Source organism: Somniosus microcephalus, chromosome 3 (assembly GCF_052327205.1).
Source record: "Somniosus microcephalus isolate GS21.2 chromosome 3, FLI_Smic_1.0, whole genome shotgun sequence".
Lineage (NCBI taxonomy): Eukaryota > Metazoa > Chordata > Chondrichthyes > Squaliformes > Somniosidae > Somniosus > Somniosus microcephalus.
Window position 1 is genome coordinate 330091608 of NC_140989.1, and position 144179 is coordinate 330235786.

Genomic DNA, 144179 nt, shown 5'->3' on the forward strand with positions numbered 1-144179 from the left:
ATCCGTACTTCCCTGTAGAGGTCACTGGCAGATGCAACACTTTTTTTAAATGCACAACAGTGGTGTAAGTCATTGCGATGAAATTCTCGAGCAAACTTACAGGTAGAGTAGTGGAGGCAAATGGAATAGTTTAAGAAAAAAATTGCATGCTACAAGGAGGGGACAAGTTATATCTGGATGGATGAATTTAAATGGGCTAATGGAATTCCCCATCTGTAGTAATCTTGTGAGTGGGTAAACATCTGATGAACATTTGCAATAGGTAAGCTTCCTAGCTCTTTACCTTCATGCCATAAAAGGTAATTATAGGATAACTGAGGAATTCAATGGCCTAGAAATTTGATGGCCGTTTTTCAGGAGCAAATCGGATGCCAAAGCATCAATATGGTGGGCGGAGCGCGCATGCTCATTACACACCGGAAGTTCACCACCGCCATATTGGTAAAGGCAGAAAAAGAGGCCTGTGCATAAAATGGCAGTTAGCTCATTTGCATATGCAAATAAGGGGCCTAACACCTGTTTGAGGATCCCTTTTTAATATTGGGCTGCCCTAAATGCAGCCGGCACTGGGCCAGCTGCGTTCAGGAAAACGTGGTCTTAAAGGGATCACTGGAGACCGCCACCAAAAAGGTAAGTTGCTAAGCAAGTATTTACTTGAATGCAGAGCTGGAAGGAGCAGGAGTGCTTCTTGGGCTCAACTGCGGTGCCAAAGACTATTGCTGGCTCCCGTTTGGCACCCGCCCCCCCGATTGCCCCCTCCCTGTCCTGAATGCTGACCCTCTCCTCACCCTGGACCTACCTGAGAGCTGTTAGTTGCCTGGTGATGCAGAGGCCCGAAATTTAAATCACCTCTGCTAGCGAGCTACTTGGGGATGCCGGTCTCATGTGAATGAGGCCCAAGACCCAATATCAGGTGGGCCTTAAGCCTACTCGTTCCAGTGCAGGGATTTCAGGCCATCACAAACCAACTAAGTTTGACAGCTGTAAGAAAAGTTCTGCACTAAGACAAAAGAATCCTATTTGTGAACATTTTGCAGACTACAAAAATAAAATACTGCGGCTGCTGGAAATCTGAAATAAAAACAGAAAATGCTGGCAATACTCAGCAGGTCAGGCGGCCTCTGTGGAGAGAGAAACAGAGTTAGCATTTCAGCTCGATGACCCTTCATCACTTGCAGACTAAGTCACTTTCCATCTTAAAATGACGCATCAATATGCTTAGCCCTCCAGTTCCAGTCCATCAGTGTTTATCGTTCCTTCAGTGTGTTGAAGTGGCAGGCTGTGTGCGTTAGCTCTTTGACTCCCCAGATTCCGGATTTCAGTTATGTCATTAGTGGATGCCTGCTACTTCTCTCACAAGAGTGGAGGGGAATAATCTGCAGAAGAATTATCTCAGGCCACTCTCATACACTTCCTAGTGGTCAGCTCCAAATTAATAAATTGCAAAAGTATAGTTAAAACAGAGAGAGTTAGAGAACGAGATTAAACACTTCCGTTGTTATTATATAATTCTTCTCACTTGAAGCATGCAGAAAATTATTTCTTAAATTATTGATTTGCAAAAAAAACTCTTTCGAGGGTATTTCATAACATTTTTGGTACTGAAACAGTTAAGGCAATAACTCTCTGCAATTAATTTTTTTCTTAAAAGGAAAAGACCAGCAAAGAAAGGAAGTCAGATTGTATTATTTTTAGGACAAAATACTAAAGATAAAAACATCAAAAGCCATCCTGCCCTCTGCGTCTACCATTGGAAAGCTCAAATTTGACTGGCCAAACAGGAGAAATGTATTAAAGACCCTGGTTCTCCCTTGACATTGAATTTGCAAGCATTACCCTAAAATCTCTGAGAATCTTGTTAGTTGTTGCTCTGAGTACTGAGTCCCTCTTTAATGTGATCCATCTGCAGCCAAGTTCCTGTCTGCTCAGTATTATGCTCATGTGGTTGTCCAGTATTGACAGATTACAGAATTGTAAGTTCTAAATGAATAAATCTTTGTCACTTTATGTTATGTTATAATCTCCAAGTCACTAACTCAACTCGCAGGTTTATGCCATCTTCTGTCTAATCTGGTGAGGATTAGTTTACCAATTAGTTTCAGTGTCTGAACAGTCAGTTTTAGTAATGCAAAAGTGTTTGAGACCTGGTTGCTAAATAGAGTATAGAATTCCTCTCCTTCTCTCTTCCGTGCGTAGTGGCACACGAGATCAACCTATTTCTTCCACTGCTTTTACATCCAGTAGATCGTGCTCTGGGTTGTTTCCGTAACAAAATCCCTTTTTATGTGAACTCATTGATAGCCTGACTCATAACTCCCTACCAGTAGATGTAGAAGCATTTGTCAACAAAAAACACTGCTTCCCTGTTTCCATGTTCCAGGGATCTGTAGGCAGTACAAAAGATGTCGGTCGAAGCTTCAAATGGCCGCAGTGTTGGCTTGGCCTCCCGTTAAACACCTCTCCTCATTTTAATTCCTATTGAAGTCAACAGAAATGTAAATCGGGAGAGGTGTTTAATGGTGGCCGAGCCAATATCGCGTGTTTTACACATCGCCTAAAGTAAAATTACCCCCGGTATGTGAAGGAGCGTGAGACATTGAACTTTTGGCTATGTCCTGCTAAACTGTTAATAGATGGTAATGGATTTGTTAGCCCTAGAACCAGTGGTTAATGAGCCAATAAGTATGCTGCTGTCTTTAAGGAAAAGAATTGTGTCTAGAAATACTTAACTTGTAACTTGGTCGTGGGACTACCCTGCGTGCTGTGGCTCTACTCCCGGTCCATCTGTATAACTTCGAAACTTGACTATGACTGGCTCTACTTTCTTGCCTACATTTTAAGTTTCCCTAACTCTGACTTTGCCTTACCCAGCTGCAATTCTTCCCCTTTTTCTTTAGAGCCACAGACTTTATTGTTTCCTCAATCTCCCCTAGAACCGCCCCACCCTCCCCCAATGATCCATCTCAGCCCAAGCCTGGATGGCCTCGGCCCTCCCAGATTCCACCACTCCCTGTTTCCTTCAATACCCCAGGCCCCAAATCGATTGTAGCCCAAACTCAGGGCCTAGTCATTCTTTCATCTGAGTTTGTGGTACCAGCTCCAAGATTGCCTCTCCCTTTCTGGCCCCAGCTCCCCTCCTCAGCTCAATACCTACTTCTGACAAGTTGGCTGCCATTCTGCTGAGCATTTAAAAAAAATGTGAAATGTAAAAACGGATTAAATCCATAAAGGAACCCTGTGTAAGAGGCACACAGAAGAGCGACAGAGGGAATGAGCGGAAACAGAAATGAGCAAAAAAGTGGCAGAAAGGAACAGATGGATATACGGGTGTAATGTATGATCACATGGTTTGTCACATGGTTTAGTATGAGCATGCTCAGTTTGCTCTGGCCTAATAAGGCAAGCACATGGACTAGCAACTCATTGTGTCTCTGTCCTTCATTTGTTCTACCCACATATATTACATTTTGGCGGCAAGGATGGGATCCCAAAGCCATTTTTAGGGATCATGGAACGACAGTGTTCAACCTTCAAGTGGACAAGTTCAAGGTGAATTTGTGACACTTAAACTGAATTTTTACGATATTTTACCATGAATGCTCCTGCAGAATCATCTGTGCTTCGCCTTCAGGTGTATGTATACACAGCAACAGCGGCGTTGATTCGCACAGGTACACAGGTAGCGTGCTGAGTCACTGTTCAACGGGATCGGGACAATCATGGCCGTGCCTATGGGATTCATTGGAAGCCTCGGCATGTATGACCGAGCTCGCGAACCATTCAGTTTTTACATTGAGCGGATGGAGATGTATTTTAAGGCCAATAACATTATTGAGACCAAAGGTGCAGATGAGAATGTTCAAGCTGAAAATAAAGTAATTTGTGAACATAAAAAAACAATTTTTCTAACGGAGATTGGGCCAGATGTCTACAGAACATTGACAAACCTACTTGCCCCAGGGAAAGCGGGGGATGCGTCATTTGAAGACATTGTCGAGAAACTTGAGGACCATTTCGACGCAAAACCATTAGAAATAGCAGAGCGCTTGGTACCAGAAATCAAAAACAAAGGGAAACCATCAGTGAGTACATTGTAGCTCTTAAAAACCTGTCTTTGCATTGTAGCTTCGGCACATTTCTGGATCATGCAAGATAAGTTTGTGTGTGGACTGGTGGATGAGCGCACACAGTCCAAGTTACTGAAAACTCCGAACCTAACACTTATCTTAGCATGCAAAATTGCCCGATCTATGGAGATGGCGCCTAAGAATGATAGGGCGCTCCGTCCAACTCAAGTGACTAATGCAGCTGAGGTCTACAGTCACAAAGCCACTGCCAAACCTAAAACTGTGAGACCGAGTCAAAAGCATGTCATTGAGAACAGTTCAGTGAATTGTTATCGCTACAATGGAAATCACTCACTATAGTCTTGCCAATACAGAAATGCAAAGGGGGAGAAATTCGGTTGGTTGCGCCACCGATTAACGCCTAAAGAGGCCGAGAAGTGGGGCGTTAGCCAATTTCCGGGCAGGCGCAAGGCGCCTAGTGCCTCGCCCCGTATTGAGCATGCATTTAGCGCCGGCGCTAAATCTTAGCGCCCGCTCATGGGCGCAGGCTGATTATGATGTCATTTGAGTGTGCAACGCCTTTTGGGCGCCCTGGACTGGAAATTCAGTGGCACCCCCCTCCGTAGCGCCTGGCGCTAATAGTGACAGCTTACCTGGACCTTACCAAGTCGCTCTCGGGCTGGAGGAGCGTTATTTAAAGGGGACTGGTGTGGTTTAAAAGCGGCAGCCATTTTTGGTGCACAACTTCCTCGAGAGCTACAAAGAGTTGCTGAGCTGCACACTGAGAGCCATTTGACCACTGAGCCAGCGCAGGCAGATGATCTTCAGCCTTCTGACCATCACCATGCTGTTGGTGAGCCTTGACAACAGGGAACCTTCCTGTGGGCACTTATTATGGGGGCTGCATTGGAGGGGAATGTCCTGCTGCTGAATCATCTGGAAAGGGCACTGAGACGCTGGGAGAGGGGGGCGGGCATGGCCAGACGGAGGAGGGCCAACAGACGTCGCCACAGCAGACCTTACGCTGGCAGGGTTTTCCGACAGCAGTTTTCCTACATGAACATGCCGGAGGAGCAGTGTGTCAGAAGGCTGCGATTTAGAAAGGAGGTGGTGACTGAGCTGTGCCAGCTGCTTCAGCCAGATCTGCAGCCTCAGATAAGGTGCAGGACATCTCTGTCGGTGGCTGAGAAGATGCCTGCTGGCCTGAACTTCTACGCGAGCGGCTCTTCTCAGGCTGTGCGTCAGAGGCTGATCAGAAGTAGATTTAGGCCCCTCTCACGGAATGCTTGCTGCCATTCCAAGAACAGGAATGGAACCGGTCTGATACCCCCAAGCCTGTGAAGGGCAAGATTCATGTAAATAGAAGGCATGGCCATTGTAAATGAAGAAAGTGTTTCATTACACAAAATGTGGTTCCTTCAAACATGAGAAAGCTATGGCAACAGAAAGCAAAACTAATACACTGACACATAACTGCCTCTCACACCCAGGAGACTGTCCAAAATATAAATCACATTCCGACCATCTTCCTTGGCCTTGATTCCACTGCGCCAACCAAAGCATCCAATGCCCCATCAGTGAGGCGTTCCGCCCTCTGCCTCACCCTTTCCATTTCTTGCTAGGCTGGTGCACCACAGGTAGGTTCCCACCGCTTTGAAGGCCTACAAGGCAGTGAGTGTGTCTGGTGATGCCAATTGACCTGCCCCTTTAAGAGCTGGCCGGCCCCAGTGTGTCTCAGGGAAACTGATTATTGAAAGCACCTGCGCTGCGCCCCGCCACCGCTAAATTGGGTTGCACCCCCGGGTTAGCGCCTTAAAAGCTTCGTGCAGCACCTGATTTAGCGCCACAATCACCCTCAGGGGCACAATGACCCAATATCGCGCCAGGTGGCGCTAAATCGCAACTGGCGCTAGGCTTTGCGCTTCGCCAGAACTAGCACCCCAAACGGGGCTATACCCAATTTCTCCCCCAAAGTGTTTTCACAGTCAGAAACAAGGTCATATTTCAACAGCTTGCAGAAGTAAGCAGGAAGTAAGAACCATTATAGTGGCAATGCAATGCAGCAACAACAAAAGGGAAGAGCTTACAATATTGAAGTGAACGCACCTGGTGTTGAAGAACTAGGCATCTACAGTATCTATGCCATTAACGGCAATGCTAGCAGTTGTGAGAAAGACTTCTGTACGAAACATTTGATCAACGAGTTATATGTGTATCGACACGGCGGCGGATAGCTCTATCGGGAGTAAGGACACATATGACAGTAAGTTTAATGAAGTACCACTTACAAAGAGTACCGTAGAGTTAAAAGCCTACTCAGGAGAAATCCTAGAGACATGTGGACAAATGGAATGTAGAGTACAACACAATGGCCAGTCAGTAATGCTGCCTATTATTGTAGCGAGCTGCAACAACAGGCCAACTCTCCTGGGCAAAGACTGGTTGAGAAAGTTAAAACTAGACTGGAAAAACATCTTCAGTGTAGATGCTTCAAAGAAGCAACTCGACAAAATGCTGAACAAGTACTGTTGGATCTGTGGTTCAGTGGATAAATAATCCCACGGATGCTGTACATTAACAAATAACAGGTCTTTACTGGAGGAGGGTAGTTTCTAGACTGGGGGTACAGAGGCATGCGCAAAGCTTATATACCAGTGTGGTCACTGCCGGTACTACAGTATACAGGAGCTGTAAAAGTAGTTCTGACTTAAAGGCACATACAATACAATTCCTCCCCTTTTAGATTAGTAATACCCCTAATATTCAAATAACAATTAACATTTCAACATGTACATTAAACAACAAAAGTCCATTTATAGATTCAGTCTTTGGGGCGGCTTCCTGACCCTTTCGGGATAGCGCCTTTCCAGAGGTTCTTGTTCTTGGTGCAGAGGCGATTCTGACCCCTGTTCATCGGGTAGTTCATCGGGTTCCACTGCTACTGGGTCTGAAGTAGATGCTACCGGTATGTCGGGTTCATCCCCAGGTACTCGAGACATGGGGTTGACGTGTTCCTGTGACGCTAAGATCTGATCGACGTGGCGTCTCACAATGTTCTCCCCGACATCCACTGTGTACATTAATGGCCCCTGCCTTGTACATATCGTTCCGGGTTGCCACTTCTCTGTTCGATAGTCACGGGCCAAGACTGGTTGCCCTACATTGAAGCTCCTTGTCGGCTTCTCATTGATGTGCTGGAATTGTTTGTCCTCAACATTTCTTCGCACATTTGGTCTGAGCAAGTCCAGATGAGATCTCAACCTTCGGTTAAAGAACATCATGGCCGGGTTCTGGTTGGTAACTGCATGTGTCACGTTTCGGTAGGCTAATAAGAAATTGTCCATCTTATGCTGTAGTGGAATTTCCTCATCGCACATGGCCTTTATCGCCTTCTTAAAGGTTTGTACAAACCTCTCAGCCAATCCATTTGTGGCTGGATGATACGGGGCGGATGTGTAATGCCTTACCCCATTCCTTTTAATTAATTTTTGGAACTCGTCGGACACAAACTGTGGTCCATTATCAGAGCAAATCTGCTCTGGCAAACCGTTTCTGGCAAATATGGTCCGTAGGACTGCAATCGTTTTCTCTGTAGTGGTTGAAGACATTTTTATCACCTCAGGCCACTTTGAATGAGCATCCACTGCTATTAAGAACATTGAGTCCATGAATGGACCAGCGAAATCAATATGCACCCGTTGCCATGGAGAGGAGGGCCACTCCCATGGGTGTAGAGGGGCATGCGGTGGTGCATTTTGGACCTTCTGGCATCCCAAGCAGCTCTTAGTTAGGTCTTTGATTTGTTGATCGATTCCCGGCCACCACACATAAGCCCTAGCAAGGCTTTTCATTTTCACTCCCCCCAGATGACCTTCATGTAGCTCATTTAGCACTCTCACCCTTAACTTGGGTGGAATCACCACTCTGGATCCACACATCACTGTCCCCTGGCATACTGACAGCTGTTCTCTTCTGGATGAGAATGCTGGCAACAGTGAGTCGCCATGTGTTGGCCATCCCCTCACCGTCAATTCATATACCCGTGACAGCGTCGGATCATTGCGGGTCTCCTTCTCTATATCCGCGTTTGTTACTGGCAATCGTTCAATTATTGATGAATAAAATATCTCGATAGGGTCCACTGCTGGTGCTTCCTCCACAGTAGGCAGTGGCAGGCGCGATAGCCCATCAGCGTTCCCATGCTGTTTCGTGCCTTTATATTCTATTTCATATTGATTCGCCCCTAGAAACAGGGACCATCTTTGTAACCACTCTGCAGTCATCACTGGAACGCCCTTCTTAGGATTAAAGATGGAGACAAGTGGTTGGTGGTCAGTCAGCAAGGTGAACTTCTGCCCATGCAGATAGTGGTTGAATTTTTTTACTCCCCATACTAGGCTGAGGGCCTCCCTGTCAATCTGGGCATAGTTGCGCTCGGCTGAGGTTAGTGACCGAGACGCAAAGGCTACTGGCCTCTCCAACCCGTCTGGGAATTTGTGCGACAGCACCGCTCCTATACCGTAGGGTGATGCATCACATGTCAAACGAATTGGTAGTGCTGGGTTGAAATGGGCCAACACCTCTTTTGATGTGATCAATTCTTTACACTTCTGGAAAGCTCGCCTACGTTCGTCATCCCACTTCCATGGTACCCCTGTTTGCAGTAGGGTGTTCAGCGGGTGTAATACCATAGACAAATTTGGTAAGAACTTGTGGTAGTAGTTTACCAGCCCGAGGAACGACCTCAGTTGTGACACATTTTCCGGTGCTGGAGCCTTGACTACTGCCTCAATCTTGTCAGGGGACTTATGTAACCCCTCTTCATCGATGACGTGGCCATAATACGAGATCTGTTTCTGGAAAAACTGTGGCGATTAGCTTGTAGCCCATACTCCTTTAATCTGGTGAGCACCTTCTCCAAGTTGGCGAGGTGATCACCGTCATTTTCGCCCGTGACCAAGATGTCGTCCAAATAACACTGGGTCCCTGGAATCCCTTGCAGGACCTGATCCATCGCCCTTTGCCAGATAGCCGGAGCCGAGGCTACTCCAAATACCAGCCGGTTGTATTGATAGAGACCTTTATGAGTGTTGATCGTAAGGTAATGTTTCGAAGCTTCTTCTACCTCCATTTGCAAGTACGCCTGGGCCAGATCAATTTTGGTGAAGCGTTTACCTCCAGATAGCGAGGCGAAAATATCCTCAAATCGTGGAAGTGGATATTGCACCGTGTGAAGGACTGGTTTAACTGTCACCTTAAAATCCCCACAGATGTGGACCTTCTTTGGTTCCCCAGGCATATTACTCAACGACCTCTTCATTACAGGAACGATGGGTGTAGCCCACTCGCTCCAGTCCACTTTGGACAGTACTCCTGAATGTTCCAACCCTTCCAGCTCTGCTTCAACAGCTGGTCTGATCGCATAAGGCACTGGTCTGGCCTTCAGAAACTTTGGGCTTGCATTTCCCTCTATTTTAATCGTTGCTGTTATTCCTTTTAGTGTTCCTAGTCCCTCCTGGAACACATCTTTTGCGTCAGTTAGCATTTTTGACAGTCGCCCAGGTGTGACGTCGTCATCCTTTTTGGCCTCAACCTTCAGTGCCCGTATGGAATGCCAATCTAATTGTATCTTCCGGATCCATTCACGTCCTAGCAGTGGTGGTCCTCCATTTGGCAATACATATATATCCATTTTAGGTATTTCCTGGCCTTTATATGTCACTTTCACCCTTATTTTTCCTTTGGGGTAGACTTTTTGCCCCGTATACATCTTCAAGACAATCTCTGTAGCTTTCAAGGGTATGTGTGAAAATAGCCGCTTGTAGTCTCTTTGATTTATGACTGTTAGAGCTGACCCTGTGTCCAATTCCATTTCCACTTGGACTCCATCTATCTTGAGTGTAACCCAGATAGTCCGGTGATCCTCCATTTCGGTTACCTTATGTAGTTTCAGACAACCCAGCTCCTTGCTTCCGGGGTCTGTGTCACTTTTCTGTTCATCTGAACCACTGTCCATCACCTTGTGTACCTTTTTGTACTTCTCCTGTGGAGATTTCTTACTGTTGGTTTTCTTCCCAGACCTGCAGACTCTTGCTATGTGTCCTGCTTTTCCACACTGTCTGCACACTTGGTCCTTGAACCAACAATCTTTCTGGTCATGTGTTGTTCTGCCGCAGCGATAGCACTTCCCTGTTCCATAGGACATTTCATTGGTGCCATATTCTTGCGGTCTCCGTTGTATCTCTGCAGCGCCCCTTGCGGCTGCTTCGTGTGATACTGCCACACTGGAAGCTTTGTCCAGCGTAAGGTCCTTTTCTGATAGAAGCTGTTTCTGGGTCCCTTCACTTTGTAGCCCACACACAAACTTGTCCCTTAACGTGTCTGCTAGTCCCGCTCCAAACTGGCAGTGTTTCGATAGCTTGCGCAGTTCCGTTAGGTACTCAGCATTGCTTTTGTCTTTGTGTTGGTTCCTTTTATGGAACTTAAATCGTTCTGCTATCAGCAGCGGTGTGGGGTTTAAGTGGTCCTGTAGGATTTCTACTATGCTTTCAAAATTCTTGTTTACCAGCTTCTCTGGGGTTATTAGATTTCACAGTAACCCATAAGTTTTTGCACCCATGGAATTTAACAGAACCAGTGCTTTATTAGCATCTGGCACTTCATTCGCCCTGCAGTACACCTCAATACGTTCCACATATGTCGCCCAAGCTTCGACTTCATTGTCGAACGTAGAGATACTGCCACTCTTCGGCATCCTTGTGTGTGCGTTAACTATCACAAATGGCGCCTTCCGCGCTTCCCCTTCTTCTCCACTGGCACAAAATGGCGTCTCTCACGCTTTCCTTCCTTCCCGCGCTCGCCCTTCTTCTCCGCTGCTGCTTCTAAAAATGGCGCCTCCCGCACTCTTCCTTCTTCTCCGCGGCTCAATGGCGTCTCCGGCGCTCTCCCTTCTTCTCCGCGGCTCAATGGCGCCTCCCGCGCTCTTCCTTCTTCTCCGCGGCTCAATGGCATCTCCCCTTTCTTCGCCCCGTGGACCCTGTTCAGCCCGTGAGTACTGCTGTTCTCTGCGCGTTCTTCTTTTTATATTTTTCGACGCCGCTCAGTCTAGAACCCGGCTGTTTCTTACCCTCTCTCTCTCCGGTTTGTTTTATTCTTCTCAACACCGCTCGGTGTTCAACCCCCGGCTGTGCCCTGCGCTCTTCACCCTCTGTCTTACCCCGTCGACGCTGCTCGGCTTTCTCTCCACCGTCGGTCGGCTCCAGCCGCCGCTGCTTGGGAAGGGTCTGCGCTGGACCTGTCGTCGGTCTCTTACTGCTCGTTTTGGCAGGGGAACCAAGCCCGGCTCTCCACAGCCTCCCCTGCGAAGTTGGATCTCTGCCTGACTGCTGGGCGGTTGCTCGTGGTCGACGCCTATGTTCCTGGCCTCGACTATTTTTTTTAATGTTGCAGGTAGATTCGAATCGACACTCGTCGCCACTGTTGGATCCGTGGTTCAGTGGATAAATAATCACATGGATGCTGTACATTAACAAATAACAGGTCTTTACTGGAGGAGGGTAGTTTCTAGACTGGGGGTACAGAGGCATGCGCAAAGCTTATATACCGGTGTGGTCACTGCCGGTACTACAGTATACATAGAAACATAGAAGATAGGAGCAGGAGTAGACCATTCGGCCCTTCGAGCCTGCTCCGCCATTCAATGAGATCATGGCTGATCATCCAAATTCAGTACCCTGTCTCTGCCATCTCCCCATATCCCTTGATCCCTTTAGCCTTAAGAAATATATCCAACTCTTTTTTGAATATATTTAATGAACTGGCCTCCACCGCCCTCTGTGGCAGAGAATTCCACAGGTTCACCACTCTCTGGGTGAAGAAATTCCTCCTCATTTCAGTCCTAAATGGCTTACCCCTTATCCTTAGACTATGACCCCTGGTTCTGGACTCCCCAGCCATCATAAACATCCTTCCTGCATCTAGTCTGTCCAGGCCTGACAGAATTTTATAGGTTTCGATGAGATCCCCTCGCAATCTTCTAAACTCCAGTGAGTATAAGCCCAATCGACACAATCTCTCCTCATATGTCATTCCTGCCATCCCAGGTATCAGCCTGGTGAATCTTCGCTGCACTCCTTCCATGGCAAGAACGTCCTTCCTCAGGTAAGGCGACCAAAACTGCACACAATACTCAAGGTGCGGTCTCACCAAGGCCCTGTACAACTGTAGCAAGACATCCTTGTTCCTGTACTCGAACCCTCTTGCTACGAAGGCCAACATACCATTTGCCTTCTTAACTGCCTGCTGCACCTGCATGCTTACCTTCAGCGACTGGTGCACAAGAACACCCAGGTCTCTTTGCACTTCCCCTTCTCCCAATCTATTGCCATTCAAATAATAATCTGCCTTCCTGTTTTTGCCACCAAAGTGGATAACCTCACATTTATCCACATTATAGTGCATTTGCCATGTTTCTGCCCAATCACCCAATCTGTTCAAATTGTACTGGAGTTTCACGACATCCTCCTCACAGCTTACCCTCCCACCCAGCTTTGTGTCGTCTGCAAATTTGGTGATATTACATCCAATTCCCTCGTCCAGATCATTAATATATATTGTGAACAGCTGGGGTCCTAGGACCGATCCTTGCGGTACCCCACTAGTCACTGCCTGCCACTCGGAAAACGACCCGTTTATTCCAACTCTTTGCTTTCTGTCCGCCAACCAGTTCTCTATCCAAGTCAATACCTTGCCCCCAATCCCATGTGCTTTAATTTTGCATGCTAATCTCTTATACAGGAGCTGTAAAAGTAGTTCTGACTTAAAGACACATACACTACAAGTACGAAAGCATGTTCACAGACAGTTTTGAGTATGATGTACATATCTGCATCAAGTCCAATGCGAAGCCTGTCTATTGCAAGGCAAAGCTGGTCCCCTATGCTTTGAAAAGTCAGGTGGAGGAAGAACTAGAGAAACAGAGAGAATGGAGTGCTAATAAAAACTGACAAAGCGAATCGGCCACCCCGAATGTGGTAGTGCCAAAAGCAGATAAAACTATACTCTTGTGCGGTGACTACAAAGTTACTAACAACCAAGCAGTTGGTGATGAGCAGTACCCGTTACCTACATCACAAGATTTGTATGCAGCACTCTCTGGGTCAAAGGTTTACTCCAAGCTTGACCTGTCGCATGCTTACGCTCAGCTGAATGTTGACAAAGAGAGTCAACAGTATCTCACCATCAACACTCACAAGGGACTGTACTCATACACCAAGCTGCCATATGGTATAAAGTCCTCCCCCAAAATCTTCCAGGCTATGATGGATAAGATTTTGCAAGGAATTTCAAATTGCCTATGCAATCAAGACGATGTGCAGATCGCAACAAGCAGCGAGGAAAAAAATCTAGAAGTGTTAGATATAGTGCTTCAAAGGTTGAATTCCCACAATGTCAAATTGAAAAGGAGTAAATGTGCTTTTGTGCAGCCCAAGGTTGTGTAACTTGGTCTGAAAGTTGATGCAAATGACTTGCAACCAGTGAAGGAAAAGGTTGATGCTGTCATCAATGCTCCAAAGCCACAGAACGTGTCTGAGTTAAGATCTTTCCTTGGAATGGTCCAGTACTACGCATATTTCTTACCTGAGTTAGCGACCATGTTAGCTCCATTGCACGAGCTCCTCAAGAAGGATGTCCAGTGGAAGTGGACGAAAGCGCAACAGGAAGCTTACGACGCTCGTAAGAGAAGTCTCTCCAGCAATGCTCTACTTGTGCACTACGACACAGAGCGTGAGCTTAACTTAGCATATGATGCTTCCAGCTATGGTGTGGGAGCTGTCATAAGCCACGTAATGGATGATGGCCAAGAGAAACCAATCACGTTCGCATTGCGAACCCTCACAAAGAGCGAAAGAAACTACACACAAAGTAAAAAGGAAGCACTCGCCATAGTGTTTGGAATCAAGAAATTCCAACAGTTCCTGATTGGCAGAAAGTTTACCCTGATAACCGATCACAAACCGCTCCTAGCAATATTGGGGCCCTCATCTACCATCCCCGCAATGGCCCCATCAAGAATGCAACGTTGGGCAGTGTTGTTGTTACAATATGACTACACAATTGAATATCACACTTCATAGCAGAACGCAATCGCAGATGCCGTGTCCAGATTGCCACATGAGGACTCGTGTTGGGAATGAAGGTGCTATTTTCACACTAGGTGCAGTTGACAAGGACTTTCCCGTGAATGCAACTGAGATTGCAAATGAGACTTAAAAGGACTCAGTACTGAAAAGAGTGTATGAAAAATGGATGGACTGATCAGTGTCTGGACAAAGAATTGAAACCATTTCATAACCGTCGTACTGAATTGTCTTGTGAGCAAGGTTATATCAAGTGGGGAAACAAAGTGGTGGTACCTACTTCTTTAAGAGTAAGAATTCTGGCCAAACTTCATACTGAACATCCAGGGATCGTCAGAATGAAATCAATTGCAAGAAGCTTTGTTTTCTGGCCTGGATTGAACAGTGATCGTGAAGCAAAAACAGAAAATGCTGGAAATTCTCAGCAGGTCAGGTAGCATCTGTAGCGAGAGAAACAGAGTTAACGCTTCAGGTCGATGACCCTTCGTCAGAACTGGAAAAAGTTGGAGATGTAACAGGTTTTTAAGCAAGTGTAGGGGCAGGGAGAGGGGGGAGGGGAGGAAAGAACAAAAGGGAAGGTCTGTGATAGGGTGGAAGACAGAAGAGATTAAGAGACAAAAGGGATGATGGTGCAAGGCAAAGGAGATGGTAATGGGACAAGTTAAGAAATAAAAGATGACTCGAGATGAAGTGTAAATGACAATGGCAGTATGATCGACAGCTGCCAAGTGACCGTGAAGCACTTGATCATGAACCCATACATGAGTCTGACTCAGTTCAGACTTCAGTAACTGAAGTACCAGGTTCAAACAAGATAGAAACAGGATCATCTTTGAGTTTGGAACCAAAACAAAACAGCCCGAAAATTGGTTCAACACCAAAACCTTCTGTAAGGAGATCAGGAAGGCTCCGCAAACCTGTTATTAAACTGGATTTGGAGTTCATTTAAAAGAAAAAAATCCAGTTTTTGTTATGTGGTACATGTAATGCTGGGAAATGTGGGACCACAGTTTTGTTGAATTTGAGACGGGAATACATACATTTTTTTTAAGGGGGAAAGCAGTGTAATGTATTGTCACATGGTTTGTCACATGGTTTAGTATGCGCATGCTCAGTTCGCTCTGGACTAGCAACTCATTGTGTCTCTGTCCTTCATTTGTTCTACCCACATATATGACAACGGGTGACAATGTGACAAAGTGTGTGAGAACACTTACAGAGAGGGAGAAAGAATGGAAAATAAACAGATTTGCTAGAATGCTACCAGAACTGAGAGGTTATACCTATCAGGAAAGATTGAACAGGTTGGGGCTCTTTCTCTAGAATAGAGAAGACCTGATAGAGTTCTTCAAGATTATGAAATGGTTTGATAGGGTAAACGTAGAGAAGATGTTTCCACTTGTGGGTGAGACCAGAACTAAGGGCCATAAATATAAGATAGTCACTAATAAATCCACTAGGGAATTAAGGAAAAGCGTCTTTTCCCAGAGAGTGGTTAGAATGTGGAACTCGCTACCACAGGGAGTGGTTGAGGTGAATAGCATAGATGCATTTAAGGGGAAGATGGATAAACATGTGAAGGAGAAAAGAATAGAAGGATATGTTGATGAGGTTAGATGAAGAGAGGTGGGAGGAGGCTCGTGTGAAGCACAGACACCGACATGGACTAGTTGGGCTGAATGGCCTGTTTCAGTGCTGTAAATATTTTGAAATACTTTGTAACATTCCATGGTGTTCAACTGCAGAGAAATTACTATCAAGATTTTTAACATATTGGCCCAGTAATTCCTGTCACAACGCGTGAGTACGGACAGGGTACTCACGCGTGTGCCAGGAGGAATTGCCGGTTTTCAGCATGCACAGCGCATGCGCTGAAAACCGGCATTTCCTGTCCTCTGACCCAAGGGGTTAAGAGGCTGAACGCATGCGCGGTATTGGGCAGCGCGTGCGACTTGGATTTCCTGTATTTTTACAGATTTGCGCATGTGTAAAGGCCTCCGGTTTTTACGCATTGAAAAACCACACGTAAGTACTTAGTTTTACAGGTAAGTGGTCTTTTAGTACAATTTAGAATTTTTTTTCCCACAGGTTTATTATTTTTAAAGAATCTACAGTAAGGTAAGTTTAGTTTTAGACCCTATTTTTTAAAAATTTATTTTTTTCAAAAATTTGATGAATTGTTTAAAATAGTTTTTTAAAGTTATTCATAGTTAATTTAATTATTGGGATGCTTTTTAAAATTTTATTTAAAGTTTAAGTAGTGTTTTGGGGTGCCATACTTTTCATGAGTTTGACAGTCTTTACTATCAAACTTATGAATGAAGTTTCCCCTCCCCTGATTGGCTGAACAGTGCTCACCTGATCCCAGCCGGCACATCGCACTAACTACGCCGCTGGGTCAGGTTAGCACAGCGTGCCAACATCAGAACCGGGCCACTGACAGGAAATCCACTGCGGGCCAGGTTTCAGATGTCGGCGCGCCGGGTAAGTGCACATCGGGGGCTTGCACGCGCGGCAAGCCCCCGACAGGAATTACTGGGCCATTGTCACTTTTTACAGCTGGGGAGATGCAGATGGCTGCGCAGAGCAGATTCTATACAATAGAGCGTCACCAGCCTGCTTGCTCCTGGTGCCATCTCCTCTACATTGGGGATATTGACCATAGATTAGGGACCTGCTGGACTCCTCAGTTCTGTTCACCTGTGACCCTGAGCACCCACTGGCTTGCCCCATGAGCTCCCTCTCCCATTGCCATCTCCACTGTGAACTCTTTGGCCCTAAACAATGTTCTGGCCAAGCTCACTACAAGTGTGAGGAACAGTATCTTCTCTTTCTGACGAAAGGTCATCGACCTGAAACGTTAACTCTGTTTCTCTCTCCACAGATGCTGCCTGACCTGCTGAGTGTTTCCAGCATTTTCTCTTTTTATTTCAGACTTCCAGCACCTGCAGTATTTTGCTTTCTCCTGTTCCCTCTGCTTCCGTCTGGTCTGATCACTGACTTCAGTCATTTCAAACTTTAGTTGTAGCCTCCAGGCTTTCTTTCTCTTTTTTTTCCAATTTCTCCGCCATTTTGTTGCCTTTTCCCAAATTGGGCCTCTCACTAACTGAGCTATTTGCACATTATATTGCTTCTTTAGTGTCTGTCTACGCTGAATGAGGGCATTCCTTGCATCATTTAACAACCTCCTGCTTTTGTTCCGAGCAGGTAGCAGGCTATCGAGCCATGAACTTCCCCTTTTGTGATGGCTGTATCTGTTGCTTGCTTTTGTTTTCCTTCCCCTGCCTTGTGATTCTATTAAAATGCTTTTCACTTTTCATTTTAGTTCTGATGAAGAGCGCTGCCTGAAACCGTAACCTCTCTTTTTCTCCTCACAGGTGCGGAACTAATCTGCGGTGTGTTCCCAGCACTTTCTGTGCTTGCAGTCTTTTGCCGTTTGTTTACTTTAATGAAGCTCGAAAAGCAACCAGCGGAATTATTGAAAGAAACATCTCGTATACATAAATGTGGAAGCCATTACTTGAACAGATTGGGATAGGCCCTGCAGCCTGCACCTCAAACAGTATGCAAGACTCCCGCACCATTTAGCCAGGAGTTTAGGCATTATCTTTGATGTCCTGGCAATAAATGAAACATAGCTTCAGTAGTTGACTTGTAAGGGGCAATGCTCTGGCAATGGTTGGTGAAATCTAATCCGATGACGTCCTGCGTCTAAGTTGAAGAAAGAAAACTAACATAAACATCATGGCAATGGTTATCCTTCCTTAACGGGAACCATTCCTGAAAAGAAACCCCATGCCATCATAAACGTAATCTTCCAAATCAGCACAAATGTGTACAATGCAGGTCAAGCAATATGACTTTTGGTCAAACAGCTTTAATGCTTCTCATGCTATACTCAGCTAGTGAGGCTGGGGACGATTTTGGTCTCCGGGCAGTAAAATGGGAGAGCTGAGCACGCCGGCTGCCCAGGGGAGTTGCCGGGGGAACCAGCCCAGTCTCAAGTTAAAATGAATGAACTCTCGATTGGGACCGTAATCCGGCTCCAACGAGCCCACATCCGGGTTTAACGGAGGCGCGTTTTGGATGTCGGCGAGAAACCTATTCGCCGAAGTCGGGGATTTAATTATTGCAGACGGGCGGGTAGTTATTGGTGCAATTAACGTCTTTAGGAGATGTTAATGAGATCTTTGTAAATTGTTTTTAACTTTGCTCCAAATTTATCGTGTGGAACACAGGTTTCCCGGGGCTCAAGAAACTGATGAGGGAAATGCAGGTGAGATTGAGCTGCAGTTCAGGTGGGTATTTAAACTTGTCATTGTCCCGCCTGAATAAATAAGATTTTGGGTACTGGCTGAGGGGGGAGCAACAGGTGAGATGTAGGAACGTTTTGAGTGGAGTTTCCACTTCTGTGTCCCCTTTCGCCATCATCCCTCTCCTGGGCCAGCGTCACATCACTCCTACCACCCTGCTGCAAACCAGATTGGTGGAGATCAGTGATGCGATGTAAGGCCATGGATACGGTATCTGTCATCCTGTTTAAGGCGGCAGACAAGTTTTTTTTTATTTGTTTATGGGATGTGGGTGTCACTGGCAAGGCCAGCATTTATTGCCCATCCCTAATTGCCCTTGAGAAGGTGGCCGTGAGTCATTTCTCGAACCGCTGCAGACAGTGTGATGAAGGTACTCCCACAGTGCTGTTAGGGAGGGAGTTCCAGGATTTTGACCCAGGGACGATGAAGGATCAGCGATATACTTCTAAGTCAGGATGGTGTGTGACTTGGAGGGGAACTTGGAGGTGGTGGTGTTCCCATGCGTCTGCTGCCCTTGTCCTTCTAGGTGGAAGAGGTCGCGGGCTTGGGAGGTGCTGCCGAAGAAGCCTTGGCGAGTTGCTGCAGTGCCTCTTGTAGATGGTACATGCTGCAGCCACGGTACGCCGATGGTGGAGGGAGTGAATGTTTAAGGTGGTAGATGGGGTGCCAATCAAGCGGGCTGCTTTGTCCTGGATGGTGTCGAGCTTCTTGAGTGTTATTGGAGCTGCACTCATCCAGGCAAGTGGAGAGTATTCCATCACAATCCTTACTTGTACAAAAGCAAAATACTGCGGATGCTGGAAATCTGAAATAAAAACAGAAAATGCTGGAAATACTCAGCAGGTCAGGCAGCATCTGTGGAGAGAGAAACAGAGTTAACGTTTCAGGTCGATGACCTTTCGTCAGAACTGGAAAAAGCTGAAGATGTAACAGATTTTAAGCAAATGTTGGGGCAGGGAAAGGGGGGAGGGGAGGAAAGAACAAAAGGGAAGGTCTGTGATAGGATGGAAGGCAGGAGAGATTAAGAGACATTAAGAGAGATTAAGCGATGGTGCAAGGCAAAAGGAGATGGTTAAGAAACAAAAGATGGTTCTAGATGAAGTGTAAATGGCACTGACAGAATGAAAGACAGCTGCCATGTGCTTTCGACATGTCTTCCTTTGAGAGTGGCTGGAGCGGACCTGGGAGTGGATTGAGGAGCGAGCGAGGTATAAAACCGGCAGCGAGCAGTGAGGCCCGACCAGAGCGGCTGGAGCGGACCTGGGAGTGGATTGAGGAGCGAGCGAGGTATAAAACCGACAGCGAGCAGCGAGGCCTGACCAGAGTGGCTGGAGCGGACCTGGGAGTGGATTGAGGAGCGAGCGAGGTATAAAACTGGCAGCAAGCAGCGAGACCCGACCAGAGCAGCTGGAGCGGACCTGGGAGTGGATTGAGGAGTGAGCGAGGTATAAAACCGGCAGTGAGCAGCAAGGCCCGACCAGAGCAGCTGGAGCAGACCCGGGAGTGGATTGAGGAGCGAGCGAGGTATAAAACCGGCAGCAGCGAATGAGGCCCGACCAGAGCGGCGGAGCGGACCTGGGTGTGGAGCGAGGAGTGCGGCGAGGTATAAAACTGGCAGCGAGCAGCGAGGCCCAACCAGAGCGGCTGGAGCGGACCTGAGAGTGGATTGAGGAGTGAGCGAGGTATAAAACCGGCAGCGAGCAGCGAGGCTTACCAATTCAGCAGCGGGAAGAGAGGTTAAAAAGTAATCAAAGTGTGACATCACCAGGAAGCAGGTAAGTGATTGGTTGCTGAGTATTTCTCTCTTTTTAAACTTTAACTCTGTTGTTTATAGTTACTAAGGTCTCTCTGGTATAGCAGGGACTGCTGGTAAACCATTTAACTGTAGTGTAATTAGTGGGATTGATTGATTTAATTCAAATTCATTAATTAAAGGGTAAGTCATGGCAGGACAGCCCGGCCACGTGGTATGCTCCTCCTGCGATATGTGGGAACTCAGGGACACTTCCTGTGTCCCTGACAACTACATGTGCAGGAAGTGCATCCAGCTGCAGCTACTGACAGACCGCATTGCGGCACTGGTGCTGCGATTGGATGCTCGGGACATCGTGAATAGCACGTTTACAGAGTTGGACACACCGCAGGTAGAGGTTGGACAGGAAGAAAGGGAATGCGTGACCAACAGGCAGAGTACTAGGCACAGGCAGGTAGTGCAGGGGTCACCTGTGGACATCCCCCTCTCAAACAGATACACGACTTTGAGTGCTGTTGGGGGGGATGGCTTATCAGAGGAAAGCAGCAGCAGCCAACTTCCTGGCACCAGGGGTGGCTCTGCTGCACAGCACGGGAGGAAAAAGAGGGGTAGAGCTACAGTAATAGGGGATTCTATTGTAAGGGGACTAGATAGGCATTTCTGCGGCCGCAACCGAGACTCCAGGATGGTGTGTTGCCTCCCTGGTGCAAGGGTCAAGGATGTCTCAGAGCAGCTGCAGAACATCTTGGAAGGGGAGGGTGAGCAGCCAGTTGTCGTGGTGCATATAGGCACCAACGATATAGGTAAAAAGCGGGATGAGGTCCTAAAAGCGGAATATAGGGAGCTAGGAGGTAAATTAAAAAAATAGGACCTCAAAGGTAGTAATCTCAGGATTGCTACCAGCGCCACGTGCTAGTCAGAGTAGAAACAGAAGGATATTTCAAATGAATACGTGGCTAGAGGAATGGTGCAAGGGGGATGGATTCAAGTTCCTGGGACATTGGAACTGGTTCTGGGGGAGGTGGGACCAGTTCAAAGCGGACGGTTTGCACCTGGGCAGGGCTGGAACCGATGTCCTAGGGGGGAGTGTTTGCTAGTGCTCTGGGGGAGGGTTTAAACTAAAATGGCAGGGGTTGGAACCTGAGCAGGGAGACAGAGGAAAGGGAAACAAGGATAAAAGCAAAAGATAGGAAGGAGAAAAACAAAAATGGCAGTCAGAGAAATCAACAGTTTAAATCAAACGTGGCCACAGTAAATAATAAGTCTAATAGGTCTAAGAGCATTAAAAAAACAAGCCTGAAGGTTTTGTGTCTTAATGCGAGGAGCATTCGTAATAAGGTGAATGAATTGGCTGCGCAAATAGAGGTAAACGAATATGATTTGGTTGGGATTACGGAAATGTGGCTCAAGGATGGCCAAGGCTGGGAACTCAACATCCAGGAGTATTCAATATTCAGGAAAGATAGGCAAAAAGGAAAGGGAGGTGGGGTAGCATTACTGGTTAAAGAAGGGATTAACACAATTGTAAGGAAAGATATTAGCTCTGATGATGTGGAATCTGTATGGGTAGAATTGAGCAATACTAAGGGGCAGAAAACGTTAGGGGGAGTGGTATATAGACCTCCAAACAGTAAGGCGGAGGTTGGGGATGGCATTAAAAGGGAAATTAAAGAAGCGTGCAATAAGGGCACAGCAGTCATCATGGGTGACTTTAATCTACATATAGATTGGGCTAACCAAATTAGTAACAATACCGTGGAGGAGGAATTCCTGGAGTGTTTATGGGATGGTTTCCTGTACCAATATGTCGAGGAACCAACCAGAGATCAGGCCATCTTAGACTGGGTATTATGTAACGAGAAAGGATTAATTAGCAATCTTGTTGTACGAGGCCCCTTGGGTCAGGGCGATCATAATATGATCGAATTCTTCATTAAGATGGAGAATGAAGTAGTTGACTCAGAGACTAGGGTCCTAAATTTAAATAAAGGAAACTACGATGGTCTGAGGAGCGAGTTGGGTAGGATTGGTTGGGGAATGTCACTCAAAGGGTTGACGGTGGATAGGCAATGGCAAACATTCAAAGACCGAATGGATGAACTACAGTTTGGCATAAAAATAAAACAAAGGTGACTCAACCGTGGCAAAAAGGGAAATTAGTGATAGCATAAGATCCAAGGGGAGGACATATAAATTGGCCAGAAAAAGCAATAATCCTGAGGATTGGGAGCAGTTTAGGATTCAACAAAGGAGGACAAAGGGATTAATTAAGAAGGGGAAAATAGAATATGAGAGTAAGCTTGTAGGGAACATAAAAACTGACTGCAAAACCTTTTATAGATATGTGAAGAGAAAAAGATTGGTGAAGTCAAGCGTAAGTCCCTTGCATTCAGAATCAGGGGAATTTATAATGGGGAACAAAGAAATGGCAAACCAATTAAAAACATATTTTGGTTCTGTCTTCACAAAGGAGGACACAAATAACCTCCCAGAGATGTTGGGGAACATAGGGTCTGATGAAAGGGAGGAACTGAAAGAAATCAGTATTTGTAGGGAAATGGTGTTGGGGAAATTGATGGGATTGAAGGCCGATAAATCCCCAGGGCCTGATAATCTACATCCTAGGGTACTTAAGGAAGTGGCCCTAGAAATAGTAGATGCATTGCTGGTGTAGAATTCACAAAATTAATATTGTATTATAAGGGTCCTTTGGCAGAAGAGGCCTTGATTTTAAAAGACTGTTTTAAAAGAAGCCCAGAAAAGGGACACACAAAATGGCCGCCAGACCCCGTGACTGACTTATTGAACACTTTAAAATGGTTCCTGCAGTCCCCAGACAGCCTTTGTGGATTCAACCCACAGTAAGTTCTGGAAGCCGTTTCTGAGAGAACGAAACCAGACACATACACATACATTAAGATTGGATGCAGATCCAGTCAGATCGGCCTGTAGATAAAGGCCATCTAGATGTTTACCCAGACAAAGGGGAACAGTTCCATATTCATAAAGAACGCATCAAGGACCCGTTAAAGACATCAAGAAGGCATTAAAACATTACCAGGTCATTCCAGACCAGAGATGGCCATCACCGGCCATCCCGAAAGCAGTTTAAATATAATAACTACCCCGCTGTGCAATAAGCCCGCCAAAAGTTAAACAAAGACTAACCTTGATTTGGCGGGAGATAGAGGCTTCTTCTGAGAAGTATAATTGGAGACACCGGGGGTAGCAAAATAGAAGCTCCATCTTAGATATCGGGAAGAGAGAGGTTCCTTTCTTCATCATCTTCGTGGGACCTTCGGTAATAGCCGTTACCTTCGATAGCAGCTGGAGTTCGGAGAAGAAGATGGCTTGAGTCGGCGTCCCGCCCCGGGGTAAAACATCGGGAGATCATCGACCAACCCCGGGCCGTTGACGAAACGGGAGGGTAGAAAAACTACCGAAGAAACCTATATGAAAGCCGACTAGAGGCTTCCAACCGTGGTCAAGCAGATAATCTCCGCCGACATCCAGGCCCGTCAGTGTCCAGCCTGTCCGTGACCTTCACCTCGAGAGACAGAGAGAGAGGTGTGGTGCAGCCCGCTGTGGCTCCACTGATCACGGGGAAACAGGACGCCTGAGGGGATCAAAACGCAGACCTGTTTCAAAACTCTATGGCCTAGAAATTCACTTGGGCGCGGGCAGCTAGCTCGCGCCCAAAAGTTAGCGCTGGGCGGGGAGACATTAGCGCACGCCGTATATTCGTCTTCTGCGCCCCAATTCGGAAGCGGGCGCTATACCAGTGTGTGCCCGCCTCCGTTTGGGGCGCTGCAACTGAATATCGGCGCGCTAGTTGCCGCAGCGCCACCCGATGCGGTGCGGCAGGCTGCGGTACTGCAGGCCTCCTCCTTCTCTTAAGGGGGAGGTGCCTGCAATGGCCGGAGCCCCGATCGCGAGTGCCGGCAAAAGAGCCCGGCACAACGGAGAAGTGCCGGGCTGCACGGAAACCAGCCGGCAATGCCGCGGGGGGGGGGGTGGAGGAGGCCGGGGAAGGAGGTGCGGGCAGGTGGCCGCCGAAACTAGATGCAGGAAGGATGTTTCCGATGGCCGGGGAGTCCAGAACCAGGGGTCATAGTCTAAGGATAAGGGGTAAGCCATTTAGGACTGAAATGAGGAGGAATTTCTTCACCCAGGGAGTAGTGAATCTGTGGAATTCTCTGCCACAGAGGGCGGTGGAGGCCAGTTCATTAAATATATTCAAGAAGGAGTTGGATATATTTTTTAAGGCTAAAGCGATCAAGGGATATGGGGAGAAGGCAGGGACAGGGTACTGTATTTGGATGATCAGCCATGATCTCATTGAATGGCGGAGCAGGCTCGAAGGGCCGAATGGCCTACTCCTGCTCCTATCTTTTATGTTTCTATGTTTCTATGTTTCCTCAACCGAGGATTCCCCTCTACTGTGGTTGACACGGCCCTTGACTGTGTCCGTTCTATTTCCCGCATTTCTGTTCTCACCCCTTCCCCTCCCTCCCGGAACCACAATAGGGTTCCCCTTGTCCTCACCTTTCACCCTACCAGCCTCCACATTCAACGGATCATCCTCCGCCATTTCTGCCACCTCCAGCGTGATCCCACCACCAAACACATCTTCCCCTCACCTCCCCTTTCAGCATTCCGAAGGGACCGCTCCCTCCGCAACACACTGGTCCACTCCTCTATCACCCCCAACAACCCTTCCCCTTCGCCTGGCACCTTCCCGTGCAAGCGCAGGAGATGCAACGCATGCCCTTTTACCTCCACCCTTCCCACTGTCCAGGGCCCCAAACACTCCTTCCAGGTGAAACAGCGATTTACTTGTACTTCTTGCAATTTAGTATACTGTATTCGCTGCTCACGATGTGGTCACCTCTACACTGGGGAGATCAAATGCAGATTGGGTGACCGCTTTGCGGAACACCTCCATTCAGCCCGTAAAGGTGACCCTGAGCTTCCGGTCGCCTGTCACATTAATTCTCCGCCCCACTCCCACTCAGACCACACCGTCCTTGGCCGCTTACACTGTTCCAATGAAGCTCAATGTAAACTCGAGGAACTCTTTCGATTAGGCACTTTACAGCCTTCTGGACTCAACATAGAGTTCAACAATTTCAGACCATAACCTCTGCCCCTATCCTTTTATTTCCATTTATTTTATTTAACTTTTTTTTCTCTCTCCCACATGGCAGCTATCTTTCATTCTGCCAGTGCCATTTACACTTCATCCAGAACCATCTTTTGTTTCTTAACTTGTCCCATTACCACCTCCTTTTGCCTTGAACCATCTCTTAATCTCTCTTAATGTCTCTTAATCTCTCCTGCCTTCCATCCTATCACAGACCTTCCTTTTGTTCTTTCCTCCCCTCCCCCCTTTCCCTGCCCCAACACTTGCTTAAAATCTGTTACAGCTCCAGCTTTTTCTAGTTCTGACGAAAGGTCATCGACCTGAAACGTTAACTCTGTTTCTCTCTCCACAGATGCTGCCTGACCTGCTGAGTATTTCCAGCATTTTCTGTTTTTATTACACTCCTTACTTGTGCCTTGTAGATGGTAGAAAGGGTTTGGGGAGTCAGATGATGAGACACTCGCCACAGAATACCCAGCCTCTGACCTGCTCTTGTTGCCACAGTATTTATGTGGCAGGTCCAGTTAAGTTTCTGGTCAATGGTGACCGCCAGGATGTTGATGGTGGGGGATTCGCCGATGGTAATGTCATTGAATGTCATGGGGCGGTGGTCAGACCCTCGCTTGTTGGAGATAGTCATTGCCTGGCACTTCTGTGGCGTGAATGTACTTGCCACTTATCAGCCCAAGCCTGAACGTCGTTCAGGTCTTGTAGCATGCAGGCATGGACTGCTTCATTATCTAAGGAGTTGTGAATGGCACTGAACACTGTGCAGTCATCAGCAAACATCCTCAATTCTGACCTTATGTTGGAGGGAAGGTCATTGATGAAGCAGCTGAAGATGGTTGGGCCTAGGATACTGCTCTGAGGAACTCCTGCAGCAATGTCCTGGGGTTGTGATGATTGACCTCCAACAACCACAACCATTTTCCTTTGTGCTAGGTATGACTCCAGCCAGTGGAGAGTTTTCCCCCCAATTCCCATTGACTTTAGTTTTACTAGGGCTCCTTGATGCCACACTCAGTCAAATGCTGCCTTGATGTCAAGGGCAGTCACTATCGCCTCACCTCTGGAATTCAGCTCCTTTATCCATGTTGGGACCAAGACTGTAATGAGTTCGGGAGCTGAGTGGTCTTGGCGGAACCCAAACTGGGCATCAGTGTGCAGGTTATTGGTGAGTAAGTGTCGCTTGATAGCACTGTCAATGACACCTGTTGTGTATGTAATAGGTATGTTACTTTAAACCTATGGCCAGGGCAGCACTACTTTGTAGGGCGTAGTGATACCGTAGTACCACTCCTGGCCATAGGGGTATAAATAGTACTGTGGGTACTGATCTCCCCTCAGTTTCCCGCCTGTTGGTATTAAGTAAAGACCTATGTTGAATCTTCCAAGCTGTCTCGTCATTATTGCATTAAGTATAGACACATACTTTATACTGGCGACGAGTAAGGTTCGAACTCACCAGTACACGGTGCAACAAAGGAACGGTAGCAGTACGGAGAGAGAAGGAGAGAGGCTTCTTACCAGCCAGCCTGCAGAGTCCAGCGTCGACCGAAGGAGGCCGCCCAGCACTCCGGGTTCGGGAGGAGCGGCAGCAATGGAGCGAGAGAGAGAGGTTTCCAGCGGAGGCTGCGGCAGCTGAGAGAAGAGGCTGAACGGGCACTCCAGCCACGGGGCAGAGGTCCACCCAGGGCCAGGTAAACTGAAATTCTTCCCGGGGAACGGGAGCTGCAAGGGCCAGAACGGGCAGGCGATCTGGGGAACAAACGGAGCCACAAGGACTAGCGGGCCACGAGAGGGGAAGGTCGTTGTTAATAGCGGCGGTGGCAATAACGGGAGCTGCAAGGGCCAAAAATAACGACGCTGGAGAGAGGTCGTTGACAGCAGAGGGAGAAAAGGCGGGAAAAACACCATCTAGTGGAGAAAGCGGGAAAAGTTTTTTTTTTCTCTTCAAAAGTTTAAAATGGCTAAAGAAGGTTGGTTGTCAGCATTTGTTGAGGACACAGAAGAGTGGGATGCCTATATCGAAAGGCATGAACTTTATTGCATAGTAAACAAGGTGGAAGATGACCAAAAGGTAGCAACCTTATTAAATTTTATGGGGGCAAAAACATACGGTCTGCTGAGGAATCTTCTTACTCCAGAAAAGCCAGCAGACAAAACGTACGCCCAAATTGTTGATACGTTAAGGGAACATTTAAACCCTAAGCCACCATTTATAGCGGAAAGGTACCGCTTCTACAGACGCGACCAAAGGAATGATGAGTCGCAGGCAGCCTATTTAGCTGAGCTCAGAAGGTTGTCCAAACATTGCCAGTTTGGAGCCATATTGGCGGACGCGATCAGAGACAGATTTGTCTGTGGCATGTTAAATGAGAATACACGTAAACGGTTGCTAGCCAAGAAACAGCTCAGCCTAGATCAGGCGATTGAAATAGCATCGGTCCAGGAAGCAGCAGCACAGGGTGCTGCTCAAATACGACAAAACACAACAGGCTATGACACCCATGAGGTGACATTTCACAAAGGTAAATGCTACCGTTGTGGCAAAACCACCCACGACCAAAGTAATTGTTGGTTTCGTGATAAAATATGCCGGCAGTGTGGGAAAAAGGGGCATATAGCGAAAGTTTGTCGGTCTGGTATGAAACCCAATCATGGGGGCAATCCGAGCAGTACCAAGGCAAGGGCAAAAATACATAAGATGTCTGACAGTAGCTCAGACGAGTCACAGGAAGGCACAAAAGCAGAGCCTAAAGGTCTGGGATGTCTCAAGTTATATGGTGTAGACAAAACGGAGGACCACAGCACAATGTGGGTTAAAATGAAGGTAGCAGGCATCGAAGTTAATATGGAGCTGGACACGGGTTCAGCCCTATCAGTAATTAATGAACAAGATTATAACAGGCTGTTCAAACGCATTCCCTTAAAGGATACGGAAATTAAATTAAAAATATATACAGGACAAAAAGTTTACCCGAAGGGAAAAATGCAAGTAACAGTTAAATACAACGGCAGAAAAGTGCCAGGACTTTATTTATACATCCTACCAAACGGCAGACCACCACTTTTGGGTAGGGAATGGATAAGAAAAATCCATTTCGACTGGAAGTCGATACACGAGTTAAAAGTAGAGACCACCACGGATGATACAACCATTACAAGCAGGCTGTCGAAACTATTGGCAAAAACGCCAGAGGTGTTCCAACAAGGGCTGGGGACCTTAAAGGACATTAGAGCAAAAATAACTATTGCTCAAGACGCAAACCCCAAGTTTTGTAAGGCCAGACCGGTGCCTTATGCCATTCGGCCAGCGGTGGAAGCAGAACTGGATGCCTTAGAGAGTGCAGGTGTCCTTACAAAGATTGAGTGGAGCGAGTGGGCCACGCCCATCGTCCCAGTTATAAAGAAATCTGCAAATAACACACCGGGGGAACCAAAGAAGGTTCGCATTTGCGGGGATTTTAAGATAACTATTAACCCAGTCCTGCACACGGTACAGTATCCGCTGCCGCGGATAGAGGACATATTCACATCGTTAGCTGGGGGTAGACACTTTACGAAGATTGACCTTTGTCAAGCTTATTTACAGATGGAGGTGGAGCAGGACTCGAAAAAGCTCCTAACGATTAACACACACAAGGGATTGTACCAGTACAATCGCCTGGTATTTGGTGTGGCGTCCGCCCCGGCAATATGGCAGAGGACCATGGAACAGGTCCTACAGGGCATTCCAGGAACGCAATGCTACCTGGATGACATCCTGGTGACAGGACAAATGGATAACGACCACCTCGCTAACCTGGAGCGAGTACTTCTGCGGTTACAACAATACGGACTCAGGGCGAACAAGCAGAAATGTGAGGTTTTCCAGGAACGTATCTCATACTGTGGTCACATTATAGATAAGGAAGGCCTGCATAAGTCCCCGGAAAAGATCGAGGCAGTAGTGAAGGCCCCGCCCCCTGAGAATGTATCTCAGTTACGATCATTCTTAGGCCTTATAAACTATTACCATAAGTTCCTCCCGAACTTATCGTCCATTTTACATCCACTAAATTCATTGCTGCAAAAGGGAGTCTCCTGGAATTGGGACGAAGCGTGTGAGGCTGCTTTTAAAAAGGGTAAACAACTCATTACATCAAAGGAAGTGCTCGCACACTTTGACCCAAAAATGCCAATGAGGTTGGCATGTGACGCCTCCCCGTACGGTATAGGGGCAGTGTTGTCACACAAATTTCCCAATGGGACGGAGAGGCCAATAGCATTTGCCTCAAGGTCGTTAACTACAGCTGAAAGAAACTATGCGCAAATCGACAGGGAGGCCCTCAGTCTGGTGTGGGGTGTAAAAAAATTCCACCACTACCTGCATGGGCAACGTTTCACACTACTGACGGATCATCAACCGTTGGTGTCGATATTTAATCCAACAAAAGGGATGCCCCTGATGACGGCCCAAAGGCTACAGAGATGGTCACTGTTCTTAGGAGCACACCAGTATCTTATCGAATATAAGGGTACCAAACAGCATGGCAATGCGGATGGCCTGTCGCGGCTACCCTTGCCTGCCGAGATCGAAGAGATAGTACAGGACCCCGTGGAAATATATCATACGGCTGTTATGGAACACTTGCCCATCACCAGCCAATGTATCGAGCGGGAAACACGGAACGACCCGACATTGGCAAGGGTTTACGAATTAACCGTGAAAGGCTGGCCGGCGCAGGGTGACACATCATTGCCGGCGTTTTCGGCAAGGAAGGACCAGTTGTCCGTCTGCCGGGGCACATTGATGTGCGGAGCCAGGGTGGTGGTCCCTCAAAAATTACAACATAAAGTGTTGCAGGACTTACACGAAGGTCATCTGGGGGGTGTCAAAATGAAAAGCCTCGCCAGAGCCTACGTCTGGTGGCCCGGCATTGACAGGGACATTGAGGAAGTAGCAAAAGCGTGCCAAGGGTGCCAGATGGTACAGAACGTACCACCACAAGCCCCACTACATCCGTGGGAGTGGCCCTCAATGCCGTGGCAAAGGATCCACGTGGACTTCGCTGGCCCCTTCCTGGATGCGATGTTCCTTTTTGTAGTGGACGCCCATTCAAAATGGCCGGAGGTCATAAAGATGTCATCAACGACTGCCGAAAAGACGGTCGCAGTCTTAAGGACCATTTTTGCCCGAAACGGGGTGCCCGAGCAAGTCTGTTCAGACAATGGGCCACAATTTGTGGCAGAAGAATTTCAAGCATTCCTAAAAAGGAATGGAGTGCGACATTATACGTCCGCACCATATCATCCGGCTACAAATGGGCTGGCAGAGCGATTTGTTCAGACTTTTAAAAAGGCCATCAAGGCGATGGGGGAGGAAAGGTTGCCACTACAACACAAGGTGGACAACTTCCTATTCGCATACCGTAATGCTGCACATACGGTGACCAACCAGGCCCCCGCCGTCATGTTCTTTAATAGAAGGTTAAGGTCTCGCCTTGAATTGCTCAGACCAAACATTCGGAGAGAGGTGGAAAACCGAGTATTTCGTAGGGCTCCTGACAGACAGACACGGAGCTTCGAGGTGGGGCAGCAAGTGTTGGCCCGTGATTATAGGAATGAAAAGTGGCGGTCTGGTACGATAAAGGCCCGCCAGGGACCCTTGATGTACACAGTTGAGGCAGGGGAAGGCATAATCAGACGACATGCTGATCAACTTGTGGAGTCCAGAATCCCAACTGATTCACTACCTCAAACGTCTCAGCACATTGTTACAGTGGAATCACGGTCCAGCTCGTCGTTACAGATGTCTCAGGATTGCGAGGAGTTCAGCACTCCAGTGATCTCCACGGCACAGGATGTGCCATCAGACACCGACGAGTCCAGCGATGAAGGGGTGACGGAAGTACCGCCGCCTACACCGAGACCGACTAGAGAAAGACGTTATCCTAGTCGAGACAGGAGGCCTCCTCAGAGACTGAATCTATAACATGTTTCTGTTTATCTTATCTATATATATAAATCGGTCGATCTGTCTGTCTGTCTGTCTGTCTGTCATTCTGTCATTCTGTCTGTCATTCTGTCTGTCATCGCCTGTGCGCCTGTCGGGCTATGCGCTCGAAAGTTACAGGGCGTACCTACGCGCGCGTTACCTCCAAAGAAAACTTACGCTTCCGAGACGGTTTTAAGCGTATTTATGTTTCGGCCGGGCTAAAATCCCGCCCGCGGTATCCCAGAAACCTTCAACGTTCCGCTCATTAGCATCTCATTATCCGCTCATTAGCGACAGAGTGACCTCGAGCTCGACCAATCGTACGCCGGGTTGCTGGCGCATGCCGCCGGGCCAATCGGTGCGTGTGTGGCCGGGCCTTATCGTTCTGAACCGAGGTGAGTCGCCGCCATCTTGATTCCAAACTTTTCCTTTCTTTTTCCCGCTTTCTGCGTCTTAAAAAAAAACTTTGCTTATAAAACACATATTGTTTTAAAAAAAAATGATTTAGAAAGTAATTAACTTATCTAATCTCATTAATTTTCCTACCTTTCCCCGTTTTTCCAGGTAGGCCTAGAAGCCTCGGCGTCTCCTCCGCACCCACGCCTGAGCTAGGCACCTCCCGGCCCCACTCGAAGGCTGGAGGGCCGAGCCTCAGCCCAGCGCCGCTAGGGTGCGCGCGCAGCAGGAGCTGAGACGCGCTGTCTCTCTCTGGCTCGGCCGGGGGGCGGGGCTTGCTGAGCGTCAAGCGTTACCCTGGCAACCCCGGCCGGCCGTCTCGCACAGCCGCAATCGGCGGTCTTCACCTGGGGAGGGGGTGGGCCGCGACCCTCGGGGGGGGCCGCGACCCTCGGGGGGGGGGGCACGCGCGCAGCAGGAGCAGCTGAGATGCGGCATCTCTCTCTCTCGCTTGCTTGGCCCGGGGGTGGGGCTTGGTCAGCGTCACGGTTACCCTGGCAACCGGGCCCGCCGGCCGAGCCAGAGAGAGACAGCGCGTCTCAGCTCCTGCTGCGCGCGCAATCGGCGGTCTTCACCTCGGGGGGCGGCGCGCGACCCTCGAGGGGGGGGCCGCGACCCTGGGGGGGGGCCGCGACCCTGGGGGGGGGGCCGCGACCCTGGGGGGGGCCGCGACCCTCGGGGGGGGCCCCCCCGCCCTCCCTTCCCCCCGCCCCCTTTTTCCCCCTCCCCCCTCCATTCCCCCCGCCCTCCCTCCCCTCCCTCCCCCCCCGTGCCCCCTCCCCACCCTCCCCCCCTCCCCTTCCCCCCCTCCCCCCCGCGACCCCCCCCCCTCCCTCCCCCGCGCCCCCCCTCCCCCTCCCCCTCCCTCCCCCCTCCCCCGCCCCCCCTCCCCTTCCCCCCCTCCCCCCCTCCCCCCCTTCCCTTCCCCCCTCCCCCTCCCCCCTTCCCTTCCCCCGCTTCCCTTCCCCCCTTCCCCCCCTTCCCTTCCCCCCTTCCCTTCCCCCCTCTCCCCCCCTTCCCTTCCCCCCTCTCCCCCCTTCCCTTCCCCCCTTCCCTTCCCCCCCGCCCTCCCTTCCCCCCCTCCCTCCCTCCCCCCCGCCTCCCTCCCTCCCTCCCCCCCCCAGTCGCTCTCTCTCTCTCTCTTCCAACAACAACATGCCCTCGAAAAAGCCTCGGCACCACCGGGCACTTTAGCTAGTATATATATATAATAAAGCGGTTCCGTACATTTCGTCTGTCCGGCTATATGCTCGAAAGTTATAGGGCGTAACTGCACGCGCATTACCTCCGAAGAAAGCTTACGGTTCCGGGACGGTCGTAAGCATATTTACTTTTCGTTCGGCCGAAAATTGTTTGCGCCTTATGCAAAAAACTTTCAAAATTAAACTCATTATCTGCTAATTAGCATTGATTGACTGACGTCAAGGTTCGACCAATTCTGTGCCGTCACGATTGACCAATCCTACAGTTCAGTCACCTGATGGTTGGCCAATCGCTGCGTCTGTGGGCGGGACTAATGCTTTTCAACTCAGGCATCGGGCAGCCATTGCTTCACTGCTTCCAGCTCAAAATCTGCTAATCCAGCTTCAAAAAAGTTAGTATCTCTTTTAAAAATAACATAAGATTTACCAAAAATGTTTTATAAGTACTTTCACTTTCATCTTTCAAGGTTTTAAAAGGTAGAAATGTTGCCCGGCAGCAGATTCACAGAGGGACAGAGACAGGCCCGAAAGCCTGGGACTCGATTTAAACCGCCCGGCCCCAAAAGCCCTGGCAACGCCGGGGCTCCCTCAGCTAGTATATATATAAGTAGACAACTCTTGATGTAAATATGTTATGTATATTGTGTTACCAAATGTTATTAGCCCTAGTTATGGGGCATCTATTGACTTAATTGCACGGGTACGTTTTAATTAAAAGGGGAGGAATGTTGTGTATGTAATAGGTATGTTACTTTAAACCTATGGCCAGGGCAGCACTACTTTGTAGGGCGTAGTGATACCGTAGTACCACTCCTGGCCATAGGGGTATAAATAGTACTGTGGGTACTGATCTCCCCTCAGTTTCCCGCCTGTTGGTATTAAGTAAAGACCTACGTTGAATCTTCCAAGCTGTCTCGTCATTATTGCATTAAGTATAGACACATACTTTATAACACCTTCCATCACTTTGCTGATGATTGAGAGTATGGGGCGGTAATTGGCCAGATTAAATTTGTCCTGCTGTTTATGGACAGGACATACCTGGGCAGTTTTCCACATTGTCGGATAGATGCCAGTGTTGTAGCTGTACTGGAACAACTTGGCAAGAGGCGCAGCTAATTCTGGAGCACAGGTCTTCAGCACGATAGCCGGGATGTTGTTGGGGCCCATAGCCTTTGCTGTACCCAGTGCGCTCAGCCGTTTCTTGATATCATGTTGAGTGAATTGAATTGGCTGAAGACTGACATCTGTGATGGTGGGGACCTCAGGAGGAGGCCGATATGGATCATCCACTCGGCACTTCTGGCTGAAGATGGTTGCAAATGCTTCAGCCTTGTCTTTTGCACTCACGTGCTGGGCTCCACCATCATTGAGGATGGGGATATTCATGGAGCCTCCTCCTCCCATTAGTTGTTTAATGGTCCACCACCATTCACGAATGGATGTGGCAGGACTGCAGAGCTTTGATCTGATCCGTTGATTGTGAGATCGCTCAGCCCTGTCTATAACATGCGGCTTCCGCTTTTTAGCATGCATGTAGTCCTGTGTTGCAGCTTCCCCAGGTTGGCACCTAATTTTTAGGTACGCCTGGTGCTGCTCCTGGCATGCTCTTCTACACTCCTTGTTGAACCAGGGCTGGTCCCCTGGCTTGATGGTAACGGTAGAGTGAGGGATATGCTGGGCCATGAGGTTACAGATTGTGGTGGAATACAATTCTGCTGCTGCTGATTGCCCACACCACCTCATGGATGCCCAGTTTTGAGCTGCTAGATCTGTTCTGAATCTATCCCATTTGGCACGGTGGTAGTGCTACACAACACAATGAAGGGTGTCCTCAGTGTGAAGACGGGACTTCGTCTCCACAAAGACTGTGCAGTGGTCACTGCTACCAATAATGTCACGGATAGATGCATCTGCAACTGGTAGATTGGTGAGGACGAGATCAAGTAGGTTTTTCCCTTGTGTTGGTTCTCTCACCACCTGTCGCAGGCCCAGACCGGCAGCTATGTCCTTCAGGACTCGGCCAGCTCGGTCAGTAGTGGTGCTACCAAGCCACTCTTGGTGATGGACATTGAAGTCCCCCACCCAGAGTACATTCTGTGCCCTTGCTACTCTCAGTGCTTCTAACAATTGGTGTTGGCATCCAACATCTGCACGACCGTGGCCATGGCCTGCATGGACTCATTTCAGAGCTGTGCATGATGCTCCATGGAGGTGGTCAACATTCCCACTAAGCTGTGCGGCCGCTGTCTGCCAGTCCCACGTAGCCTGGGACCGGTTTTTCAAGTGTGTAGGTTCTTGAATGGGCCGCACAGCCCGTTAAAGCAACCTCGCACCAATGTTCCCTTTAAGCTGCGCAGCTGCGTGGCTCTCTGGACCTCTCGCGCAGCCGACTCGCTGGCTTTTCAATAAGAAAAACCGCACATGCGCGGTGTTTTGAATGGGCTGCGCAGCACCTTAAAGGGGCCTTGCACCCAAAATAAATTAACGGGAACATTATCGTGGACCCCCCAAAAAATTAGGGGTAATATTGGAGGTGGTCACTCTCTCCATGGCAGATATTCGCTCAATTCCCAGCGTCATAAATCCACTAGTGATCCAGATGGATTCCTCCAACCCCTCTGCTTATTGTGCAGAGGGTGCGTGGCATGTCTATCGGTACCCGGCTAAGTTGCTGATGCACAGCTAGCATTGTCCTTCTCAACGATGGTCCCTGGGGTTCAGCATTCTCCGACTGAGAGCGACGCAGATGTGCCACTTATCTCCAGGGTCTCCTCCTTTGCAGATGTGAGCTGGACTATTTGTGGTGGCCCACCTCCAGTCCCCTCACTTTCCTTTGTGTTTTGTGCTCTCTTCTCCTGCAAGGGGTGAAAAAACGGGCCTGTGAGTGAGTAACGGGGAAGTATTAATCTGATGGGTGCAGTGCATTTGGTGAGGGTGACTATCAGACAGATGCATTACATTACATTAGGACTGGGGTGAGTGGTAGTGGTAGATGGATAAATGGGGAGGTGATGAAGTGCATAGAAAGTGAAGGCTGGGGAAATGTATGTTCCTCCTGCTGCTGACTGCACCCAACAGTAATTCCAGTGATGCATCATTGAGTCTGGGCGCTGCCCTTGCTCTGTGTCCACCATCCCTCCTGAACACCTCCAATTTCCATTTGTGCACTGTCCCTTTAAATACAGCTGCGATTTCGTCATGCGGGTGCGCATCATGCCCACTATGCAGCTTATAGACGCAAAACCCGGACGTCAAAATTAATTGGTTCAATTGAGTTGAGATCGCACATTCCGACCCGTTGAGTTGACTTCCGGGTTTCACCCATGCAATTCCACCCCTAGTCTGTAATACAAACCAAAATGCGAACCCAATTCAGTAATATAAGTAACCTTAGGTTGAGGTTGATGAATCCTTTTGAAAAAAAATGGTGCCTCGCATGCATAGACGTGCAGAATCCTCTTATGTACACTTTCCCCTTTACCTTTTTATAAAATTCTAATGAAGACTCACTACAAAGGTTTGTACTGTTCCGTTGATTGAGTGAAAATGGGGTTCTTGGTGATTGTTTATAGTATTTCCATCCATGGATCAGTCACAGTGAGAATCATGCCTATAAAGCAACAATTTTCCCACGTCTACCTTAAACCGTTCCTAGTAACCAGCAGTTTTAGTTAGCTGATGTTGCCTTTAACAAAATTCTCAGTAACATATGTCCACCGCAAATCTACAAACCCTCCCTATAATGACTGTTGCAGTTAGGCTGTAAATACATGTTGATATCAGTTACTGTAGGTGTGTGAAACAATGGGACATTGATAGCTCATGATTATACACTTCAGTACCTTCTAGTAAATTAGCTGGGTGTTTCCTGCAGATCCCACTGAGGGATTAGTCAGAACTGCGTGGATCGTCATCCCTGCTGCCTCCCAATTTAAAGGGGCTTTGACTGCTTTGAATTCCTGCTGGCAAAAATGTTTTCTCTGGTGAGAAAATGCAAGGGCCAGAAAGTCACAAATTACCCAGCTTGCTGGCTCTTCACCTGCTTTGCACTGCAAAAAAGTTGGCCCAAAAAAACTGCATTCCAGTGTAAGTGCTGTGGTGCACCCACCTGTGATTTCTGCTGCTGACACGGCCAAAGTTTAACATTCCAGGCAACCCTATCCCCCAGAAAGAATAAACAAATGCTCCCTCGGCCCCCTTTGCAAGGGGGCCAAAATTTACCTGTCAAGTCTCTTCTTTCTGTTTTGGGTTGAGACCGTGATCAGTCCTGGATCCAGCAGTGGGCCCCACATCTGGTCTGTGCTGCTTGCCGGCCTGCCAATGCTCCGCTAGATCGGGGACACGGAAATTCCCAGCCTGGGTGTGACTGCCCCCAGCTATGTCCCCTCCTGTGGTGCTGGAGCCTCCACCAGAGAAGGTTGGGACCTGGTGTGTCTGGGCCACTGTTAATTTGCGGCTCTTCTACCACAACCTCGCTGGTGTGCACAAGGAGAGCCACAGATTTTCGGCCACAAGTCTTCTGTCCTGTTTTTCTGGTAGTGGTGTGCTCTCCAACAGCCAAATTCTATGCAAATAGGGACATCATGAGACAGATTACAAATTTCCTGTTTTCCCAGTGCTAAGCTCACTCATTTTGAGTGGTTGTTAAAAGCTGGCAAGGCCTTCACTTGTCAGAAATGAATCCCTTAAAGGTAGATTGTCATTTTTTTCCCCCCTGCCATTCAATAGCAAGATATGAAGATTGCTTTTTGTGCTCTCCACTCACAGGACATCAGGCAAAGAACAAAGAATGCCCTACCAGAAACAATGCTAGAACTATAATCCACAATAACTTTTAAAAAGGAAGTGGATAAATATTTGGAAAAGAAAATAGTTCAAAGCACTGAGGAACGGGCAGGGAAATGAGACAAAATGGTTAGAGAGCAGGCACAGACACAATGAGATGAATGACCTCCTTCTGTGTTGTTCTGTGTGAAGATGTTTGATTCTTGTTTTCTTCCTTGCAGCTTGATACAACGGAATTTCTTGTTAAGCCACTTCAGAAGGCAGTTAAGAGTTAACCACATTGGTGTGGGGCTGCAGTCACATATAGGCCGGGTAAGGACGGCAGATATCCCACCCCAAAGGACTTCATTGAACCAAATGTGCGCTTTTTTTTTACAAGAATCCAGCAGCTTCATGGTCACTTTGACTGGTACCAGCTTTTTATTTCCAAATTTATTTATTTTTAACGGCAGCCCCAGCAAACTCTGGGCAGAAGTCTTGCTTCACTCATAAGTCCATTTTGCAGAAACTCAGGCACTTTGCAGATTCAGACCCTTTGGAGTCAGGTGGATTCGCAACATCCACTGCCCAACAAGATCTTGGGTGATCAAGGGGTCAGAGGACAGGCTAATCGGGGCCTATATTTCTTCACATATCATCTGTTGCATCTGGCTAACACTGCTTCAGCAGGTTCCATCTGTATCAAGCAAAGCCAGGCATCCGTGACCTTAGGAAATAACCTAATTGATTCCTGTTAAGTGTGATATATATAGGGATATACAAGGAGATGTTGGGATGACAGGCCCTGTTAGTCTAACTGGTAGATATTTTGGTTACCCTGACTTAGGGTATACTGACTAGCTTTTATATGTTTTTTTGAACTTGGCCTCCTAATTGTGCAAGGTCAACTAATTAATCCCTGAAGATTTTCAAAGGAAACAGAATAGGATTTGAATGTTATTATTTATTTAAAGCTTTACCACTTACCACAGGCATATGCAAAAAGTTAATTCTGGTGTGTAAGTTGCATGTTTGTGTTTTCAATTCTATCTATTGGAAAATGACTTATAAACAGCATGGTTTATGTAAATGATAGTTAACAGGAAGAAAGACCTTGCATTTATATAGTGCCTTTCATGGCCTCAGGACATCCTGAAGCGCTTTACAGCCAGTGAAGCACTTTTGAAGTGTAGTCACTGTTGTAATGTAGGAAACACAGCAGCCAACTTGCATACAGAGAGGTCCCAGAAACAGCAATGAGATAATGACAAAACAGGAGAGTTATCTACACACAAGTGCAAACTAAAGACCAGTATCGAGAGATTACAGGTGACATTATAAGCGAACGAACAGTCATTTTAAATTTCTTTGCCCATTAGTTTAGTGGAGGCATGAAACCATTTAAGATAACAACAACAACAACATGTATTAATATAGCACCTTTAACATAGTAAAACATCCCAAGGTGCTTCACAGGAGTATTGCAAGACAAAAAATTTGACACCGAGCCACATAAGGAGAAATTAGGGCAGGTGACCAAAAGCTTGGTCAAAGAGGTAAGTTTTAAGGAGCGTCTTCAAGGAGGAAAGAGAGGTAGAGAGGCGGAGAAGTTTAGGCAGGGAATTCCAGAGCTTAGGGCCTAGGCAACAGAAGGCACGGCCACCAATGGTTGAGCGATTATAATCAGGGATGCTCAAGAGGGCAGAATTAGAGGAGTGCAGATATCTCGGGGGGTTGTGGGGCTGGAGGAGATTACAGAGATAGGGAGGGGCGAGGCCATGGAGGGATTTGAAAACAAGGAGGAGAATTTTGAAATCGGGGCATTGTTTAACCAAGAGCCAATGTAGGTCAGTGAGCACAGAATCATAGAAGAATCATAGAATGGTTACAGCAGAGGAGGAGGCCATTTGGCCCGTCGAGCCCGTGCCGGCTCTCTGCAAGAGCACTTCAGCTAGTCCCCCGCCCCGTTTCCCTGTAGCCCTGCAAAATGTTTTCCTTCAGGTACTTATCCAATTCCCTTTTGAAAGCCATGATTGAATCTGCCTCCACCACCCTTTCAGGCAGTGCATTCCAGATCCTAACCACTCGCTGCGTAAAAAAGTTTTGCTTCATGTCGCCTTTGGTTCTTTTGCCAATCTCCTTAAATCTGTGTCCTCTGGTTCTCGACTTTTCCGCCAATGGGAACAGATTCCCTCTACCTACTCCGTCCAGACCCCTCATGATTTTGAACATCTCTATCAAATCTCCTCTCAACCTTCTCTGCTCTAAAGAGAACAACCCCAGCTTCTCCAGTCTATCCACGTAACTGAAGTCCCTCATCCCTGGAATCATTCCCGTAAATCTTTTCTGCACCCTCTCTAAGGCCTTCACATCCTTCCTAAAGTGCGGTGCCCAGAATTGGACACAATACTCCAGTTGAGGCCGAACCAGTGTTAATAAAGGTTCATCATAACTTCCTTGCTTTTGTACACTATGCCTCTATTTATAAAGCCCCCATATGCTTTTTTAAACTGCTTTCTCAACCTGCCCAGCCACCTTCAATGATTTGTGCACATATACCCCCAGGTCTCTCTGTTCATGCACCCCCTTTAGAATTGTACCCTTTAGTTTATATTGCCTCTCTTGGTTCTTCCTACAAAAATGTATCACTTTGCACTTTTCTGCATTAGATTTCATCTGCCACGTGTCTGCCCATTCCATCTATGTCCTCTTGAAGTCTATCACTATCCTCCTCACTGTTCACTATACTTCCACGTTTTGTGTCATCTGCAAATTTTGAAATTGTGCTCTGTACACCCACATCCAAGTCATTAATTAACGCACAACTCCAACTCCATCATCAAGTTTGCTGATGACACTACCGCTGTAGGCCTGATCACAGATGGCGATGAGACAGGCTACAGGGAGGAGGTAAGAGCCCTAGCAGAATGGTGCAAGTACAACAACCTCTCCCTCAACATCAGCAAAACAAAGGAGATGATCGTGGACTACAGGAAGCGGCAGGAGGAGGGACACACCCCAATCTACATCGAAGCGGCTGAGGTGGAGAGGGTTAGCAGCTTCAAATTCCTGCGTGTATTCATTACGGAGGACTTAACGTGGTCCAATCACATCGACGTCGTAACCAAGAAGGCATGCCAACGCCTATTCTTCCTCAGGAGACTGAAGAAATTTGGAATGGCCCCCCAGATTCTCACCAACTTCTACCGGTGCACCATCGAGAGTATCCTGACAAACTGTATCACGGTATGGTACGGCAGCTGTAGCTCCCATGACCGGAAAGCCCTGCAGCGGGTAGTCAAAACTGCCCAACGCATTACCGGCACCCGGCTACCGACCATAGAACATATATATCAGAAACGCTGCCTACGGAGGGCACGGTCCATCATCAAAGACCCTACCCATCCCAGCCACAGTCTGTTCGCCCTCCTACCATCTGGAAGACGCTGCAGATGCATTCGCACCCGTACGACCAGATTTAGGAACAGCTTCTTTCCCAGGGCTGTCATCCTACTGAGCTCCACAAATAAACACTAAAGCCTGCACATCTGCCGATGCACTTTATTATGGTCATATTTATGCTAATATATATGTACAAATGTATGTTGAAATGTTTAAGTGTCCGAATCCAAATTGTACACTCTCGGGAGCCGCAAGCCTACATTTCGTTGTACTGCACTTGTGCACTAACAATGACAATAAAAGTTGATTTGATTTGATTTGATTTGATCGAGAGTATCCTGTCTGGCTGCATCACTACCTGGTATGGCAACTGCACCGCCACAGACCGCAAGGCTCTACAGATGGTGGTGAAAGCTGCACAACATACTATAGGAATTAAACTACCTGCTGTGCAGGATATCTACCCCGAGAGGTGCCGGGGGAAGGCCCTGAGAATCATCAAAGATGCGAGCCACCCCAGCCACAACCTCTTCGCCCTGCTCCTGTCGAAGCATACGGTCTCGTACCAGCAGGTTTCAAAACAGCTTCTACCCCCAGGCCATAAGACTCATGAACGAATAATTTATTATTATTTATTACTGTTGTTTTATTTATTATTACTGTATTTCTATTAGTATTTTTATCATTGCTATGCCATATTTATTCCAATGTTGGGAGGACTCGTAAAAATCAACATTTCATTGTGCAGTACACACGTTTGCTGCATGTATGACAAATAAAATTGAATTGAATTGAATTGAATTGTATATATCAAGAAAAGCAGTGGTCCTAGTACCGACACCTGGGGAGCCCCACTGTGTACCTTCCTCCAGTCCGATAAACAACTGTTCACCACTACTCTGTTTCCTGTCACTTAGCCAATTTCATATCCATGGTGCCACTGTCCCTTTTATTCTATGGGCTTCAACTTTGCTGGCAAGCCTATTATGTGACACTTTATCAGATGCCTTTTGGAAGTTTGTTAAAGGGGTGGTGGGGGTGATGGGTGACCGGGACTAGGTGCGAGTTAGGACATGGGCAGCCGAGTTTTGGATGACCTCAAGTTTACGGAGGGTAGAACATGGGAGGCCAGCCAGGATTGCTTTGGAATAGTCAAGTCTAGAGTTAACAAAAGCATAGATGAGGGTTTCAGCAGCGGATGAGCTGAGGCAAGGGTGGAGACGGGCGATGCTACGGAGGTGCAAATAAGCAGTCTTCGTTATGCTGCGGATATGTGGTCGGAAGCTCATTTTAGGGTCAAATATGACACCAGTGTTGCGAACAGTGTGGTTCAGCCTCAGATAGATGTTAGGGAGAGGGATGGAGTCAGTAGCTAGGGAATGGAGTTTGTGACGGGGACCGAAAACAATGGCTTCGGTCTTCCCAATGTTTAATTGGAGAAAATTTCTGCTCATCCAGAACTGGATGTCGGACAAGCAGTCTGACAATTTAGAGACTGTGGCGGGGTCACGAGAAGTGGTGGTGAGGTAGAGCTGGGTGTCGTCAGCGTACATGTGGAAACTGACACTGTGTTTTTGGATGATGTTGCCAAGGTAGATGAGTATAGGAGGGGGCCAAGGATAGGTTCTTGGGGAACACCAGAGGTAACGCTGCAGGAGCAGGAAGAGAAGCCATTGCAGGTGATTCTCTGGCTACCATTAGATAGATAAGAATGGAACCAGGCGGGAGCAGTCCCACCCAGCTGGTCGACGGTGGAGAGGCATTGGAGGAGGATGGTGTGGTCAACTGTGTCAAAGGCTGCAGACAAGTTAAGTAGGACGAGGAGGGATAGTTTATCTTTGTCACAGTCACAAAGCATGTAATTTGTGACTGACGAAAGCCATTTCGATACTGTGGGAAGGGCGGAAACCTGATTGGAGGGATTCAACAATGGAGTTCCGGAAAAGATGGGCACGGATTTGGGAGGCGATAACACATTCCAGGACTTTGGAGAGGAAAGGGAGGTTGGAGATGGGACAGTAGTTTGCAAGGATGGATGGAGGTTTCATTCAGAAAAATTATTAATTGAATTTTAAAATAGTTCCTTCATTTGTTTAATCAATGCATTTTATTTGTAGGTCATGAGAGAAGATCTTAAATGAGACTTTTACTGCAATTTGCACTGCACTGCCTTTGCAACTCACTGAGGAATAACATCTCACCCATATTAACTGCAGACTTAAAATTATTGAATGACCCTGAACAATGATCATTAGAACAGTACAGGATACTAAGCATCATTACAATTCTGGACACTCAGCATCATTACAGTACAGGATACTAAGCATCATTACAATTCTGGACACTCAGCATCGTTACAATACAGGATACTAAGCATCATTACAATTCTGGACACTCAGCATCGTTACAATGCTAACCACTCAGTATCATTACAATGGTGGACAGTCAGCATCTTTACAATACTGGACACAGTATTATTACAATGCAGAACACTCAGTATCATTACAGTGCTGGACAATCAAAGTCATTACAAGGCTGGACACTCAGCATCATTACAGTATTGAACACTTAGGCCAGAATTTTTCAGGGGCAGGGCAGGGGGGGCGTTCAGCGGGGGCATTTGGAAGCGGGTTGGCTGGTAGGGATCCCGCTGTCAACCCGCCTCTACACTAGTCTCCCAGATGTCAGGTCTGTCATCGCAGAACAGACCCGACACCAAGCGGTAGGGGAAGCAATTTACATCATTAGAGAGATTGTTAAGAGGCAATTAACTAGTATTTTATGCTTACCTTTAGATTTTTAGGGCAGGAATTTAACTCAGGAGTCGGGTTGGAGGCGGGACTACAACTTTCGGGGTTGTAGTCCCGCCTCCATCGAGATGCGGCCAAGCCACGCGATTTTAACTTGATTGACCTTGTTGAGCCCACCCAGCAGGCTCAGCAGGCCAATTAAGGGCCACCCGGCAACAATGACGTCACAAACTGAAATTTCATCTTTCAAGAGCTTTTGACAGATGAAATATCAGTGTTTCATGGCTGTTTGAAGCTGTCAAACACTGACAGTCTTACTTCGAACCTGAGTCTTTCTCCACAGACTCAGTTAGAAACCTCTCCTGCACAGTAAGCTGAAGGCTGTCACTTTTGACTGCTCGCAGCCATTCTGCTTTCTGTGCCGGTGAGATGAGGGACTCCTGGAACCTAAAGGAAGGAAGGCTGAAAAGGTAAGAAAAGGTATGTAAAACTTCTTTAATCACTTTAGACACACCAAACACACTTACCTTTGCACTCATGCACACATCACTCACCTGAACACCGACATCTCGACCCCTCCAAGTCCTTCAACTCGACGGCCCGTCTCCTCTAACTTGGCGTGGTTTGGAGCCGTCGGGAATCCCACACTTCAGCATTAAAAATAGGGATTAGGCTAAAAACTGCCTGTTAACTACCTGTTAACAGGCAGTTAATTGGCACTAATCCCTTCCCGCCTCGGGTAGGTGGGTCCCAGTGCGGGGCAGGTAACTGCCTCCTTTGAAACTGGCATGGAGGCGGGTTTGGCTGCGGGAAGGGGTTGGGACCCAGGATTTTGGGATTTTAACCTCCCCCCCATGCCTCCAATCCCAACTCCACGGCCCAATGAAAATCCTGCCCTTAGAGTTCGCCAACAGCTTCCCCGCTGCTCGGGGATCATGTCAGGTAAGGATGTCGTGTGTTGTGTCAGCATGGGATGATTTCTTTACTTGACCGCTGGAAATGGTCTATAAAAGTTCCCATTTCATAGGTGTTCACTTTCCAAGGTTAGAAGCTACTACTTACTGCATTTGGAAGACAGTTGCAAGTGTTTGGAGTAAACTCTCTATCCAGTGTCACCTCATTGGAACAAACATTCTCACCATTGACAGATCGCTTCTGGCATCTCAAGTTCACCTGCCATCTAATACATCCGCAGCGGTGCCCTTGAAAAAATCTCACCTCGGTCCTCAGAATCCCACCACAATCAGCCCCAACACCAGCAGCACCGGGCACACCAGTAGCACCAACAACACCAACCTTCTGCGCAATCAGCTGGTGCTGCACAGGACACAGGGCATCAGCACCCAACCACATTGCTGCCCGGGATGCCAGGGATGGCCTCACCATGGACAGATTTAATTCACTTGATGCTGTACACCCTGGCTGCCACATGATGTGCCAGGTTTTCACCACCCCACACCAACACCTTAAAGCATCCCTACAATGCCCAAAAGGTAAATCGTGCTTGACCAATCTACTGGAATTTTTTGAGGATGTAACTGGTAGAATAGATAAGGGAGAACCAGTGGATGTGGTGTATTTAGACTTTCAGAAGGCTTTCGATAAGGTCCCGCATAAGAGATTAGCATGTAAAGTTAAAGCACATGGGATTGGGGGTAAGGTACTGACTTGGATAGAGAACTGGTTGGCAGACAGGAAGCAAAGAGTTGGAATAAACGGGTCTTTCTCCGAGTGGCAGGCAGTGACTAGTGGGGTACCGCAGGGATCGGTCCTTGGACCCCAGCTATTCACAATATATATTAATGATCTAGACGAGGGAACTTGATGTAATATCTCCAAGTTTGCAGACGACACAAAGCTGGGTGGGCATGTGTGCTGTGAGGAGGATGCCGAGAAATTCCAGTATGATTTGGACAGGTTGGGTGATTGGGCAGATGCATGGCAGATGCAGTATAATGTGCATAAATGCGAGGTTATCCACTTTGGTGGCAAAAACAGGAAGGCAGATTATTATCTGAACGGCAATAGATTGGGAGAAGGGGAAGTGCAACGAGATCTGGGTGTCCTTGTGCACCAGTCGCTGAAGGTAAGCATGCAGATGCAGCAGGCGGTTAAGAAGGCAAATGATATGTTGGCCTTCATAGCGAGAGGATTCGAGTACAGGAGCAAGGATGTCTTGCTGTAGTTATACAGGGCCTTGGTGAGACCACACCTTGAGTATTGTGTGCAGTTTTGGTCGCCTTATCTGAGGAAGGATGTTCTTGCCATGGAGGGAGTGCAGCGAAGATTCACCAGACTGATACCTGGGATGGCAGGAATGACATATGAGGAGAGATTGGGTCGATTGGGCTTATATTCGCTGGAGTTTAGAAGAATGAGAGGGGATCTCATTGAAACTTATAAAATTCTAACAGAACTAGACAGACTAGATGCAGGAAGGATGTTCCAATGGCGGGGGAGTCCAGAACCAGGACTCATGGTCTAAGGATAAGGGGTAAGCCATTTAGGACAGAGATGAGGTGGAATTTCTTCACCCAGAGAGTGGTGAACCTGTGGAATTCTCTACCACAGAAGGCAGTTGAGACCAATTCATTAAATATATTCAAGAAGGAGTTAGATATATTTCTTAAGGCTAAAGGGATCAAGGGATATGGGGAGAAAGCAGGGACAGGGTACTGAATTTGGATGATCAGCCATGATCTCATTAAATGGCGGAGCAGGCTCGAGGGGCCGAATGGCCTACTCCTGCTCCTATCTTCTATGTTTCTATGTAAGCCATTCCTTTCACACTCATTGCTATTGCAGGGGTACCGTTATGTCTCACCATTCGTTACAACTCACTAAGCCACTTTCAAAGGTGCACACAAATCTGCCCAAGAACGCAAAGTGTTGAATATAAAGGTTTCAATGTTTGACAGCACATTAACAGAAACTTCACATGAACATTGGCTAAAGCACACAAGTGCCCACCCTTGTGTGCTGTTAGTTGATATGATTCGACTAGGATGAGGGTGAGTGTGAGGGGTGGCTAGTAAGATGGGGAAGTGATAATGTAGAGAGAGAGGGATAGGTGGAGGTGCAAGGTAAGTTGGTGTGAGTAAAGATGTGCAGGAGTTGGGTAGGGAAGGCAGAGTGATGGGAATGTGATGAGTGGCACAGCAGGATGAGGTTGAGTGTGGCTTTGCAGTAACGTTTCGTGATCTACTGAGATCATTGAAAGGTTTGCGCCACTGCAGCCTGGTCCTCCTGATGACATTCCTGCTTGTGTCCTCCCGTGAAATGTGCAACCAGGCTGCGTTGGTCTCCTGGTGAGGTGTCTTCTGCCCATTGGAAAGGAATAGAACCTCCCTGTGTGCTCTGACTCCCTCCAGAAGCATATGGAGGGAGTCATGGGAGAGCCTGGGTGCAGCCATGCATCTCTGTGCTGTGCTTGTCAGTGTTTGCAGCACCTCAATGCTGCAGAACACTGACAACACAAGTGTCAAAAACAATTTGCACACGGTCCCTTTAAGGAAACCGGCTGATGACATGTCATCAAGTGACATCATCAGACCCGCTTCATTCAATTAGCTGGGAAACGCGCTGGGCTGGCTTAACAAGCACAATCAATGTAAAATTCTTTTCACAGAGCGGGATGGAGCCAGCAGCGGGGTCGTACTCCGCCACTGACCCCAGCCGCCCCAGACCCGCCTCGGAAGGTGAAATTGCGGCCGTAGTATTATTACAGTGCTGAACATTCAGCATCATTATAATGCTGAACTCTCACTATCATCACAGTGGTAGTCACTCAGCATTATCACTGTGGCAGTCACTCAGCATTATCACTGTGGCAGTCACTCAGCATCATCACAGTGGTAGTCACTCAGCATTATCACTGTGGCAGTCACTCAGCATTATCACTGTGGCAGTCACTCAGCATCATCACAGTGGTAGTCACTCAGCATTATCACTGTGGCAGTCACTCAGCATTATCACTGTGGCAGTCACTCAGCATTATCACTGTGGCAGTCACTCAGCATTATCACTGTGGCAGTCACTCGGCATTATTACAATGGCAAACACTCAGAATCATTACAATGGAAAATGCATTACATATGCAACCATTTTTTAAAATGTGGATAAAATAGTGCACTCAGGTTTCATTATGAATCACTTTGGTCTGTAGCTGCAACTCCATTTTCACATTAATATCCATAGTTTTATTAGTGAGTGCAGGATGGTGGATGAAAAAGTAGCGATTAGACACTTTGCTGCACCGGCTCTTTAAATTGCTGCAGCACTGCTGGCAAGTCCCACCTTCCAGTGTGTGAGCTCTCAAGGGCAGCCTGGTGGGTTACCATGCAGCTTACCATGCATAATTAATCCGGGATCAAAGCCCAAGGTACCACGGGAATGGCCATACACTGTATGTCAGACAGATATCTTGATACATATTGTTCCCAACCAAGGAGCAATTTCTCCCCTCATGTTATTAATCTAGTAAAATCACTTAAATATTCAATCAGACTGAATCCCCCAAGATCAGCTTTCTGTTTGGCTAAATGCAGTTAATCCTGTCTGGGCTCCACTGTACATTCCATACCATATTACATATTACAAAATATGTGCTATTATTTTCCACTGTTAGAATTCATTCTATAACGTCTTGCAGGGTAACTAAATGTACAGCAGGAGTCCGTGTAGGTACATTGTGAGGAATATGGTTGTGTTATCTGGACTGCAAACACATGTAATCTGGCCTGGAGAACGTTTATTTAACAGGAACTGACAGTTGAAAGCATTTAGTTGACTGAAATGAGCACAGTATGTATAGAATCCATTTATTTTCGCTTTCTAGTCATTTACCAGCAATAGTCGCTATCGAATACTGACTTAAGTGAAGTCAGATGTACTCTTGGGAACCACAATGTGGAAAGCAAAATGCATACTTTTATAAAGAAATCCAGCTGCACAACTTGCCATTATGGAACATTACATGTGATGGGCTAGACATGTTGCCTGCAAGAATTTAATACATAGAATCATACCCCATTTTTAGTTCAAGTAAATCACGCAGACTGTGAACATTCTAACTGTTTGTTAAATTCATTCAAGGTATGAAATGATCTTGGGAGGGTCAAAGGTGAGGAATGTTAGAGCATCACGAATATGGTTAAACACCTGAATCTATTCATCACAACGTACATTCTTTGACTTTGACCTTCCCTTTAGAAGCATTTCTGCCTTCCTGTTATGAAGTGAAAGAATGATTATCACATTGAATGTCCAGACCCAAAATTTACATGAAGACATTTTTCTGGTACTGTCTGCTAAGTGTGGGTATGAACCTTGAAAATGTTTGTCATTTTGTTCTTTAAAGGTACAGCTGGTAAGTTTTATATATTCTAAGCTGGCTCATTCGGTGTAGTCCCATCATTATATTGGATTGTTTAACCTTGGTGTAAAAATGAGTTAAGATGAAACTGTCATCACTTCGGCTTTCCTACTACGATTTCACCTTTTTCTAGCAACCAGTCAAGCTAATGCTAATAAGTGTGTGAATTTATGTATATTTTGTATATGTATGCAAGGGTGATGAGAGGAGTAATGTGATATTTGTTGCACTAAACAAGCATTTCAGAAATGTTTATCAGTCAAGACCTTCTAACTTGTATGTTATGAAAGATCAAAACCCTATTAGAGAGGAATAAGTATGTTAATTATATTATACTTAACAGTGTAATACCTAGATATTCAATACCATTAGATTGCATCAAATACCTTGAATCCAACTGGCCAGACCATTTAGACTAACGCACAAAGGTGATCAACATTTTTCAGAATATGGACCCAGCTAATATGAGAAGCATGGACTTTGAATTCCCAGTGTGATTAGCAGATGAATGAATAATTCTTATCCAATTTCTTTTCCGCTGTTCTAATGGTGCTTGTTTATTCAAGCTGTTTGTTTTAACGTTTGCTTGTTTGCTCATATTTGCACAGCCTAATTTCAAGGCTCAGGAGAAAGATATGTAAGGACTACAAATCCTTGGGGAAGGGGGCTCATCCCAGCATAAATGCTGGGAAATGCCCAAATGGGACATCTGCTGCTGACCTTGCCAAGGCTTGTGGAGTTAGGGAGAGGTCCCCTCACTTCCATGTGAATGGCAGGTGCCCAAATCACTAGGGACGCATCTAGGGCACCCACATTGTCCCACAGGCTTCAAATTTTAGCAGAAGTTGTAGGTCCCAGGGTTGGTTCAGGTTCCCCCTGTTTTGGGAAAGAAGTTTGAGATGCCCACAGTGTCCCACTTTGTAAGGAAACCATTTAAAAATAATTTTAAAATTAGATTTTTTCTTTGGGGCTCCAGGCCCCAATCCCAGCCTGAACCCCCAGTTGGGTCCCATTTCTGCCTTTTGGCAGCATAGGGGTCACAGTCTAAGGATAAGGGGTAAGCCATTTAGGACAGAAATGAGGAGGAATTTCTTCACCCAGAGAGTGGTGAACCTGTGGAATTCTCTACCACAGAAGGCAGTTGAGGCCAATTCATTAAATATATTCAAGAAGGAGTTGGATATATTTCTTAAGGCTAAAGGGATCAAGGGGTATGGGGAGAAAGCAGGGACAGGGTACTGAATTTGGATGATCAGCCATGATCGCATTGAATGGCGGACCAGGCTCGAGGGGCCGAATGGCCTACTCCTGCTCCTATCTTCTATGTTTCTATAGTTTCTACGCTGGGTAGGAAGTTCCTACTACTGGCCCCACCCCTTCTTACACCTCTGGCTTAGTTTGGGGTGGGCAGAGGCTCTGCCCCCAACAAGGCCTGCAGGAACTGTCATGTAATGCTAGGGCCTGGCATATCTGCATCCAGGCCTCAATTCTGGTCATTCTGGCCCCTCTCTATCTTAGCTCACACAGGAAGCATTCTGGTTGTATGAAGTATAGGTGCTTGTGGAGTGTTTGCTAGTGCAGTTGGGGAGGGTTTAAACTAAAATGGCAGGGGGTTGGGAACCTGTGCAGGGAGACAGAGGAAAGGGAAGCAAGGATAGAAGCCAAAGACAGGAAGGAGAAAAGCAAAAGTGGAAGTCAGAGAAATCAAGGGTGTAAATCAAACATGGCCGCAGTAAACAATAATTCTAAAAGGTCTAAGAGTGTTAAAAAAAAACAAGCCTGAAGGCTTTGTGTCTTAATGCGAGGAGCATTCGTAATAAGGTGAATGAATTAGCTGCGCAAACAGATGTAAACGGAATAAAATTGGAAGAGACTCAGAGACAAAAAGAGAAAGAAAAGAGGACTAGAAACGTGAAAGACAAAAAGAGACCCAGATAGCCAAAAAAGGGTAAAGAAAATCCAGCGAAACAAGTAGAAAAATGATATCTTTTCATATATATTGACTTCTATATAGACCTAAGCTGATGTTGTTGCACTCAGTCTGCTAGTAATTTTCTATTTGTTCTATTTTCTATTTCTACTATCTGATCTCCCTTACCATTATTCACAGGAAGCATGGGGTCTAGAGCACCGTTGTGATGTTTACCTGTTGTTGTGTAGATGGATCTGCCCTGTCCCTTTAAGCTACTGCTCAAGTATTCCCTGTGGGGAAGTGGTCTCAATCCCAAACCCCAAAAAACTGTAGCAACTTATAAATGTCAGTTTCCAGGTCAAAAAAAACTAGGATTCTTTTTGATCTGTATGGATAAATATACAACACAATACACCTGCCCTTTCACCTCCTCCCTTCCCACTGTCCAGGGCCCCAAACACCCATTCCAGGTGAAACAGCGATTTACTTGTGCTTCTTGCAATTTAGTATACTGTATTCGCTGCTCACGATGCGGTCTCCTCTGCATTGAGGAGACCAAACGCAGATTGGGCGACCGCTTTGCGGAACACCTCTGTTCAGTCCGTAAGGGTGACCCCCGATCGCCTGTCACTTTAATTTTCCGCTCCACTCCCACTCTGAACTCTCCGTCCTCGGTCTCCTACACTGTTCCAATGAAGCTCAACGTAAGCTCGAGGAACAGCACCTCATCTTTCGATGAGGCACTTTACAGCCTTCTGGACTCAACATTGAGTCCAACAATTTCAGACTATAACCCCTGCCCCTATTTTTTCACATGGCAGCTGTTGTTGATTCTGCCGTCCCCATGGCAACATTTAACCACTCCTGCCTTTCACCCTATCACAGGCCGTCCCTTTTGTTCTTTCCTCCCCCCTCCCCCTTTCCCTGCCTCTGCACCTGCTTATAACCTGTTACATCTCTAACATTTTCCAGTTCTGACGAAGGGTCATCGACCTGAAACGTTAACTCTGTTTCTCTCTCCACGGATGCTGCCTGGTCTACTGAGTGTTTCCAGCATTTGCTGTTGTTATTTCAGATTTCCAGCATCTGCAGTATTTAGCTATTATAATAGAATAACATATATTGGAATATGTTTCAAGGCATCAGTACATTGTTGTTTAAAAGCTGGGATTGCTCTTCTTAGAGCAGAGAAGGTTAACGGGAGATGTAATGGAGGTGTTCAAAATTATGAGGAGTTTTGATAGAATAAAGAAGAAGAAACTGTTTCCACTGGCAGGAGGGTCGATAACTAGAGGACACAGATTTAAGGTAATTGACAAAAGAACCAGAGGGGAGATGAGAATTATTTTTTTACGCAGCGAGTTGTTATGATCTGGAATGCACTGCCTGAAAGGGTGGTGGAAGCAGATTCAACAGTAACTTTCAAAAGGGAATTGGATAAATACTTGAAAAGGAGGTTGCAAGGCTATGGAGACAAAGCAGGGAAGTGGGACTAATTGGATAGCTCTTTCAAAGAGCCGTCATAGGCACGATGGGCTGAATGGCCTCCTTATGTGCTGTATGAGTCTATGAAAATGGCTCAAGCAATAAAATGCTCTATCTCCAACCTATGCTCCCTTCTGGAGTGGCTCCCCACTGATGCAGGCATCAGATTTATCTGGTAGGCACAGCCAGGGTTGATTCTCTATAGCTCACTCAGCTGCAGCTTTGTCCATTTAATTTACTTCCAGCCATCATTTATTCTGTACATTTAAGTACCCACAGCACAAGTACAATTTACAGAGTAGGTTGCAGCTCTAACGATCACTGTTTGCAGCCGGAATGAGCAATTACAATGACAAAAATGAATACAGATGCGTTTGAAAATCTGACCCCCTTGAGGCATTCTGCTCCATCCTGTATAATAGCTAGGTGCTAACCAGAGGACGAAAGTTGCTGGGTTGAAAGGTTATGTATATATTGAAGCTGCAGTCAGAAGCCTGTGAAGGCTGGTCATTTATTTAATTAATCATTTATGTTTTAATTACCACAGCAAGCTTCTTTATCATTCTGCGATTTCACCTACTGCTCAGCCTGCCCTGCCAAAAGCAAACGTTAATATTCCCTGCATGCTTTGAGAGACTGTGTTACAAAGATCTTGCAATTGATATCTGATTCCAAAGCAACCATTCATTTCTATTTTTGGTTTAGGTTGTAATCAGTTTTCAAGTGCCAAACCCCTCAATTTGCTAAGACACATGATAGCATGACAAGGTTCCCAGTGCCATATCAGGAAATGGTGTGCATAAGGGCAGAATTATGTCAAAGGACGATAGAAAGATCTGCAGGTGTTAGGCAATCAGCTCAGCAATCTGTTTCCAATTGCAGTCTTTTGGAATGGCAAATTCATTCAAAAAAACATTTAGCTTTCATTTCCGACTTTATGATTTTGAAAGAAAACTAACAGTGGATACAGGCTTGTGATTTTTCCTAATTTTTTTCAGGCCTGCTTATCATCGCTGACAGCTAGATACAATATGAAGTCGCAATCATTGGTGATTGTGTAGCACTGTGGGTTAGAACACCACTGAGCCGATTATAACTTGGCCAAATCGGCGTTGGCAAAGCCTCAAAATGGGGTTAGAAGACATACTGCCAACGTTAATGCCACGTCTCCGGCTGGCGCCAATTTTAAAAGGGCTTACCGCTGGGCAGCCAAAGCACCCGCCTTTTTTCAGGCGGCAGGCCCATTTAATATGCATAGAACCCTCAATGCCATTTTAGGACAGACCTGGACAGAGTGTGCACCGTGCACGTTCTGACCAGTTTTTACTGGCGGTACAGCCAAAGAGCACCCAAAAAAAGGCACGTTTTAAATGATTTCTGTGGGGTCGGAAGGAGCAGAAGTGCTTCTCTGGGCCTCACAAAAATAATCTAGGCCACTGCCACCCCAGGGTCCCCCTCCTCTACGATCACACCCCTCTGGCCAAGGCCTTACCTTGTTGCTAGTGGAGGCCGTCAATATTGCGCTGGCCCAGGTCCAGTGAGGTGCAGCGGGACGCCCGTTTGGGGTGGGCAGCTCATCGGTCCTGTTTAAGTAAGATCCATGCAGTGAAATGGCTTGGGTCACTTTGCTGCCAGCATGGCCGGGTGGCCAGCGTGCTCCACTGTTCGGCCGCCCGGAAGTTAAAGTCTACCCCCAAGCATTTCACCTCTGGCACGTGTGTTTGAATGCAGACCAGAATGAATGGATGAAAGTATTCTCTGTCTATTGACTGTAAGGGTCCTGTGAGGAAGTGAGATTGGTATTTGGGCAGTTACAACCCCCAGGACCTAATGTTCATGGACCCGAATTTCACACTAAATTAGGAATCTCACCCAAAGAGGCTACAAGGATGGCTAGCATGGAAAAATGTCACATTTGGTCCAGTAGGGGATGATCTTCTGAAATTAGGACTGAGCACATAGTTAGAACAGAATAGAGGGAGCTTTACTCTGTAGCTAATGTTTGCTATACCTGGCCTTGAGGTGTAGGGGGTTTCTCTTGCTCGTTCTGGTCTCCTACCAGGCTTCGTGCAATAATTACCCTTGAGTGGTTCGACCCACTCTTCCCTACGGTTCTAGACTTTGGACTTAGGTGCAGGGAACTGTAGTGCAGAGAAAGACTCAATAGACCAGGTTGAATAGCACGAAATGGATGCTTTTATTATTAAACAGTTTGCAGCATTACAAAATACATATCATAAGCACAAATCAAAGCGACTACAAGCATGCACATATCTATAAACTTGATTCCATGGAAATGGGAAACACACGGCACATCGAAAAGGGGGAAACACATTACGATTACCCTTACCCTCCCCTCCCCTTATACCTAAACTAAGTTTCGACTTGAGGAACTCGGGATCATGCTCACCACTTTCAAACTCGCGAAAAGGAGGGGTTCGCAGCCTTTCTGGCACAGCTTTCCGTCGTCACGTGGATTTGGAAACTTCTGGCGCAGCTTGTTTTTCTCTCTCTCTCAGGCGATGAGGCAGTGGACACAGCCTCGGTGAGCGCTCGTCATGGCTGAAATCCACTAAGTCTGTTGTGGATTTGGATTCATGGAACAGGAAAACACCTCGAGAATGGGATGTTGAGGCACAGAAGTGCTAGGCCCGGAATGTCCTTTCCCTCCGGCCTGGATCGTCGGTTTTCCTGAGGGTGTCTTCTTCTTTAGCCTGGGTCGTCGATGATCTCCCGACAACGGTACCCGGGCCACCCTCGTCGTCTTCTCGTCACAGCCGAGCCTTGTCTGGCTGAACACCGACCACGTTGTCCTTTCCGAAATGTCTGTCCGAAACGTCCTGATCGAATTCCGAAGCTACTGAGGTAGAAGAGGCGCCGATGGACTTTTCAAAATCCATATTTATACCCTTTTGGGCCAGCCTTATCTCCCGCCAGATCATAGTCCAGTCTTTGTAATAATTTTGGCGGGCAGAAATCTCTGCAGGGGCGCTTTGTCTTGTAACGGGAGCCGGTGGTAGCTTTAACTGGCCTTCCTGGCCGATAATGTCTTTTACTTTGTCACCGTAACTCGGTTCGCATATTGATCGGTCTGGAGATTTCCCTTGATGGCTGTTAAATGGTTTTTCCTTTGTACATTAAATGGGTTTAAGTGTTCATGCATTGTCCGCCCATATCTTGATGGGCCCCATCCTGTTTGCCTGAAACTGTCTTGTACTTAGAATCCAATTGAATATGTATGCCCATTTCCCTGAGTTTCGGTTTCCCGATACTGGCTTTCGCGGGCTTACTGTTCTCAATCCACAAGCCTGTCTGGCTTGCAGTAACAGAAATCAAATGGTCCAAGAAACTGATCACGAAGTCCGGCGGCCATTTTGTGTGCCCTTTTATCAAAGGTTTTGTCTGTACAAGCTTCCTTTTGGTCAATAAAGCTGTGTTATTAATCCTGTTGTCTCGTGTGATTATATAATGAAAAATTGTGAATCTTACAGTCCCCCCTGTGATACTGATAGCTTGCTTACAGTATCAATAATCCTTGGTGAGCAAATTTTTCCCGATTCCTCACGTCCAAACATTCCTGGTAATTAACTATACATGACCCCCATGACACATGCAGTTCCCATTTCAGAAAATTACCTTGTGTACAATTGGACAATCATAGGCAGTATTACCTTAAACTATAACACACTAAATCTTTTCAGATGTGAAGGGCCCAATGCTCCTTGCACCACCTGTATACACCTTTTATTAATCAAAAAAACCAAACTTCACCAAACGGCTATAACATTACAATATTCACACACTTAAACTCTGCAGTATCTGAAAATCTAAAAATGGTGGGACGCTTATAACTTTTAACACTAGCTGTTTACACAGGGGTGTCCTCCTCCCCCACTCATACATAGCGTTCTCTCCATTCTCCTGTGTTCTCGTGCCTCTGGAGGTGTTTGCCTCTCTTGCAATGCACGAACAATAAAAATATTACAATTAAAACCTGACACACTACTAGGATGTGGGATGCTATTCTAATCCAGGCCGGGATTTCTATATTGGTGAACAGGTCCCACCATGGTGGGGTGACTATATCCAATATGTCTTTCCCTATCTCTATTGTCTTCTGCGCCAGTGTGTAGAAATGTTTCTGTGAAACTATAACGGCTTTTAAAATCTTGGTGAGGTGTTCGGGGAGAGGGGGAATGACATAACCAAAATGCGCGACGAATCGCTGCAAGTCCGTGAAATTCTCTTTTACAGTGAGATGAACGGTGGAGGGTGCAGGAATGGGGACAATCCATTGTTGTGCCACTTGAACTTCAGCCATGGGTTTGAAACAGAAACTGCTGTCACTGACCGGACACCCCTCGTGCTGTCCATGGCGGTAGTGAGGCGCTGCCGTGGTGACACAGTAGGTCCCACCTCCGATATATGCCACCTGCGGGGGCACATGGTCTTTTGCCATTGCCTCCATGGTGCAATTTATCGGCTTCGCGCTAGCGGCTCTGAACCTGCACTGTGGTTTCAAAAAGGCATTCAAATGCTGGGGGCACAGGATGATGTGTGCTCCCCGGCTACGACACCCCGAGAGGTCAGTGCCTGTCATCGTACGCTCCCATCTGATGACATAAGGTGGGACCACTGCGTAACGAATGTGCGCACCCCCCTGAATGACTCCAATGTTCTCCACCCTGTATACCAGGGCGGGCCTTGCTGCGGGACCCAACACCGGCATCCTTATTACGATTCCCATGATAGTGTGATTCGAGCGTCCGCAGTCCACTGGGACTGGGTACGCCTCTGCGGCTAGTCTGAGCTGGCACGGACTTAATGCGTTCTCGAAAGGGTGGAGCGCTTGCAAGTGCTTGTTGCTGATCCAGGACGGGACCAAACCTTGTTTTAAATCCTCCAGATTACTGCGGCCCTCGCCCAGTAACCACGCCCCGTATTGCACACAAGCCTCGTTCTGCGCAGCCTGATCGGACGCATTCCGATCCTCCTTAATGAGCGCATTTACTGTCCTAGCGTGCTTCTCCAGCTCGGCAATTATTTCCTTTAAGTGTAGTGTCATGGCTTGGTCTTCATGCAGCTCAGAACCCACTACCTTATTTTCGCTTGTCAGTATGTTCCTCAACTGGGTTTTTAAACCATTGATCTGTGTCTGCAGCTCCACGTTGTCTAGAGCGTTGACAACAGACGTTCCGGTGTTAAAAGCAGTGAAAATGTCATTTACAGTACCCCTTCTTTGCCTCCCTACCCGATCCAAAACTTCCTGTGGTGTGGTGTATAACTTTGCCTTGTCGATGTCGGCAAAGTCAAACTCGTAAAATTGTCTGAACATTCGGGTTAACAGTACCTGGTACAACTGTTCCGTCTCTCTGGGACACCACTCCGGCAATCGTATCTCAGTGAGGTTTAAAATCACTGAGGCCACCGCGTAGTGTATCCCTTGGTACAGCATCTGACCGGTGGGTACCAATACTAACCCGTTCCCGGGTCCCTTTGTGGTGGTGGGGCACCCTTTCTTCTGGGCTAGTGCTACCGGGATTGTGGGCAGGGGCTTGCGTGGGCGGGTGATGAGTTCAGTGGCGTTTACCGGAATCGGGGAGTATGGGGCTCCGCACGCCCGAGTGCTGACATCCCATCTCATCCCCTTTCCTTCGTCCTGCCACTGCCTCTGGAAAAAGATGGATACGCCCTTGGGGCAGACGCGTTTCGAACCCCACATACAGACATATATTCCTTCATCTGGTTCCCACCATTTGTCCCAACACACACGTAACTGTCCGTGAGTCCCCATAATTGTCCGATGGGTATTGTTACCCAGTCGCTCCCACTCGATAGTAGAGTTTTTCATGTCCTTTCCCAGCTTTCGTAACCACCACCATCGACTTAGTGGTACGTTCCCATTACACACCAAACAGATCTTCTTTCCCACGGTAACGCTGACTCTGGGTGCAAGGATCCTCACCCGAGGGCACATTAATGAAGTCTCTTGGTAGGCGAAACCGAAATTGCTGGAGTATTCCGTAGAATTTGTCCCCAGCCATCCTGGCCATCTCCCTTGGTGGAAGTAGGTGGCGGTTTCCTCAACCTCTCGCTTCCCCGTCCCATCCGTCGTGATGGGGGCTGTGTCCCCGGAACACCCGAACACGATGACGTCCTTGGTGCGGCCCCGGTAGGCCAGCCCGCACCCGATCACCGCGATCCCGACGAGAATCCTTTCCATTGTATCCCTGGTTCCTGTAATCGACAAGATGATGTAGCCAGGCTCCCAACAGGTGCTGGCTTAATTAAACGGACGCGCGGGTCCCTTGACCCTGCTTCCAAACAACCACACATACTGGGCAGACTTTGAAAACTATTCTATAAACATTCCGTCATTTCAAACTTTTCCCATCTTAAACTGACATTAAAATGACTTATACTTGACATCATCACCTAAACCTATATACAGCGCCGCCCTCCTTCGGGCGGCCTACCTAACTCCTGTGAGGGCTGCAGCGCGCCGCTTCCTGTGGCGGGGCTGCACTGGCCTTTGGCTTTGATCCCCCGCAGCCTGTCTCTGCTGAATGGGAATCGTGCCTCTCTCGGGCTGCTCTGTATCGAGGTTGGGGAAAATAGGGAGAGTTGGACCATTGCTTTCTGGGCTGGGGCTTTCGAGTCGACCTACGAGGGGCTGCCTTGGGTGAGGCTCCCAGGGCTGACGGACCGGGGGTTGGGACTTTCACCGTCACAGCCTGTGGTCCCACCACAGCTGCCGGCTCCGGCTCCCTTCCCTCTGGCTCCGCCCCCCCGGGGCCGGGATTTGTGGTATCCGACTCTACCTCACCTGTCCCCACAGGTTGTGAGTCTCCTCCCCCAATCCCTACCTCCCCTGAGCTTGAGTCGAGGGCGAAATCTTCATCCTCTGACTCATCCTCCTCCGTGATCGGGTCAAGGGCGGGGTTGAGCTGTTCGGCCTCCTCCCCGTCCGAATCCCAAATCAGGGGGGAGACCTCCCACTCCAATGGGATGACTCCTCCCTTCACGCAGGCCACTGTTCCAGCCTGTGTGGTCTGTGACTCTGTCGCAGGCTGAGGATTTTCGTCCTCAGACCTGGCCACTGTTGTTGGCCCTTGTGCACCCGCCTTAAACAGTTTGCACTGGTTAATGTGAAACCATTTTGTACGTCGGGGCACCTTCACTGCATAAACCATGGGGCTGGCCTTGTCTACAATGCTGTAAGGCCCCATGTACAGTGGTTCAAAACTCCCCACCCGGGCATAGTTCCTAACCATGACCTGGTCTCCGACTTCCCACTCTTATTGCTTACGAGGTTCCAGCAACAGTCGATTGCCCTGATGCTGTCTCCCTATGTTCCCAGCCGCCTGCCCATAAATCTGTTTCAGGTGCTCCAAAAGGGTCTGGACGAACTTGTCTCGTTTCACCTCTTGGAGTTGGCCCTCAGTGAGCACCGGGGCTAGTACATGGGTGGGTGTTCGCATGATCCTCCCAGTCATTAATTCGTGCGGGGAGTATCCCGTACTTTTGGACTGGCTGGCTCGGATCCCCATGAGGACTAAAGGCAGGACCTCCGCCCATTTCTGGGGCGAGCCCATTGTCTCTTTCCTCAGCTTTTCCTTGAGGGTCCGGTTCATGCGCTCAACAATCCCGGATGACTGGGGATTGTAAGCTACGTGCCACTTCCCTTCAATGCCCAAGAGCATGAGGGTGTTCTGCATCACTTGACCGGTGAACTGACTCCCTTGATCGGACTCAACAAAACGGGGGAGTCCCCACCGTGAGAACACTTCCCGGATCAAGATCTTGGCAGTACCCAGTGCCGTAGCTGTTCTGCACGGGAAAGCTTCTACCCATTTGGTGAACACGTCCACCAGAACAAGGCAATACTTATACCCGCCCTGGGTGGCGGGCAGGGACCCTATGTAGTCGACCTGAATCGACTGCCACGGTCCCTCTACCCTCCTGATGTGTCCCATGGGCACCTTCCTTTTCTGGGGGTCTGGGTTGTTTGCAGCGCACACAAGACAGCTCACACAGAACTCGCGGACATCGTCTCTAAGTCCCGGCCACCATCCCGCCTGCTCTACCCGTTGCCAAGTAACCTCAGGCCCGGGGTGTCCTGCCCCTGGACCCTCGTGGGCCAGTTGAAGGAATTCCCTCCGGTGCTGCTGCGGTACAACCCACTGCTCCTCTTGGAACAGCATGCCTTCCTTGACTGAGAGGGCTGCCGTACTGTACGGACCCTCTACCTGCTTGCCCTCAACAATGGCTTTTAGGACCATTTTGAGGGCGGGATCCAGGGTTTGGACGGTTTTTAGGTCTAGGGGCGGTGTCACCCCTGTGTTCCCTGGAGTCCCCTCCCTGCCTTGGATCGCCGCCACGGGTCCGGGTCCATAGGGGTCCCAGAGAATGCCGTTGCGGGCACCCTCCCTGGCTAGCGCATCCGCCTGCTGGTTGCCCTGACTGCGGGGTTCTGTGGTGGAATGAGCCTTCACCTTATGGATGAACACCTCCCCTTCCTCCCCCACAGCTGCCAGGATCTTTTCCAGCAAGGGCTTAACTGTTAAAGGCCGTCCGTCCACGGAGGTATATCCGCGGCGGGACCAGATGGCGAGGTATTCCGTACACGAATTGCACGTGAACATGCTGTCCGAGCAAATAGTGTATGGGGTCGGGAAGATTTCGGGGTGGGTGACCATGTGATGCGCCATCAATTACTCATAAAAGACTGAGAGTTAAGAGAGTAACTAAAGGCTTTTATTAGCAAAGAACAGAGCATGCCTCTCGTGGTTGACTGGGTTCCAAGAAGGCAGGGGGCTGCAGGTCAATCACCTTTATACCTGGGCCTGTGTGGGTGGAGCCAGCCGAGACATGTTGAGGCATGCATAGGTACAACAGTGTGTAACAACAACAACAACAACAACAACAACAGTGGTTTACCACACCACGTACGCCACCGCGGACAGTTCAGCTTGCTGTGCGCTCATCGTGCTGGGGAGCTTAATTGCCAAGGCAATGTTTGCCGCAGGGTCATAAACTCCACACCCTGTGAGTCGTTCGCCAGCAGATACCGTGCTGGAACCGTTTACATAGATCTCGCGGCCTGTGGGGTGTATCCCGGCCCGTAAACCTATGTTAACCTCCCATACCCCTTCGACGGAACACCGATGGGCTGTTCCGGGATATACCATGTTGGCTGCGAGCTTCGGCTCGCAGAGACCTTTAACTTTGAGATCCATCTGGGAAAGGAGGAGGGTCCAGCGCGCAATCCGGGCGCTGCTTACAGTCCCATCCTTAATCCTTCCATCCAGAAGCATCTTTGTGGGGGTGTGATGGGTGAGGAGGGTGATGGGAGAGGTTCCTGTGAAGATCACTGATCTGTTCACAGCCCAATGCGTGGCCAGGAGATGCCGTTCGCAATTGGAAAAACTCCTCTCCACATCCGTGAGTACCCTGGAGGAATAGACCACTGGTCTCAGCTTGCCGTGTCGTTCCTGGAGCAGCACGGCGCTCAGGCTGTCCCCACTAGCGGCTACTTCCAGGAAGAACTCCTCTCCCCCATCTATGGCCCCTAAGGCTGGCGCGGTCTGCAGATCCCTTTTCAACTTCTCGAATGCTGCCTGACACCCCTCATCCCAAGACCACTCGACTCCCTTGTGTAAGAGTCGGAGTAGCGGGGCTGCTGTGGCTGCATAGTCCTCGATGAAATCCCTGCAGTACCCGGTCAACCCCAAAAAGGACCTTACACCCGTTACTGTGTTAGGGATCGGTAGATCTTGCACCGATTCCCGTCTAGCCTTATCTATGGCCCTTTCTCCAGCGCGGATGGCCAGACCCAGGAATTTCACCTCTTGCTGGCCGATCTGTGCCTTCTTTGGGTTTACCTTGAAACCCTTCCTTTCCAGCAGTTCCAATAATTCGGCTAATAGTGGGCCGTGCTCCTCCCTTGAGTCCGTGAACAGGAGTAGGTCGTCCACATACTGCACTATCTGATTGGGCTGGCTAAATTCTTTTAAACTTCCCGCCATGCATTGATGGAAAATGCTGGGGCTGTTGTGAAAACCCTGCGGCAAGCAGTTCCAAGTGTACTGTTGCCCTTTAAAAGTAAAGGCAAACTTGTACTGATCCTCCCGCCGCAGCGGAATGGACCAAAAACCGTTCGAGATATCCAGCACTGTGAACGTGGTCGCGGAGGCTGGAATACTCCCTATTAGGTCGGCAACTGCTGCTACCGTGGGCGCGCAGGCTGGGATGTTACTGTTGAGGACTCTATAGTCCACCGTGGCCCTCCATGAATTGTCCGGCTTCTTTATCGGCCATAATGGGGAGTTCACGTGAGTGGCTATTTGTCTCAATACGCCCTGCTGCACCAAGGAAGATATTGCTGTCTCCATGTCGGGTTCTGCCTCCTTGGGGAAGTTATACTGCTTTTGGGGCCGGATCATGGGTTCCCCGTCTACGCTGACCTCAAACCCGGTGACCCTCCCACAGTCGTGCTTGTGGGTGGCAAACGCGGTCAGTTTGTCCGACACAAACGCTTGCAAGTCCATTGGGACGTCCGCGACCAGAAGCTCGAGGTCGTAACCCCCTGATGGCTTCATGGTGCACAGGGTCCCTTTTTCTCCCTTCCCTGGGATCACAACTACCTTACCTAATCCATTCTCGGCTCCCCAGAGACAGTGATTTCTAAGGTCCACGAGGATCCCGTGTTCCACCAAGAAATCAGCCCCGAGGATGCCTTTCCCACACCCCTCATTCCACTTCAATAGGATGCACGTCCATGTGGTGTGGAGTGCTCCCAAATGAATGGAGAGCGGGATGGAGTACGCGCAAGCCTGTTCTCTGCCTGTGAAACCCGCTACTGAGAATGGAGCCTGGGTAGATAGAGGTGAGGCAAAAGGCTTAGCTGTGTGGATCACGGTGCATGATGCTCCCGTATCCAACAGGTAACTACCCTTTTCCTTCTCCACCTCCATCTCCACAATGGGTCTTCTCCACGCGTCATAACGGAGCGGACACAGGTAGACGGGCTGCGCGGGCTTCAGTCATTGGGGCGCTGCGGTTGGGGCTGGGGGAGCAACAGGGTTGTTGACAACTGCCACCTTCCCCTGCGAGGTCATTAGGGGCCGCATTGTCTGTAAAATCGACTCAATCGCGGCGGGATCCACAACTGCACCAGCTCCTGGTGCTGGGGCAGGGGCTACGGTTTGGCTTTGGGTTGGTGCTGGGGCGGGAGCTATGGTTTGGTTTTGGGCTGGTGCTGGGGCAGCGGTCTGGGCTTGGGCTTGGACTGCTGGAAATATCCCTCTATTATCCTTCCACGGATTTCTACAGTCCCGGTGCCAATGACCCTCCTTTCCACACCCGTAACAACTGCTCTTGGCTTGGGGGGCACGATTGCCCTCCTGATGCCATTCCTTTTTAGCAGGAGCTGCAGGCCTTGCCTCATGCACCTTTCCCTTTGAGGAAGGCACACTCCTACTCTTGTTGTTCTTGTAACCTATCGTGAGCTGATCAAGTACTAGTTCCTCCGTGGAGCGGGGGTTAGTGGGGTCAAACCATGTTTTGGCCTGCTCCCTCACCTGTGGCAAGCAATTGGCGACCAGGCACCGGAGCCAATGAGCCCTTTGGTCATTATTCAGCCCGGCCCGGGCCGGCCCGCCCGGGCAGCTGCGCCGATACACTGGCCACAACCTTCCGGCGAAAACCCGTGGGGGTTCTCCCTCTAGCTGTATCGTCCTTTCCAATCGGAGGAACGGACTTCCGTCACCCTCCCCTATAATCTCCAGGATCTTGTCCCGTAACTCCTCATACGCCTTGTGCCCTCTCTTGCTCTCGTCAGGGAGACACTGGAGGAGCGAGCTGTCCAGGGAGAACAGCAGCATTTTGGACTGTTCAACCCCGTCGCAGTCATTAACTGCTGCGGTCTGCTCCACGTCCCTAAAATGGACGGAGGGATCTCCTGACTCGGAGAGTTTTGGGATGTGACTTATCATTGCCCTCAGCTGTTGTGCGCTGTGGGGCATTATGATCTGATTCACAAGGGGTCCATCATCGCCATTCGCTTGGTCCGGACCGAGCCTCCGGTGTCGCGTGGGACACACCGGTGCCGGTCCTGACTCTGCTACCTGGGGTTGCTCTGCCTCAAGAACCCCTGTGCCTGACTCCTCCGTTTCCTTCCCCGGAGTCCAAGACTCATCATAGGCAGGAGGTGCTGAGGGCTCGGGGGTTGGTACCCTAACTGTCTCTTGTGGAATCGGTCTTTTGGATTCCTTGGCTAACAGTAGCTGGCTCGCTAGTGGGTTTATGAGACACACCAATCCGTTTGCCTTGGCTAGGGCCGTTCTCAGGTCCTCTAGCTCCCGGTGGCAAGCGCTATGGTCGGTGTTCTCAGACCTATCCTGCATGGCCATCTTATAGGCTGCCCTGGCCCCCAAGATACTTTCCTCCTGTGTCGCTACCTGCTTGGCTAGGCGGAAACATCTCTCTCTCATTCTACCTTCACTGGCTTTGGCCTCAATGACCTGACATTCCAAATACTCTATCCGGGTCTCATGGCGGTGGGTTGCGGATTGGCGTTCCTGATTCAGCGCGTTGAGCGATTGAATCAGTTTCTGACCTCCCGCAACCTTTTCCTCTACTTCTGCTAATAACCCTTTGATCTGGGCTGTGTGTGCTACAACGACCTGGTCCAAAAGCTGGACTTGCTTCTTGTAACACATCAGCCAGACCGCCTTTTCTACAGATCTTTTGTGCTCTTTGCTTTCTGTCCACTTTATGGCTGCGTCTAGCGGGCGCCTATCCCTTAATAGGTCAGATATCCACTGTTTTGTAAGGTTTACCTTCCCAAAAACATAATCCACTATCCTCTCATCCATCACATTTCGTTTATTTAAACCTTGATCTAACACGCTACATTCCTGCTGCCAAGGTCCTGCCTGACTCGCCATTTTCTGTAAGGGGTTTTCCTCGAGAGGTTTCCCTGAGGTTTCTCTCTCTAGAGGCCTCTCTCTCTTGCACAGTAAAACTTTGAGTGGTTCGACCCACTCACCCCTTAGATTCTATAATCTGGACTTAGGTGCAGGAACTGCAATGCACAGAAGACTCTTGTAGACCAAGTTTGATGAATAAAAATGAAATTTTATTGCAAATGGAAAAATATCAAATCAAATGCAACAAAGACAAGAGTACGGTACATGGGAGGGAAAAACAAATACAAACAAATCATAACGACATTATACTAACTAAGGCAAATATAGGCATCTTATACTCTACAAAGATCATCATGAAATAAAGAAACACATGGAACATCGAGAGACAACAACTCATGTTAATTGTACCCTTAAATCCACCCCCTTATTAAACCTAACTAGATCTGATTGTGAAGGGCCAGAAACATGCTCACCAATCCCACTAGGAAGTGCAAGGTTTTGAAAACGAGGCTGCTGGGGCTGCAATGACTGTCCGATTTTAAACTGTCCTTTTTCTCCGCTCTCTTTGTGACTGTCCGAGCTTGTTGATTCAAGCTTCCTCCAAAGTCTTCTCCCAAGCTGTGTCTTCCTCCTCAAGCTGCGTTCCGGGGTGCTGCATCCTGGTCCTGTGTCTCAACTCGTCCAAGCTGTCCCTGGGGTCGTTGCCCCTGTCGAGTCGTGTCCCACTGCCGTGTCCTCCAAGCTGCTTGTTCAGCTTGCCTCGAGTGTCGCTACCAACCCGGCGCTTCTGCTTGTCTCAACTGCTGAAAAGTCTCTTCAGTTATACCTTTCTTCCTGAGGCTTCACTTCCCCCCCAAAATCAGGTGAGTCTTTGTTTTAACTTTTGGTGGGCTTTGAGCACAGCGGGGCAGTTATTATATTTTAAATCATTTTAAGCGGCTGGTAACAGGCCCATCTCTGGTTTGAAATGCCTTTCATTGTTGTTAAATTTCGTGCTGATCCTGTTACCGAGCCCTTGGTGTTGCCCTCATGAATAAGTTATTGTCTCTTTCACCTGGGTCAACATTTAGATGGCCTCTGTCTCCAGCCAGATCTTGAGTGGATCTGCATCTAATCCATATGCATGCCTGTGGGTCTGGCTTTGTCCTCTCAGAAACAGCTTCCAGAACTTCCACACAGTTGTCTGAGGTTGTGCAGGAACCATTTTAAAGTGTCCCAATAAGCTGGTCACATGATACGGTGGCCATTTTGTATGCCCCTTTTTCTGGGCTTCTTTTAAAACAGTCTTTAAAATCATGGCCTCTTCTGCCCATTGATCCTTATTAATATGAAATCCAATTTTGCGAATCCTACAGAGGTACTTGGTACTGACATTGGTGCCTGATATGAAAACTGTTCTTTTTTCATTTGTGAAGTCAAGAAACTCTCTTCCTTTGCAATTTGCTGGTCTTGCTTCTTGGCACCGCCCTCCAGGTAGCCCATATCAGGCCAATCACTTACCATGTGGGAAATTTCTGCGCAAGAACCATCATCCTGCCAAACCAGTATTCAGTGTACTGACGCTCCATCATGGTATCCTGCCACGTGCTCTAGAATACCTTTATTTCATCATAATGTTGGTACCATGTTGAACTATTTTGTAAGATACATCCAAGTTTATGGATAGAAGAGTGCACTGTGATGTGATCTATGATGCAATGATATTGACCACATTATCAGTCTCAACTGCCATTACAACTTCTAAATTGAGTTTTGAATAAAAATTAAGATTTGAAAATCAAAACAAGATGAATGCTTAACATAACCATCTGAAATTGCTCTCCGCACTATTTTAGAGGATGCTGTAACTCAAGTAAAATATATGAGCTAACATAGCCAATAAAAAAACAGAGAGAGGAATTTTGAGTGGTGTGATTTCAGGACCACATTATTTATTGTGGCCTTGGCTATCTTTTCTATCTAAATTACACATGTTTACTGAAACATGGCTTAAAGTAGGGCAGAAATGACAGCTCAACATTCCTGGTTACACGGTTTTCAGACGAGATAGAGAAGGGAATAAAAAAGGAGGGGGTTCGTAATATTGGCTAAAGAAACAATTACAGCTGTAAGAAGGGATGACATGTTAGAAGGATCATCAAATGAGACCATATGGGTTGAACTGAAGAACAAAGCAGGGGCAATCACACTGTTGGGTGTGTACTATAGACCCGCAAACAGTCAGAGGGAGATAGAAGAGCAAATATGTAGGCAAATTTCTGAGAAGTGCAAAAACAATAAGGCAGTAATAGTAGGGGATTTCAACTATCCAAATATTAACTGGAATAGAATCAGAGTAAAAGGTATAGAGGGTGCAGAATTTTTAAAATGCATTCAGGAAAACATTTTTGCCTGTACATAGCAAGCCCAACAAGAGAGGGGGCAGTTCTGAATTCTAGGGAATGAAGCTGAGCAGGTGGAAGGGGTATCAGTGGGAGAGCATTTTGGTGGTAGTGATCATAATTCAGTTAGATTTAGCGTAGTTATGGAAAAGGGCAAAGATAGACCAAGAGTAAAAGTTCTCGATTGGGGAAAGGCCAGTTTTACTAAGCTGAGATGTGATTTAGCAAAAGTGGACTGGAAACAGCAGCTTGAGGGTAAACCAGTGTCAGGGCAGTGGGAGACATTCAAGGAGGAGATAGGGCTGGATTTTGCGACGGGTCAGCGGGCGCAATCGATGGTGGGTCGGGTGGGAAAGTGTTTTTTTTCCCCCCAGTGGGTCGGGACCCCGCTGTCAACCCGCCGCCATGCGCCTTTACCAAATGTTGGGTCTGTCAGCACTGAGCAGACCCGATTGAGATATGTTCCCTTAGCTACTAGCTCCTCTAAACTGCATTTCCACTACAGATTCAGAATGCTGCAAATCTTTACACAAGTCTCCATCCAGTCTGACCTCATTACTTCACCCACCATTGACAGATTGCTTCTGTCATCTCTACTTCACCTGCCATCGATTCCATCAGCACAGGTGCCCTTCATACTCTCTCATCTTGGTCCTCAGAATCCCACCACGATCAGCACCAACACCAACATCACCAGGCACACCAGCAGCACCAGGCACACCAGCAGCACCAGGCACACCAGCAGCACCAGGCAAATCAGCAGCACCAGGCACACCAGCAGCACCAACAACACCACCAACCTTCTCCGCAATCAACTGATGCTGCACAGGACACAGGGCATCAGTCCCCGACCACATTGCTGCCCAGGAGGCCAGGGGTGGCCTCACCATGGCCAGATTTACTTCACTTGACGCTGTACACCCTGGCTGCCACATGATGCACCAGGTTGGCACTGTAGGGGGTGGCCTGTGGTGGTGGCACGTACGCCCAATCAGTTATGCCTCTGACTGTTTATGAGCAGTTCGAATCGCTCCCACGCCCCAGCGTTCTAGACACCGGACTTAGATACAAGGCGGCGGTACAGAGAAGACTCGAGTAGACAGGTGGTTGGATGTAAACAAAAACCAAGATTTTATTGAAGAGGAAAAATTGATACAATCTTATGGAAAATTACTAGTGTACACTTCTACAGGCAAAAATACAAAAGAATAACTATACTTATACAGGGAATGGGGAACACACGGCACATCGAGGGAAAGCAACTATCTTAACAATCCCCTTATCCTTATCCCACCCCCTATACCTAACTAGATTAAGCTATGAGGGGCCAGAATTTATGCTCACCAATCAAAAGGGTTTGTTGGACTGAAAACAGCGGCGGGGTTTGGGGTTCGCTCTTGGTGCTCTCTGGAGCCTGCCGTCGTCACATGGTCTCCGGGCGCTGCAAGGGTGTTGTCCAGGTTCGAGTACCCCAAAGTTAAAGTCTCTGTTTGGGTACTTTACCTTGCAGGGATGATTCTTCATCGTCAGCCGACAGTTTGAGTTGGTGTGCAGATATTCGCAGGTCGGCTGAGGCTGAAGGCCCGATAATTCGAAGCCTCCCCTCAGTTCGTCTCCTCAGTTGGCCTTCTTCAGTTGGTCTTCCTCAGGTGGCCTTCCCTCCTCCCCTCGTCACGTCCCGCCTCGCCTAGTCTGAATTGTCCGTGTCCGCCCGATGCAGTGCCGGGGCGATTTTCAGATGGAGTGACAAAAGGCACGGGCAAAGGCCAGGGGGTAAGCGCAGGACGGGGAAAGAGCGACAGCCACGAGGGCGAGGGGCCGAAGAGCGGAGAGAGAAGAGAAGAGAGTGATTGCGACCCAGGGGCCTTCAATTATACTCCTTTCGAAAACCCTTATCTGCACGCCAAATCAGGTTAGTTTTATGTTTTAATCTTGGCGGGCTATTTCAAATAATGGTAGCAATCCATACTAACTGTTTTTAGATGGCCGGTAATCGCATCTACCGGCCCCATAATTGACTTGTATTGTCATGAATGTTCCTTGATGGGCCTGTCCAGCCCCGATGGCTCTCTTAATCTGTTTTCGATTATATATGTAGACTGCTTGATGGCCTTAACTATAGGCCTAAACTGAATTTAGATTTGTCTCCAATTTGGTCTAATACATAATTCAGAGTCCTGTCTGGTTTCAAAACGCAAAGTCTCTCTTCACAGAAAACTGCAGCTTGGGTTTCGATCCACAAGCTGCCTGCGTTGCAGAGTCCATTTTAAAATCCCACAGGCTTTCTGCCATGAGGCATCTTGGGTACCCTTTTTGATTTAAAATGTCCACACAGGGTCCCATTTATTAATAACAGCCTTCGGGGAAATGCAGAAATTTTGCAAATCTTACAGCACCACCCCACACCAACACCATAAAAAATCCCTACAATGCCCAAGCTGTTCCTTTCACACTCATCACCATTGCGGGGGGTACGGTTATGTCTCACCATTCACTGCAACTCACTCAGCCACTTCCAAAGGTGCACACAAATCTGTCCACGAACGCAAAGTGTAGAAACATAGAAACATAGAAGATAGGAGCAGGAGTAGGCCATTCGGCCCCTCGAGCCTGCTCTGCCATTCAATGCGATCATGGCTGATCATCCAAATTCAGTACCTGCTTTCTCCCCATACCCCTTGATCCCGTTAGCCTTAAGAAATATATCCAACTCCTTCTTGAATATATTTAATGAATTGGCCTCTACTGCCTTCTGTGGTAGAGAATTCCACAGGTTCACCACTCTCTGGGTGAAGAAATTCCTCCTCATTTCTGCCCTTATCCTTAGACTGTGACCCCTGGTTCTGGACTCCCCAACCATCGGGAACATCCTTCCTGCATCTAGTCTGTCCAGTCCTGTCAGAATTTTATAAGTTTCAATGAGATCCCCTCTCATTCTTCTAAACTCCAGCGAGTACAAGCCCAATCGACCCAATCTCTCCTCATACGTCATTCCTGCCATCCCAAGTATCGGCCTGGTGAATCTTCGCTGAACTCCTTCCATGGCAAGAACATCCTTACTCAGATAAGGCGACCAAAACTGCACACAATACTCAAGATGTGGTCTCACCAAGGCCCTGTACAACTGCAGCAAGACATCCTTGTTCCTGTACTCAAACGCTCTCGCTATGAAGGCCAACATACCATTTGCCTTCTTAACCGCCTGCTGCACCTGTATGCTTACCTTCAATGACTGGTGCACAAGGACGCCCAGGTCTCGTTGCACTTCCCCTTCTCCCAATCTATTGCCATTCAGATAATAATCTGCCTTCCTGTTTTTGCCACCAAAGTGGATAACCTCACATTTATCCACATTATATTGCATCTGCCATGCTTCTGCCCAATCACCCAACCTGTCCAAATCATCCTGGAGTTTCTCGGCATCCTCCTCACAGCACACATGCCCACCCAGCTTTGTGTCGTCTGCAAATTTGGAGATATTACATCTAGTTCCCTTGTCTAGATCATTAATATATATTGTGAATAGCTGGGGTCCAAGGACCGATCCCTGCGGTACCCCACTAGTCACTGCCTGCCACTCGGAAAAAGACCCGTTTATTCCAACTCTTTGCTTTCTGTCTGCCAACTAGTTCTCTATCCAAGTCAATACCTTGCCCCCAATCCCATGTGCCTTAACTTTACACGCTAATCTCTTATGCAGGACCTTATCGAAAGCCTTCTGAAAGTCCAAATACACCGCATCCACTGGTTCTCCCTTATCTATTTTAACAGTTACATCCTCAAAAAATTCCAGTAGATTAGTCAAGCACGATTTACCTTTTGTAAATCCATGTTGACTTTGTCCGATCCAGTCACTTTTTTCCAAGTGCTCTGCTATTACATCTTTTATAATGGACTCTAGCATTTTCCCCATTACCGATGTCAGGCTTACCGGTCTGTAATTCCCCGTTTTCTCTCTATCACCTTTTTTGAATAGCGTTGAAAATAAATGTTTCAATGTTTGACACCACATTAACAGAAACTTTACATGAACATTGCATAAAACACCCAAGTGCCTACCCTTGTGTGTTGTTAGTTGGTATGGTTGCACTAGGATGAGGGTGAGTGTGAGGGCTAGTGAGATGGGGATGTGATAATATCGATAGAGAAGGATGGGTGGAGGTGCAAGGTAAGTTGGTGTGAGTAAGGATGTGCAGGAGTTGGATAGGGAAGGTAGAGTGATGGGGCTGTGATGAGAGGCACAGCAAGATGAGGTTGAGTGTGGCTTTGTATTAACGTTTTGTGATCTACTGAGATCATTGAAAGGTTTGCGCCACTGCAGCCTGGTCCTCCTGATGACATCCCTGCTTGTGTCCTCCTGTGCAATGTGCAACCAGGCTGCATTGGTGTCCTGGGGAGGTCTCTTCCGCCCATGGGAAGGGAAGAGAACCTCCCTGCGTGCTGTGACTCCCTCCATAAGCATATGGAGGGAGTCATGGGAGAGCCTGGGTGCAGCCCTGCACCTCTGTGCAGTGGTTGTCAGTGTTTGCAGCACCTCAATGCTATAGAACACTGACAGCACCAATGTCAAAATGAATTTGGCCATGGTCCCTTTAAGGAAACCGGCTGATGACGCATCATCAAATGATGTCACCAGAGCCGCTTCCTCTAATTGGCCGGGAAATGCGCTGGGCGGGCTTAACAAACCCAATCTCGGGAAACACATTTCAGAGGCCAGGCTGGAGCCAGCAGCAGGGTCGGGACCTGCCACCGACATCACCCGTCATGGACCCACCGAGGTTGGTAAAATCACAGCCAGTGAGGGTTCAGAGCAAATATGTTCCCACAAAGAAAAAGGGTGGGACTCCAAAATCCAGAGCTTACAGGCAGGATAAGGAAAAAAAGGTAAGTTTTTGTCAGATACCGAGAGCTCAGTACTGCAGAAAGCCTAGAGGAGTATAGAAAGTGCAGGGGTGAAATTAAAAATGAAATTAGGAAAGCAAAGAGAGGGCATGAAAAAATATTAGCAAGTAAAATCAAGGAAAACCCAAAAATGTTTTATAAATCCATAAAGAGCAAGAGGATCACTAAGGAAAGAGTAGGAATTATGAGAGACCAAAAAGGTAACCTGTGTGTGGAGATGGAAAACGTGGGTCTGGTTCTTAATGAATACTTTGCGTCTGTCTTCACAGAAGAGAGGGACAATGCAGACATTGTAGTTAAGGAGGAGGAATGTGAAATATTAGATGGGATTAACATCGTGAGAGAGGAAATATTAAGGGGTTTAGCATCTTTGAAAGTAGACAAATCGGCATGCCTGGATGAAATGTATCCCAGGCTGTTAAGAGAAGCAAGGGAGGAAATAACGGAGGCTCTGACCATCATTTTCCAATCCTCTCTAGCTACCAGATGACTGGAGGGCTGCTAACGTTGTACCATTGTTTAAAAAGGGAGTAAGGGATAGACCGATTAATTATAGGCCAATCCGCCTAACCTCGATGGTGGGCAAATTATTGGAAAAAATTCTGAGGGACAGTATTAATCGTCATTTAGAAAGGCACAGATTAATCAAGGACAGTCAGCATGGATTTGTTAAGGGAAGGTCATGTCTGACTAACTTGATTGAATTATTTGAGGAGGTAACAAGGATGAGGTTAGCGCATTTGATGTAGCCTACATTGATTTTAGCATGGCTTTTGACAAGGTCCCACATGGCAGAAAAGTAAAAACCCATGGGATCCAAGGGAAAGTGGCAAGTTGGATCCAAAATTGGCTCAGTGGCAGGAAGCAAAAGTAATGGTCAACAGGTGTTTTTGTGACTGGAAGTCTGTTTCCAGTGGGGTTCCGCAGGGCTCAGTAATCGGTCCCTTGCTTTTTGTGGTATATAGCAATGATTTAGACTTCAATGTAGGGGCATGATTAAGAAGTTTGCAGACGATACAAAAATTGGCCATGTGGTTGATAATGAGGAAGAAAGCTGTAGACTGCAGGAAGATATCAATGGACTGGTCAGGTGGACAGAAAAATGGCAAATGGAATTCAATCCAGAGAAGTGTGAGGTAATGCATTTGGGGAGGGCTAACAAGGCAAGGAAATACACAATAAATGGTAGATTACTGAGAAGTGTACAGAAACAGAGGGACCTTGGAGTGCATGTCCACAGATCCCTGAAGGTAGCAGAACAGATAGATAAACTGTATAAAACACTAGTTAGGCCACAGCTAGAGTACTGCATACAGTTCTGGTCACCACATTACAGAAAAGATGTGATCGCACTAGAGTGGGTACAAGAAGATTTACAAGAAGATTTACGAGGATGTTACTAGGACTTTTAGCTATGAGGAAAGATTGTAGGTTTGTTTTCTTTGGAACAGAGTAGGCTGAGGGGAGATTTAATTGAGGTGTATAAAATTATGAGAGGCCTAGATAGAGTGGATATGAAGGTCCTATTTCCCTTAACAGAGAGGTCAATAACCAGGGGGCATAGATTTAAATTGGTAGAAAGATTAGAGGGGAGTTAAGGAGAAAGTTTTTTCACCCAGAGGGTGGTGGGGGTCTGGGTCTCACTGCCTGAAAGGGTGGTAGAGGTAGAAACTCTCATCACATTTAAAAAGTAATTGGATATGCACTTGAAGTGCCGTAACCTACAAGGCTACGGACCAAATGCTGGAAAGTGGCATTCGGCTGGATAGCTCTTTTTTGGCCGGCACAGACACAATGGGCCGAATGGCCTCCTTCTGCGCCATAAACGCCTATGATTCTATGATTCTTGTTGGCAATTTTGGAGAAGCAAACTAAATCTGTAATGAAATAAAAACAGAAAATGCTGGAAACACTCAGCAGGTCAGGCAGCATCTGTGGAGAGAGAAACAGAGTTAATGTTTTAGGTCAATGACCCTTTGTCAGAACTGGAAAAAGTTAGAGATGTAACAGATTTTAAGCAAGTACAGAGGCAGGGAAAGGGGGGAGGGGAGGAAAGAACAAAAGGGACGGTCTGTGATAGGATGGAAGGCAGGAGAGATTAAAAGACAAATGGGATGATGGTGCAAGGCAAAAGGAGATGGTAATGGGACAAGTACAGAAACAAAGGATGAGTCTAGAAGACTTGGCAGCTATTGATGATTCTGCCATTCCCATTTACACCACTTCTAGACTCACCTTTTGTTTCTTTACTTGTCCCATTTGTAATGCGTTGTGCCTGGTTTTACTTTGTTTTTATTGTCTTCCCCTTCTATCCTGACTTCTCAGTTCTTCACTTCACATTCTTCTTCCCTCATCCATTGTACTTATGACCTTTATTACTGGCAGATAGTGAAGCCTTATATACCATGAATGTGGGCTAGATTTAAGCTTAGAATTAAGAGGTGAAAAGATAATTTTATTACATAGGATTAGTAACAATATGTGTCGGTGCAGGCTCGATGGGCCGAAATGGCCTCTATCTGCACTGTGGGGTTTCTGTGATTCTGTGATACATAGGATATACAGCACAGAAACAGGCCATTCGGCCCAACCAGTCCATGCTGGTGTTTATGTTCCACTCGAGCCTCTTCCCATGTTTCCTTGTCTAACTCTAACAGCATAACCTTCTATTCCCTTCTCCCTCATATGATTATCTAGCCTCCCCTTAAATGCTTCTATACTATTCGCTTCAACCACTCCCTGTGGTAGCGAGTCCCACATTCTCAGCACTCTGGGTGAAGAAGTTTCTTCTGAATTCCCTATTTGATTTATAATCTGCTGCATTACCCAGTCCCCTATAACATTATTTCTTGCTGATAATTGGTAAACCTCGCAGGTAAATGTCACCACTAAATGAACAAATTGCAGGATGAATAGAAATGTACAGTTTTATGTTTGTCTATTTTTTGACAACGGAAGATGCAAGAGACAACAACATAGGTTTACTTTGACAGTATATAAACATTTACTATACCATATACTGGCAGCCTGGCAAACAATTGGGACTGGTTGTCAGAATATTTGCAGAACCTGCATTGGACAAGAGCCTACAGTACAAGCTCCATCAACAGTTTAAATATTAAAATATGAATATATGTATTATATAAAGCTAAAATAAATGTATAAATATATTTTGGACTCCCTCGTGTAACTTCAGAGCTATTCAGTGCAAAGGTGGAATAATGAGCAGAACTAAACCTAGAATTTGGTTTGGGGTTGTGGGGGTGGAGAAGAAATCCTATCGAACGATCTTGTAGCATAGATTTCTCAATCATGGGGATGGCTCTACAAAATACATCTAATTTTTTGGACCCTGGTTGCTGGGCGATTCTTCAGGTTTCCCACTGTTGTTGAACAGTAGTTTGAAATCTTACCTCTGTGATCTGCTGGCACAATTTGCCTTGGCACTAATATTTTCTAAGTGACTCAATGCTGAGCAATGTAACTTCAAGGCAAATGACTAACAGGGTGGCGTGATATTTGGGACAAGCATCCCTCTATGTGCAGCTACACCCATGCCGGCACTTTGTATTTTTCTTCCATCGCCGGTCCTGAACGTGCCATAAATCTTTACTGTCGTTCAACAGCCGCACTATCTTATTTTTTTAAATCTAATGCAAGAATTGGTATTGTGATCCACTTAAAAAAGGTGATGCTTTCACAAATTCTTCTTTTATGATCCCACACAGGCGGTGTAGTCAAAGTGTTTTACATGACTCGTGCGTCATAAAATTGCTCATTTTCAGAAGTAGTAACATGACAGGAACTCACAGGAAACCACTTTTCTTTCTTTACTCTATGACTAATCTGTAGTAAATAGTCATCAGTTTATACAAAAAAGAGTTTTATTTCATTTCGGAAGTTCTAATATTGATGCAGATTTGCCACTGCTTCGAGATGAATCAACGGTATTTTTTTATTCATTCACAGGATGTGGGCGTTGCCGGCAAGGCCAGCATTTATTGCCCATCCCTAATTGCCCTTGAGAAGGTGGTGGTGAGCCGCCTTCTTGAACCGCTGCAGTCCGTGTGGTGAAGGTACTCCCACAGTGCTGTTGTGTAGGGAGTTCCAGGATTTTGACCCAGTAACGATGAAGGGTCGGTGATATATTTCCAACTCAGGATGGTGTGCGACTTGGAGGGGAACTTGGAGGTGGTGGTGTTCCCATGCATCTGCTGCCCTTGTCCTTCTATGTGGAAGAGGTCGCGGGTTTGGGAGGAGCTGCCGAAGAAGCCTTGGCGAGTTGCTGTAGTGCATCTTGTAGATGGCTTGCTATGCCATTTCAGAGGGCAGTTCAGAGTCAACCACATTGCGGTGGGTCTGGAGTCACACATAGGCCAGACCAGGTAAGGACAGCAGATTTCCTCCCCAAAGGGCATTCGTGAACCAGATGGGTTTTTACGACAATCCGGTAGTTTCATGGTGATCGTCAATGATATTAGCTTGTTATTCCAGATATTTATTTCATTAATTGAGTTTAAATTCCCCAGCTGCCGTGGTGGGATTATGAACTCATGTCTCACGGGTCATTAGTCCAGGCCTCTGGATTACTAGTCCGGTGACATAATCACTATGCCACCATACCCACTTTGCAGTCCCAGTTTCAATCTCTCCATCTTGCAGCTCTGGATTATAGTTGCAGTACATAAGATTTCTACTAGAAAATTCTAAAAGTCAAATACCAGAATTAAAGGCCGGAATTTTACTGGTGCTCAACAGACGGGATCGGTGGTGGGTCGTCAGGAACACGCTGTCAAATCGCGTGCACTTGCCTTTTCCAATGTCGGGTCTGCCAGCGCTGAGCGGACCCGACCAGCAGCGGTGGGGGGCCTAATTTAAACAATTATTGGCTTGTTGTCAAGCCCTTAAGAGTGAATTTAACCTTACCTTTTGACTTTAACAGCTTGTCCACAGGGTCCACGCTGGTCATGGATCATGTCTGTCAAACTGAGGTGGGAGTTCAGTGGCCATTGAATTAGCTGTTGAGTTGACAGCTTCAAATGTACAGTAAAAGCTCCCACCTTACAGAGATATCTTCCCTCAGCCACAAGCTCTTCCTCACTGCATTTCCACAACAGATTCACCATGCTGCAAGTCTTTACACAAGTTTCCATCCAGTCTGACCTCATTACCTCTCTCACCATTGACAGATTGCTTCTGTCATCTCAACTTCACCTGCCATCTATTCCATCAGCATTGGTGCCCTTGAAACTATCTCACCTTGGTCGTCAGAATCCCACCATGATCAGCCCCCAACACCAGCAGCACCAGGCACACCAGCAGCACCAACAACACTACCAACCTTCTCCGCAATCAACTGATGCTGCACAGGACAGAGGGCATCAACACCCAACCACCTTGCTGTCTGGGAGGCCAGGGATGGCCTCACCATGGCCAGATTTACTTCACTTGATACCTTACACCCTGGCTACCACCTGATACACCAGGTTGGCACCACCCCACACCAACACCATAAAGCATCTCTACAATGCCCAAGCCATTCCTTTCACACTCATCACCATTGTGGGGCGTGGGGGGGTACCGTTATGTCTCACCATTCACTGCAATTCACTCAGCCACTTCCAAAGGAGCACGCAAATCTGTTCAAGAATGCAAAGCATCGAAAATAAAGGTTTCAATGTTTGACACCACATTAACAGAAACTTTACATGAACATTGCATAAAACACCCAAGTGCCTACCCTTGTGTGTTGTTAGTTGGTATGATTGCACTAGGATGAGGTTGAGTGTGAGGGGTGGCTAGTGAGATGGGGATGTGATAATGGAGTTAGAGAGGGTGGAGGTCCAAAGTAAGCTGGTGTTAATAAAGATGTGCAGGAGTAGGGTAGGGAAGGCAGAGTGATGGGGATGTGATGAGAGGCACAGCAGGATGAGGTTGAGTGTGGCTTTGTACTAACATTTCGTGATCTACTGAGATAATTGAAACGTTTGCGGCACTGCAACCTGGTCCTCCTGACCACATCCCTGCTTGTGCCCTCCTGTGCAATGTGCAACAGGGCTGTGTTGATCTCCTGGGGAGGTCTCTTCTGCCCATGGGAAGGGAAGAGGACCTCCCTGCGTGCTGTGACTCCCTCCATAAGCATATGGAGGGAGTCATGGGAGAGCCTGGGTGCAGCCCTATGCCTTTGTGCAGTCACTGTCAGTGTTTGCAGCACCTCAATGCTGTAGAACACTGACAGCACAAATATCAAGATAATTTTGGCCATGGTCCTTTTAAGGAAACCGGCTGGTGATGCGTCATCAAATGATGTCACCAGACCCGCTTCCTCTAATTGGCCGGGAAACACTTTGGGTGGGCTTAACAAACCCAATCATCGTAAAATCATTTCAAAGAGTGGGATGGAGCCAACAGCGGGGTCAGGACCCGCCACTGACGTCGCTCGCCACAGACACGCTGAGGTTAGTAAAATGGCAGCCTAAGATTCTCAGAAACTTAAGATTGGGATTTATTTCTAGGGGTACAGAATTCAAAAATAGTGAAGTTATGTTAAACTTGTATAGGACCCTGGTCAGACCACACTGAGAGTATTGTGCACAGTTCTGGTCTCCATCCCATAAAAAGGACATAGAAGCACTGGAGAAAGTGCAAAAAAGATTTACAAGGATGATACCAGAACTGAGAGATTACAGCTATCGGGAAAGATTGAACAGGTTGGGGCTTTTTTCTTTAGAAAAGAGAAGACTTAGAGGTGACCTAACAGAGGTATTTAAAATTTTGAAAAGGTTGGACAGGGTAAATATGGAGAGAATGACCTAGAAATTCGATAAGGGTCGAAACCCATTTGAAAAGCACAGGTAACACGTTGTTTTGGTGTTGCCTGCTGATTTGAATGATTTTAGCGCACAGCCCAGCAACGAACAAGCTGCTTCAGGCTGTGCGCTCCACAGGAGGCCCAATATTGCATTGCTGTAGCGTCCCTGGAGCAAGACTGCATTCTCTTAAAGCAAGACTGCCATTTTAGAAAGCAGGCTTGAGCCCTTAAAGGTGAATTGCCTTCTGGAAAAAAAATCAAAAATAGGCAGTCTCTAGTCCTTAAAGCTCAACTGCCTTCTGAAAAAACCCCATAAAAAGCATTCCAAACTAGGCAGTCTTCAGCTGTTAAAGCTGAACTGTTTTCTGCATGTAAAAAATGGTAAAAATGCTTCAGCACCAACACAAATGGCTCAACAGGCCAGGGAAAGGGCACCCAGGGTCTCACACGCAGCACTCGAGCTTTGTGCAGGGGGTTAACACTGGAAGAGAGGTCCTCCACCCACAGGGGCCAGGAGGCCCTCCAGAAAGAAGGGTGCGGGACCAGATCACCGAGGCCGTCACTGCCAGCAATGTTTCCCCCAGGACCTAGCTCCAGCACCCAAAGAAGTTACATGACCTCAGACAACATATTTAGAAAAGATAGGGAGAGAAAAAGGGGAGGTGGAGTAGCTGTACTTATTAGGGATAACATAATGGCAGTAGAAAAAAGTGACGCAGATATCAGCAAGACAAAAATAGAATCCATGTGGATAGAGATAAAAGATAATAAAGCATCAATCACACTAATAGGTGTAGTCTACAGACCACCTAATAGTGGAAGGGAGGTGGAGGGACAAAAATGCAAACAAATTAGGGAAATGAGTAAAAAACATAGAATAATAATCATGGGGGATTTCAATTACCCCGATATTAATTGGCCAGAAGAGGTAGGTAAAGGGGATAAGGGAATGGAGTTCCTACAATCTCCAGGATGATTTGGACAGGTTGGGTGATTGGGCAGAAGCATGGCAGATGCAATATAACGTGGATAAATGTGAAGTTATCCACTTTGGTGGCAAAAACAGGAAGGCAGATTACTATCTGAATGGCAATAGATTGGGAGAAGGGGAAGTGCAATGAGACCTGGGTGTCCTTGTGCACCAGTCGCTGAAGGTAAGCATGCAGGTGCAGCAGGCGGTTAAGAAGGCAAATGGTATGTTGGCCTTCGTAGCGAGAGGGTTTGAGTACAGGAACAAGGATGTCTTGCTGCAGCTGTACAGGGCCTTGGTGAGACCACATCTTGAGTATTGTGTGCAGTTTTGGTCACTTTATCTGAGGAAGGATGTTTTTGCCATGGAAGGAGTTCAGCGAAGATTCACCATGCTGATACCTGGGATGGCAGGAATGACGTATGAGGAGAGATTGGGTCGATTGGGCTTATACTCGCTGGAGTTTAGAAGAATGAGAGGGGATCTCATTGAAACTTATAAAATTCTGACAGGACTGGACAGACTAGATGCAGGAAGGATGTTCCTGATGGTCGGGGAGTCCAGAACCAGGGGTCACAGTCGAAGGATAAGGGGTAAGCCATTTAGGACAGAAAAGAGGAGGAATTTCTTCACCCAGAGAGTGGTGAACCTGTGGAATTCTCTACCACAGAAGGCAGTAGAGGCCAATTCATTAAATATATTCAAGAAGGAGTTGGATATATTTCTTAATGCTAAAGGGATCAAGGGGTATGGGGAGAAAGCTGGGACCGGTACTGAATTTGGATGATCAGCCATGATCGAGCCAGGCTCGAGGGGCCGAATGGCCTACTCCTGCTCCTATCTTCTATGTTTCTATGTTTCTAACCCAATATGTTAAAAGCCCAACAAGGGAGGATTCGATATTGGATCTAGTAATAGGGAACCAGAGCAGATAAGAGAAGTAAAGGATGGGGAACATATAGGCAATAGTAACCATAATATAATACGCTTTAAGATGATAATTCAGAAGGACATAAGTATGATGAAAACCAGGTTAATAGACTGGCGAAAAGCTGATTTTGAGTGGCTGAGAATAGAACTTGGGAAACAAAAATGGGCAACAATATTGGCAAACAATGATGTAGAACAGCAATGGGAAACATTTAAAATGGTGTTCAACAGAGTGCAGGAAAAATATATTCCACTAAAAGGAAAGAACAAACAAAACAATAATGAGACTCCATGGATGAATAAAGCCATAAGGGAACAATTGAGGGTAAGGAAAGAGGCATACATTAAGTACACAGACAGCAGGGGAGAGCATGATAAGAGAGATTATGAAAAGATTAGGAGAGAAGTCAAAAAAACAATTAGGGAGGCAAAGAGGAACTATGTAATTAAATTATCAAGGAACATAAAACAAAATAGTAAAATATTTTATAGGCACATCCATAAAAAAGGAAGGTTGGGATGGGAATAGGGCCATTAAGGGATAGTCAGGACAATACCACAGGTAACGATAGAGAGATGGCAGAAATATTAAATAATTATTTTGCTTCAGTATTTACCAGGGAGATAGAACATTGGATGATGAGATTAGTAATGAGATAAGTGCATTTAAAATAAAAAAAGGGGATATATTAAATAAATTAATCAAACTCAAAGAGAATAAACCCCCTGGTTCGGATGGATTGCATCCACATATTTTAAAAGAATCTAGGTAAGAGATAGCAGATGCATTACTACGCATATTTAATAATTCGTTAGAAAAAGATATAGTGCCAGAGGACTGGTGGATATCTAACGTAATACCGATATTTAAGGAGGGGGATAGAACATGTCCAGGTAATTATAGACCAGTCAGCTTAACATCGGTGATAGGAAAAATAATGGAATCCCTACTAAAGGAGAAAATAGAAGAACATCTAGAATCCAAAAATATAATAATGAATAGTTAACATGGATTTCAAAAGGAAAAGTCTTGCTTGACCAAACTCATTGAATTTTTTGAAGAGGTAACAGAGAGAATAGACAATGGTAATGCAGAAGATGTAATTTATCTGGATTTTCAAAAGGCCTTCGATAAGGTACCCCATAATAGACTGATGAACAAGGTCAGAGAATGCGGAGTCAGGGGACAACTAGCAGAATGAATTACTGGCTGGCTTCAAGACAGAAAGCAGACAGTAGAAGTAAACTGTAGCTATTCACAGTGGCAGAAGGTGGGTAGTGGTGTTCCACAAGGATCAGTGCTGGGACCACTGCTGTTCACAATTTACATTAACGATTTAGACTTAGGAATCAAAAGCACAGGGGTAGATTTTCCCGAAGCTGTCGGGAAGAAGGCGGGACTACAACTTTCGGGTTTTTGACACGCCTACTTCAATGTCCGGCTAATCCGCGCGATTTTCCCTTGATTGCCCTTGTTGAGCCCGCCCAGCAGGCTCAGCAGGCCAATTAAGGGCCACCCGGCAACAGGTGACGTCACAGACTGCAATCTCATCTGTCAAGAGTTCTTGACAGATGAAATATCAGTGTTTCATAGCTGTTTGAAGCTGTGAAACACTGACAGTCTGAGTTCTAAGCTGAGTCCTTCTGCACAGACTCAGTTAGAACTCTCAGCAGCACGCAAAGCTGAAGGCTGTCACTTTTCACAGATCGCAGCCGTTCAGCTTTACATGCCGGCTGAGTGATGGGCTCCCGACAGCTACAGGAAGAAAGGCTGTTATGGTAAGTACAGGTAAGTAAAAGTTCTTTACACACTTTAGACACACCAAACACACTTACCTTTGCACTCATGCACCCATCACTCACCTGAGCACCGACATCGCGACCCCTCCAACTCCTTCAACCCGACGGCCCACCTGCTCTAACCTGGCGCGGTTTGGAGCCGTCGGGAATCCCACACGACACCCCTCAAAATAGGGATTAGGCTAAAAACTGCCTGTTAACTACCTGTTAACAGGCAGTTAATTGGCACTAATCCCTTCCCGCCTGGTTTCGGCGGGTCCCAGTGCGGGGCGGTACCCGCCGCCCCTGAAAGTAGCGTGGGGCGGGGTTTTGGGCGGGATGGTGTCAGGGCCCCCGAATTTGGGATTTCCCCCCCCCCCCCACATGCATGAAACCCCGCCTGACGGCTCCAGGAAAATCTAGCCCACAGTTTCTAAATTTGCAGATGATACCAAATTGGGGGGGATAGTCAATACTGAGGAGGACTGCAACAAGTTACAGGAGGACATTAATAAACTTGCAGAATGGGCATATAATTGGCAAATGAAGTTCAACACAGATAAATGTGAGGTATTACATTTTGGTAGGAAGAATAGGGAGGTCACTTATCACATGGAGGGTGTGAGTCTAGGTGGGGTTGAGGAACAAAGGGATCTCGGAGTACAAATACACAAATCACTAAAAGTTGCGACACAGGTTAGCAAGGCCATAAAAAAAGCAAACCAAGCACTAGGATTTATTTCTAGAGGGATAGCATTAAAAAGTAGGGCAGTTATGCTAAACCTGTGTCGAACCTTGGTTAGACCACACTTGGAGTACTGTGTACAGTTCTGGTCGCCATATTATAAAAAGGATATAGAGGCACTGGAGAGGGTGCAGAGAAGATTTACAAGGATGATACCAGAAATGCGAGGGTATACATATCAGGAAAGGATGAACAGGCCGGTCTCTTTTTTCTTGAAAAAAGAAGGCTGAGGGGTGACCTAACAGAGATCTTTAAAATTATAAAACATTTTGATAGAGTGGATACAGAGATATGCTTCTACTTGTGGGGAAGAGCATAACTAGAGGCCATCAATACAAGATAGTCACCAAGAAATCCAATAGGGAATTCAGAAGAAACTTCTTTACCCAAAGAGTGGTGAGAATGTGGAACTTGCTACCACAGGGAGTGGTTGAAGCGAATAGTATAGATGCATTTAAGGGGAGGCTAGACAAGCATATGAGGGAGAATGGAATAGAGGGTTATGCTGATAGATTTGATGAGGAAAGATGGAAGGGGGCTCATGTAGAGGATAAACACCGGCATGGACTGGTTGGGCCGAATGGCCTATTTCTGTGCCGTATATCCTATGTAATGTAATGAGTGGTCAATGTCAGTGAATGCACCTTCAAAAGCCATCTCGTACCAACTGCACCACTAGCCTCACACACTGCTCAATGCATGACCCCCCCCGACCCCCGACCCCGACGATGACTCACCTACCAACAATCCCTACCAAACACGAGGCACGCCTCACATTCCTTGCTTCACCTCACCCCCTTGGAGGAGACGGTGCTGGCCATTCTTGGCAGGGGCACGGCTGAGCCCTTGGCCAGTAGCAGGGCTGAAAGAGTACAAGATGCCGGTATCCTCATACATTATCCTCCTTCTCACATCCCACTTCCTCCTCATTCCACAATGTTTTCTGATGTACAAGTTGCACATGGTGTAAGCATGCACTTCTTGCTTTCCCGCCCTTCCCTCACAACCCTACCCTTGTGCCTTCCTCATTTTAGACACCCAAAAATTTGCAACCTGCCCAGCTAGTGGTTGACCAAGAAGCGTGAGAGGAGTGTGAAGAAAAAGAAGAAACACCGTCACTTGATTTGACACTACCAGCCACCAGCTCCTCAAGGTTGACCAACAAAGCCATTTGCAGTGTCCCCCACTGAAAGTCAGCAGCCTTCCACCAGCCATGCTGCAGCCACTGGTGTAGCACTGTGTAGGAACACTAGGATAGGCAAAGGCACACACAAGACAGTCACTAAGGGAATGCACAAGGGTGATTAGTTGATTTTTTGAAGTAATATTGGATGCATATATGGATAAAGTCAGATTGGAAAGTTTGCTTTGTGGTGGCTTTTATTGCAGCATTGTGGCCAAGAGGATGCTGTGATGGTCAGTAACAGAGGAAAGATAAGGTGTGGGACTAATGTTGAAAGGGGAATTGGGGTTGTGTTCACTGGTACCGCAGGCGGATGATTCGATCCCGGATACCCCGGCCAGAAAGGGGCTGACTGGGTTGCCTCCTTCCTTCTGCTTTCTAAAATCCAAGAACATCTTTTTTTCATTATTCAAAGTTATGAATTCCAATGTCGATAATCATGAGGTATTTTCAGTTTCCTTTTACAGGATTTCTAAACTTACCTACTGCCATTATCACAGGAAGTGCCAAACACAAATCAGTTATGGTGAGAAGGAGAATTTATTGCTTCACTAACGAAAGGCCTGAAAAACACAAAGACAGGTTGTCACAGAACCTGAAACATGTATTCCATACCCATTTATTAATTTAATGCTACAGTGAGATTTTGGGGGCAATTTTAAGCCACTCCAGGAACGAGGTGGCTGTGCAGCTAAAATCACTTCCAAAAACTGGCCGCCCATTCCTGCTCCCTTCTCCCCGCTGCTTTAACTGGGCCCTTTTTATAGCTGGCCGAGGCGCCCGCCTGACTCAAGCGGCAGCCTTTTAACGCATGCAAATTTGGGTCCTACGCAATGTTCCCTCTAATTTTTTTTGTACTAAGCGGGCCACGAACTCCTTTGTGCGCGACCTTCGCATCCGTGGGCAAATTTTACAACAACAACCTTTACAACAACTGTTCCTACAACAACAACGACAGCAACCACTTAAAAGCATATAATGCCATATTGTCACCCCACCGTCTCAAATCGTGAGACAATCAGACAAGGTTCGATATAAGTTTAACATAACTTCTCTACTTTTGAATTCTATTCCTCTAGAAATGAACCCCAGTGCTTTATTTGCACTTTAATGTTTTTTTTAATGATTTGTGAATCTGTACCCCTAGATCCCTTTGCACCGCTACTCCATTTAGACTCTTATTTTCCAAGGAGTAGGTCGCCTCCTTACTCCTCCTACCAAAATGCACCACCTCACACTTATCTATATTGAAATTCATTTGTCATGTACATGCCCATTCTGCAAGTTTGTTTACGATAGAATTAATTAAAAGCATTTAGTTCGTCATCTTCAAACTCTATTTTTAAAATAAAATTACTTGTCAGAAATGACTGGGTTATAAAAGAACTGCATAATAATGCATTAACACTTCAGAAACATCACTCAGTTACACAGTTATGCATCGACAAACAATCCAAAAGTCCAAGGTGAGCTGAAAGAAGCCTATCTATTCGTGCAATTACAGGAAACTTTTGATTTACCGGCACCTAAATAACCAGAAATCTCGGTTAACCGGCAAAATTCAGGAGTAGGTTTTACTTCATATTGACTTGCGTTCCTCTATCTGTTGCTATGCAAGGGTGTGGCTGCAGCTGTTGCTAAGCTACAGAGATGCTTGCAACTTGTGGCCATTGTTCTGCACTTGTTGCTAAGCAACAGGGTTTGTTGCTTTATACGGAGCTGTCAGCTCTCCGTATCTTTTACTGTAGCGTTCGGTTATCCAGAATTTTTGATGAACCGGCACCACGTCGGTCCCGTCCGTGCCGGATAAAAAAAAGTTTCCTGTAGTATTATTTTTAAAGTTTTCAACATATTAGTCCATCCCTAATGTTATAATCTCAATGCAACCGGACAACCAACAAATATAAAGTGCTGTAGTTCTTTAGTTCGCAGTATTAAAAAGAACTGAAGAAAAACAGGTATCCGCATTTTCAACTTCAATCACTTCCATTAATAAATGAACCAGCACACTCCCCATGTAACATGTCAGAAATGCAGCACTTATTCACAAGTGCACTAAACACACACACTTTGCGTCACCGAATTAAAAACAAAAAGCAGGAAAAGCTATGATTTAACAGGAATAAACATTCATCTTTCTTCCTGGACAGGAGAACCAATCAGACTGACTTGGAAATGTTTACTAATATGGTGATATAAAGATGTTAATTTATGAATTTCACTTCCAATGTTTTTTCTATCAAACATTCTCCACAATATTAATCCCTGCTCTTATCATGAAAAATGTCGAATTATTTTAGGTACTTCGCAATTAAATAGCGGGAAACAACTTCATTGTACTCTCAATTTTTAATCTCCTATTTCAAACATTTATACCAAATTGAAATTGTACATTATTGGTTTAATCAAGTGTTTTCTATGTCTTTCTCAATAAACAAATAGTGGATTCTTCTAAAGTAGCTTCCTGCAATTTTTATACATCATTACATAGCTCGTATTTCTATTAACACTCCACTAAACGTTGAAGAGGAAATCTATATTTATATTATTCCTGGGACTTGTTAGGACTATAGAACAACAGACAAAATAAAATGGTTTGTGTTTTTCCCCTTTTTAGGTTGTCTTCCTAAAAGTCTTAATGATATATTTTTAGAAAGTAATATGTAACCCCTACAAATCCTCCCCTACCCTCCCCCTCCTTAACAGCATGATTGCATGTTTGTGTAAAGCTACACTCACTTCACTCAAATTCAAATATTGAGAAATTTCAATTTTAAAACATTTTAAGCATTTCAGAGCTTCTTTAAAAGCATTTGGGCTTCAAGACCTGGTTGAAACTTGTTTAGATGAGGGGAAAATTGATCTTTGCTTCTGTTTCTTCCAAAATCATATTCAAAACTTGGGGGAAAAAATGTTTTTAACACTAATTTTTTGTGAAAAGTTTATTAAAAATCTTTAAATTCTTTCAAGTCTCATTGCAGCTTTGACAGAAGAAGTTGCTCCAAGTTTCTCTTTCCCTCTTCAATGCAGTCGTTAAACATACAACAAAAAAAAATAAACTCTAATTCCAAACGGAGCTCAAATAAGAAAAGTGAATGAAGTGGTTAAACGTCCTAAGAAGGTTATCTATCCCCAGCCTTGGCAATGAGTTGGGTTCAGTGTTGGAGAAGTTGTTTCCTCTTTTTCTGCTGCCATTCCCTCTGTCTCTCACAGACTCTGAGGTACAATCAGGGGCACAAGCTCATTCCCCTCTCTCATAACATGATTTAAATAACCCTGATAGACTCTTTCAAAAAGGGGGCAACACCTGGCAAAATTTAACTGGAACTTACCGCAGGTCATTCAACATCACTTTCCCGTAATTTTTTCCGACTTTAAAGAGTTTTCCGAATTTAAAAAAAAAATTCTCGTATTTTTGATTCACTGGGGGCCTAACAATTGGCCCAGCGGCCATTGTATATGTGCCGCGCCTCCACCTGTGTTGTTCCAAAGTGCGTCTGCCGTTCAGTTCCCGGGAACGGCTACACGTGTCTCCACAGAAAAAAGTTACTGACAGAATCCCGAGACAATGCTCGCCAGGTTACAGGGCTCTGTATCTTAGCAAATGCTGTTCCAATTCGGATTGGCTCTGAGGTCACAAAACAACTCCCTGTGAGGATTCCTGGGCCGGGCCTAAAAATTGCCCTACACCTGCTTGCGTCAACCATAAGACTGACATGGGCAATTGCTGGCCAGTCGCTGGGCAAATAGCCCAACTCTGCGTCAGCAATTGCTTTTTTGGAGCCCCCGCGGATGGTCTGCCAACGCGTACATTGACAGGCCGTAGGTTCCGGGTTTCACGCATGCGCAAACACATGTGGAAATCCAGAACTTGTGGGGCATTTCAAAGGGATTACGATGGCGTACTCTGAGAGTACAGACACTGCAATTTCAGGGCCATAATGTATTGGGCCCCTCCCTCCGCTCCAGCTCTCCAGCTCACTGTGCGGCCTTTGAATTTAAGTGTGTGGGATCTTACAGATCGCTGTGCAGCCACGCACCTTACAGGGAACAGTGCCTCAACCCTCCGAGATCGCTGCGTTCCTCCAATTCGGGTCTCTTGTGCATTCCCGATTTTAATCGCTCCACCATTGACAGCTGTGCCTTCAGCTGGCCACACTCGCTCTACCATCCAATACAAGAGGCAACCTTTGTTTCCCCCAGGCGGTCTGAATTTTCAGCAGACAGATGTGCGTATTGGGTTGGCCTGTAGAAAGTGGGGACCTCAACATTTCTAAAAAAATTAACCTGATGCCAGAATTCTGATTTTCAAGCTCCAATTTTCCCCACTTTTTATGTTATTAAGGTTTATATTAACTTTCATCAGCAATAAGACTAAAACCATAAGTCTACCCGGTGTAATACTGGATTTATTAAAAAGTAACTAATAAAAGTATATTAAACTTGTGTTAATCACTCTTCTTCCCTCTGCTAAAATGCTTCCTTGCTTCACCTAATGATTGAAAGCCTGATCTTACAAGCCCATCTGCAGTAGGACCATTTTATTTTAAAAAGCAGATTCACGTACAGTTCAAAATTCCCACAAACTAATTTTTCATTTCCTCTCCTAAAACATGTCGCTGCCATCTGACAGCAAGAAAGTACTTTCTTACTCACCTGTTGCAAGTAAAACTCGGTGACTCACTCACCTGTCTAGGTTTAATAAGATGAGGAACAAGTGGTTTATCTACCGATCTATACCACCGATTTTTAAAGCTTCGTCCAGCCCCATAGCAATGGCCAGCTGCACTGATCTGCCCCGCTGCAACTTTGTCCCGCTCTGACTTTGCCCCGCTCCGACTTTGCCCCGCTCCGAATTGCCCCGCTCCGACTTTGCCCCGCTCCGACTTTGCCCCGCTCCGAATTGCCCCGCTCCGACTTTGCCCCGCTCCGACTTTGCCCCGCTCCGACCTTGCCCCGCTCCGACCTTGCCCCGCTCCGACCTTGCCCCGCTCCGACCTTGCCCCGCTCCGACCTTGCCCCGCTCCGACCTTGCCCCGCTCTGACCTTGCCCCGCTCCGACCTTGCCCCGCTCCGACCTGCCCCGCTCCGAACTGCCCCGCTCCGAACTGCCCCGCTCCGAATTGCCCCACTTCGAACTGCCCCACTCTGACTTTGCCCCACACCGAACTGCCCCACTCTGACTTTGCCCCACACCGAACTGCCCCACACCGAACTGCCCCACTCTGACTTTGCCCCACTCCGAATTGCCCCACTCCGAATTGCCCCACTCCGAACTGCCCCACTCCGAACTGCCCCACTCCGAACTGCCCCACTCCGACTTTGCCCCACTCCGACTTTGCCCCACTCCGAACTGCCCCACTCCGAACTGCCCCACTCCGAACTGCCCCACTCCGAACTGCCCCACTCCGACTTTGCCCCACTCCGAATTGCCCCACTCCGAATTGCCCCACTCCGAATTGCCCCACTCCGACTTTGTGACACTCCGAACTGCCCCACTCCGAATTGCCCCACTCTGAATTGCCCCACTCCGAATTGCCCCACTCCGAATTGCCCCACTCTGACTTTGCCCCACTCTGACTTTGCCCCACTCTGACTTTGCCCCACTCTGAATTGCCCCGCTCAGATTTTGCCCCGCTCAGACTTTTCCCCGCTCCGAATTGCCCCACTCCGAATTGCCCCACTCCGAATTGCCCCACTCTGACTTTTCCCCGCTCCGAATTGTCCCGCTCCGAATTGTCCCGCTCCGAATTGCCCCGCTCTGACTTTGCCCCACTCCGAACTGCCCCGCTCCGAATTGCCCCGCTCCGACTTTGCCCCGCTCCGAACTGCCCCGCTCTGAATTGCCCCGCTCCGACTTTGCCCCGCTCCGAATTGCCCCGCTCCGACTTTGCCCCGCTCCGACTTTTCCCCGCTCCAAATTGCCCCGCTCCAAATTGCCCCGCTCCAAATTGCCCCACTCCGACTTTACCCCACTCCGAATTGCCCCACTCCGAACTGCCCCACTCCGAACTGCCGCACTCCGAACTGCCCCACTCCGAACTGCCCCACTCCGAACTGCCCCACTCCGAACTGCCCCACTCCGAACTGCCCCACTCTGACTTTGCCCCAATCCGAACTGCCCCACTCCGAACTGCCCCACTCCGAATTGCCACACTCCGAATTGCCCCACTTCGAACTGCCCCACTCCGAATTGGCCCACTCCGAACTGCCCCACTCCGAACTGCCCCACTCCGAACTGCCCCACTCTGACTTTGCCCCAATCCCAACTGCCCCACTCCGAATTGCCACACTCCGAATTGCCCCACTTCGAACTGCCCCACTCCGAACTGCCCCACTCTGACTTTGCCCCACTTCGAACTGCCCCACTCCGAACTGCCCCACTCTGACTTTGCCCCACTTCGAACTGCCCCACTCCGAACTGCCCCTCTGACTTTGCCCCACTCCGAATTGCCCCACTCTGACTTTGCCCCACTCCGAACTGCCCCACTCCGACTTTGCCCCACTCCGAATTGCCCCACTCCGAATTGCCCCACTCCGAATTGCCCCACTCCGACTTTGTCCCGCTCCGAACTGCCCCGCTCCGAACTGCCCCGCTCCGAACTGCCCCGCTCCGAATTGCCCCGCTCTGACTTTGCCCCGCTCTGACTTTGCCCCGCTCTGACTTTGCCCCGCTCTGAATTGCCCCGCTCCGAATTGCCCCACTCCGACTTTGCCCCACTCCGAACTGCCCCACTCCGAACTGCCCCACTCCGAACTGCCCCACTCCGAACTGCCCCACTCCAAACTGCCCCACTCCAAACTGCCCCACTCCAAACTGCCCCACTCTGACTTTGCCCCAATCCGAACTGCCCCACTCCGAATTGCCACACTCCGAATTGCCCCACTTCGAACTGCCCCACTCCGAACTGGCCCACTCCGAACTGGCCCACTCCGAACTGCCCCACTCCGAACTGCCCCACTCCGAACTGCCCCACTCCGAACTGCCCCACTCTGACTTTGCCCCAATCCCAACTGCCCCACTCCGAATTGCCACACTCCGAACTGCCCCACTCCGAACTGCCCCACTCCGAACTGCCCCACTCCGAACTGCCCCACTCCGAACTGCCCCACTCTGACTTTGCCCCAATCCGAACTGCCCCACTCCGAATTGCCACACTCCGAATTGCCCCACTTCGAACTGCCCCACTCCGAACTGGCCCACTCCGAACTGCCCCACTCCGAACTGCCCCACTCCGAACTGCCCCACTCTGACTTTGCCCCAATCCCAACTGCCCCACTCCAAATTGCCACACTCCGAATTGCCCCACTTCGAACTGCCCCACTCCGAACTGCCCCACTCCGAACTGCCCCACTCTGACTTTGCCCCACTTCGAACTGCCCCACTCCGAACTGCCCCACTCTGACTTAGCCCCACTCCGAATTGCCCCACTCTGACTTTGCCCCACTCCGAACTGCCCCACTCCGAACTGCCCCACTCCGAACTGCCCCACTCCGAACTGCCCCACTCTGACTTTGCCCCAATCCCAACTGCCCCACTCCGAATTGCCACACTCCGAATTGCCCCACTTCGAACTGCCCCACTCCGAACTGCCCCACTCCGAACTGCCCCACTCTGACTTTGCCCCACTTCGAACTGCCCCACTCCGAACTGCCCCACTCTGACTTAGCCCCACTCCGAATTGCCCCACTCTGACTTTGCCCCACTCCGAACTGCCCCACTCCGAACTGCCCCACTTCGAATTGCCCCACTCTGACTTTGCCCCACTCCGAATTGCCCCACTCTGACTTTGCCTCGCTCCGAACTGCCCCGCTCCGAATTGCCCCGCTCCGAACTGCCCCGCTCCGAACTGCCCCGCTCCGAACTGCCCCGCTCCGAATTGCCCCGCTCCGACTTTGCCCCGCTCCGACTTTACCCCGCTCCGAATTGCCCCGCTCCGAATTGCCCCGCTCTGACTTTGACCCACTCTGAACTGCCCCACTCTGAATTGCCCCTCTGAATTGCCCCACTCTGAATTGCCCCACTCTGAATTGCCCCACTCTGAATTGCCCCACTCCGAATTGCCCCACTCCGACTTTGCCCCACTCCGAATTGCCCCACTCCGAATTGCCCCACTCCGAATTGCCCCACTCCGAATTGCCCCACTCTGACTTTGCCCCACTCTGACTTTGCCCCACTCTGAATTGCCCCGCTCCGACTTTGCCCCGCTCCGACTTTACCCCGCTCCGAATTGCCCCATTCCGAATTGCCCCACTCTGACTTTGCCCCACTCCGAACTGCCCCACTCCAAATTGCCCCACTCCGAATTGCCCCACTCCGAATTGCCCCGCTCCGAATTGCCCCGCTCCGAATTGCCCCGCTCCGACTTTTCCCCGCTCCGAATTGCCCCACTCCGAATTGCCCCGCTCTGACTTTGCCCCACTCTGACTTTTCCCTGCTCCGAATTGTCCCGCTCCGAATTGCCCCGCTCTGACTTTGCCCCACCCCAATTTTGCCCCACCCCAATTTTGCCCCGCTCCGACTTTGCCCCGCTCCGACTTTGCCCCGCTCCGAATTGCCCCACTCTGACTTTGCCCCACTCCGACTTTACCCCACTCCGACTTTGCCCCACTCCGAATTGCCCGACTCTGACTTTGCCCCGCTTCGACTTTTCCCCGCGGGGACCGCGGAATTTCTGTAACACAGCCCCCGGAACCGCAGTGCCAAAGGAGAAGACGGGACGCGCTGCCCTCATCACCATGGGAGCCGGCTGGGCTGGCCTCCTCTGCAGCTTCAGAGAGATCGACACAAGCAACACGTCACCCATTCCCCTATCACGTGGCCGCTGCCCCAACTCTTTTGTTGATTTCCCATTGGGTTCAGCTCTGAGGTCACAAACGACTCTGTCTGCATTCCGGTCCCCTCCCCCACTCCAGCTGTCCAGCTCTCTGCGCGGCCATGGAATTGAAGTACGCGGGAGCTCAGGGGCTAGTCGCCCACCTTAGAGCGAACTGTGGTCCTATAATGTCATCAGCTCCACGATGGCTGCGGCTGCCCTGCTCAGTAAAACCTGTCGCTGACGAAGTGGAGACCCTAAACAGCAAGTTTTAAACTTATCTTTGTGGGGCTAGGAGGAGCAGGGCCTCTGGAGCTCCAGGCTCCCCCCTTGCCACCCCTCCCCACCCTGCCAAATCGCTCCTACCCTCTGTGCACGACTTACCTTTGTGCTGAGTATTTCAGGGCAGGCAGCTGGCTGGCGGATATTAATGAGGCCTCCTGCCAATCGGGCTGGCTGTGGGCAGGGAACCTACAGAAACATTTTTGAAGATGTCAGGAAACCCATATTCCCGGGCTTCCCAACCTCAAAACAGCCACCCCCCGCTCCCTCCTCACCTCCGAGCTAATATCCGGCCCGTTATCTCTGCTTACTAGTTGAATGAGTTAATTTTTAAAAAAGCTTTTATAAAAGATAATAATGTCTAACAAGTACACGTGCACAGCAAATGTACAGGTGTATTTGCATAAAATTTAGCTTAAAAAACCCCACAGAGCTGCCCAGGAGTATAAACCGTCTGCTCCTCTCAAAGCACTGGGATATTAGGTTAGGTTTCAGTGTAAACACTATTATTCTCTTGTGCCTATTGCACCCACCAAAAAATGATCCTTCTGCCCTGCAGGCTGGCACACTTCTCTCTGGTAGTTGCAAGAAGGTGCATTGTCACAATAAACACATAGCTGAACCACCAATAACACGTATCCAATTAGAACAAGTGATGTTTGCCGTCTGCCTGGAACGAGACAAGACTAAGCAGCTCTCGACCATTCCCAGAGCTCACTGGACACAAGCCCACCCCCACACCCAAAATGCTGCCTAGGAGGACACAACAGATCAATGCAGGAGTAAGCCAACAGCACCAGCCCACCTAATGCCTGCCAAGGACAAGGGCTTCAGGTAATAAGATCACTAGCAAACGTAGAGGTGTGATCTGTTCTTTCCAGCAGCTCAGCTGAATCCCAGAGACCGGATCAAACAAATTGCTCCAATTGCCAAATATAAAAAAGAAAGAAATGTAATTTAGATTGTGCCTTATCACATCGTCAGGATATTTCATACGTTTAACAATTAAGTAGTTACTTTTGAAATGCAGCAACCAGTTGCACACAGCAAGACCTCACAGACAGCAAATGAGATGAATAACAAGTTATTCTGTATTATGTTTTGGTGGTATTGACTGAGCCACATTTGTTGTTCCGAACTCTGGGAAGACTCCCTGACCTTCAACAATTGCCTCTTACATCAACCTAAGCAGGCAGATGTGGTCTTGATTTCACATCTCATACCAAAAATGTCACTTCCATTGCTCCATCAGTACTGCACTGAAGTATCAACCTAGGTTACATGCTCAAGTCCTGGAGTGGCGTTTGAGCTCAAAACCTTCTGACTCAGGGATCAGACCCCACCGGAATCGGAACTCCCCCCCACCACCCACGCTCCCACCAGCAGCTGCAGGTTCCTTACCTGAGCCAAGCCTGTCAATCAGGTTGACTTTTTTTTAAATTCGTTTATGGGGTGTGGACGTCGCTGGCATGGCCAGTATTTATTGCCCATCCCTAATTACCCTCGAGAAGGTGGTGGTGAGCCACCTTCTTGAACCGCTGCAGTCCATGTGGTGAAGGTACTCCAACAGTGCTGTTAGGTAGGGAGTTCCAGGATTATGACCCAGCAATGATGAAGGATCAGCAATATACTTCTAAGTCAGGATGGTGTGTGACTTGGAGGGGAACTTGGAGGTGATGGTGTTCCCATGCGGCTGCTGCCCTTGTCCTTCTAGATGGAAGAGGTCGCGGGTTTAGGAGGTGCTGCCGAAGAAGCCTTGGCGAGTTGCTGCAGTGCATCTTGTAGATGGTACACACTGCCGCCACGGTACGTCGGTGGTGGAGGGAGTGAATGTTTAAGGTGGTGGATGGGGTGCCAATCAAGCAGGCTGCTTTGTCCTAGATGGTGTCTAGCTTCTTGAGTGTTGTTGGAGCTGCACTCATCCAGGCAAGTGGAGAGTAGTCCATCACAGTCCTGACTTGTGCCTTGTAAATGGTGAAAAGGCTTTGGGGAGTCAGGAGGTGAGACACTTGCCGCAGAATGTCTAGCCTCTGGCCCGCTTGTCACAGTATTTATGTGGCTGGTCCAGTTACGTTTCTGGTCAATGGTGGCCCCCAGGATGTTGAGGGTGAGGGGATTCGGCAATGGTAATGCCGTTGAATGTCAGGGGGAGGTGGTTAGACTCTCGCTTGTTGGAGATAGTCATTGCCTGGCACTTGTGTGGCGCAAATGTTACCTGCCACTTATCAGCCCAAGCCTGAACGTCGTCCAGGTCTTCCGAGCAGGAATGCTGTAGAAAAAAAAGGCGCACACTGTGGAGGGCTTGCGGGGAAAGCTGGAGTTTTAGGTTTCCTGACCAAAACGCTGCTCCCTGCGCCCCCCACCCCACTCGGAAAACCTACTCCTGTCAATATTGGGGCTATTGTGTACTGAGGTAGGAGTGGCGAGATGATTGCAACCCTATCAGTGCCTTCCATTCCTCTAAGATGCATAGCCCTGGCTACATAGAATTACATAGAATTTACAGCCCAGAAACAGGCCATTCGGCCCAAACAGTCCCTGCTGCTGTTTATGCTCCTGCACGAGCCTCCTCCCACTGTATTTACTTCTTCTCACGCTATTGACATATCCTTCGCTTCCTTTCTCCCTCATGTATTTATTTAGCTTCCCCTTAAATGCATCTATGCTATTCGCCTTAACTTCTCCATGTGATAGTCAGTTCCACATTCTCACCACTCTGAGTAAAGAAGTTTCTCTTGAATTCCTTATTGGATTTATTAGTGACTATCTTACATTTATGACCCCTAGCTTTAGTCTCTCCCACAAGTGGAAACATCTTGTCTACATTTACCCTATTGAACCCCTTCATAATTTTAAAGACCTCTATCAGTCTTTGTTTTTCCAGAGAAAAGAGCCCCAGTCTGTTCAGTCTTTCCTGACAGTTGTGCCCTCTGAGTTCTGGTATTATACTTACTAGAGTAGGTGTGGTAGAATGAATTCTGCTCTGTTTCACACACGCAACCAAGTCTTGTAACCTTTAGCAGAGAGACTATGACCTTCAACATCAATATACCACATACCAGTACATTTACTCAGCAGCCAAGCTCAGCAGAATAGAGGCTTGTAAAACCAGCTGCTCCGCATAGACATGATAAAACTTCAGTGGGCCATATAAAGGCTTGCGTTTAACTTGATAAAGGTGCCACATTTCAGAGGTCATTTAACCCTCTGAGTTCCTTGTTATAAATTGATACGGTTCATTGCTAGTACAATGCATGACTGTCCGGCTTGGCCAGTGCAGTTCGTTCAGTTCTCAAACATTGGTTCATTGATGGGCGTACAACTCACCCAGCTTTACAGTGTACATGCTGAGGAGTTGAATCATAGTTCACTCACTGTTGGTCTTGTTTTATGCATCTATCAGCTTTTACTGCATAAATACAGGTGCCAACACTAAGGTGTAGTGCTATGACATAGAAACATAGAAACATAGAAGATAGGAGCAGGAGTAGGCCATTCGGCCCTTCGAGCCTGCTCCGCCATTCAACGAGATCATGGCTGATCATCCAAACCCTAACACCCGGTCCCTACACCGACAGCCATCCCACCCAAGCCCTATCCCAGTAACCCCACGTATTTAATCCCCCCTAACACTAAGGGCCAATTTTTATCATGGCCAATCAACCTAACCCGCACATCTTTGGACATGACAGACGTGTCTTTTTTTCTTTACACTGTACCTTTTTTTATTCGTTCCTGGGATGTGGGCATCACTGGCAAGGCCAGCATTTATTGCCCATCCCTAATTGCCCTCGAGAAGGTGGTGGGGAGCCGCCTTCTTGAACCGCTGCAGTCTGTATTGGGAAGGTACTCCCACAGTGCTGTTAGGGAGGGTGTTCCAGGATTTTGATTCCGCGACGATGAAGGATTGGCAATATATATTACCAAGTCAGGATGGTGTGTGACTTGGAGGGGAGCTTGGAGGTGAAGGTGTTCTCATGTGCCTGTTGCCGTTAATTGGATCCGTGTATCTTGATGTTGTGTGTCCTTCAATAATTTGACAAGAGACTGCAGGGAACAATCAACAGGTGTTTACTGGATGAGGGTTACTCTAAAACTAACTGTACAGATCCCTACTCAGGGTTATATACAGGTGTGGTCACTGCCGGTACTACAGTATAGAGGAGCTGTAAAAAGTAGTTCTCCCCTTAAAGGTACATACACAACAATTCCTCCCCTTTTAGATTAACAGTACCATAACATTCATTTAACAATTAAATATCAACTAATTACAATTAACACTTTTAACATGCAACATTAACTGAAAATAGTCCATTTATAAATTCAGTCTTTGGGGAGGCTTCCTGATCCTTTCTGGATAGCGCCTTTCCTGAGTGTCTTGCTCTTGGTGTGGAGGCGATTCTGGCCCCCTGTTGTCAGTTGGTTCATCAGCTTCCGATGCTACTGTTTCTGGGATAGATGCTACCTGTATGTCGGGTTCATCACCAGGTACGCGAGACATGGGGTTGACTCGTTCCTGTGACTCTAGGATCTGGTCAACATGTCGTCTCACAATTTTCTCCCCAACATCCACTGTGTACATTAGTGGCCCCTGCCGTGTGCATATCATTCCTGGTTGCCATTTCTCTGTTCGGTAGTCGCGGGCCAAGACTGGTTGCCCTACATTGAAGCTCCTTGTCGGCTTCTCATTGACGTGCTGGAATTGCTTATTCTCAACATCTCTTCGTACATTTGGTCTGAGCAAATCCAGACGAGATCTCAACCTTCAGTTAAAGAACATCATGGCCGGGGTCTGGTTGGTGACTGCATGTGTCGCATTTCTGTAGGCTAACAGGAAATTGTCCACCTTATGCTGCAGTGGAATGTCGTCATCGCACATGGCCTTTACTGCTTTTTTAAAGGTTTGTACGAACCTCTCAGCCAATCCATTTGTGGCTGGATGATACGGGGCGGATGTGTAATGCCTTACCCCATTCCTTTTCATAAATCTTCGAAACTCTTCGGACACAAACTGTGGTCCGTTATCAGAGCAAATCTGCTCTGGCAAGCCGTTCCTGGCAAATATGGTCCGTAGGACTGCAATAGTTTTCTCCGTGGTGGTGGAGGACATTTTGATCACCTCAGGCCATTTCGAGTGCGCATCCACGGCTATTAAAAACATTGAGTCCATGAATGGACCAGCAAAATCAATATGCACCCGTTGCCATGGAGATGAGGACCACTCCCATGGGTGTAGAGGGGCATGTGGTGGTGCATTTTGGACCTTCTGGCATCCTGAGCAGCTCTTTGTCAGGTCCTTGATTTGCTGATCGATCCCCGGCCACCACGCATAAGCCCTAGCAAGGCTTTTCATTTTCACCCCTCCCAGATGGCCTTCGTGAAGCTCATTGAGCACTCTCTCCCTTAACTTGGGTAGAATTACCACTCGGGATCCACACATCAAGATCCCCTGGCATACTGACAGCTGTTCTCTTCTGGATGAGAATGCTGGCAACAGTGAGTCGCCATGTGTTGGCCATCCCTTCACCGTCAAGTCATATACCCGAGACAGTGTCGGGTCATTTCGGGCCTCCTTCTCTATATCAGCGTTAGTTACTGGCAAGCGTTCAATTATAGTCGAATAAAATATTTTGACAGGGTCCACTGCTGGTGCTTCCTCCGCAGTAGGCAGTGGCAGGCGTGATAGCCCATCAGCGTTTCCATGCTGTTTCATGCCCTTATACTCGATTTCATATTGGTTCGCCCCTAGAAAAAGGGACCATCTTTGTAGCCGTTGCGCAGTCATCACCGGAACACCCTTCTTTGGATTAAAGATGGAGACAAGTGGTTGGTGGTCAGTCAGCAAGGTGAACTTCTGCCCGTGCGGATAGTGGTTGAACTTTTTCACTCCCCACACTAGGCTGAGGGCCTCCCTGTCAACCTGGGCGTAGTTACGCTCGGCTGAGGTTAGTGACCGAGACGCAAAGGCTACTGGCCTCTCCGAGCCGTCCGGAAATTTGTGCGACAGCACCGCTCCAATGCCATAGGGTGATGCATCACACGCCAACCGAATTGGTAGTGCTGGGTTGAAATGAGCCAACACCTCTTTTGATGTGATCAATTCTTTGCACTTCTGGAAAGCTCGTTTACATTCGTCATTCCACTTCCATGGTACCCCCGTTTGCAGTAGGGTGTTCAGTGGGTGTACTACTGTAGACAAATTCAGCAAGAACTTATGGTAGTAGTTCACCAGCCCGAGGAACGACCTCAGTTGTGACACATTTTCCGGTGCTGGAGCCTTGACTACTGCCTCAATCTTTTCAGGGGACTTATGTAACCCCTCTTCATCAATAACGTGGCCACAATACAAGGTCTGCTTCTGGAAAAAGTCGCATTTGTGGCGATTAGCTCGGAGCCCATATTCCTTCAATCTAGTGAGCACCTGCTCCAGGTTGGCGAGGTGATCACTGTCATTTTCGCCCGTGACCAGGATGTCGTCCAAATAGCACTGGGTCCCTGGAATCCCTTGCAGGACTTGATCCATTGCCCTTTGCCAAATAGCCGGAGCTGATGCTACCCCAAACACCAGCCGGTTGTATTGGTAGAGACCTTTATGAGTGTTGATCGTGAGGTACTGTTTCGAGGCTTCTTCTACCTCCATTTGCAGGTACGCCTGGGCCAGATCAATCTTAGTGAAGCGTTTCCCTCCAGATAGCGAGGCGAAAATATCTTCAATCCGCGGAAGCGGATATTGTACAGTGTGAAGGACTGGGTTCACTGTCACCTTAAAGTCCCCACAGATGCGAACCTTTTTTGGGTCCCCAGGCGTATTACTCAACGACCTCTTCATTACAGGAACGATGGGTGTAGCCCACTCGCTCCAGTCCACTTTGGACAGTACTCCTGAACGTTCCAAACCTTCCAGCTCTGCTTCGATGCCTGGGCGGAGCGCATAAGGTACCGGTCTAGCCTTAAAAAACTTTGGGCTTGCATTTTCCTGTATTTTGATCATCGCTGTTATGCCTTTTAGTGTTCCGAGTCCCTCCTGGAACACTTCTTGTGCGTCAGTTAGCATTTTTGACAGTCGTCCAGGTGTGACGTCGTCATCCTTTTTGGCATCTACAGTCAGTGCTTGTGTGGAATGCCAATCTAGCTGTATCTTCCGGATCCATTCACGTCCTAGTCGTGGTGGTCCTCCATCTGGCAATACATATAGGTCCATTTTTGGTGTTTCCTTGCCGTTATACATAGATACATAGAGATAGGAACAGGAGTAGGCCATTCGGCCCTTCGAGCCTGCTCCGCCATTCAATGAGATCATGGCTGATCTTCGTCTGAGATGAGCTGATCTTATAGATAACGTTCACCCTTATTTTTCCTTTGGGGTAGACTTTTTGCCCCGTGTACGTCTTCAAGACAATCTTTGTATCTCTCAAGGGTATATGTGAGAATAGCCGCTTGTAGTCCCTTCGGTTTATGACTGTTAGGGCTGATCCTGTGTCCAATTCCATTTTCACTTGGACTCCGGCTATCTTGAGCGTGACCCAGATAGTTTGGTGATCCTCCATTTTGCTCACATTATGTAGTTTCAGACAACCCAGCTCCTTGCTTCCAGAGTCCGTATCACTTTTCTGTTCGTCTGCACTACTCTCCGTCACCTTATGTACCTTCTTGTCCTTCTCCTGTGGGGATTTCTTGCTGCTGGTTTTCTTTTCCGACCTGCAGACTCTTGCTATGTGTCCTACTTTTCCACACTGTCTGCACACTTGGTCCTTGAACCAGCAATCCTTATGGTTGTGTGTTGTTCTGCCGCAGCGATAGCACTTCACTGTTCCGTATGACATTTCATTTGTGCCATATTCTTGCGGTCTCCGTTGTATCTCTGCTGTGCCCCGTGCTGCTGCTTCGTGTGATACTGCCATGCTGAAAGCCTTGTCCAGCGTGAGATCCTTTTCTGATAGAAGCCGTTTCTGGGTTCCTTCACTTTGAAGCCCACACACAAACTTGTCCCTTAAAGTATCTGCTAGTCCCGTTCCAAACTGGCAGTGTTTCGATAGCTTGCGCAGTTCCGTTAAAAACTCAGCATTACTTTCATCTTTATACTGGTTCCTTTTGTGAAACTTAAATTTTTCCGCTATCAGCAGCGGTGTGGGGTCTAAGTGGTCCTGTAGGATTGACACTGTTTTCAAAATCCTTTTCCACTGGCTTCTCTGGGGTCACTAGGTTTTGCAGTAAGCCATACGTTTTTGCACCCATTGAATTCAACAATACCAGCGCTTTCCTGTCATCTGGCACTTCATTCGCCTTGCAGTACACTTCTATGCGTTTGACATATGTCGTCCAATCTTCGACTTCATTGTCGAACGCAGTGACACTGCCACTCTTCGGCATCCCTGGGTGTGGTTAGACTGGCTCAAAATGGCATCTCCCGCGCTCTCCCTTCTTCTCCGCTGCGGCTCAAAATGGCGTCTCCCGCGCTCTCCCTTCTTCTCCGCTGCGGCTCAAAATGGCGTCTCCCGCGCTTTCCTTTCTTCCCTGCTGATGTTGCTCGGCCCTTGAACACCGGCTGCGCTCTGCGCGTTTTCCTGCACGCCTCTCTCTCTTCTCGCGTCGACGCCGCTCGGTCCTGAACACCGGCTGCGCTCTGTGCGCTCTACCCTCTCTCTTCTTGCGTCGACGCCGCTCAGTCCTGAACACCGGCTGTGCCCTGTGCGCTCTACCCTCTCTCTTCTCCCGTCGATGCTGCTCGGCCTTTTTCTGTGCCGTCGGTTGGCTCTAGCCGCCGCTGTCCGGGAAGGGTCTGCGCAGTACCTGTTGCCAGCCCGTTTCACTGGAGTCTCCGCTGGATGGTCGACGCCCGTGCTTCTGGACTTGGCCTTCTTCTGCAGAGTTGCAGGTAGGTTCGAGTCTTCTCGTCGCCAATGTTGGATCCGTGTATCTTGATGTTGTGTGTCCTTCAATAATTTGACAAGAGACTGCAGGGAACAATCAACAGGTGTTTACTGGATGAGGGTTACTCTAAAACTAACTATACAGATCCCTACTCAGGGTTATATACAGGTGTGGTCACTGCCGGTGCTACAGTATACAGGAGCTGTAAAAAGTAGTTCTCCCCTTAAATGTACATACACTACAGTTGTCCTTCTAGGTGGTAGAGGTTGGGGGTTTGGAAGGTGCTGTCGAAGAAGCCTTGGCGAGTTGCTCCAGTGAATCTTGTAGATGGTACACATTGCAGCCACGGTGCACCAGTGGTGGAGGGAGTGAATGTTTAAGGTGGTAGCTGGGGTGCCAATCAAGGGGGCTGCTTTGTCCTGGATGGTGTCGAGCTTCTTGAGTGTTGTTGGAGCTGCACTCATCCAGGCAAGTGGAGAGTATTCCACCACACTCCTGACATGTGCCTTGAACATGGTGGAAGGGCTTTGGGGAGTCAGGAGGTGAGTCACTCGCCACAGAATTCCCAGTCTCTAACCTGCTCTTGGAGCCACGGTATTTATGTGGCTGGTCCAGTTAAGATTCTGGTCAATAGTGACCCCCAGGATGTTGATGGTGAGGTATTTGGGTAATGCGATGGAATATCAAGGAACAGTGCTGAGACTCTCTCTTGTTGGAGATGGTCATTGCCTGACACTTGTGTGGTGTGAATGTTACTTGCCACTTATCAGCCCAAGCCTCAATGTCATCCAGGTCTTGCTGCATGCGGGCATGGACTGGTTCATTATCTGAGGAGTTGCGAATGGAACTGAACATTTTGCAATCATCAGCGAACATCCCCACTTCTAACCTTATGATTGAGGGAAGGTCATTGATGAAGCAGCTGAAGATGGTTGGGCCTAGGACACTGCCCTGAGGAACTCCTGCAGCAATGTTCTGGGGCTGAGATGATTGGCCTCCAACAACCACAACCATCTTCCTTTGTTCTAGGTATATCTCAAGCCAATGTAGAGTTTCCCCCTGATTCCCATTGACTTCAATTTTACTAAGGTTCCTTGATGCCACACTCGGTCAAATGCTGCCTTGATGTCAAGGTCAGTCACTCTCACCTCACCTCTGGAATTCAGCTGTTTTGTCCATATTTGGACCAAGGCTGTAATGAGGTTTGGAGCCGAGTGGTCCTGGCGGAACCCAAACAGCACATCAGTGAGCAGGTTATTGATGTGTAAGTGGCGCCTGATAGCACTGTCGACGACACCTTTCATCACTTTACTGATGATTGAGAGTAGACTGATGGGGCAGTAATTGGTCGAATTGGATTTGTCCTGCTTTTTGTGGACAGGACATAACTGGGCAGTTTGTCGGGTAGATGCCAGTGTTGTTGCTGTACTGGAACAGCTTGGCTAGGGGTGTGGCTAGTTCTGGAACACAAGTCTTCAGCATGACAGCCGGAATGTTGTTGGGGCTCATAGTCTTTGCTGTATCCAGTGCGCTCAGCCATTTCTTGATATTACGTGGAGTGAATCGAATTGGCTGAAGACTGGCTTCTGTGATGGTGGGAACCTCAGGAGGAGGCCAAGCTGGATCATCCACTGGGCACTTCTGGCTGAAGATGGTTGCAAACGCTTCAGCCTTGTCTTTTGCACTCGCGTGCTGGGCTCCACCATCATTGAAGATGGAGATGTTCATGGAGCCTCCTCCTCCCATTAGTTGTTTAATGGTCCACCACCATTCACGACTAGATGTGGCAGGACTCCAGAGCTTTGATCTGATCCGTAGGTTGTGGGATCGCTTAGCTTTGTCCATAGCAGGCTGCTTCCGCTGTTTAGCATGCAGGGCTCTGTGTTGCAGCTTCCCCAGGTTGGCACCTCATTGTTAGGTATACCTGGTGCTGCTCCTGGCATGCTCTTCTGTACTCCTCATTGACCCAGGGTTGGTCCACTGGCTTGATGGTAGAGTGAGGGATATGCCAGGCCATGAGGTTACAGATTGTGGTGGAATGCAATTCTGCTGCTGCTGATGGCCCACAGCGCCTCATGGATGCCCAGTTTTGAGCTGCTAGATCTGTTCTGAATCTATCCCATTTAGCACAGTGGTAGTGCCATGCAACACAATGGAGGGTGTCCTCAGTGTGAAGACGGGACTTCATCTCCACAAGGACTGTGCAGTGGTCACTGCTACCAATACTGTCATGGACAGATGCATCTGTGACAGGTAGATTGGTGAGGACGAGGTCAAGTAGGTTTTTCCCTCGTGTTGGTTCTCTCACCACCTGTCGCAGGACCAGACTGGCTGTTATGTCCTTCAGGACTCAGCCAGCTCAGTCAGTAGTGGTGCTACCGAGCCACTCTTGGTGATGGACATTCAAGTTCCCTACCCAGAGTACATTCTGTGCCCTTGCTACTCTCAGTGCTTCTTCCAAGTGGTGTTCAACATGGAGGAGTATTGATTCATCAGCTGAGGGATACCAGTAGGTGGTAATCAGCAGGAGGTTTCCTTGCCCATGCTTGACCTGAAGCCATGAGACTTGCTGAGGACTCCCAGGGCCACTTCCTCCCACTGTATACCACCGTGACGCCACCCCTGGTGGGTCTGTCCTGCCGGTGGGACAGGACATACCCAGGGATGGTGATGGAGGAGCCTGGGACATTGTCTGAAAGGTATGATTCAGCGAGTATGACTATGTCAGGCTGTTGCTTGACTAGTCTGTGGGACCGCTCTCCCAATTTTGGCACAAGTCCCCAGATGTTAGGGAAGAGGACTTTGCAGGGTAGACTGAGCTGGTTTTGTCATTGTCGTGTCCGAAGCTGGTGCCGAGGTAAATGCCGGCTGGCCCGCCCAGTTTTATTCTTATTATTGTTTTTCGTAGCGGTTTGATACAACTGAGTAGCTTGCTAGGTCATTTCAGCAGGCAGTTAAGAGTCAACCACTTTGCTGTGGGTCTGGAGTCACATATAGGCCAGACCAGGCAAGGACAGCAGATTACCGCTATGCTACCTTACCATAGGAGTTTGAGCTAAAATATACAAAAGCCATGTAGTAATAGATCAGAGTGAACTGCTATATTACACTTAGTGCAGGAGCCGATATCTAGATATTCAACATGTATGAATGAATTGTTCCCTGGAAGCAACAGGGTTGTGGGCAGGGAAACAAATTTTGCCTTTAGTTTTATTTTATAAGTGTGTGTTTGATTCTTGGTCGTCCTGTGGTTTTATGTTTGTATATTTGAGTTTCTGATGACAGCGTTACCTCTGCTTTTGATCTCTCTCTCTCTCCATCTCTTCTTTCCCCTCCTGTTTTGCTCTCTCTATCACTCTCTTTATCTCCCTCTCACTTTCCATCTCCCCTTTGCCCGATCTCTCTCACTTTCACTCCTCCATGTACACTCTGGAAGCTGGAGACCAGTGCATGCCATACTTTCTAGTTTCTGAACAGGTGGATTGTCTCAACAACAACTTGCATTTATGTAGTGCCTCTAATATAGAAAGACGTCCTGAAAAGGCATCACAGAGGTTTAATCAGAAAAAAATAGATGTTAAACCAAAGCAGGAGATATTACGAGGGATGACCAAAAGCTTGGTCTAAGAAATGGGTAGGGTAGGGCAGCTGAAGGCACAGCGCCAATGTGGGGCAAATGAAATGGGGATGTATGAGGCCAGAGTTGGAGGAATGGGAGGCGGGGTGGCGGTGGTTTTAGGGCTGGAGGAAGTGACAGAGACAGGGAGGGGCAAGTCCACGATTTAAACATGAGGATGAGAGTTATAAATTGGAGGTGGTGGAGGGCCGGGACCCAAAGTGGGTCAGCAAGCAAAGGGGAGCCTCATTAATACATGCAAATTGGGGTCCTATGATGTCATTAGGATCCCAATGGCATTTTAGCCACTGACTGAGCACGGTGCCAGCTGCAGCTGCCCTGCTCAGTAAATCCTTTCGGTGAAGACACGGAGGCCCTAATAGAGAAGTTTTAAACTAACCTTTGTGGGACCTGGAGGAGCAGGGGTGCTTCTCTGGGCCCCACAAAGTAAGGTCCCTTTCCCATCCATGAGACCCTGCCAAAACCCTAAACCCCACCCCCCGACTTACCTCTATGTTGATTGTTCCAGGCAAGCAGCACACTGGCAGGATGTAAATGGGGCCTGGGGCCTGCAAGTTAAAGTCGCCCAGCGCCTCAAATCTCAAATAAATGCCATCAGGAAGATTTGACCCTCCCCCAACCACCCCCACCCCCCACCCCCAGCCCCCCCTGCCTGAAACCCACTCCCAGTTGAAATCCCTTTCTGGAAGTAGTCTGACAACACAGAGTCAGTGCAGAGGTCAAGAGAGGTGGTGGAGTTGGGTGTCGTTAGCGTACATGTGGAACCTGATCCCATGTCTTCTTATGATGTCACCAAGGAGCAGCATGTAGATGAGGAAGATGTGGAGGTCAAGGATAGATCATTCGGAGACTCTAGAGGTAATGATGTAAGGGTGAGAAGAGAAGCCATTGCTGGAGATGTTCTGGCTATGATTTTATAGGTAAGAATGGTACCAAGCAGTCCCCCTGGGCTGGACAATGGAGGAGAGACTTTGAAGGAAGATGGTGCAGTCAACCATGTCAAAGAGAGAGGTCTCAGTCCCTTTATTACACTTGCCCATTGCATCACATTATTTAGCCATGCCTTTTGATCTTTTACCACCAATTTTTCTATATAGTAATAAATTTAGCAACTTTCCTTGTGACTCCCAAAAATGTGCCCCTGGTATGTTATTTTTCTCATCATAATTATCTTCACTACTTCTCTGTTCTTGTTCTAGTTCAAAGACAAGAGTTGAATTGTGCTTCATGGTATCAGTCACAGTCCTCATCTTCTGTAACTTTGGGTATATTTGACCTTATTTATGAATATTTGAGCAAAACCCAGAATAATGTTTAAGATTCTAACTTAGTGTAGGATATTTGGGCTAAACAGCTTGACAATCCACCATATGTTCCTTTTTTCAAAAATCTTCTGTTTGAATTGGTGCTATCTTCAGTAATATTAACAGTAACATCACAGATGCAGTTTCACCATTGCCCAGAAATTCGGGTCGGGGGCTTCCCGCGGGTGCAAGCCCCCGACCTGCACTTACCTTGCGCGCCGGCAGTTGAGCTCTGGACTCCCGTGGAATTCCGCTCCGGGGCCTGCTTGCGTGTCCCAGGGGCGTAGTTAGTGCGATGCGTCCCCTGGGATCATGTGAGCCATGGGCAGCCAATCAGAGGGAAAAGCCCATTCATAAGATTGACAGAAAGACCTGTCTAAACTTATGAATATACGGGCCCCTAAATAACAGTAAACCTTCAAATAATTTTTTTTTTAAATCACACTTTTTAAATAAACTATAAATTACATTAAATAACTATTTTAAACAATAATTTAAATTTTTGAAAAAAATAATTTTTAAAAAAAACAGGGCTAAAAATAAACTTACCTTGCTTTAAAGTATTTAAAAATAATAAACCTGTGGAAAAAATGTTTTAATTTTAATTAATTGACCACTTACCTTTTAAAATGCAGGCCTTACGCCTGGTTTTTACATTTCTAAAATCTAAAGACTTACCCTCACGGAAAAACCTGTAAAAAAAACATAAGTTTAAAGCGCACGCGCAGACTCCCGCGCGCACGCGTTCCACCTCTGAACCCCTTCGTTCAGAGGAACGGAAGTGCCGGTTTCCCGCGCATGCGCAGTGCATGCAAGAAACTGGCACTTCCATCGGGTCCACGCGTGAGTACCCCGTGCGTACTCACGCGTTGGGACCCAAATTTCTGGGCCAATGACCCGGAATTTACGGTCAGCAGTGAAGCGAAGGTGTTCGCTGCTGGTCCCGAAGTACGCTCCGCACAAAGATCTCACGATCCCTGTGTCAAGAACTTCGGGTTTCCAGACCTTCAGTTCAAATCAACGGAGAATTGTGGGGATTCCCTTGTGCGAGCTGCTGTGACGTCAACAAACTGTCTGAGCAGCCAATCAAAACGCAGAATTCTCACAGACCGCAAACAAGGAATTGAATAAGCTCTTAAAATTCTAACTTTTAAAAAATATTAGAGAAAGCAAAAGAAAGATTGAGGTCTCTCACATTGGGGAAAAGGCAAACCTGCAATAAAGATGGACAAACTTTTTAAAAAAAGTCAACATTTTTTTGAAAAGTTTCTTAAAAATTTTAATTTTTATTAAAATGGAAAAAATTCACATTGCACAAAATAAAATGTGTTTTCCAGGCCCTTAACATTTGTTTAGCAGTAATAACGCTGTCAAAACCCCAGTTACACCTAATCCCTTTGGGTCTAACTTTTAATTATGGCAGAAGAGCCGAAGTTTTTGTCAGTTTCCCTGATTTGGCTGATTACACAGATTGCCGGCACTGGGGGGTTGGTGGTGGGGGGGGTGGTGGGGGGGGGGGAGGGGGGGTGGTGGTGGAGGTGGGGGGAGGGGGGGCATTGGAGCTGTCAATGACAGACCGCAGCTTCAGGACTTCTGCAAGCGCCTGCACATGCGGCAAATCCTGAAGTTGCGGTCAGTTTCAAAGGCGGAATGACGGTAAACACTGTCACTTCGTCGTCATCCTGAGCACAAATTCCGGGCCAGTATCTACTGTTCTACAGTAGAATTCCACAGACCCAAAATGAATTGCAAGTTCAGTCCCTCTAGAGGGTGCTGTTAGCACCAGGGCAAAAGCATTTTTATGAGACTGGATGGTGGTACAGTCTTTGAGAATGTTGTCTTTTCAGCTCTCGGGCCTGGGTTTCAAGCCCAGCCTGAAAATGATGAGATGAAAGTTCTGTTGTAAAAATCCAGAGTGAAATTGGTTTGGGTTTGTCTCAAGCTGGCACCTCCTCAATTCAAATGTGAGGAAAGGCAGAATAAAATAAATTACTTCAAATCCAATGAGCTAGCTGGGCCAAGATCCATGTCTACTGACCCGCCTAGAAACTGCTTGGAATTAAAATTGTGGCGGTGAATTAGTAAAAACTGATTTCCTCCCAAATCTGAGAAAACTCAACTTTCCCATTGTTTTCTTGTCAAAACTCACATCTGGAAGTATACACAAATGGCATTCTGTGACATCAGCATGCATATTGCATGCTGTACATGCCACACTGAGGTCACTGATGCAATGGGCGTGCATCTTTGGATACAATTACCGGCAGGTAAGGAAACAAAGGCTGTGCCATTTTAATTTTTTTTAAAGGGACCTGGATCATTTTTAGGCACTGCAGTGTGGACAATATTCTTTACATGTCAATTTTTCATTCCTGGTTATGTAAGGTATTGAGGACTAAAACTAAGATTGCAACTTTCCACCTATGCATAATCTTCAGTTATTTTTAATATCCCACCATCGTCGTGGCCACAACAATAAACAAAGTTGTTCAGTTTTACTACCCAGAGGCTCAGTGAGGCTCTCCTGGTGAGCCCTATAAAAGCGGAGTCTTTGAAATAATCATGGTTTGTCATGTAGCTCACCTGTATGTTTCTTTAAGCTGCTTTCTTTGTTTACTTGAGTTTCAAAATAAGAATGCTTTGTTTTGCTGATTGTCTCTGAATTTACCCAGGTTTTGAGGGACTCAATTTTTCCCACTGAATTTTTCATACAAAATATAAAACCTGCAAATACCTAAGGAAGAAGAGGGTTTTAAAATGAGCAATAAAACTGACTTTAAGGGTCCTTATTCATATATCGGAGTTCATTTTAAACTTATAAGGCAAGCCTGTAAAAGATATGAGCATGAATATTTTTCATTGAAAACAATGTTTCTTACAATGACCATCTCCTTTTAATAAGTGCTGCAGTTTTACCATAATAATTTCAAGGTAAACATCATCCACTTAAACTTGATAATAAGAGGTTCTTATGTCTCAATAATGATTAACAAAATGCCTCGTGGGCTGGTTGCATAATGATCAAACAAGGCGAGCTTGTGGGCAACACTCATTTAAAGCATTGCTGAGTGGCTGACCTTCAGATCTAACCATGAATAATAACTTGGAATTGGAAATAATCACTGTCAGCAAACAAGCGATATTCACGGCTGTCAACAGACATTATTATAAGAGTAATCACATGGGGCGAGAAAAGATATGTCAACCCTTTCAGCAGCAGAAACAGAACAGATAAAGCTCTCATTGTCTCTGTACACATATAGCAGACTGACATTCCCAAGTCCATTTTTCAGAAAATCTGCACACAGAAATGGGGAGGGGAAAAGAGTGCAGGTTATCTTCCAGTATCATAACAGAAAAAGAATGCTAAAAGATAAGAAATGGCAATGAAGTTAAAGAATATGATAAGACAGATAAAATATTAACGGAATAATTTCTAGAAGTATTCACTAGAGAAGATAATAGTAGCTTGCTATTGTAATTTTTTGTAGTGAAGGCCACTGCCCTCATCAATGTTTTTGTACAGGGTCTCTCCAGGTATTTGAAGGGTCATCACCAGAGCCAGCTATTTTTCTCCACACTGCTCCATTAAAGACATAATTAAATCTCTGTTTCCACATGCACCCACCTACATCCTCTTCAGCAGCAACAGAGGAAGTTAATGCTTTTTTCCAAACTAATGGCTTTCCCAAAGTAAAGGCCAAGATTGATAATACGTGTGCAGCCATTTGTGCACCTACTGACAATTAAGTGACATACTTAAATAGGAAGGGGTATTATTCCACCAACGTGATAATTGGATGTGAGCCCTGCTTGAAAATAATAGTCAATGCACACTTCCAAGGGATAGGCCAATGCAATTTTATTTTATTCTGCGGTAATGAAATATGATATAGCTCTTTGAAGGAAAAGGGAGGATGGACATCTGCTGGTACCAAGCGATATGAGTCACATGATGCAACCATAGAATCATAGACTCATAGAATGGTTACTGTAGTGTATGTAACCGTTCCACCTTTAAGAGGACTATTTTAAGGGTTGCACTACTTTATCTTGACTGCGGTATACTGTAATACCGGTGGTGACCACACCAGTATATAAGTGCTGTGTAATGATTTATTGGGCAGTTCCGCCCTGACCTTCGATTAGTAAAGACCTGTTAAATTTTACTCTTGTGGTCTGTGTAGTAATTCTCAATATAACACACAGACTTAACAGTGGCGACGAGTACGATCTTACCCTGCGGCAGAGATACATCCAAGGCAGTTTAACGGGCGTCGAGAAGAGGCATCCGCCCTCATCATTCTGCTGAGAAAAGACTCGGGTCTGCAGAGCAAAGGAAGAATTCTGACACGAAGCCTTCCATCAGCAACAGGCAGTGATCATCCCTTCTATCACGGTGGTGGGTAAGCCGATCAGCGACGAGCAGCAAGTCGGCCACGTTAGCTGTGAAGTAGGGGAGGGAAAAACGGAGGATATAAGGGCGGAGAACTCGACCACGGCCGGGGAAAAGAGCCGGACAGAAGTCGGGGCCAGAGGCGCTGAGACTGGGGCAGCGTAAGGCACGGAAGCCGCGGTGAATGCAAACGCAGCCGGTGTGAGAGACTGGGCTACAAGCGGGCTGGGAGACGCAACAGCGTCAAGAGAGAGCTCGACCGTGACCAGTGAAAAAGGCTGGGCAGCTACCGTGGCCGCGAGGCGCAGCGACCAGGGCAGCGTAAGCGCGGGAGAAAATTTTTAAAAACCCGCAGAGAACTCAGCCGCAGCCGGGGGGGAAAGGACCGGACTGCAAGAGGGGCTGGGAGGCACGATTTGAAAACCGCTGGGGAGGGCGAACGCAGCAATACGGCAATCGTCATTACAGCCAGCGGGGGGGAGAAAGGCAAACGCGGGAAGCCGCCATTTTCGTAGGCGGGGGAAGAAGGCGAGCGCGGGAAGCCACCATTTTCGTAGGCGGGGAAGAAGACAAGCGCGGGAAACCGCCATTTTGAAAGGAAAAAAGTTAAAGAAAAATTTCTTTTTTGTTTCTCAAGAAGATTGCGAGGATGCCTAAGCGTGGTAACATCAACGATTTCGATCCCGATGTTGAAGATTGGGCCACGTATGTAGAACGCATAGAGATATATTGTAAGGCAAATAAAATATCAAATGAAGATAAAGCATTAACCTTACTAAACTCAATGGGTGCGAAGACATACGGGCTATTGAAGCATCTTCTATCACCAGCTAAACCGGCGGATCAGACTTTCGCTAATATTGTTGCTGTCCTGAAGAATCATTTGAACCCCACACCGCTGATGTTAGCGGAACGATTTAAATTTTATGCGAGAGCGCAACTGAAAGAGGAAAGCAACGCGGAGTATTTAATTGAACTGCGTAAGTTAGCGAAATACTGTCAGTTTGGGGAAAGACTGACAGAGGTACTGAGAGACAAATTCGTGTGTGGATTGTCGAAAGAAGGAACACAAAAGCGGTTGCTTGAAGAGAATGATCTTACACTTGATAAGGCTGTCACTATTGCAGCATCGCACGAAGCCGCAGCGAGAGGCACTGCGGAAATGCAGCTGAAGGCAGCGGTACTCAGCGTAGATCAAATGGCTTTGGGTACAACGAAATGTTATCGTTGTGGAAAGACAACACACGATCAGAACCAATGCTGGTTTAAAAACCAGGAATGTAGAAAATGTGGCAAGCTTGGTCACATAGCTAAAGTATGCCGGTCAGGAAAGAAGACCAGCAACAAAAAGTCACCGCAGGAAAAGTGCAGAAAGGTACATAAGGTGGCTGAGAAGAGTTCGGATGAACAGAATTCGGATTCAGACTCCAACAGCAAGGAACTGGGTAGTCTGAGAATTCACAATGTGAGCAAGGAAGCTGACCGACAAACTATCTGGGTCACACTGCAGATAGCAGGAGTCCACGTGAAGATGGAATTGGACACCGGATCGGCGTTGACGGTCATGAATAAGCAAGATTACAAAAAGTTATTCACACATATTCCCCTACGGGATACGGAGATAGTATTGCAGACATACACGGAGCAAAAAGTATACCCCATCGGAAAGATAAAAGTCAAGGTGAGACACAAGGGCAAAGAACACCAAGGAATGGACTTATATGTACTACCTGAGGGAGGTCCACCACTTCTGGGACGGGAGTGGATCAGGAAAATAAATATGGACTGGCACCCCCTAAAAGCAATGACGGTAGATTCCGGAAAAAGAAAAGATGTCAAACCTGAACGATTGTCCAGAGTACTGGATGAGGGCATATGCAGCAGTGACAGTGACAAAGCAGAGAGTGAGAACTCGGTGAAGACAATCAGCTCAGACTCTGGAATTGATGATGGTAAGACCAGCCCATGTGCAAAAGACAAGTCTAAAATGGACTTGCAGACTAATGATGGAAAAACGAAGGAGTGCATAAATACTTCAGAAGAGAACAAAGTATCAGAACAGAATTCCACTGAACAACAACAACATAGTTTGACAGAGAATTCTGAGTCTGTCCAGTCTACAGACATGCACATTTCTGAGGAACACCGGGCTCGAACTCAACTCCATTTCAAACTACAACAACAATTAGAACAAATGATTCGCCGTTTTGAGCAAGAGATGAATGCAAAGAAAAAGTCCTTTGACACGGAGTTGGAGAATCTGGGAAGACAGCAGAAGCAGCTGATTGAGAAAATGTATCAGGAACACACAAACCGTCTGCGCGATGAGGCCAAACGAATCAAAGCTGAGCAAGAAAGGGAATATGTCAAATTCTTCGATCAGTTGAAAGCTAAGAAGAAAGAGCACCCTTTTGTGAGCAGTGTCAGCAGTAATAAGCCACTCAGGGGATTGGTGGCAGAGGCAAAGGCTGAAGTGATGGAGGAAATAGAAGACAATAGAGAAGAAGCAGAAGATGATGACTCATCTGAACCATTATCACCCCTACCAGGTCACGCACGTGGTCCCTCCGAACTGAGCCAAATCAGTCTGGAAGTAGAAAAACTTCCCAAGGTACTCGAGCCTTTAGAAGTCAGCAATGCTGGTTCTGAAGTTACAAAAGTTCAAGCTGTTAAGTCCAGTGAAGGACTATTAGATGAGTCACCCCAGCAACGAGAACCTACTACACCACCGAGAACTACTACACCACCGAGGCGTTATCTGGACCGAGTCAGGAAGCGCAGGAGGCGCCTCCGCAGAGATTGAATCTGTGAACTGTTTTTACATGAAGTTGTGTATATATTTTATGATGTTATGTTTAATGGGGAATATATATACTGTTAAGCTAAAAAGGGAGGATTGTAGTGTATGTAACCGTTCCACCTTTAAGAGAACTATTTTAAGGGTTGCACTACTTTATCTTGGCTGCGGTATACTGTAATACCGGTGGTGACCACACCAGTATATAAGTGCTGTGTAATGATTTACTGGGCAGTTCCGCCCTGACCTTCGATTAGTAAAGACCTGTTAAATTTTACTCTTGTGGTCTGTGTAGTAATTCTCAATATAACACACAGACTTAACAGTTACAGCACAGAAGGAGCCCGTGCCGACTCTCTGCAAGATCACTTCAGCTAGTCCCACTCCCCGCCCTTTCCCCGTAGCCCTGCAAAAAATGTTCTTTCAGGAACTTATCCAATTCCCTTTTGAAAGCCGTGATTGAGTCTGCCTCCACCACCCTTTCAGGCAGCACATTCTAGATCCTAACCACTCGCTCAGTAAAAAGATTTTTTCTTATGTTGCCTTTGGTTCTTTTGCCAATCACCTTAATTCTGTGTCCTCTGGTTCTCGACCCTTCTGCCAATGGGAACAGTTTTTCTCTATCTACTCTGTCTAGACCGCTCATGATTTTGAACACCTCTATCAAATCTCCTCTCAACTTTCTCTGCTCTAAGGGGAACAACCACAGTTTTTCCAGTTAATCCACATACAGGAAACTCTCGATTTACCGGCACCTAAATAACCGGAAACCTCTGTTAACCGGCAAAATTCAGGAGTAGGTTCAGATAAGTTTTACTTCATATTAGTGGCCGTTCCTGGATCTGTGGCTGTGTAAACAGGGTTCCTGCATTTGTTGCTAAGCAACAGGGATGCTTGGTCTGTGGCTGGGGTTCCTGCACCTGTTGCTAAGCAACAGGGAAGCCTGGATTTGTTGCTGTGTACGGAGCTCTCGTACCTATTACTATACCTCTCTGTAATCCGGACTTTTTGAGTTTCCTGTACTTGAAGTCCCTCATCCCTGGAATCATTCTCGTAAATCATTCTGCACCCTCTCTAAGGCCTTCACATCCTTCCTTAAGTGCGGTGCCCAGAATTGTACACAATACTCCAGTTGAGGGCGAACCAGTGTTTTATACAGGTTCATCATAATTTCCACGCTTTTGTACTCTATACCTCTATTCATAAAAACTAGGAACCCATGAGCTTTTTTAACTGCTTTCTCAACCTGCTCTGCCACCTTCAACGATTTGTGAACATATACCCCTAGGTCTCTCTGTTCACGCACCCCCTTTAGTTCATATTTTCTCTCCTCATTCTTTTTACCAAAAAGTACCACTTCACACTTTCCTGCATTAAATTTCATCTGCCACGTGTCCGCTCATTCCACCAGCCTGTCTATATCCTCTTGAAGTCAATCAGTATCCTCCTCACTGTTCACTATATTTCCAAGTTTTGTGTCATCTATTCAGATCAGTGCAAGGTTTGCGCCACTGCAGCCTGATCCACCTGACGACATCCCTGTTTGTGGTCTCCTGTGCAATGTGCAACCAGGCTGTATTGGTCTCCTGGGTATGCCTCTTCCGGCCATTGGAGGGAAGAGGACCTCCCTGTGTGCTGTGACTCCCTCCATAAGCATATGGAGGGAGTCATGGGAGAGCCTGGGTGCAGCCGTGCACCTCTGTGCATTGTCAGTGTTTGCAGCACTTCAATGCTGTAGAACACTGACAGCACAAATGTCAAAGTGAATTTGCGCATGGTCCCTTTGAGGAAACCGGCTGATGACGCGTGATCAAATGACATCATCAGGCCAACTTCCTTCAATTGGACCAGAAAACACACTGGGTGAGCTTAACAAGCCCAATCAGGGAAAGACATGTCGGAGACTGGGATGGAGAAAGCAGCGGGGCCGAGACCCGCCACCGATGTCGCCCGCCCTGGACCCGCCGAGGTAGGGAAAATCGCAGCCAGAGAGTTAGCATCCAGGTACAGCAAGCAATTAGGAAGGCAAATAGCATGTTGGCCCTTTATTGCAAGGGGGTTGGAGTATAAGAGTAAGGAAGTCTTGCTGCAATTGTATAGGGCTTTGGTGAGACCACAGATGGAGTACTGAGCACAGTTTTGCTCTCCTTATCTGAGGAAGGATATACTTGCCTTCGAGGCAGTGCAATGAAGGTTCACTAGATTGATTCCGGGGATGAGAGGGCTGTCCTATGATGAGAGATTGTGTAGAATGGGCCGATACTCTCTGGAGTTTAGAAGAATGAGAGGTGATCTCATTGAAACATACAAGATTCTGAAGCAGGTTGACAGGGTAGATGCTGAGAGGTTGTTCCCCTGGCTGGAGAGTCTATGACTACCTTAAATTCGGTGAGATTTAAGGTAGTCATGGAAAAGGACAAAGATGGACCGGAAGTAAAGGTTCTAAATTGGGAGAAGGCCGATTTTAATATGATAAGGCAGGATCTGGCCAAAGTGGACTGGGATCAGCTACTTGTAGGAAAATCTACATCAGAGCAGTGGGAGTTTTTCAGAAAGGAAATAGAGCGAGTACAACGCCAACATGTTCCCGTAAAGGTCAAGGGTGGGACCAACAAGCCCAGGGAACCTTGGATGTCAAGGGATATACAAGAATTGATTAGGAAAAAAAGGGAGGCTTTTGGCAGATACAAAGGACTAAAAACAGTGGAAGCCCTAGAGGAGTATAGAAAGTGTAGGGGGGTACTTAAAAAAGACATTAGGAGTGCGAAGAGGGGGCATGAAAAAACAATGCAGGGCAAAATAAAGGAAACTCCCAAGGTGTTTTATAAGTATATTAAGGGCAAGAGGATAACCAGGGAAAGAGTAGGGCCCATTAAGGACCAAAGTGGCAATCTGTATATAAAGCCGGAAGATGTAGGTGAGGTTTTAAATGAACATCTGTGTTCACTATGGAGAAGGACGATGTAGACATAGAAATCAGGCAGGGGGATTGTGATATACTTGAACAAATTAGTATTGAGAGGGAGGAGGTACTAGCGGTTTTAGTGAGCTTAAAAGTGGATAAATCCCCAGGCCCAGATGAGATGTATCCCAGGCTGCTGTGTCAGGCAAGGGAGGAGATTGCAGGGGCTCTGACACAAATTTTCAGAGCCTCTCTGGCCACAGGGGATGTGCCAGAGGGCTGGAGAACAGCTAACGTAGTACTATTATTCAAGAAGGGTAGTAGAGATAAACCAGGAAATTACAGGCCAGTGAGCCTAACATCAGTGGTAGGGAAATTATTGGAAAAAATTCTGAGGGACAGAATTAGTCTCCACTTGGAGAGGCAAGGATTAATCAAGAATAGTCAACATGGCTTTGTCAGGGGGGAGATCATGTTTAACCAATTTGATTGAATTTTTCAAGGGGGTGACTAGGTGTGTGGATGAGGGTAGTACAGTTGATGTAGTCTACATGGACTTCAGTAAGGCATTTGATAATGTCCCGCATGAGAGACTGGTCAAGAAGGTAAGAGCCCATGGGATCCAGGGCAATTTGGCACATTGGATCCAAAATTGGCTTAGTGGCAGGAGGCAGAGGGTGATGGTCGAAGGTTGTTTTTGTGACTGGAAGCCTGTGTCCAGTGGTGTACCACAGGGATCGGTGCTGGGTCCTTTGCTGTTTGTAGTGTACATTAATGATTTAGATATGAATGTAGGAAGTATGATCAGTAAGTTCGCAGATGACACGAAAATTGGTGGAGTGGTAAATAGTGAGGAGGGCAGCCTCAGGCTACAGGATGATATAGATGGATTGGTTAGGTGGGCAGAACAGTGGCAAATGGAATTTAACCCTGAAAAGTGTGAGGTGATGCATTTTGGGAGGACTAACAAGGCAAAGGAATACACAATGAATGGTAGGACCCTAGGAAGGACAGAGAATCAGAGGGACCTTGGTGTGCATGTACATAGATCCCTGAAGGCAGCAGGACAGGTAGATAAGGTGGTTAAAAAGGCATATGGGACACTTGCCTTCATTAGCCAAGGCATAGAATATAAGAGCAGGGAGGTTATGATGGAGCTGTACAAAACGCTAGTTAGGCCACAGCTGGAATACTGTGTGCAGTTCTGGTCGCCACACTATAGGAAGGATGTGATTGCATTGGAGAGGGTGCAGAGGAGATTCACCAGGATGTTACCTGGGTTGGAGCGCTTCAGCTATGAAGAGAGACTGGACAGGCTGGGGTTGTTTTCCTTAGCACAGAGAAGGCTGAGGGGGGGCCTGATTGAGGTGTACAAAATTATGAGGGGCATAGATAGGGTAGATAGAAAGGAACTTTTCCCCTTAGTAGAGGGGTCAATAACCAGGGGGCATAGTTTCAGGGTAAGGGGCAGGAGGTTTAATGGGGATTTGAGGAAAAACTTTTTCACCCAGAGGGTGGTTGGAATCTGGAACTCACTGCCTGAAAGGGTGGTAGAGGCAGGAACCCTCAAAACATTCAAGAAGCATTTAGATGAGCACTTGAAACGCCATAGCATACAAGACTACGGACCAAGTACTGGAAAATGGGATTACAATAGACAGGGCTTGATGGCCGGCATGGACACGATGGGCCGAAGGGCCACTTTCTGTGCTGTATAACTCTATGACTCTATGGGGGAAAAGTTCAGTATCGCCCCGTTTGGGGCGCCATTATTGGCCATGTGCAAAGTTTAGCGCCTGGCGCTAATTATCGCCTCTGACGGCAAACTTGGCTTTTATTGCCCCTGGAGGTGATTGGAGCGCTAAATCAGGCACTTCACACCTGTCTTAAGGCGCAAAGGCCGAGGAGTGAGGCGCTACCTCAGAGCGCTGGCGAAGCTCATGTGATGTCAGTCAGCAATGGAACACAGACACACTGGCGCTGGCCTGTTCTTAAAGGGGAGTTCTGACGAAAGGTAATTGACCTGAAACGTTAACTCTGTTTCTCTCTTCACAGATGCTGCTTGACCTGCTGAGTTTCTCCAGCATTTTCTGTTTTTATCTTAAAGGGGAGGGTCGATCTTGCTCTCCATCCACATCCTGCTCATTGCAGCCTTGAATCTCGGTCTGGAGAGACCTGTACATCAAATCTGCTGGAAAGACCAATGGAGAGAGCCAGGGGAACAGCTCAGAGTGCAGCCCCCACAGTCTCTTCTAAATCGATACAAGGAAGGGCAAATCAAAATGAACCTGCAAAGTGCTGCTCAGTATCCAAAACTCCTTCACACAGCGTTGAATCTCTCCAGAAGTCTCTCTCTCTCTCTCAGAATGCGTGGTGCAAAAATGTCACCAACAAAAAAAGGCAGGAAGCGGTCGCCTTTAAATAGCGCTCCCCCAGTCCCTTCCTGACTGCAAAACATCCCCTCAACCTGTCATTGCTAGTGGCAGGCGGTAAGGCAGGGGGCACCACTCAATATCCGGTCCGGGGCGTTACACACTCGACTGATGTCACGATCTGCCAGCGCAGGAGATTGTGGCGGTAGTGTTTAGCGCCACCGCAAAATGTCTAGTTAATTTTGCGAGCGGCACAAACATCGCCGCGCCCGGGCGCTAGTTGCTTTGCGCCCCATTAGCGCCTTCTTAAGGTGCTAACGGGAGGCGCAAACAACTGAATTTTTCCCCCTATGACTCTAACTAGGGGGCATAGTCTCAGGATAAGGGGTCAGCCATTTAAGATTAGAAATGAGGAGGAATTATTTAACTCAGAGGTTTGCGAATCTTTGGAATTCTCTACCCCAAAGGGCTGTAGATGCTAAATCGTTGAGTATATTCAAGGCTGAGATGGATAGAGTTTTGGACTCTAGGGAAATCAAGTGATATGGAGATTGGGCAGGAAAGTGGAGTTGAGGTTGAAGGTCAGCCATGATCTTACTGAATGGCGGAGCAGGTTCGAAGGGCCATATGGCCTACTCCTGCTCCCATTTCTTATGTTAGGATGCACTGCCAGAACAGTGGAGTGTAGGTTTACAGAGGTTATGCTGAGTCTCTGTAGAGAAGCCATTGCAGGAAACATGCTGGCTGCATTTGGATGGTTAGGAGTGGAACCAAGTGAGGACAGTGAATTGAGGTGCTCCACAGAGGATAGAGGTTGGAGGAGGAAGGAGTGGTTGACTTTGTCAAATGCACAGAGCGATGGAGGAGGGCAAAGAGAGGTTGGAGTCACACATCGTGTCATTCGGTGACCCTGGCCAAGGCAGGCTCAGTGCTTTGGGCAGAGCGAAAAACAAACTGAAAGGATTCCAACAGTTGATGTAGATTCTCCTCTTCAGGACGAGGGCCAGTAGGCAGGGACTTCCACCTGCCTCTGCGTATCCGCCCCAGCCTAGACCCATTTTCTTGGTTTGGGGCTCATTCTATAGGTACAGCAAGTTCCCAGTAGAACTCTTGCCATCAAGAAGGAGCCCAGCAGTGTGAGGGAGGAAATTCCTGCCATGCTGCAGTGGGAGCACCACTGCTGCCCCAGAAGCGGTGGTGAGAGACCTTACAGGGGCAGAGGTACCCCAATAAATGGAAGGACAGCTTCGGCTGAGACCTTCAGCAAGTAAGGGCCTTCTTTCATCAATGTGATCCCACTGGCAACCAACAGCATTTTCCTGAGGGAGGCCTAGTTAAGTCTGCAGGAAGGTACAAGGCAGAAATCCTGCTGCTGAATGGTTCTCCATCACTGGTAGGATGGGAAAATGCCCACAGGCCACCAGTCATTAAGGAGGCAGAGATAAAGTAAGAGCGCACTAAAAGCAGAATAGCAGAAGATGGGCCCGTATTGGAAGCTTCTGCAAAAGTGGCGTTAGTAGAGATAAGGGCAAGGAGGGAAAGGCTGACTGGAATTCAATACAGGAAGCCCCAGAAAAAGGGTAGCTCAGGCAGTACGGAGACACATGGAGCAGGTAGTCAATGCCACATCAACCACCCCATGATTGGCAATACAGTGCCAGAAATGTTTTAAAGAACTCATAAGGTTGACCATGGTAAGTCAAGGTACGGATACCCATGCAGATCCTGAAATAATACTGGAAGCATGACTCACCTCCACACCATCCATTCTCAACTGTCTTGGTCAGAAAGAGATCAAAAACCTTCCAACATAATGGACGTTTATCAATTGTGGTGGCAAGTTACCGAATTGCTTATTATTTGCAGTCTATGAGGAAACAACATCAACATCAAAGTCAGCTCATTAGCATCTTGACTACCTGTCATTTCAGATCCCCGCCCCCCACCTTTTTAACTTGCAGGAATTTATCATACTTTAAAAACCAAATATTTAAAGTAACTTTAGTTTTCAAATCCATTTAATGGATAAAATAATTAGAATATCCTGAACTGTTATAGTCTGTCTCACTGACCTGCAGTTTCCATGGTTATCTTCGTGCCCCACTTTATAAACTGGAGTTACAATTACCCCCCTCCAATCTGTGAATATTTTTCTTGTTTCCAGTAAATCCCTAAACATGCTCAACATGATGTCATTCATTTCATCAACTACTTCCTTAAGTACCTAAATGTGGAATCCAAATGGGCGAGGTGGCCTGTCCACTGCCTGTGCTCTTAGCTTGTCAATTACATCATTATTTCTAATTTCTACCATTCTTAAGACTTCCTCCCTGGAAATTCCACCTCTGTATCGGGAACGTGGCCATGAATACGGGCGTAAAGAAGCCGTTTTAAGATATCTGCCATCACCTGGGTCACTGGATGTTACATCAGTCTTGGCATTCTTCCTGAGTTCTACTATTTCTCTGACTTTCCAGGCTGGGTACAGGGCTTTTACACCAGACAGAGCAGACTTTCATCACATCAACATGGGCTACATGTCCAAGCTTAAAGGATAGGGTTTTAGCTGACTGATATCCAGTTCCCTCCTAGGGCTCTGTAACTATAAATTATAGGGAGTTCTTTCTGTAAAGACTTGAGTTTGCAACCCGATTATACAGCACCAACACATCAAAATAGATTACAGTGATACAAAACAACAAAGAAAAGCCAGTTAGAACAGGCTAGCAGTAAAATCATAAAATTTGCTCTGTATTTAGATTTCCTTAAATTAACTGGAGCAGGAAGATTATACATCTGCTTAATAGAATTATCTCTGCTAATTTCTAAGGGTTTAATGTCAATAGCCAGGACCGTTCAGCCAATCAAAATATTACCAATACTTCAACATTATTATATTTAGTTAGTGGATTTAAGAAAAGTTTTTTGAAGATTAGACTGGTCTGTTCATGAAAGTTCCTCTCAAATAATCTATATTATAGCAAAGCAACATGTTTTCAGTTCTCATTTGAGCTAACACAGAACAAGTAAAACACAAAAAATATATATTGGGAGTAGCACGGGTTATATGCAACATAAAGAAGCATCTGTAATGCCTTTACTAGCCTTTAATGGTTCAGCCATCAGAGTAACTGAATGAAAAGTGCCTCCTACCAGACTAGCACAACAATCAATCCCACACCTGCCATCTTTCTAGATTTTCTGAGTGATATTATCAATTTTAACCAAATTCTGGGTAGTTTTGGGCAGTGGGATCTGGGAGCTACACTGATACTTCCCAAACATATTTAATTCAGGGCCCTTACAGGTGGCAGAGGGAAGAAATTTGCAAAGCAGAAGGAATCCTGTACAGGTACACTATCCCTTATCCGAAAGCTTTGGGACCAGCTGAGTTTCGGTTTTTGGAATTTTTCGGATTTCAGAAGGTATTATTATAAGACTGGGAAATTTGTATTTAATATAAATTGTAAAAGTTCAGGCTACCTCTTGCGACTGTTCCGCGTCTCATTCCCCTTCCTGCTTCTCTGGAAAGCCGGATATCGGCTGACTCCTACTAAGCTGGCCCGCAAATCAGGTCGAGGGTCGGGTGGGGGCGGAGAAAAGAATATCGGACGGGCCACAGTTCAGGTCGGGGGGGTCAGTGTCGGTCGGGGGGGGTTGGGTCGGGGGGGGTCGGGGGGGTCAGGTCGGGGGGGGTTGGGGGGGTCGGTGGGGGTCGGGGGGTCGGGGGTCGGGTCGGGGGGTCAGGGTCGGGGGCGGGTCGTCGGGGTCGAGGGGGTCGGGGTCGGGGGGGGTCCGGGGGGGGTCGGGGTCCGGGGGGGGGGTTCGGGGTCGGGGGGGTCGGTTCGGGGTCGGGGGGGTCCGGGGGGGGGTCGGGGTCGGGGGGGGGGTCCGGGGGGAGAAAAGAATATCGGACGGGCCGCAGTTCGGGTCGGGTTGGGAGAAAAGAATATCGGACGGGCCGTGGTTCGGCTCAGGTCGGGTCGGGGGGAGAAAAGAATATCGGACGGGCTGCTGCAGCTATCGGACGGGCCGCTGTATTGTTGGGTTCACTCTCCCGGTACCTCCTTCACACTGCCCGGCTCGGCCTGCAATCTCCTACCCAGGAGGGAACTCTGTGACCCTCTGCCCTGCTCAGCGTAAGTCATGCGCCACTCTGGTCATGTCGTGCGCACGACTTACGCTGAACAAAAAAACTTTCGGTTTTTAGAGGTTTTCGGTTTTCGGAAGTTCGGATAAAGGATAGTCTACCTGTATTTATATAACTTTAGGTAGACAGGTTCAATATAATTTTTATATTTTGGAACATCCAGCTGTATCTCCAAGTTAAACTAACGAGGCAAACAATGCATGCAACTGTTTGCATAATCCGACTATGTCCATGGGAGATGTCTGTATTAGATGGATTCTTTTTGTCTGTGTTGACCAGAAATTGATGAAACTGTTAGAGTTTTTTGAGGTTGTAACTAGCAGAATAGATAAGGGGGAACCAGTGGGTGTGGTGTATTTGGATTTTCAGAAGGCATTCGATAAGGTGCCACACAATAGGTTATTAAACAAAACTGGTGCTCCTGGGATTGGGGGTAATATACAAGCATGGATTGAGGATTGGTTAACGGACAGAAAACAGAGAGTAGGAATAAATGGGTCATTTTCGGGTTGGCAGGCTGTAAAAAGTCGGGTACCGCAAGGATCAGTGCTTGGGCCTCAGCTATTCACAATCTACATCAATGATTTGGATGAGGGGACCAAATGTAATATATCTAAGTTTGCTGATGATACAAAGCTGGGTGGGAATGTAAGTTGTGAGGAGGATGCAAAGAGGCTTCAAGGGGTGATAGACAAGCTAAAGGCAAGAACATGGCAAATGGAATTTAATGTGGAGAAATGTGAAGTTATCCACTTTGGTAGGAAAAATAGAAAAGCAAAGCATTTTTTAAATGGTGAGAAACTGGGAAATGTTGGTGGTCAGAGGGACCTGGGTGTCCTTGTACACGAATCACTGAAAATTAACATGCAGGAACAGCAAGCAATTAGGAAAGCAAATGGTATGTTGGCCTTTATTACAAGAGGATTTGTGTATAAGAGTAAAGACGTCTTACTGCAATTATATAGGGCCCTGGTGAGACCACACCTGGAGTATTGTGTACAGTTTTGGTCTCCTTACCTAAGGAAGGATATACTAGTCATAGAGGGAGTGTAACGAAGGTTCACCAGACTGATTCCTGGGATGGGGGGATTGTCCTATGAGGAGAGATTGAGTAGACTAGGCCTATATTCTCTGGAGTTTAGATGAAAGGTGATCTCATTGAAACATACAAAATTCTTACAGGGCTTGACAGGGTAGATGCAGGGAGGATGTTTCCCCTGGCTGGGGAGTCTACAACCAGGGGTCACAGTCTCAGAATAAGGGGTCGGCCATTTAGGACCGAGATGAAGAGAAATTTCTTCACTCCGAGGGTGGTGCAGGAAAGTGGAGATGAGGTAGAAGATCAGCCATGATCTTATTGAATGGCGGAGCAGGCTCAAGGGGCCAAATGGCCTACTCCTGCTCCTATTTCTTATGTTCTTATGTTCTTATGTAATTAAGTAATGCTTATTTGCTAGGACTGGTTGTTTACAACTGTTAAAGTAGGTGGGTCATATTCAATTACTCGGATAGCTGAATCATTAAAGAGACATGTTTGCCAGAAGATCGTAATATCTTGACCTTAATACTTTCCCCACACTATGTTAGTCCCGTTGTGCTCTCAGGCTACCTGCAAACTTGAAAGATGTTTTATAGCAATAAATGACAGCTCTAATTACTCAACTTCAGCTTTATCTAGAAATCTGAACTCCATAGATTGGCCATTCATATCAGCCACATACAACTTCACATTGTGAAGGTCTATGAAAGCCTGTTTTGTTCAACAGATCTCCTGCTTATCAGGTTATGGAAATAAAATGGAGGCAGAGGAAACATAGGAACATGAGTAGACCATTCAGCCCCTCAAGCCTGTCCTGCCATTCAATTAGATCATGGCTGATCTGTACCTTAACTCCATCTACCCGCCTTGGTTCCATTACCCTTAGTGCCCTTACCAAACAGAAATCTATCAATCTTAGTTTTGAAATTTTTAATTGACCAAGCCTCAACAGATTTTTGAGGGAGGGAGTTCCAAATTTCCACTAACCTTAGCGTGAAGAAGAGCTTCCGAATATCAGAATGGGTGAACATTCGAAGACGTTGTGGCATGTTAAGGCATCACAGTGTGGGAAGGTGTTTGGCACAGGGAGAGGAACAAAACAAGATAGTACAGAAGTTGTCTTAAAAACAGGAACAGAACAAAACAACTGTACGATTTTCAAAATAGCTTTTAAGAGTATTTAGGCTGTGTTGATCTGGCTATAACTGAAAACTTTTCTGGATCCCAAAAAATCCTAGACACAAGGCTGACCCTGTAAGATGTGAATCCCTGCCAGTGATTTCCCATACAATAAGCTGTCGACCACAGCTGGGCTATGTGGGGACAGAGAGGCACTAGGCAGAAGTGAGGTGCATCTCATGAAGTCGTGGGGGGAGTGGGGGGGGGGGAAGAAAATTGCAAAATCAGCCTGAGCCATTCTTGCATACTTCCTAGTGGCTGAACACAGAACAATATTCCCAGAGGTCATCAAGTACATTGTTTTCCCAGCCTCCCAGCCAGAAGATGTTGTCTGGTACAGAGACATGAAGAGGGAATTAGCCAAATACCAAAAGCTAAAAAAACGAAATAAAATATAAATATATCACAGAGTGGATATTGCCAAGATGAATGCCAAGAACATTAGCACTGCCATCTCCTAACATGAAAAATTTTCCTGACTGATTTTCATACCGAATACTCAATTTTATTTTTATATACTTATAAAACATACACTTAACACCTCCAAAGTGTTCCCATGCTGGCATTGTGCACACAGCGATGGGATTACACATTCAGAATGGTTAAATATTGTAGCATGCATATTCTGCCCTTGCAGCGCGTTCCTATGCAGAGCTAGACAGGTAGCTAACAACTTGATATCTTCCCATAAAAATCACAAGGCTTGACTTTTCTTGTAAAACTTTACTGAAAGATTCTTATTGTGAAACTGAAATACAACACAGAAATGGAAGCACACATTAGTATACAAGCACATAACTGACATGCATACACAAATTTAGGTACGCCTGAGCAACACAGTACATTTGGCATGTAAATTACCAAACACGTGGAAACACAGCTTACTATGAATATACATTTAGCAAACTGGAAGGCATTCTCTTTAAATTAGCCCTGTACATAGTGCATCAAAATACAGCTACAAGCTAACCAGCTAGACAGAGAGCGAGCACTTCACGGCTAGCTGTGTAAGTTTGCTTACAGAGAAAAGTTACAAACTAAACATTTTCTGCAAAATATAGTGTACACTAATCATCTATAACATTCTCAAGTACTTACAGACAAATAATATCCAAGACTCAAGCGTGGCAACAATACAACTTCCCAGACCATGTGTGGCCGCAGGTCTGTGATATACAGTAGTTTACTTTACTGCACTTACTGTGCTTTACTGCACTTTACTGCGCTTTTACCGCAGTTGCTAGGTACCAAATATCCACTAGGTGGCGGCACACAATGGGAATCGACCCAACTTACTCAAACCCCTGAATTAACTGGAAAACTAACATAAATTGCTAAAGAAAGACAGCACAATGCATTTTTACTAAGATAATACCCCTCAACCAGCATGACAAAAAACAGATTACCTGGTCATCATCACAGTGCTATTTGTGGGAGCTTGCTGTGCGCAAATTGGTTGCTGCGTTTCCCACATTACAGCAGTGACTCCACTTCAAAAGTACTTCATTGACTGTAAAGCACTTCGAAACGTCTGGTGGTCGTGAAAGGCGCTATACAAATGCAAGTCTTTAATATCTCTTAATAATAAACCAATGTGTGAGTGTGTGTGTTGGGGGAGGGGGGAGTGGGGTGGGCCATTGTATACAGGAATTATTTGACACCATTTACCCGGAATTCTTTTTAAAAACAAAAAGATGCCATGACAATCCAGATGAATGAATTTAGAGACCACAAATGCCTCTAATTAAGTCAATTAGAAACTGCAAAGCAAAATCACAGTAATTTAATTATGAGGAAGGTGTGCACTTTAATAAATGGAATGACTTTATCACTGGGATTCATTAAAACTAGGACATTGTGGAAAACCTAAAATACCACTGTCTGATTATCTCACTAATTTGAGCAGATATACGCCCTACTTTTCCAGCAAGAACATGTAGAGATATTCAGAAATTTAGATCCAATTAAGAAGAACTGTACTTTAAAGGAATAAGTTGTACCCTGAATCAGCTCCATCTAAATTCCTTAGCAAACTTATAATATAAACATAGCTCACAGTGTATTCAATATAAAAACAAAAAAAACTGAATGGAGAATATCCTAATTATTTTCTTAAATTGAAACTTAGAATTAAGAAAAAGAACAAACATCATAAATAATAATATACAGATGTTAGACAAAAGTACGCGCACAAACAATAAACAATTATTCATCCTCTTAAGTCTCTGCTCTCCAGCACTTCTGACGGTGAAGAAACCTCATACTCCCCCAGACACCTCAAAAGGCATTAAAAAGCTACCAAATGGTGTCACCAGTTGGTAACACCCTTGCCTCTGAGTCAGCAGGTTGTGGGTTCAAGGCCCAACTCCAAAGACATGAGCACAAAAATCTAGGCCTGACCCTCCAGTGCAGTACTGAGGGAGTGTTGCACTGTCAGAGGTGTCATCTAAGGTGTTAAACCGAGGCCCCATCTGCCCTCTCAGGTGGACAAAAAAGATCCTATTGTGGTGGTACCACCGGGTATCCCTTACTATGTATATACATAATTCCCTTTAACTTACCTTTGTATGTACATAACTTACCTGTTTGGGCCGTTGCCCCTTTAACTTACCTGTTTGGGCTGTTGCCCCTTTAAGAACACGACGTAACGCACTGACGTCACGTCGCGCGTCGCGTAACACACGGATGCGAGCCGACCCAGCTCGGCCTTACACTCTCCTAACAGTCGCCGGCACAACTCGGCCTCCCGCTCCTGCGATGGCCACTGGCCCGGTTCGGCCTCCCGCGCCCGCAATGGCCGCCGGCCCGGTTCGGCCGCCCGCTCTCGCGACTTTGGCCGCAACGGCCAGCCACAGCTACGCGCCGACGCAACAGCGCAGGTCACGTGACTGCCCAAGCGTGGGAAAACGCGACCGAGCGTGATGACATCATCACGCTCTCCACAGGACTGCGGAGTCAGTCCTCATGGTGTCCCCGCTGGAGGAAGACCTACTTCACAGTGCTCCTGCATCCAGCCGCCTTACCTGCTGTATTTCGTCTGTTCTTGTAAATAAACAACTTCTAGATTGTTCTCCTGAAGTCGAACTCAATTATTTAGTAGTCATTCGTCCGATACCTACCTAGGTGAACACGAACTGCTACACTATGGCACTATTTTGAAGAAGAGCAGGGGAGTTATCCCCGGTGTCCTAGCCAACATTTATCCCCTCAGCCAATGCCACTAAAACAGATGATCTGGTCATTATCACATTGCTGTTTGTGGGAGCTTGCTGTGTGCAAATTGGCTGCAGTGTTTCCAATGTTACAACAGTGACTACACTTCAAAAGGTACTTCATTGGCTGTAAAGTGCTTTGGGACGTCTGGTGGTCGTGAAAAGCGCTGTATAAATTCAAGTCTTTCTTTTTTATCTTGGTATTGTGGAATCAGGATCCCCAATTGGATGCCAATCTCCATTTTCCTCTTTTCTTCATTTCTTTCAGTGATTAGCTGAAGTAACTGATTGAAGTGAAGACATTAGTAACGTTTCTAACGTTGTCATCGCTAGCTCCATGGTATTGGAAATGAGGAGACCCTGCCTCCTCTTTCCATTTGTTCAGATGCAACATTATTTGTATAATTTTCACCAGCTAATACTTTCCTTTTACTGTCATCAATACCCTTCATATAAATGTGATCTCAAAAGGCTGCACAAAAAAAAAGGGCTGGAGAGCCGTACAATCATAAGGACAAAGCTTTGTTCTGAAGGACCGGGCTTCAGCAACCCCAAGGTTCACTTATATAGCCAACCATTTCAATACCAAGGATATTAGACCCAAGTTTCTTTTTATTCATTCGCAGGATGTGGGCATCGCTGGCAAGGTCAGCATTTATTGCCCATCCCTAATTGCCCTTGAACAGTATAGCATCAATATAAAATCACATCTTGACAGACTCACATCTTACCCAAGTCAGCATAAACTCAGATCTTGTGATTGACAAGTAACTTTAAGTTGAATATTTTACGTTATATAATCCTACGTTAGATAAAACATATCTTTCATTAAGTAACTCAAAAATAAGGCATTAAACAGCAATGCTTAGAAAGAGTAAACTTAGCCAACATTATAATGAAGAATAGGATCATAATTTATGTTACAACTAGTAATTTTATGCAAAATGCAAAACTGGGTAAATTAGCTCAGGAATTTAGGAACAGGAGTAGGCCATTCAGCCCCTCGAGCCTACTTCGCCATTCAATGAGATCATGGCTGATCTGCGACCTAACTCCATATACCCGCCTTTTCCCCATATCCCTTAATACCTTTGGTTAACAGAAAGCTATCAATCTCCGATTTAAAATTAACAATTGATATAGCATCAATTGCTGTTTGCGGAAGAGAGTTCCAAACTTCTACCATCCTTTGTGTGTAGAAGTATTTCCTAATTTCACTCCTGAAAGGTCTGGCTCTAATTTTCAGACTCTGCCCCCTAGTCCTAGAATCCCCAACCAGCGGAAATAGTTTCTCTCTATCTACCCTATCTGTTCCCCTTAATAGCTTGAAAACTTTAATCAGATCACCCCTTAACCTTCTAAATTCTAGGGAATACAACCCTAATTTGTGTAATCTCTCCTCGTAACTTAATCCTTGAAGTCCGGGTGTCATTCTGGTAAACCTTCCCTCCAAGGCCAATCTATCCTTCCTGAGGTGTGGTGCCCAGAACTGCTCACAGTACTCCAGGTGTGGTCTAACCAGGGTTTTGTATAGCTGCAGCATTACTTCTACCCATTAAACAATATCTTGTGAATCAGAAGTATACAAATACCGACTGAAATGTAGTTTATGACTTTGGTAACATGACTTTTCTTGACCTAATTAGAGATATCAGCCACCACTCCTCAACACAGCCTGAATCCCCATCCCTTTCTACAACATCAGTTGCTAACTGTTACAGCCTTACTTAAGTCCTCTTCTTCACTTGGATTTTCCTTTGTGCCCAGATAACCAGAGCTGAATGCAGTGTTAAAGGTGTGTCATGACTAGAGTACTATACATTTCAGGATGATGGCAACAGATGTGTTAGAATAGACAAATTTAACACAATGGCCTAGAAATTCGGGCGGGTCTATGATCAATCCTTGCACCTGAATGTCGAGGTAGGAAGCGCCCCTGATTTTGGGCCTCGGACCTTATTGTAATGGAGCTGGCACGGTGCAACAGCCCGTCGACAAAGACTAAAGAAGAGTAGATAATAATCGGCCCGCTGCTAGCGTCACAGAGGCCCTCAGGTAAGTGGGTTGGGGGGGGGGGAATTGTCAAGGCAATGCAAGGCCGAGGGGGCCTAGGTTTGTGGGATCTGTAATGTGTCAGGGGGTTGGAAGTGTGGGAGATCGGTGGTTGGGAGCGGAGGCCAGGGGGTTGGGAGCAGCAGCGATTGGGAGGGTGGTTAAATGTGGGGTCGAGTGGAGCATTCCTGCTTCTCCAGACTCCACATTCAGTTAAGTTACTTACCTTCTTTGTTGCAGGCTATCCCAAGGGCGGGTTCCCTGAAGTGCAGCCCGTGATGGCAAACCAATCTTGGAGAGGGTACCTCAAGCAGGCATTAGGCCCTTTATTTGCATATGCAAAGCGTCCAATGCCTGCTTCAGCTGTGGGTACTTCTGGCCGGAAGTGTGCACGCATGCTTCCTGTCTGCAATTTTTGGGCCTTAGGTGTTCATGCAGCGCCTGAAAAATGGGAGCAGCGTGATGCAATTTCTAGGCCCATATGTTCAAGATTGCCACAAACTCTAAAACTAGGGGACACAGCCTCAAGCTTAGACAGTTTTATGCAGCGGGTAGTGAATTAGTGGAACGGGCTACACAGGGAGGCAGATAGTGTGGAAAAATATAAAGGACAAATGGACAGATTTGAGGTAATGGATGATTGAGACTGGCCTACTGGATTGCAGAGTCACTTTTGGTCCTATATTTTCCTATGCCCCTACATCCTCTACTAAATTGGCAACATAGCTCAGGATTCTGTTAATTTATTTCTTGCTGCTCCAAAATAAACAGGCATGCTACTGTTCAATTTACTATCAATCGCAGATTTTTCTTCCAACATGTAATACTTAACATTTAAGTGTCATAATTCTAGAAATAGTTTATAGATATACATTTGTGCATACTTCACCAGGACTTTCTCATTTGCATTTCTTTTCTCATACAAAATAATGATACAGGAATGTTTGGAGTAACATGGTTATAAATTAAGACCAGCATTTAAAGATAAGGGTGAAATAAAATAAATTATTGCATTTGCCCCAACAATAGATGCAAGTTTAGGCCTTGCTCGCAGTGTTGGCAAAACAATAAAGCTATTGAGAACTGGAAATGCTTTGAAAATACATGCCTAAAAAGAATCCTTCAGGCAAGATGACAAGACCACATTACAAATGAGAAGATCAAAGAAGAATTATGCAAGTACTTGGCTGCAATTGTTGCTATACCCATTTGAAGTGAGAACAGATAATATTGGAAGAATGAAAACCTGCCAGATTGGTAACAGTCTGTTGATGTACCAATACATTATGTAATGGAGTGGAGGATGAGAAATTACATCCATAATTCCCCATGTAGTAAATTCTCACAGTCACTTTTTTATTTCTTATTGATTCTAGGGATATGAGCCACGCTGTCAAGGCCAACATTTATTGCCTGTCACTAGTTGCCCTCGAGGAGGTGGTGGTGGGTCTTCTTCTTGAACCGCTGCAGTCCATGTGGCGAAGGTACTTCCACCGTGTTGTTAGGTAGGGAGCTCCAGGATTTTGACCCAGTGGCAATGCAGGAATGGTGATATATTTCCAAGTCAGCCTAGTGTGTGACTTGGAAGGGAACTTGGAGGTGATGGTATTCCTATGCACCTGCTGCCCTTGTCCTTCTAGGTGGTGGAGGTTGCAGGTTTGGGAGGTGCTGCCAAGAGGCCTTGGTGAGTTGCTGCTTTGCATCTGTTGGTAATACAGACTGCAGCAACAGTACGCTGGTGGTGAAGGGAGTGGATATTTAAGCTGGTTGATGAGGTGACAGTCAAGCAGACTGCTTGGTCTTGGACGACGCTGAGCTTCTTGAGTGTTGTTACAGCTGCACCCCTCCAGGCAAGTGGAGAGTATTCCATCACACTCCTGACTTGGGGCTTTCTAGGTGGTGAAAAGGCTTTGAGGAGACAGGAGGTGAGACACTCGCTGCAGAATACCCAGCCTCTGACCTGCTCTAGTAGCCATGGCATTTGTGTGGCTGGTGCAGTTGAGTTTCTGGTCAATGGTGACTCCCAGGATGTAGATGGTGGTGTGTTGGGTGACGGTGATGCCATTGAATGTCAAGGGAGGTGGTTAGGCTGTCTCTTGTTGTAAATGCTCATTGCCTGGCACTGTAACGCGAATGCTACTTGTCACTTATCAGCCCAAGTCTGGATGTTGTCCAGGTCTTGCTGCATGTGAGCATGGACTTCTTCATTATCTGAGGAATTGTGAATGGAGCTGAACACTGTACATTGACATGATGGGGGGTGGGGGGAAATTATTGATGAAGTATTTGAAGATAGTTGGACCTAGGATGCTGCCAGAGAAACCCCTGCAGTGATGTCCTGGGGCTGAAATGATTGGCCTCCAATGACCACAACTATCTTCCTGTGTTCCAAGTATGATTCCGGCCACTGGAGAGTTTTCCTCCTGATCCCCATTGATTAACTAGGGCTCCTAGGTGTCACATTCGGTCAAATGCTGCCTTGCTTATCAGCCACTCTCACCTCACCTTTGTAATTTATCTCGTGTCCACGTTTAGACCGAAGCTGTAAGGAAGCCTGGAGCCGACTGGTCCTGGCAGAACCCAAACTGAACATTGGTGAGTAAGTTATTGGTGAGTAAGTGCTGCTTGATAGCACATCTGGGGACTCCTTCAATCACTTTGCTGGTGATTGAGAGTCAGCTGATAGGGCAGTAATTGGCTGTAATTGATCGGGTTGGATTATCCGCACTATCACTATTAGTGATGGTCGGAAGCTCATCTCGGAGTCAAATAAGACACCAAGGTTGCGAACAGTCTGGTTCAGCCTCAGCCAGTTCCCAGGAAGAGGGATCGAGCCGGTGGCTAGGGAGCGGAGCTTGTGGCGGGGCCAAAGACTGTGAAGGAATAAGCCATATAACCTATTCAGAAAAATACACCATTCTATGAAAGACTTCTGGCCTTATTAAAACATGACAAACTGGGTCTGGAAATCTAGAAACCGAACGATGAGAAAGCTGTGAAAGCATTCTGGCCATAGAGATAAGATAGTTGTTGACACTGAATCAATAACCTTATTGAAACAGAAGGTTAAAGGCTCCCGACAGGCTGACCTTTGGGAACAAAACAATGGTTCACCCTGGTTAAGGTGTTCTAATTTACACTTCGTAAAGAAGCACATAAAAGTAAGAAACATCTGCCTTCGTAAAAATGACGTCAAGTAAAACACACCTGCCGTAACACCGTTTTTTATGGTAAACTTAGAACACCTAGAGAAGAGACATAATTCTGTAATGCTACCAGCTGAGGTGACTAAGAATTGCAGGGGTCAGCAGAAAAATGACAAGATAATTAGCTTACATCAGCAGAAAACCTTAAAGGAAATACCACTGGAAAAGGGTATAAATATTGAACTCTCAAATGGGATAGTAGACTCACTTTAAAGGGGCAAAGTGATTCTCAGCTTCAGTCTGTAAGTCCCCAATTCTTTGCACCTCGGGGATCAAAGGTATTTGATTTTGGTGGCTATCCTGTAGAAAACTAAGAACTGTAAAACTGTAGCGAAGTTAAGATTTGAGAGTAACGTTCTCTGATAATAGAATTGTAAGCTTTCTCTTTTTGGAACTGTTAATGTTGCGATTGACTCACCAACTGTAAATTACATGTCGGTTCTTTAATAAATCTATATATTTTTAGAATTGTCTCACATAAGACTTCTGTATCAAACTCGCGAACTCAATCTCTGTACACTCTTTGGTGAGGAGTTGCAGAATTCTGGGGGAGTTTTCCGGACCCTCATAATATCCGGAACGTTACAGTCTAGCTAAACTTATTAAAAGTGCTATCTGGAGGATGGTAACATTTTCAGGTTGTTCTTTTCCTTTAGGGAGAGATAGTCCGGACCTTTAGACCCAATTAAGTGTCTTTAGGATTCGGCTACCTCAAACTTCAGTTGAAAGTGAACGTCTGAGGAATACGCCTGATCCGGGGTAGCCCTAAAGGACTAGTAATTATCCCTTCAAGACAATGGCTTCGGTCTTCCCAATATTTATTTAGAGGAAATTTCTGCTCATCCAGTATTGGATGTCAGACAAGCAGTGTGACAATTTAGTTCCACGGAGGAGGCCACTCTAACCATGGAATACAACCTTGCAATGGCCTGTGATCAATCCACAAATGGTTGAGCTAGACTCATCCATCCTCAGTGCTATGGTGGACATTGTGCCTGGTGCGACTGCTAACACCTCACACATTTGCTGCTGACCATCCTTCATTCGCCATTTCATTGATGGCCCTGGGGTTCAGCATCTCTGTCCAGCTGAGCAGAGCTTGGAGCGGGCTGCGCCCTCCAACACGTGCTCTCCACAGCTGTTCCTACCAAACTGTGTTTCACTAAGTAAGATCCCATCTAACTCTCCAACAGGACCCACCGAAGTGCTGGTATCTGCACTGGTGGCTTGTTCGCATGTGTCATGTGATGGTGCACCCTCAGAAGGAATCAGTTCCCCTGAGGAAACATCACCCGGAAGTGCCATAGGCTGCTGTTCTTCACCTGATGGCCCTGGAGGAGAGAAGAGATGGATATGCTTTATTAATGGGAATGTAAACATGTTGCTATTCAGCATGATTAAGATGGTCATATCTCACTCGGTGCTGAAATCAAAGGCGAGGCGACCGAGTCCTGTACGAAATGGCAGATGCAATATAATGTGGATATAGCGAGGTTATCCACTTTGGTGTCAAAAACAGGAAGGCAGATTATTATCTGAATGGCAATAGATTGGGAGAAGGGGAATTGCAACGAGACCAGGGGTGTCCTTGTGCACCAGTCGCTGAAGGCAAGCATGCAAGGTGCAGCAGGTGGTTAAGAAGGCAAATAGTATGTTGGCCTTCGTAGCGAGAGGGTTTGAGTACAGGAACAAGGGTGTCTTGCTGCAGTTGTACAGGGCCTTGGTGAGACCACATCTTGAGTATTGTGTGCAGTTTTGGTCGCCTTATCTGAAAAAGGATGTGCTTGACATGGACGGAGTTCAACGAAGATTCACCAGGCTGATACCTGGGATGGCAGGAATGACGTATGAGGAGAGATTGGGTCGATTGGGCTTATACTTGCTGGAGTTTAGAAGAATGAGAGGGGATCTCATTGAAACTTATAAAATTCTGACAGGACTGAACAGACTAGACGCAGGAAGGATGTTCCTGATGGTCGGGGAGTCCAGAACCAGGGGTCACAGTCTAAGGATAAGGGTAAGCCATTTAGGACAGAAATGAGGAGGAATTTCTTCACCCAGAGAGTGGTGAACCTGTGGAATTCTCTACCACAGAAGGCAGTAGAGGCCAATTCATCTATATATATAAAGGAATCGATCTGTCTGTCTGTCCTTCTGTCTGTCCTTCTGTCTGTCCTCGGGTGTGCGTCTGTCCAGCTATGCGCTCGAAAGTTACAGAGCGTACCTACGCGTGCGTTACGTTGAAAGAAAGCTCACCGTTCCAAAACGATGGTAAGCGTATTTACGTTTCGGCCGGACAAAAATTGCGCCCCGCGGTATCCGAAAAACCTTCAACATTCCGCTCATTAGCATCTCATTATCCGCTCATTAGCGACAGAGTGACCTCGAGGTCGACCAATCGTACGTAGGGTTGCTGGCACGTGCGGCCGGGCCCTCCTACGGTCGAGTGATGGGACGATTGACCAATCCTACGCTTTGGTGACCTGACGGTCGACCAATCGGTGCGTGTGTGGACGGGCCTTATCGTTCTGAACCGAGGTGAGTCGCCGCCATCTTGATTCCAAACTTTTCCTTTCTTTTTCCCGCTTTCTGCGTCTTTAAAAAAAACATTGCTTTTAAAACACATATTTTTAAAAAAAAAAAGTTAATTACTTTCTAAATCTTTTATCTAATCTCATTAATTTTCCTACCTTTCCCCGTTTAATTTTCCTACCTTTCCCCATTTTTCCAAGTAGGCCTCGAAGCCTCGGCCCTCTCCTCCGCACCCACGCCCGGAGCTAGGCACCTCCCGGCCCCAGTCAACAAGCGGCCCCCGATCGCCGCCATCTTTGTGAAGGCTGGAGGGGCGGCCTCAGCCGAGCGCCGCTACCCCGCCACCATCTTAGTAAAGGCTGGTGCGGCGGTGGCGGCACGGAGCTCCGCGGAGCAGGAGCGCGGCAGCGTCTAACTCTCCCCCCGCCACCCCCCCCCCCCGCAGTCTGTCTCTCTCTCTCTTCCCCCGCGCCTCCTGAATGCATGGGGGAAGAGGGCCGGGACACCGTGGCCGCTTTCGGAGACTTTCAACTCCGTCACAGGTGAGGAGGGTCTTTGTTAACGCAATCGGCCGCTCAGGCCCAGAGATCGGGAGGGTGGAGAGGGGAGGAGGGTTACCAAGGCAACCGGGGCTCGGGCGGGGGGGTGGGGTCTCTCTGCTCTTGAAGCCGGCTCAGGCGGGGGCGGGGCTCCAAAGACCGGGTCTCCGGAGATCGCGGGGGGGGGGGGGGCGAGCCTCGGGAGATCGCGGGGGGGGGGGGGAGGGGGGGGCGAGCCTCGGGAGATCGCGGGGGGGGGCGAGCCTCGGGAGATCGCGGGGGGGAGGGGGGTGGGCGAGCCTCGGGAGATCGCGGGGGGGGTGGGAGTGGGGGGCGAGCCTCGGGAGATCGCGGAGGGGGGGTGGTGAGCCTCGGGAGATCACGGGGGGGGGGGCGAGCCTCGGGAGATCACGCGGGGCGGGGGGGGGCGAGCCTTGGGAGATCGCAGGGGGGGGGGGAGGGGGGGGCGAGCCTCGGGAGATCGCGGGGGGGGGGGAGCCTCGGAGGATCGCGGGGGGGGGCGAGCCTCGGGAGATCGCGGGGGGGGGCGAGCCTCGGGAGAGCAGGGGGGGGGCGAGCCTCCCTAGCCCCCTCCTCTCCACCCCCGCTCCCTCTCCCCTCCCCTCCCCTCCCCCCCGCTCCCTCTCCCCCTCCCCCATTCCTCTCCCCTCCCTCCCCCCCGCCTCCCCTCCCCCCGCCTCCTCTCCCCCTCCCCCCTCCTCCTCCCCCCCTCCCCCTCCCCTTCCCCCCCTTCCCCCCCTTCCCCTCCTCCCCTTCCCCCCTCCCCTCTCTCCCCCTCCCCTCTCCCCCCTCTCCCCTCCCCTCTCCCCCTCCCCCTCCCCTCTCCCTCCCCTCTCCCCCCCTCCCCCTCCTCCCCCCTCCACCTCCCCTCTCCCCACCTCCCCCTCCCCCTCCCCTCTCCCCCCTCCCCCTCCCCTCTCCCCCCTACCCCTCCCCTCGCCCCCCTCCCCCTCCCCTCTCCCCCCTCCCCTTCCCCCCCTCCCCTTCCCCCCCTCCCCTTCCCTTCCCCCCTCTTCCCCCCTCTACTTCCCCCCTCTTCCCCCCAGTCGCTCTCTCTCTTCCCCCCAGTCGCTCTCTCTCTTCCCCCCAGTCGCTCTCTCTCTTCCCCCAGTCGCTCTCTCTCTTCCCCCCAGTCGCTCTCTCTTCCCCCCAGTCGCTCTCTCTCTTCCCCCCGTCGCTCTCTCTCTTCCCCCCAGTCGCTCTCTCTCTTCCCCCCAGTCGCTCTCTCTCTTCCCCCCCAGTCGCTCTCTCTCTTTTCCCCCCAGTCGCTCTCTCTCTTCCCCCCCAGTCGCTCTCTCTCTTCCCCCCAGTCACTCTCTCTCTTCCCCCCCAGTCGCTCTCTCTCTTCCCCCCCCAGTCGCTCTCTCTCTTCCCCCCCAGTCGCTCTCTCTCTTCCCCCCCAGTCGCTCTCTCTCTTTCCCCCCCCCACCAGTCGCTCTCTCTCTTTCCCCCCCCCCCCCCACCAGTCGCTCTTCTCTCTCTCTTCCAACAACAACATGCCCTCGAAAAAGCCTCGGCACCGCCGGGCACTCCAGCTAGTTAAATATATTCAAGAAGGAGTTGGATATATTTCTTAAGGCTAAATGGATCAAGGGGTATGGGGAGAAAGCAGGGACAGGGTACTGAATTTGGATGATCAGCCATGATCGCATTGAATGGCGGAGCAGGCTCGAGGGGCCGAATGGCCTACTCCTGCTCCTACCTTCCATGTTTCTATGTTTCTATGTTTCTATGTGGGTCGGAGATATTTAATGCTGTCACCGTGCAGCAGTCAAATCCGAGTCTCTCCATCTCTGATGGACTGGGACGCCGATATTTCCATCGTCTCCTCCTCTGCAGATGTCAACTGTGGAGGACCACCTCAGGTCCTCTCTCTAGTGTTGTGCTCTTTGCTCCTGCAAGGAGGAATGACAGACCTATGAGTGTCTGTAATGCATGTGTGCATCCAATGGATGCGGTGCATTTGTTGAGAGTGACTATCAGGCAGCTTCATCACGAATGCCAGGGGCATGCATTTGAGGACATATGCTTATTATTGAGCTTCTGATGATTATTCATGACTGTTTGCCTCATGTATTTTAAGCTGGGTCAAAATCCTGGAACTCCCTACCTAACAGCACCGTGGGCGTATGTTCACCACATGGACTGCAACGTTTCAGGAAGGCAATTCTCCACCACCTTTTCAAGGGCAATTAGGGGTGGGCAATAAATGCTGGCCTTGCCAGCGATGCCCACATCCCTTGAATGAATATTTTTAAAAATTATTATTCTGCCATAAGCCAAATATCTTTGCTGCTATAAAAATATCTGATCAGTTACTTTGCTACTAATCTGGTTTAAGATAGGATATTTTCTGCCATCCTATAGACAGCAGATGTACTGGGAATTCTATGTGAACTCCAGTATGCAACTTACCTCAAATTGATTTTACATGCTCGCCCACGGGGTCCACGCTGGTCGTGGACCACGTCTGTCAAGCTGAGGCGGGAGTTCAGTGGCCATTGAATCAGCTGTTGAGTTGACAGCTTCAAATATACAGTAAAAGCTCCCACCTTGCAGAGATATCTTCCCTCAGCCACAAACTCTTCCTCACGGCATTTCCACAACAGATTCACCATGCTGCAAGTCTTTACACGAGTCTCCATCCAGTCTGACCTCATTACTGAAGACTGTTTCCAGTGGGGTTCTGCAGGGCTCAGCACTGGGTCCTTTGTGGTATATATCAATGATTTGGACTTGAATGTAGGAAGTATGATTAAGAAGTTTGCAGATGGTACAAAAATTGGCCATGTGGCTGATAATGAAGAAGAAAGCTGCAGACTGTAGGAAGATATTAATGGACTGGTCAGGTGGGCAGAACAATGGCAAATGGAATTCAATCTGGGGAAGTGTGAGGTAATGAATTTGGGGATGGCTAACAAGGCAAGGGAATACACATTAAATGGTAGGACACTGAGAAGTGCAGAAGATCAGAGGGACCTTGGAGTGCATGTCCACAGATCCCTGAAGGTAGCAAGACAGGTAGATAAGGTGGTTAAGAAGACATACGGGATACTTACCTTTATTAGCCGTGGCATAGAATATAAGAGCAGGGAGGTTATGCTTGGACTGTATGAAACACTAGTTAGGCTGCAGCTAGAATACTGCGTGCAGTTCTGGTCACCACATTACAGGAAGGATGTGATTGCACTAGAGGGGGTGCAGAGGGGATTTATGAGGATGTTGCCTGTGCTGGGGAATTTTAGCTATGAGGAAAGATTGGATAGGCTGGGTTTTTTTTCTTTGGAACAGAGGAGGCTGAGGAGGGACCTAATTTAGGCATATAAACTTATGAGGGGCCTAGATAGAGTGGATAGGAAGGACCTATTTCCCTTAGCAGAAGGGTCAATAACCAGAGGGCATAGATTTAAAGTAATTGGTAAGAGGTTTAGAGGAAATTTGAGGAGAAATCTTTTCACCCAGAGGGTGGTGGGGTCTGGAACTCAGTGCCTGAAAGGGTGGTAGAGGCAGAGACCCTCATCACATTTAAAAAGTACTTGTATATGCACTTGAAGTGCTGTAACCTACAAGGCTACGGACCAAATGCTGGAAATTGGGATTAGGGTGGATAGCTCTTTGTCGGCCGGCACAGACAAGATGGGCCGAATGGCCTCCTTCTGTGCTGTAAATTTCTATGATTCTATGATTATCTCTTTCACCATTGACAGATCGCTTCTGTCATCTCTACTTCACCTATTCCATCAGCATGGGTGCCCTTTACACGCTCTCACCTTGGTCCTCAGAATCCCACCACGATCAGCCCCAACACCAGCAGCACCAGGCACACCAGCAGCACCAACAACAACACCAACCTTCTCCGCAATCAACTGGTGCTGCACAGGATAGAGGGCATCAGCACCCGACCATATTGCTGCCCGGGAGGCCAGGGATGGCCTCACCATGGCCAGATTTACTTCACTTGATGCTGTACATCCTGACTGCCACATGATGTGCCAGGTTGGCATCACCCCACACCAACACCATAAAGCATCCCTAAATGCAAACGGTAGCATAGTGGTTAGCCTAGTAATCCCACCATGACAGCTGGGGAATTTAAAATCAGTTAATTAAATAAATCTGGAATAAAAAGCTAGCATCAGTAATGGTGATTATCAGATTGTCATAAAAACCCATCTGGTTCACTAATGGTCCTTTAGGGAAGGAAATCTGCCATCCTTACCTGGTCTGGCCTATATGTGACTCCAGATCTACAGCAAGGTGGTTGCCTCTTAACTGCCCTCTGAAATGGCCTAGCAAGCCACTCAGTTGTATCAAACTGCTACAAAGAAGTATACTAGGACATAACAAAGGCATACCCAGCCCAGCTGACTCCTCACTAACATCTGGGGACTTGTGCCAAAATTGAGTGAGCTGTCTCACAGACTCGTATCATACATTTCAGCCAGACTCCTCAACCACCATCCCTGGGTATGTCCTGTCCCACCGGCACAGTGGTATACAGCCGGGAGGGAGTCCTCAACATTTACTCTGGACCTCATGAAGTCTCAAGGCATCAGGTCAAACATGGGCAAGGAAACCTCCTGCTGATTACCACCTACCGCCCTCCCTCAGCTGATGAATCAGTACTCTTCAAGGCAGCAATTGAACATCAAAAAACATGTGTAAGGGCACACAACATACTCTGGGTGGGGGAACTTCAATGTCCATCACCATGAGTGGCTCGGTAGCACTAATACTGGCCGAGTCCTGAAAGACATAACTGCCAGACTGGGCCTGTGGCAGGTGGTGAGAGAACGAACATGAGTGAAAAACCTACTTGACCTCGTCCTTACCAACCTACCTGTCGCAGATGCATCTGTCCATGACAGTATTGGTAGCAGTGACCACCACACAGTCCTTGTGGAGAAGAAATCCTGTCTTCACACTGAGGACACCCTCCATCATGTTGAATGGCACTACACTATGCTAAATGGGATAGATTCAGAACAGATCTAGCAGCTCAAAAATGGGCAGCCATGAGGCGCTGTATTCCACCACAATCTGTAACTTCATGGCCTGGCATATCCCTCACTCTACCATTACCATCAAGCCAGGGGACCAATCCTGATTCAATGAGGAGTGTAGAAGAGCGTGCCAGGAGTAGATCCAATCCGACCAATTACCGCAACATCAGCCTACACTCAACCATCACCAAAGTGATGAAAGGTGATGTAAGAAAACTACAGAGTGCTTGGTTTGAATATAAAACAAGGCTTTAATCAACTGTTTCACAACCGTGAGATTCTAGTTACATCACTAGTTCCTGGTTACAGAAACATCCTGAGCAAGCTGGGCCCACGCCCGAGTATTTATACTTTCCTTGGACGGCGCCACCAGCTAGCCGCCCAGTGTTATCTCATGAGTCATTTCTACATGAATAGTAAGATTCATGACAAAAGGTGTCGTCGACAGTGCTATCAAGTGCCACTAACCTGCTCACCGATGCGCAGTTTGGGT